We start from the raw sequence: 138,433 nt of genomic DNA on the forward strand, positions 1-138,433 counted from the left end.
AGCCGGGAGTCCGGGCCAGTCACCCCAAAGCCCCAGCCGCCTTCCACCCTTTATGGCTTGGGCTCGGACTCCCAGCTCCTTGGTGGTTGCACCTGCGAGACCTTTTCTCCTCCCGCAGCGACTCCCGCTACCTTTTCAAACCACCGCGTCCTCCCGCCCGGCGACCGACCCCCGAATCGAGGGCGCGCCCAGGGCGCATGGAGACCCCTCCCCAGCCAGGCTTGGCGTCCGGGGTCTGGATGCGCGAATCCCTTTAGCTTTCCCCAAACCCCGGAGCGTTGTTCGAAGCTATAGCAGGACTCCACCGAACTCTGGAAAGGCGCGCCCCCAAACCCCCGGGACTGGGGCTGGGGAGGGGGCGGTACTGGAGTGAAGGGGCCCCTCCCTGGGCGGCCGCAGTCTACCATTCGCTGGCCCGCCCGCCGCTCGGCGCCGGGAGCCCGGGCCGGTTAGCCGGGCGCGGGCGGGGCTTCCCAAGCCCCTCCCCCGGCGCGGGCGGAGGGAGGAGGAGGAGGAGAAGGGGGGGCGGAACACAAAACCAGTAAAGGTTTTTTTTTTCTTTTGCATTTAATTAAAAATATTTTTTTTTGCAAACCCGAGGGGTCCTTCCCAGAGCGGGCGCGGGGCCGGGGCGCCCGGGCCGCGGCGCGGGGCGGCAGCGGGGACCCGGCGGAGGCTGCCGGGCGGCCGCCATGCGATCAGGCAGTGCGCTGACCGGCCCGGCCGGTCGGCCCCTTCTGGGTCCTCCCTGTGCAGCCCGTGCGGGGCCGTCTCGGAGACCCCGCGCCGACGGCTGCTCAAACATCAGGGTGAGTTTCTCACAATGTAGCAATTTCTCTTTAAATCTCTTAACTCTCTCTACCTGCGAGTCGGGGCTGTGACAGGGCGCAAAAGCGAGGGGGGAGTGGGGGTTGGAGGCGAGGGTGTGTGTGGGGGGAGCCGGAGCCGGGGCCGAACCCACCCCCCCGACACTCACACACTCAGCCCCCCAACCGGGGCGCAGCGCCCGCTGCCTCTTTTTTTGCTCGGAGCCCACCGCCCCCGGCAGCCCCCCACCCCCCGCGTCTCTTCCACCATCACCGCCGCCCCGATCCTGCGGGGCCCCCCCCGCCCGGCTCCCCTGCCCAAACCCGGCGCCCGGTGCCTCCCCGGCCCTCCCGCCGGCTGCCGGGGATACAATGGAGCGGTGGAGAAACGAGACCTAACGTTCCACGGGGGGAGGGGCGGGGAGACCCCCTCCCTCGGCCCCGGGGCTCCCTCCCCTCGCCCTGCTCCCCGCCTTTCGGGGAAGAAGAGGGCAATGGGGCAGCGGATGGTGATTTCCCGGCCGGAGGCGGCGAGCCTTCACCTTCTCCTCTCGCCCGCCTCCTGTGCCCCCCTCCCCAAATGCCTCCCGGGGGTGCCAGGGAGGAACGGGGCCTCCGGCGAGCAGGAGAGGGATGGATGTGGAAGGAGGCCACTGGGTCTCCCCCTCCCCATCGCCCCTAAACAATGAAAGGACTTGACTTGGTAGTCCACCCCCCAGCAGTGAAAGGAGTTGACCCCCTCCCCTGCGGACTGGCTGGTCCCGGAGGGGGGCCGTTACTGGGGGAGTGAGGAGGGCAATGAGCCTTACCCCTGTCACCTCCCGGTATTGGGTCGGCCCCCCATCGCCACCCCCTCGGCCCGGGAATGGGAGGCACCAGGCCCAGCCCGGGCACGGCGCTCGGGTGGTGACCTTTAGACAAAGGCAACCCTTTCCCTGGGGTGAGCCCGGGCGAGTCGGGCCCCTGCGGAGGGCGGCCAGGCCGCGGGCACCGGGAGGGAGGGATGGAGGAGGGAGGAGGGATGGAGCCATCTGGTTTTCCCATCCCTGGCTACCCCTCGGCTGCTTCCACGGCTGCTGTCACCGGCCGCCGCGCGGAGACAAGGGACCGGGTCTGCCCGGGCCTTGGTCGGCGGCCAGCCGAGAAGCGGGCGAGGAGCAGCGGGAGGGCTCGGGCCGGGGCGCGGGCGCCGACGGTGATTGGAAGGCTCTGTGGCTCCTTCCTCTCCGCGCCCCTTTGTTTTGCTTTGTGGTTCTGAGCAGCTGAGCTTCCCGGGAGGTGGGGTCAGAGGCCGCGGTGTCAGCTCTCCCCGGAGGCCGGGGTGACAGGTCCTGGCCCTCCGGTGGTCCCGGAGCAGGGGGCTGCTGTCCGTGCCCAGCCCCCAGCCCGGACAAGCGGCCCCTTTGGAGACACAGCGCTCCTATAGTATAACGAGGATCTGGGCTTGTACTGAGCGTCTGTACTTCTCTCGCACCACCTTTCTGAGGGCGCTTGTCTGGGAAACGGTTTGTAGAAACACCCAAGACACCAAGGCCTGAGATTTATGATGAGTTGCAAGTGCTTTCAAATTCTCACCTGGGTTGGGGTTAGTGGCAGGGCTGAGTCAAGTCTGCCCTCGGGTAGTGGGAGAACAGAGGAGGTGACAGCTCAGGAACTACGCCCCCCCCCCCCCATGTGCGAGTGTCAGATGGGACTGAAGAGGTTCATTGACCCCTTCCACCCTTCCCCATAGCTCCCCCACTCTTAGCAGTTGGAAGTAACCTCATCTTCCTATCCAGGGAACATTATGGCCTGCCACTGTTGAGTACATTTTGTAGACTGTCTGGCTAATGGAGGCTCAGAGAGGTTAATTGACTTGCCTGGGGTCACACAGTCCATCTGTAACCCTCTCAGGTTTCTCCAGCTAAGCTGAAAACTGTTAGGTTCTCCTGTACCCCTCTTTGACGCTTGGCCCCTTTGATTTCGGTTGCCTTGGGTCTCACCTATAGTTAAGACAGAGCACTCAGAGCGCTGGTCTGGGGAAGGGGGAAGGAGCGCCTGGAAGCTGGGCTGAGGGCAAGGTTGTTTCACACTCGGCTGAAGTGGATCATTTGCCCGTGGGCGCTGAGAGTTGGAGGTGTATGAATCAGGGGAAATGGGGGGGTCCCAGGCCTGGCTGGGGGGTGCCCTGGAGCCAGCCCCACCGTCCTCCTCTTCCCCCTGAGCTGGGACTTGCCAAGGCTTGCTGCTCCTCAACCCTGCAGGGAGGGACGCTGATCTGTTGGGGACCTGGCCGTCACTCTGCCCTGTGACCCTCCCTCCGAGGCACCCTGATGCGGCTGGGGGAGGACTTTCCTGCCCACTCTTCACTTGGCTTGGGTGTCACACTTCTGCCCCCGCCACTCCGGGACCTCAGGGAGGTCATTTAACTCCCTGTCCTCAGTTTCCTCATTCGTAGATGGGGATTACGATAGTTCCCTCAGCTGACCTGGAGGTGGGTGAAAGTGTTATCTGAACATGTCTGTTTCTTATTCAGCACGCAGGACCTGGTGCGTGCCGGTAGGGTGCGGGGCATTTTAGGGGGGCAGCGGAAGGCCTCCACCCCTGAGGATTGCCTTGTCCACCTAGAGGACACACTGCACCCCTTCCACCTCTCTGGCCGGGGACCCTGCCCCTCTATTAGACGCTGGTGCTAAATCCACTTTTGGGGGGTTGGGCTGAGGAAAAGGGGCTGGGGAGGGCCCTGCATACCCAGTGAGGGAGGCTATTAGACGCTGGTGCTAAATCCACTTTTGGGGGGTTGGGCTGAGGAAAAGGGGCTGGGGAGGGCCCTGCATACCCAGTGAGGGAGGCGACGCAGGTGGTCCTGCCATTTTACAGATGAAGAAACCGAGGTTGGGAAAGCCTGTTCCCTGACTGGGGCTGGGCGGGAGTGGGACACTGTGCCTGTCAGCAGAGCTGGGGAGATGACATTCTGAGGGAGCCCCTGCCCCCTAACTGCTGTCTTCTCCCCGATGGGCAAATATCTTCCTTCCTGAGATGACAGGCACAAATAATAGTAAGTCCTGGGTGGGTAGAAGGAGGGGGGCTGTAGGCCTCTCTAGGCTAAATGTTTCTGAAAGTAAGAAAGGATTTTTTTCGGGGGGGGGGGAGGAGCATGAGTAAGGCCCCAAGAGGGACAGACTGATGCCCCGCCCCCTTTCCTGCTGATTTCCTTCCCAGAGGCCTCTGGGGCTTTCCCCAGCCTTCCCTGGGGATGGGGGTCTTCTTCTTCTTCTCCCCTCCAAGTGGCTGTGGAAGGACCAAGGGGGCAGGGCCAAGCCCTGGGTCCTGGTGGGAGGGGTTCCCGGGGTGTGGGCAGGGTGGTCCAGGTCCAGCCACCAGCAGAGTTCCCGCCAACCTTCCCAGCTCTCCCCTGTAGCCGTCTTGACTCCTGGTCTCAAGAATGCAGAGGGCTGCTGGTGGGGGAAGTTAATTGGAAACAGGAAAACATGGCATTCCTTTCCAGCCGGCCTGGGCTTGGAAAGCCACGGAGGGGCTGCCTTTTTCCCTCTCCTGCCCCGTAGAGGAGAGGGGTGGGGGGGCATGGCTCTCTTGCCCTGGTCTCTTTGGGCCTTCCCCCACGAGGCACCCTCACTGTCAGCAGACATAGGAGTTCTCGAGCTACACATCCATGACGTGACGTGTCTCCCCCGTTAGAAGGACTGCCCTCCCCAGTTAGTCACTATTCATATCGTGTTTGTCCCCTCTCTCTGAGGGTGGAGGGCCTGCCTGAGAGCTGGCACCCCAGCGTAGGATGCGTCACACTGGAGGCACATGGGAAATGTTTGGTCGAATGGTCCCCAAGGAGTCCCTCCTCATTCCTTCCCTAGAATTCTCCCCTGCCTGGAGCACCACTGTTGGAGTTTTGTCCCCATCGACTGAAGCCTTTGTGTCTTGGTGACATGCACATCTCGCCAATGGGGAGAGAGAGAGTGTGTTTTCCAAGACATTTCTAGTTTGGTGACAATTAGTTTTGTGTAGAGTTTGTGTGTTTATGGTGGTGAGGCTGTGTTGGCAGGAGAATCAGGAAAGAGAGAGGGCGGGCGGGGCGGGGGATCTCCTTTGTTTAATTATTCCCAGTGAAACTTCCTTGAGGGCCTACTGTGTGCCAGGGCCCCGGGGCTTGATTATGACACTGGGACCCAGTCCAGGAGGAGGTAAGGGTTGTTTTCAGGGCTGGACAAGCTGGGTGGGATTTGATGGGTTCTGTCTGGGTGGTCTGCCAAGTCTCTAAGGAGGAAGCCGCTTCTTTCTCTTTCTGCTAAGCGAAGCTGCACAGGACACCCATGCAAAGTAGTGAGCCCCCCTCTCCACCTCCCTGGCATGCTGGGGACCCCAGCTCGCCTCCCCACAGAGCACTCATCAGGCTTAATGTTCCGTACGTACACGTTTACATCTGTGTGTGTGTGTCTGTAAAAATATTTATTGTGCACAGGTGGTAGCACACTCTTCCCAGTGCTCTGCCCGGGACTTTTTTCTCTTCATGTCCCTGGGAGACCCGGATGCACAGGAGTACTGGGAGGGTTTCCTCGGGCTTTTTCTTGGCTGCATGGTATTCTGCAGAGTGGGTGAGGCCTCCCTGGCTTGACACGCACGTGGGGGTGTTTACAAAAGTTTCTGGACATAGAGATGGAAGGCCTGTGTCCCCGTGTCTTACTGGGGAGTGGGTATGTCTGCAGAATAAACTCCGGCAGCAGGATCACTGGATCCGGAGCCTGCCATCCGTCACTCGGTCACTCTTCGGAGGTCCGTTTGCAGCCACATCTTGAAGGAAGTCATTCTCCCTCCTGTTCAGTTTGTCCAGCCTGTCAGGCTCTGGAGTCTTTGTGTCTTGGGACCTCCTTGCCTCTTCCTCCTGCCCATGGCCTGCATCATGTGCTTGCTGGTTAGGGTGGAGGTCAAGAATGCAGGGCTCCGGTGGCCAACTGCCTGTTGGTTCGAATCTTGGCTCTGCCACTTGCTGGCTGAATGGCTGCAGCCAAGAGGCTTGACTACTCTGAGCCTCTGTTTTCCCTTCTATTAAATGGGTTCACCTCAGCCTTGGCTGGCGTAGCTCAGTGGATTGAGCGCGGACTGGGAACCAAAGTGTCCCAGGTTCGATTCCCAGCCAGGGTACATGCCTGGGTTGCAGGCCATAACCCCCAGCAACCGCACATTGATGTTTCTCTCTCTCTCTCTGTCTATCTCCCTCCCTTCCTCTCTAAAAATAAACAAATAAAATCTTTAAAAAAATGGGTTCACCTCAGCACCTGCCTCTGAAAGATTATTGAAAGGATTAAATAAAGTTCCTGAAAAGTTCATAGGCAGCTGGTACGCCCAATGGCAATGTCATCTGTCATGCTCTGTCAGTTCTTTTTCCTCGGGCCCTTTCCTCCCAGCTGGGTTGCGAACCCCCGATGTTGGCAGGCCTGGGAGAGAATGCTGGCTCTTCCACTTCACTGTGGACTGACCCTGGGCAATTGATCCCTTTTCTGGGGCCTCAGTTTCCTTGTCTGTGGAATGGGCCCATGACGGTGCCCTTGCAGGGCCTGCTGGGAGGGCCTCGTGAGGCAGCGCTCCTCCCGGCCATGCATGTGACAGACTTTCAGGAGCTGGCCGCTGAGGTCGCTGCCGTTTCCACTATGATTAGTGTTCTCCCATGGGCCCCAGGCTGACTTCTCCGCTCTGAAAGGTCCCCATTGTCTTCCCCAAAGGCACATGGGAATAATGATGGCACTCTAAGGCAGTTGACACACAGCAGGCTGCCCTGGCATGAGGCACGGCGGTGTGACTCTGGGAACAGACAGGGCTTCCCTGCCCCGTGCATGCCTCAGTTTCCTCATCTGGTAGAATGGGGAGCACAGGAGACCCACCTCAGGCATGCTCACAGATGTTCAGTGCCTGGCACATAGCAAGCGCTCAAAAAATGTTAGTGTCTGGGGTTGGGGGCTAGAGAGAGACAGCAATTTTTGTTCCACTTATTGACACATTCATTGGGAGATTCTTGTATGTCCCTTGACCGGGGATCGAACCCACAACCTTGGCGTATTGGAATGATGCTCTAACCAAATGAACTGCATGGCCAAGGCCTTATTGTTATTAAGGGAAGTAGCAGTCTCCCGTGAGGTCAGACCCAAGTCCTTATTCCCTTTTCCCCAAAACCCTAGGCAACCAACCAGTGTTGGCGTTTTAAGTAGAGGGCGAGGCCCCAGGCAACCCAGTGCCCTTTGGGTCTCAGTTCCCTCCTGTGTGGCAGAACTTCCCTCCTGAGCTTGTCAGGAGGCTTGAAGGGCTCATGGGGTGGAAGGCGTTTTTGAGACAGGACCTGACTTGAGTGCACAGTGAAGATTGACTTTATTTGTTATCTATTCATTACTAATATAATAAAAGTAGCATTTTAACTTTGTGTTGTGGAATTTTTTTAAGATTTAATTTATTTTTAGAGAGAGGAGAAGGGAGGGAGAAAGGAAAGAAACGTCAACATGTGGTTGCCTCTCGCACTTTCCCTACTGGGGACCTGGCCTACAACCCAGGCATGTGCCCTGACTGGGAATCGAACCTGCAATGCTTTGGTTTGCAGGCCCGTGCTCAATCCAAATCGAGGAAATTTTAAAGCACCCACCAAGAGTTGAGAGATCGCATACTTAAGCCCCCAGGGCCCATTGCCGGCTTCAGCAATTTTCTGCTAATCTTTTTTGGTCCATTGCCCCCAAGGCTGCTTTTTTCTTTTCTTTTCTTTTTTTTTTTTTTTAATCTGGAGCACTTCTAAACAGATTCCAGACCTCTTATCCTTTCAGCAGGACTGTTACTGTTACTAATGGTTTTACTACTTCTGGTGTCAAGAACGAGATTCAGCACCTCCAGGGCCTGCCCTGGTCTGTGAAGGAGGAGACACGAAGCCTATGTCACAGCTTGGGGAAACCGAGGCAGCAGGGAGCGGGCTTTGGTGAGGTTGTTCTTTCTCTGGGTGTTCCCTTCTCTTGGCAAGGTCCCCTGTCTTGGCCACCGCACACTCAAGCCCGGGGGCTATTTCTGATCACGTGGGCTTGAGGATCAGGGCCTGGGTGGGGCTGAGAGGGTGTAGGTTGTGATATCCTGGGCAGGAAAGGTGAGTCCCGTGGCAGGGGGTTGGATTCAATGACCCTGGAGGTGAGGGCTAGTTGGGCCAGCGGCCCAGGTTCGAGTCATCTCTCTGCCCCTTCTAGCTTTGTGACTCCGGCAGGTGACGTCCCTTCTCCCCCTCCCAGGTAAGGGAACCAGAAGTACAGGAATGAAAACAGATGCTTCTCCCAGGAGCCTTTGCACGCACTTCCCCGCGTGGAAGCGTGTGTGGCTCAGGTCCTGGCTCAGCTGGCACAAGGCCTCTGCCTCTGCCGCTGCTGCTGTCACCATTGTTACTTCTCATTCCTGTGTGTGCTTAGGGGGGCGCTCTTGCTGGGCTTCTGAGGGTCAGAGGAGGGGTTAGTGGCCCTGAGCACCCAGCTGGGCTCCCAGTAGTTCCCCTTGAAAAAGTTTCTTGTGTTTGGAGGGACCAGGTTGGGGTCAGGGGGCTGTCCCCTCCTCAACCACCATGTTCCCTGGGGCCTGGCCTGGCAGCTTTGGGAGCACACCGAAGGGGGGATGTCTGTGGCTGTGGGCCCCTGCTAATGACCCCTGGTGGCCTCCACAGCTTGGAGGCTAAGGGTGGCCCTTTCCCCCAGGACAGCTGCAGGCCGAAGCTCCCCGGAGCCCACTTTCTACAGGATGGGTGCTGCCTGTGTGGTCTGCGGTGCAGTGCTGATGAGGGGGACCCTGTGGCTCCTGCCTCATCCAGTAGTTGTGGACTGTAACCTCCTCCCTCTCATTCACTGTACCTCACCTGGCCTTGAACATGGAGCCCCCGTCCCCCTCCAGGTGAGGGGGCTCCCTCTGGCTGAGCTCTTGGCTCTTTACCCTCTCATGCCAGACTCCCCTCCACTTAGCAAGCTCTTGCCACAGAGTCCCCTCCTGTTCACATCCCTGGCACCCTCCTCCCGTACTTAGGGTGTATCTTTTTGTTCTCCTGTGCCTGGTGACAGTGGTTTGCTTTGTGTGGTGGTGTTTTGCTTTTTACAAAGGATCCTGCTTTATTCCTCCTGTGTCTTTTCTGCCCAGCTCTTTGCTTTTATTTCTTTTTATTTATTGATTTTGAGAGAGCGCAAAAGGGAGACACAGAAAGAGAAATATTAATTTGTCGTCCCATTTGTTTATGCATTCCTTGGTTGATTGTTGTATGTGCCCTGGCTAGGGATTGAACCCACAACCTTGGAGTATCAGGATGATGCTCTAACCAACTGAGCTATGCAGCCAGGGCCTTGCTTTTAGGCGCCCGTGTTGTCCATGTGGTACAGTCGTCACAATTTGCTTAAAATCCCCCCTAGGGCCAGACCTCCAGGTTGCCACCATCTCCCTGTTAACAGAGGCAGCGAGAGGCAAATTGGTTTGTCCAGGGTCATGCAGCGAGCTGCTGGTTGGCGGGACTGCAAATCCAGGCAGATCCTGCTACTGGTTAATTCAGACCCGCACAGCCAGCCTTCTGTGTGCCTGGCCTCAGAGCTCTGCCCTCAGGGACAGGGGAGGGAGATAAGCCAGGAACACACCCATCCTCCCTGCAAGGTGAGATCAGTATCTCAGTCAGCTCAGAGACTCACCGGAGGCTGGACGGAGAGCTGACTCCTGGGGTATGTTGGGGCAATTGGGGAAGAAAGGAAGAGGGGGATCCTGGGGGACATGCTTTGGATTCAACGCCATTCCCAGCAGAGAAGCATGGGAAGCTTTGCACAAGGCCACTTGAAGCTTCACGGGGAAGGAGGACCTGGGACACTGGGGCTGGGACCTGGGGCACCCACTCATGTTGATGGGAGGTAAGAGAAAGAGGAAGTTCAGGGTGGCCCAGTGTCATTGGCCTGAACTACGGGTGGGTGCAGCTGCCCTTGCATGAGACGCGGTTGAGTGCCGGTAGTTTGGGGACCGCAAACCCTAGAGAGGAAAGCTCTGATGCCCTCTTGGTGGGTAGAGGAGCGCAGAGAGGGGAGAGACCGGGAATACAGTGATAATGGAAGTCCCAGGGATGGGAATGAGTCCCTAAGGAGAGGACAGAGTCAACCTGGGTGCCCCTCCCCCCGCCCCCCAGTGTAGAGCAGAAGCATCTTCCACCTGAACAGAGGAAGAGGGGGAGGAGGATTAGGATCAGGCTTGGTCAGCGTCTCCGGACCGATGCAGAGGAGTTTCTAGAAAGGCTTTGGCTTACATGCAGCTGTTCTGGAAGCAAAGATGTTCTGGGTTTGATGGGTAGGTAGGGGCAGGAGCCAGACTGGAGTATGGTGAGGAGCCATGAGAAGGGGAAGACTGGTTTCATGGAAGGAAGGGAGGGAGAGAGGAGGGAAAGAAACAAATCTTGCTACCTTCTATGGCTCCTTAGTGCGCTCAGGTAAACCTCTGACCCTCGCCATGACCCCAGACGGAGCCCCTCTAAGCCTGGCCTGGGCTGGCCTCCTTGACCCCACCCCTCTCCTTTCACCCCGCCGTCTTTAGGCGAGGAGCTTGGTCCTCCCTGCCTGCTTTTGTCCTTCCTGTGCCCTCTGCCCGCAGAGACCTCCTCCAAGTCCTTCCAATCTGGCTTTTGTAAATACCCCCTCCTCAGGGAAGCCCTCCTTGTTGCCCCCGTCAAGTCAAGGCAAGCTTCCTTCACAGCTTTCGGCTTATCCCCGTGGTAGGATTCACCCCCAGGACCTGACTCCGAATAAGCTCGTAACGGGTACTAATTGCGTCAGTGAGGGGCCACGCAGAGCGGGAGGAGAGGAGCGCACGGCGTGGGCGTCTCAGCACCTGAGCCGGCTTAGAGGCTGGGGAGAACAAAGGAAGGGAGTGAAGGAGAGTTCTGGATGAGGCCGGAGCGGGTGGTGCGGGATTGGCCTCAGGAGTGTTTCCTCACAGGTGAGGAGGCCAGGAGAGCGGTATGGAGGCGGAGAAAGACGTTTGCGCGGCCGGGAAGGAGTGCAGGAGGCAGCGTGGACTTGCTGGGGAACCGGAGGAGAGGAAGGCCAGTGGGAGGCCTGCGGGGAGCCCAGCTGGTGTGGGGAACTTTGGCAGCCTTGCCTACCCGGCCCACCTTCTTCGGGAGGCTGGGGTCTTAAGCACGTGTGGCGGTTCAATTGGCCGTGGGGGGGCGGTTCTGAGGTCCCTTTGGGAATCTGCTCAGAGGCAGAGAAAGGTGCGCTTGGCCCTCCCGCCGACTGGCGGAGGGTTTCTGGGCGCTTGTGGGTCGGGTTAAGAGCTTCATACAGATTGTGGCCATAGCAACGACAGTATTCACCGCCAGTGCCGCGGGACTCTGGTCTAGGCGCTCAGTAAGCACTGACTCACTCACTCACAGAGGGCCCCTCAGAGGCAGGTGCGGGGAGCGCCCCATTTCACAGATGAACAAAGTCGGGCACTGAGCGGTTACATGACTTGCCCAGGGCCGCACAGCTGCTAAATGGTGGTCTGGCCCCAGAACCCGGACTTTTCCCCGTGAAGGCTCCATGCTTCCTTGTTACCGGGGCCAGCCCGAGAAAGCCCGCGGTCTGGGGGCTGCCCTCGCCCCTCCGCCTCCACTGTTGGTTTGGGATCCAGCGTTGTCTCGTCTGGTTGTTCCTCATGAACAACCGTGGCCGCCCCAGCTTCCTCAAGAGAGTGGATATGTCTGTGAGTCTGTGAGCGAGTGAGCGGGCCTGGGTGGGTGACAGGCTGGGATGAGTCAGTGAGACTGAAGGGACGGTGTGCAGGGGTCAGGACTCCGAAGGCACATCTGTCTGGCTTGTAGCCAGCTGTGGGGCTTGGAGCACCTCTCTCGGCCTCAGTTTCCCTACCAGGGCGAGGGGCCCCATCCCCGCCTCTTGGCGGTCAGATTGGTGACGTCACGTGTCCACAGAAGGGCGCGTGTATGGCCCTCACCGGCGTCGTAAGTGCTTCATGATTCAGAACGTTTCAGACCGGAGCTCACGACGGTCGGTGGGGGTACCCCTCGCAAGGCGGGCAGCTCCCATCGCAGAATAGACTCAGATTTCCGTGGCTGACACGTCTGTGGCTGTTGGCCCTGAGAGGGAAACTCCGGCAGGGTCATTTGCAGCTCGGGGTTGTCCCTGAGTCCGGAAGGCGGGGAGAGAGTGGATTGTAGAGACGGTTGGAGGTTGGCATGGCAGAGAGGGGGTCACAGGTTTATCTAAATTATCTCCTGGTGGGACTGTCGCGCAGCCTCGCGCCTCACAGAACGTGCCATCAGGTGCCTGGCACTGAAGCACCTGGTGAGGCGAGCTGATCACTCTCACCGATGTTGCTATTATTACCCCAACTGGCTTGTGGCCTGCACGCACCGGTGCAGACCCAGGGGGCTGGCCTGCACAACCAACGGTTTCTCAGACTTCGCTGGTTCCTCACACCTGACTGCCCGCGGGCCCCTCGGGGAGCCTGCTCAGCGCGGGTTCTGATTCAGTGGGTCTGCGGCTCCTCCTCGAGTTTCTGATCAGCTCCCAGGTGTGGCCCCTGCTGCTCCCGGACCGCACACGTTTGAATTGCAAATAGGGTAGCGGGGAGAGTGGTTTCCCCACGGTTTGGAGTCGCTTCAAGCTGCCAGCAGCTCTGAGACACATGGGACAGCCAGGCTAGAATAAACTCCCTTAGCTCTCTGCCTTCCAGGTTGCTCGATGCAGGGCAGGTCTATGTGAATTATTGTGCAGGGAAAATATAACACTGCAAGTCTTGACCCTGCCCCCCTTCCTCCTGGAGAGGATGCCTCTGTGGGGAGCTTGGGCTATCACCTTTCAGCCCCCTTTTCTTTCTTTCTTCCTCTTTTTTAATTCTCACCGGAGGATATGTTTATTGATTTTAGAGAGAAAGAAACATCAATGTGAGAGAGAGAGAAACATTGATTGGTTGCCTCCCATATGCATCCCAACTGGGTATTGAACCTGCGTCCTAGGTATGTGCCCTGATCTAGTATCGAACCTGCAACCTTTGTGGTGTGCAGGAATATGCTCCAACCAACTGAGCACCTTGCCAGGGCTTAGCCGTCCTTTTGAACCTGAACAAATGTCTTAGAAGAGTTATTTCCTTGTCAGCAATCTAGGACTCATTCTTTTAGCAGCTGAGGAGTCGTCCAGAATTTATTTAGCCTCTACCTTAAGGATTTTTTTTTTTAGTTCCAGTTTTTGCTGTGAGTCTATATGACACTTTATGAAGTGTTATCTCTTGCAGATAGCATATAGTCTGACCATTTCCATCCATAGATTTCCATAGTAGGATCATTGCTGTCCGGTAGAAATAAATGCTAGCCACTTGCATGTTATTTTAGCCCTGGCCCAGGTAGCTCAGTTGGTTAGAGCATTGTCCCAATATGGCAAGGTTGTGGGTTCGATTCCTGGTCAGGGCACATACAAGGATCAACCAATGAATGTATAAATAAGTGTAACAACAAATCAATATTTCCCTCTCTTTCCCCCTTCTTCTCTCTCTGAAAAAAATAAATCAATTAAAAAAAAGGTATATGTTATTTTAAATTTCCTAGTAGCTGCAGTAGAAAGAAGAAAAATGAATGTGAATATATTTTATGTAACCTAGTAACCCCAAATACCCCAAATACTATCATTTTAACCTGTGATCACTATAAAAATCATTAATGAGAAGTTTTATAGACTTTTATTGTGGTTAAGTATACATAACCTGAAACTTACTAGTTTGACCGTTTTTCAGTGTACATTTCAGTGACAAGTGTATTCACAATGTTACATAAGCCTCTACCCACTAAATGTCCCCTCTCCCTTCCCTGCAAGTCACCTCTGTTGTACTTCCTGTCTTTAAATCTGCCTGCTCCAGGTGCCTCCTACACGTGGTACCACACAGTGTCCATCCTTTTGTGTTGGGCTTGTTTCACGGGGCATGAGTCTTCAAGGCTCCTCTGTGGTGGCATGCATCCGTGCTTCATGCCTTTTCATGGCTGAGTAGTATTCCGTTATCTGTGCATACTACACTTTTTTAAAAAAGATTTTATTTACTTATTTTTAGACAGGGGAAGGGAGGGGAAAAGAGAGGGAGAGAAACATCAATGTGTGGTTGCCTCTTGTGTACCCCCTCCTGGAGATGTGGCCTGCAACCCAGACATGTGCCCTGACTGGGAATTGAACTGGAGACCCTTTGGTTCGCAGGCCAGTGCTCATCCACTGAGCCACGGCAGCCAGGGCTGCACATGCCACATTTTGTTTGTACAGTTATCCCTTGATGGACACTTGGGTTGTTTTCACCTTTTGGCTGTTGCCAGTCCTGCTGCCGTGAGCATTGGCTGCAAGGATCTGTCTGAGCCCCTGCTTTCTGTTCCTCTGGATGTGACCTCGCAGTAGAATTGCTGGATTGCAGGGTAAATTCGGCGTGCACCTCTGTAAAGAGGTGCTTGTTCACAGTGGCCGCGCCATCTCACATTCCCACCGGGCAGTGTGTGCAGGGGCTCCCGTTCTCTGCATCTCTGCCAACACTTGCTGTACGGTTTTCCCTCCACCCCGTCCCCCACCCCCGCACTAAGTTTTCTAAATCCAGTCTGTATTCTACACGCCCAGCACATCTCAGTTTGGACCATCCGGTTCCAGGTGCTCAGGTGCATGGTGGGCAGCGCTGGTTTAGACCACTTTCTGTTCACGGTCATGACTGACCTGGCTGGACTTAAATCTTCTGTCTTGCTCTTTGTTTTCTGTTTATTGCCCGTGTTCTTTGTTCCTTTTTTCTCGTTTCCGGCCTCCTTCAGATGAATTGAGTAATTTAGTGTTCCCTCTTACCCCCACTCTTAGCTGATTCACACTGCCTCTTTGTTGCTCTGGAGGTTCCCTTCTGCATCTTGGACTAGAACTTGGCCATCGCAGTGAGCTGGGAGCCATGGTGGGGGGGGGGGGTTGCTTTGAGTTGGGGAGTGGCCCCACCTGATGTTCTCATGGCCACACCTTCAGTGGTTTATGCAAGAGCGGTTCTTACCAGCTTGATTCCTGGAAGAGGACTTTGCTAAGGCAAAGGGAAGCGCACATTTAGATGTGGGTAGGTCCTGCCAAATGGCATTCCACAAAGGCTTCACCATTCTCACCCCTCGAGCATAGCAGCCAGGATTTATGGCATGACTGTTCCATGCCAGGCCTGTGCTGGACCCTAGGGACACTGGCGAGAATCAGCCCGGGGCCTGCTGCTTAAATACCTCTCAGTCCTCGAGGCCCAGGGCAGTCTCGGAGCCGCCTCTGGACTCTCAGGAAGGTGAAGGACCGCAAAAGGAGAGGAGAGAGGATATTCTAGGTGGTGGAAGGAGTCCGGCAGCTGCCCAGGTGGCGTGAGAGCTGGCTGGACCAGGAGGCAGGCAGCACAGGGCTGGGGACTGCATGTGTGGGCTCCCCTTCAGGGCAGGACACAGGCAGGGGAGGATAGTGACCACCTCCCTCTGGGCTGGTTTGGGGAGGGTTCCACGGGAGGGAAGACAGCACACCGGGTGTTTGATTCAACTGCCCCTTCAGTGGGAGGGGATCAGCGCCAGGAAGGGTCCACCTGACCCTGGGGGCCGGCTTGACCCCCGTTGTGGACAGCATTGAAGGCCTGTGTCAGATGAACTTCCTGGACACACCACTCCAGGCCTCTGGGAATAGAGGGTCAGGAACAGCAGCAGTGGAATTGCAGAGGGTGACATGGCCTCGGGCGATGACAGAGTGGCAGCGCTGAGTGTGGTGCCCTCCTGCTCCGTAGGGAGGCCCTGCACAGGTTCGGGCAATTATTGTCATTAGTGCTTGTGTTGTCTTCGTTGTCATTATTATTCATCCAAGGCCTACAGAGGACAGACAGCAGGGTCCTTCCTCGTCCCCAGGGCCGAGACCCCAGAGAAATGAAGTCAATTGCTCAGGGTCAGAAAATTGCAGAGCCGGGGTTTGAAGCCAGGTTTGTCTGATCAGAGCTCAAGGCCCCTGGGGAGCCTCCAGGCATAGCACATGAAGACTCTGCCCCTTGCAGAGCAGCCAGCAAGCCAGACGTGCTGTCAACATTTCACCAGCATCAGTAGTGGGACTGCAGCAACTTGGGCAACAAGACCCGACCTGTAGCCCGGACTATTTATAGTCTATCTGGATCACATTCCAAGTGAATGTTCACGTTTAGCTGCAGAAATATTAGCGTTTGACCGTAGGGCGCTGCCACAGAGCCCATGGTGGCTGTTCTGTAGTAGACACGTGTGCACGTCACTGCGCAGAGCCTGGGACAAAGTCTGCATTTGGGCGAGAGTCTCAGCTCGAGGGATCGAAATCAAGGATTGGGGACTTGCACGCGTAGAGAGTTGGTCTCCCCCTTTCCCGCACCCCAGGTTGCGTGTTGCGCATGCCAGTTAGCACCTTCATGGGTTGTGCTTACTGCTCGAATTCTCCACTCCTTGCTACACGGCTGTGAAGGAGCAGCAGTGTCAACCCTGTGCAGCATTGCAGGCGAGGAAGCAGGTTGGGTGGTAGGAGTGGGCAGTGGGGCTTCTTCTACAAGCCTGTTCCCCCAAAGCAGGGAGCCCGGGGTCTATGCTGGCACAGGCTGGTGATGAGGGAGGAAGGAGGACTGTGATGACGGGCCAGGAGAGTGTCATGGGAACCAAAGGGAGGCAGGGCCCTGCAGAGGCTCAGGGAGAGGAATTAGGGGCCTGTGGGCCAAGGGGGAGATTCTACTTACTTCCCCCTGGTTATGGGCGTGTCGTCCTCCAGCCTGTATTACTGTACTGAACTCCCCATTGGGTTGTCCAGTAGGCAGCTCAAACTTTGTGTGCCCAGCACCGAGCTCCCCATCTCCCCCAAACCCCAAAAGCAAAGCCGAGTCTGCTCCTTCCAGATTCTTACCATCTCTGCTCACAGCAGCTCCATCCTCCCAGGACCAGGGCTACCTGGACACTTTGATGTCATCCTCCACTTCTCTCTCGTTTAAATTTGAGTTTTTCTTATTGTCGTGAACAACACAGACATAACAACACTGCCCGTCTTACCCCTTCCGAGGTGCAGAGTTCCGTAGTACCAAGTAGACGCACGTTGTTGAGTTGGGCACCTGTTTCTCCCTGGGGCATCGGTCACCTCTGCCTAGAGAGTTTCTCCAGAGAGTGGCCTTATGTCACCATGTCTACTGCTCCCCACCTTGGTCCGGCCAAGGTCACCTCCCCCCTGCACCATGGCCATCTCCTCCTCCTCCTGGAGCACAGTCTGTGCCTCCCACAAAGTGGGAGGGACCCCTGTGTAACCAGAGCCAGCTCACAGTCTCTCCTCCGCTCAGAGCCCTTCCATGCAGCTCCTGTCACTCAGCGTAAAAGCAGAGCCCTTACAGAGGCCCAGAATTCTGCTGTCCAGCCCACTGGCCACTGACCACCTGTGGCCCTTGGGCATTGAATGAGCTGTGAGTGTAAAGTGCCCACTGCATTTCAAAGACCTGGAATGATGGGGAGCCCTGGCTGGTGGGACTCAGTGGGTTGAGTGTCATCTCACAAAATGAAAGGTCACTGGTTCGATTCCTGGTCAGGGCACGTGCTTGGGTTGTGGGTTTGATCCCCAGTTGATATGCGTACGAGAGGCAAACTGACCGATGTTTCTCTCACATGGATGTTTCTGTCCCTCTTTCTCCCTTCCTTCCCCTCTCTCTAGATCAATAAAAGAAAAAGAAAGAATGAAGGGGGAGGAAATGTAAACTAATCTCAATATTTTTACATTAATAAAAAGTATTATTTTTGTAATATTGCTTGCATGTGGAAACGACTGTTTGCATATATCAGGTTACATAAAATATATTATTAAAATTAATATATAATAAAGCCACCCATTCTTTCCACCAGAAAAGGCTCACATCGTGTTTCCTTGGGACAGTACTGGTTTAGAAGGTCCCTCCCCTGTATGGTGGTTGGAGGAGCAAATGAACTTACATAGGCAAAACTTGTAGAATAGTTCCTGATACATCAGACGTAACACAAGTATTAGCTGTTATTTTTTTTATTGCAGTGAGATGTATACAACCCACAATTTACCATTTTTACCACTTTTAAGTGTGTGCTGCAGCGGCACTGCGACATCCATAACGAGGTTCAACTGTTCCGTTCGCCCATGGCTGGAACTTTTTCCCCACCCCAGATCAATGGGTGAATCAATGGGTAAACTCTATACCCATTGATTAATAACCGATTCCTCGCTCCCGCCACCCCTTGCTGACCTCAAATCCACCTTCTGTGGCTGTAAATTTGCCCGTTTTTCGCTGCCGGGTACGAGTGCAGTCGGCGGTGACGGTCCTTCCGCATCTGGGTCTTCCGCGCGCGCAAGGCCCATCGGGATTGTGGCGCAAAGCCTATCGGGATTGTGACAAGTTTCCGACCCTCACTCCTTCCCGAGGGTGGCTGGCGCGCTGCCTGTGGCTCTGTTGCGTTTTGTTACGCTATTTAAAATTGTAACCGCCTTGCCCTTCTCCTTCACGGCATTTACCAATTTCTAACAGACTATTTTACATGTACATTGATATAGGTCAGTATTTTACAATACAGTATTTTTGTTCTTTTGAATTTTCTCCGGCGCTGTTTAGGAATAGTTTTGCCACGTGCTTCCTATGAGCCACCACAAGCCCCTTGTAAAGTCAGACAGTGGGATAAGTAATTAATAAATACTGAGAGTTGGGCGGAAAGCAGCTCTTTTCACATGCTCATGTTGGGAGAAGCTGTCACGTTGGGGCGGGGACAGAGATCATTTCAAAGTCCAGAGTCCCTGTTCCTGGGACCAAGGCACCCCTCCCCCTGCCCTGGTTCACCCAGTGTTAGAAATTGACCTCTTGCCTGTGTGGCAGTGCCTTTGGCCCAAGGTGCCAGGAGGAACCCTGGGCAGCCAGCTCTCATCCCCGCCAAAGCTGTACTGTCCCTCCCAAAGCCATACTGTCCCCGCAGGGTGAGGTGACCTTGTACTGGTCAAACAGAAGGACATCACCCGCTTGGGTCAAGGCCACCAGCCTCAGAGGGTCTTGGTGCACAATCACTGCCACCGGCTGGGCACAGACTCCACTGTGGTTCACCTGGGCAGTAGCAGCCAGCCACCCCAGACACGATCCCACTATCTGCACAGGCCGCTGGGGACGCAGAGGGCGGGGCAGCAGGCAGTGTACTGGGGTGGGTAGAGGCCGCCTCTGCAAGGCGCACGGTTTGGGAGGAAGGGAGCAGTATCACTATGTACTGTTTCTTTTAAAGATTTTATTTATTTTAGTTTTAGAGAGACGGGAAGGGAGGGAGAAAGAGAGGGAGAGAAACATCAGTGTGTGGCTGCCTCTTGCACGCCCCCCACTAGGGTCCTGGCCTGCAACCCAGGCATGTGCCCTGACTAGGAATCGAACTGGTGACCCTGTGGTTTGCAGGGCGGCACTCAATCCACTGAGCCACACAAGCCAGGGCCCTACTTTTAATATTTATAAATAATTCTATCTTTAACATAGCATTTCCATTTTAATATTTATAAATATAACTTACAATGCCTATTAAAATTTTATTCAATAAATGCCGATCAAATACATGTAAATTAAGCATTTGTAAATGCTTGCTGTAATATATTATTATTTTTGTCTCCGTCCTTTCCCTCCTCCAAAGTGTAAGCTCTAAGTGAATAGGGACCCTTGTTTTGTTCTCGGCCATTCCCCCAGCTTCTAGAACAGAGTCCTTAATTGCTAAATGGATGAGTATTTAGTGAATGAGGAACTCAGGAGGATGTGAATAAGCCACAAGAAAATGTGTTGGGGTGGAGGAGAGAGGAAGTTGGGGAAAAAGGCCTTGAGGCTTAAAAGTGGTGTGATCAGGCCCTGGGTGGGTGTGAGGGGCACCAGCAGGCAGGGTGATGCACGACCATTCTAGTGGGGGTGGGGGCTCCTCTCTTGCCTGGAAACCCAGTTCCCTCACTCATTTGCTGGGTGATCATCCTCTCTGAGCCTCATCTGTAAAAAAGGAAAAGAGCAGCTGTTTATTCAGCAGGGATTTCCTGCTTACCTACCGTGCGCCAGGCACTGTCTGCGGTAGATGAAGGAGGCCACATCCTTGCCCTCACTGAGCTTCTGCCTTAGGCTCCCACCTCTGGGGCCAATGTGTGAATGAAGCACTTACATGCCCAGCAGGCCCCCTTTGAACTATGGTTCCTGCTGTCGGTTCCCTGAAGGCTTCAGCATTCCCCATCTGTCGGGTAGAGACAGAGGCACCTACTTTGCTGTGTTGTCGTGAAAGCCCAGGACCTCGTTTGTGATAACAGTGATTTATAAATGGGGGAGTCTTGCCATTGCTGTGGTGTTGGGCTGGAGACACATGTTGGCCCCCATTGTGGAGCTTAAGTTTCTTTTCCAAACACAAACTCGATATGGCTTAGGACATTTTGTGGGCACTAAATCCCTGGCCTTGGACGTGGCCCTGATGCCTTGCTGTAGGCTCTTCTCAGTGGGGCACACCTGCTGCACCCCAACGCATGCAGAGACTCCATTCCCTCTCCTGTCTTCTCTGTCTGCAACTTCTGCAAAGGTTTTTTGTTCAGTGGGCTGCTGAGTCCACCAGCCTTCATGTGGCGGGAGTGTGAGTGAGCGGGGATTATGCTAGCTACTATAACAAGCTGTCTGTTCTCAGTGGCTTAACACACGCCATAAAAGTGTCTTTCTTGCACATCAAAGACCAGTGAGGGTGTTTCTGGTTGGGTGGCCTCTTGTGAACTCACACCAGACTTCTTCCCTCTTGTGGCTCTGCCCTCCTCTGAGTCTGAAGTCCACTGTATATGAGTAGCAGAGGAATATTTTACGTGACAGGCCTGGAAAGTGTCACTCCATTTCTCTTCTGTTGGCCTGAATTTAGTCATATGGTGACTAGCCATAAGGGGCACTGGGAAATGTAGTCCGGTCTAGGAGGAAGAGAAATGGTTTGGGGCACACACAAACATCTTTGCCACAGTGGGTGCATAGATGTTGGCATGGCCAGTAGAGTGGGTGGGAAGGACTGAGTTCTGGGGGAAGTGACACCCAGACGAACTGTTTTCTCACTTTTTACTTGCAATTCCCAATAAGACCTATTTTACACTATGACCCAGGACAGATGGACAGACACACGCACATCTGAAACCAAAGTTTCTCTTTTAAAAAGAAATTTTTTTTGTTTAGATTTTTAAAAAGATATTACTTATTTGTAGAGAGAGGGGAAAGGAGGGAGAAAAAGAGGGAGAGAAACATCAGTGTGTGGCTGTCTCTCACATGCCCCCAACTGGAGACCTGGCTTGCAACCCAGGCATGTGCCCAGACCGGGAATTGAACCAGCGACCGCTTGGTGGTTCGAAGGTGGGGACTCAGTCCACTGAGCTACACCAGCCAGGTGAAACCAAAGTTTTACAGAACACTTAGCTTGACTACCTTTGAGTCATTCGGCAGTACGCTTTAAAATTCTCTCGTTTCATTCATTTAAATGGTGGTTGAGACCTGTCCATTACATCGATTTCATTACTGCTCAAATACCGCAACCCACGATTTGAAAAACGTTAACAATGAAAATGGAACTCAGAAAATGTGAACTTCTGGACTTCGAAGAGTACCACCTCAGTTCCCCCTGTGTCCCAACCCATTTCAGAAGCACGTTAGAGGCATGGAAGCACGGGAGGTTAGAACGCTCAGAACAAAATCCGCTTGCCCCCCAGGCCCCTCACCCCTTAACTGCCTTCCTGGTGTCATTACCATGTTCTTCATCCACTTCATTCACAATGACGTAGTTGCTCTGGGAGCCAACCACACGCGTTCCTGCCTCGGGGCCTTTGCACATACTATCCCCACAGCCTGGTATGCTGTCCCCCACATAGTTGCGTGGCTTGGGTCTCCGCTTCAAAGTGACCTCTATTGACCACTCTGCTTTAAAACAGAAACCTCTCCTTTCCCGTCATTCCTTATGGTGCATTATAATCACCTCCCAGCCACTTATCACTGTTATTATTAACCACATGGTTGTCCGTTAATTTGTTTACTGAGTATGGTGGTGCGCTCCTTGTACCAGAATTTAGCTTCCCGCGGGGCCTCCCAGGGCCTGTGGCGTAGTAGGTGCTCACTGAATATTTGCTGAATGAATGAGTCAGTGTTTTGGTTTGGGTTTTCCCCCTCCTCAGCGGGAAGGCTGTTTCCTCAGATTAAGGATTGGTGCGGTATGGAAGGGCCGGGTGGGGGCGGGCGGGCGGCAGATAGACAGTGGCGCCGGGAAAGCCATTTCCAGGAAATCTATGGCATCAACAGCTTGGATGCTTGAAGCAAGAACATATGTCTATAGATTATTTTTCATAAATGAATTGCTTAAAGCAGTGCAAGGTTTCCCCTCCTGCCTGTTTCACATCAGTCCTAAATCTCACCTCGGACTCCGTTCAACTTCTTGAGGCACCGGGAAGCGTGAGCGGGGTCCCCTGGGGTTCTTTCCTTCAAGTCCTGTGGGTCTGGTTTTGTGTGTGTGTATGTGTCTCATGTGTGTGTTTAATTTTCATTGAAGTATAAAGGTTTCTGTGTTTTTGTTCGTTTTGTTAACTTTGTTGGGGTAACGTTGGTTAATAGCTATGTAAATTTCAGGTGTACAACTTCCGTGTCTGCATTAGGAAATCTGTGTCCTGCACCGTGCACTCCCACTGGAAGTCTAGTGTCCTTCCGCCCCCACGACCCAACGTATTTGACCCCCTTTACTCTCTTCGTCCTCTCCACCCCGCAGAAGGTTTCTAAGTTTTATTTTGTTGGACATATAAAGGAACTGATTCTTCTGAAATCAGTACTACACATACTTAGGAAATTCTACAAACCCAGCCCATTTCACGTTCCCTTGTGATGTCTGTCTTCTTGTCCCTTTTTTGCTGGGGGGGAGGGCAAATGATAGATGGAATGTGAGGCCAAAAGCCTCGTGTCCACCCTTGTGGCACTCCTGCCCCGGCCCACAGCAGGGATGCGAGGCGACAACCCGGATGACGCGCGGAATGACCCCGATGATGCGCGAACTGACCCGATGACGTGCGCACTAACCTGATGACGCGTGGACTGACCCGGAAGTGCGTGTGGGGATCCAGGAAGTACGCCCAGGAGGAGGCGGGTCCCTGGGTCCGCCTCGGTGTTTGCGGGGTGGTGATGGTGCCGAGTGAATGGGCCAGCTGGACAGTGAGGTTGGGAGGGTGGGCCACTGTGATTTGCTTCTTTTTTTTCTTAAACTTTTTAAACAGCCTTATTGAAATATAGTTGACATACCATCAAATCTATCTACTGAAAAGATACAATTCAGTGGGTTTTAGTATATTTACCAAGTTGTGCTCTACCATCACCTCTATCGAGTTTAGTCTCAGAACAGTCACCGCCCCAAATAGAAACCCTGTACCCCGTGAGCAGTCATTCCGCATGCCCTCTCCCCGCGCTTGGCAGCCACTGCTTTCCATCCCAAAAGGGATTTGCCCTTTCTGGCTATTTTGTGTAAATGGAACCATCCAATCTGTGACCTTTTCTGTCTGGCTTCTGTCACACACATCATGGTTCTCGGGGGTTCATCCATGTGATACCATCTATCACTACTTCACCCCTTTTTTCCCCTTCATTTAAAAAAAAATCGAGATCATTTGCAGACCACAATTTTCTCCCTTTGAAAGTGTTCATTTCAGTGGGTTTTAGTGTATTCACAAGGTTGGGCACCCCTCACCTCAGCCTAGTTCTAGAATATTGTCATCACCCTAAAAGGAAACCCTGTACTTAACTTCCCCTGCTGCCCCTGGCAACTGTTAATCTGCTTTGTCCGTGGATTTGCCTGTTCTGGACACTTTATACAAATGGACGCATGCAGTGTGTGGTATTTTGTGTCTGGCTTCTTTCACTTAATGTAATGTAAGCATATGGGCAGTGTTTCATTCCTTTTTATGGCTGAATAATGCTCTGGTGTACAGATGTACCACATTTCGTTTACCCGTTCTTTGGTGGGTGGACGTTTGGGTTGTTCCTACTTTTTGTCAGTTATGGAAAAAGCTACTTGGTATCTGTCTCTTCCCTAGAAGTGGCATTTCCAGCCACTCCCTGCTCAGTCCTGGGCTGCTTTGGTTCCCCAGGCACAGCAGCCTCCTTCCCCTTCTCTCTCTCCCTCCTCTTCCCCCTTCTTTTCTCCTTTCTCTTCCTCCCTGCTGTGGGGTGGGTGTGGTATCTCCCCTCCCCCAGCTTCAGCCTGAGAGTCGGAGTCTGGAAATCATTTCTAGGGAGCCCTGGGCAAGCCCCTGGGGCATTTGTGCCCTCCCTGAAGGGAGGGCTCCACCCGTGCCTGGCTGCCCACCCCTGGGACAGCGACAACTTGATCCCTCTAATCCGGCCCCAGGGGAGATGTGGGGAGCCAGGGTCACACTGAGGAAACAGCTTTTCTTTGGGGCTTGAATGTATTTTATTTTTTGTTTTTGGAACAGAGAGCACATACCCAAAACACAAATGGTATCAAAGATTTCTAGTGAAAAATCTCCCTCCCTCCCTCGACTCCCCGCCATCCATACTCAGGTCCTGTGCCCATAGGTCTTGGGCCTCTTTCCAAAGAGATGCTCTGTGCACCTATAAGCCCACACACACACAGTTTATAAGGCACTAATGACAAGATACTCATTTTTTTATGTTTGCTTTCATTTATTCTGTAAAAATAAAGTTTTTACAAAGGTTCCTACACATCAACAGTAAAAGAATTGCTGGTGACTTGGCTGAAATTTCATTAGCCACCACAGAGATATATTAAACAAAAGAAACATTGAAATTGTAAGTGCTGGCAGTGGGTTTTAATTTAATAAACTGTCATCATGTACTTAGGTGAACACGAAATAGAGCGGGAGTTGCGTTGGAAGTGGGAAATTATAACGAAGCAAATAGCTTCTAACTCCTTTCTGCCCTTTGCCTTTTACTTTTAGTAATATATCCAGGGTGTCTAACTTATCAAGTTCAATGTCTTTCACGGCTGCATATAATGGACAGCATAGGACTCCGTGGCAGCACCCTGACTTACTGAAGCAGTCCCCATTCGCTGGGCACTTCGGGTAGCTCCAGGCTTTCCCAAACAGGGCTGCAGTGCATAACCCCAAACAACTGTTGATTTGTGGGAATGTGAGTAGAGCTGTAAGTTAAAATCCCAGAGATGGAATTGCTGGGACAAAGGGTGTGTGTGTGTGTTAAAAAACATTATGAAAATTTCCAAATGTGCACCAAAGTGGAGAGAACAGCAGAATGACCCCCATTATTTATCCCCAGGCTGCGCTTGCTCTGTGGGCTGCTTTTCTGTTGTTGAAATATTTTAAAGTAAGTCCCTGATCTTTTGTATTGTAATTGTACACATTTAAGTATGTATTTAGAAAACAAAAATAAGCATTTTCTTATACAGCCACCATGACATTATTCGACCTAAGGAAAGTCACAGCTGTTTGGTATCATCGAGGGATGTGCTTTTTTATTAGCTTTTTGTATTGTGATGTAATTCACATACCGTAAAATTTGCCCTCTTAAGGCATAGAATTCACCGGGTTTTTAGTATAGTGACGGTTACGCAACTGTCACCGCTCTCTGATTCCAGAATATTGTCACCACCCTGCAAAGAAATCGCTTGCACGTCTCAGCTCTGCCTCCTGGCTCCCCCAGCTCGCCTTCCCCACTCTAAGCCTCCAAGCCGAATCCACTTCCTGTCTCCACGGATTGGCCTATTCTGGGCATCTCATATAAATAGAATCCTGCAATATGGGGTCCTTTTGTGTCTGGCGTCTTTCACTCAGCATCATGTTCTCAGGGTTCGCCCATGTTGTAGCGTGGATCAGAACTTTGTAACTTTTTATGGCTGAATAAAACGGCATTGTACAGATGGGCCACGTTCTGTTTATCCATTCATCAGTTAATGAACATCTATGCTATTTCCACTTCTTGACGCTTATGAATAATTGCTGCTGTGGGCATTGAGGAGCAAGCTTTTGTGGGACATGCATTTTTCTTTCTTCTGTGTATGTACCTGGGAGTGGAGTTTCTGGGTCAGGTGGTGACTTATTGGGAGGCTGCCAGCCTGCTTTCCGCAGCAGCTGCATCGTTTTCCATTCCCACCAGCAATGCATGGGGACTCCAATCTCTCCTTTATATCACGACCGCACTGCTAGGCGTGCGGCCGTCTCTCATTATGGTTCTGATTTTCATATCCCTAATGATGTTGAGAATCTTTTCTTGGAGAATGTATATTTTAAATTCTGATCTGTGTTTCCAAATGGAGGCTAGGACCACTTTTTTTTTCAGGTTTTATGTATTTATTTATTTTTAGAGAGCGGGGAAGGGAGGAAGAAAGAGAGGAAGAAAGAGAGGCAGAGAAACATCAGTCAGTTGGTTGCCTTTCACACGCCCACAACTGGGAACCTGGCCCACAACCCAGGCATGTGCCCTGACCGGGCATTGAACTGGCAACATTTCGGTTTGTGGTAGTGCCCAACCCACTGAGCCACACCAGTCAGGGCTTGTTCACTTATTCGGCAGTTATTTGGTGTATATTGTGTGCTAGGCTCTGGGCGAGGGGGGGGGGCAAGAAGAAGACAAAACCCTTTGCCCTTGGGGAGCTGATTGGCTGGTGGGGGAGACCCAGGACAGGACAGAGAGCTGAGTACTGTGGGGAAAGAGAAAGAGGAGCAAGGGTGGAGAGGGCTGATGGTTACCTGTGGTCATTTTACCCAGTCCTTGCTGCAAAGATGGCGTTTGAGCACAGACCTGAGGAAGGTGAGCGGCCAGCACTGTTGCCATCTGCAAACGGATGTTCCTGGCAGAGAGAGCAGCCAGTGCAAAGGCCCTGAGGCAGGAATACGAAGACGCTGGCCCTATAAGTCATAGCCATTAAGTGCTGGAGCCGCAATTTGAACCGGGCAGTCTAGAGTCAGTCTGGGTTTTTTTTTTTCTTTTCCTAAATAGTGAACTTTATTGACATATATTTTATTTACAATGTGATACGTCTATTTTAAGAGTTCTGTTGGGTGTATCTTGACTACCACCTTAGTCCAGAGTACAGAACATTCCCATCGCCCGGACAAGGGCCCCTCATGCCCTTTTGCAGCCCGCTCTCCCTGTGTGCTGGCCTCTGTTGGTGTCACCTGCTTTGTACTGCTGCAGGTTCAGTGGGTCTCTTCTAGAGTTTGACATAAAGTGCATCACACAACGTGGACTGTGTTGGCGGCTGGTTCGGCCACTCAGCGTGATAATCCTGAGACTCCTCTGTGTCACGGGTATCAGTGGTTCGTTTCTTTCTGTCACTGGCCTGTCACCCCACCGTGTGGATACGGCCCACCTTGCTTGTCCACTCAAGCCTGCCGCTGGACTGGCGGGTTGTTTCCGGCGTGTCTGGCTGTTACAAAGGAAGCTGCGGGGAACGTTCACGGGCGGATCTTTGCATGGACACGTGCTGTTGATTCTCTCGGGTGAGTACTAGGGGTGGAATGCCTGCGTGTGACAAGGTGTGTTTAACATGATTAGAAACTTGCAAACCATTTTTCAGAGTGGCTGGGATGTTTTATGTTTTCCCCAGCAATTTGCAGTCCTTCCAGTGCCTCCCACATCCCATCGCCACCCACAGTGACCAGCCTTTTAGACCTTTGAGTGGGTGTGTTTTGGTGTCTCTTTCTGGTCTTCATCTTAATTTCCCTGATGATGAAAGAGGTTGGGCATCTCATTGGCTCATGGACTGGTGTAGATCTTCTTTTGTTTGCTTTTAAATTGTGTTGTTTGTCTTCTTCCGACCAAGTGGTAGGATTTCCTTATGTATTCTGGATCCAAGACCTTTGTCTGATGTTTGTGCTGTGACATGAGCATTTTCTCCCAGCCAATTTATAGTTGATTCTCATTATTCACAGAAGATAAGTTCTGGGAAGCTGGCAAAGGTGCCACTCTGGGGACTTTTCAGGGGTCCTGCTGGCTTTCCCGAGGGGCAGACAGCGACTGAGGCCCCAGCCAATGTGGCGCCGTGGTGATTCCCCCCTCCCCCGCTGGCCTGCATCCTAACCCAGACATCTCTCCACGCAGCCTTGCCCCTTCTGCACGCACCCCGACTTCCCCGCTCCCACTTTTTTCCTCCAGTGATGCTCCCCTTAGAACGGCTTTATGAGATATAACGTGCGTCCCTACAATGCACCCACGCAGAGGGTACGGTTCTGTGGTTCTTAGCGTCGTTGTCACAGGGTTGAACGCCGTCACCTCGGTCCATTTCAGAGCATTTTCATCACCCCCCAGAAAGAAACCCCATACCTCTCAGTCGTTGCCCCCCGGTGCTCACCTCCGGCCCCTGGTCACTGATGGCCTCTGGGCTTTCTGTGCCCGTGGATTTGACTGTTCTGGGAGTTTCATATAAATGGCATCACCCGCTGTGTGGTCTCTTGTGTCCACTCAGCGTGCCGGCGCCCGTTCCTTTTCATCGCCGAATGAGGTTCCATTGTGTTGGCCGGGCCACATTTTGTTTACCCCTCCACCGTGGCCCCATGCTCTCGGGCTCTGATCTTCCACAGCAACAAAGGCCTTGGCCATGCTCCTGTTTCTAGAAATAACACCTGCCTCCAGTGCACCCGGGGTGGGGGTCAGGGGTCACAGGACCCGCCTAGGTACTAGCTGCTTCCGGGTGGTCTGGTTTTATCCTTGCATCAGCTCTCCGGGGGTTCGGGTGCAACTGGCCCTTTTCCCACATGATGAAGCCGAGGCTCTCCAATGGGAAACGGTTGGCTCAGGGCCCCATGACTCAGCAGAAAGATGGAGCCCCTGACCCAGATGTCCCCAGGGACCCAGGCACGAGTGCCGGGTGTAGTGTGAGCAGTTAGGCTTCTGAGGGGAGGGTATGCCCAGGGCAGCTGGGGAGCCCCCTCTCTGTCAAAAGGGGTCAGTTGCAGTTCATTTCTTATTGTGGGTCAGATAGTCCAGTTTTTCAGGAAAATCCTGCTCTGACCAGTGTGGCTTAGTAGGTTGGGTGTCATCTGGCAAAGTGAGAGGTCCCCAGTTCAATTCCTGGTCAGGGTATTTGCCTGGGTTGACGGGGGTACGTAGAGCAACTGATTAATGTTTCTCTCCCTCTCTTTCTCCCTCCCTTCTCCTCTCTCTAAAAATAAGTAAATAAATAAAATCTTAAAATACAGAATCCAGATTTTTTTATTAAAGATTTTATTTATTTATTTTTAGAGAGGAAAGGGGGGGAGAGAGAGAGAGAGAGAGAGAGAGAGATCAGTGTGTGGTTGCTGGGGGCCGTGGCCTGCAACCCAGGCATGTGCCCTGACTGGGAATTGAACCTGTGATGCTTTGGTTCGCAGCCCGAGCTCAGTCCACTGAGCTATGCCAGCTGGGACCAGATTATTTAAAAAAAAAAAAAAAAATTCTTCCCGGTTTCTAAAACCTGGCCACAAAAGTAACTCTGTGCAAACCAACCCAAATAAACCTGAGGGTTCCAGTTTGTCCCCCCTGACTGCCAACTCGACAGATGTGATTGTGGCACTCACTGTTCCCCAGGGGCTCCATCAAGGCCCTGGAGGGACACCACTTCCTGGGCGGAGGGCCCTGTCTCAGTGTCCCCGGGGCCCCTCATGGTGAGGTCTCCAAGGTCCCCGGCACCGACAGGCTGTGATGAGGGACTGGGGACCAGCCCCCCTGCTGGGTGGCCTGTGACAGACAGGCCACAGAGAAGCTGTGATCTGGGCTTCGTGCAGCCTGTGTGTCAGCTGGGAGATCGAGGCATAAATTCACGTCGTTTCAGTGTCCTGTTGGTGACTGAAACGTCACCAACGTTTGGTGGAGCATTTGACGTGTCAGGCACTCAGACTCAGTGGATCCTGAAACGGCCCTGCAAGCAGAAGTGGAGCAGAGAATATTTCAGCCCTGGCCCCAGGTCTGCTGTGACTACCCACGGGCGGTGCAGGCAGAACGCAGTTGGCCTGAGGGGTGCTTATCCAGATGTTCCTGGTATCCACCTTTTTTTAAGTTTTATTTATTTACTTCTTAGAGAGAGAGGAAGGGAGGGAGAAAGAGAAGAAGAGAAACATCGATGTGTGGTTGCCTCTTATGTACCCCCTGCTGGGGACCTGGCCTGCAGCCCAGGCATGTGCCCTGAATGGGAATCGAACTCGTGACCCATTAGTTTGCAGGCCGGCACTCAATCCACTGAGCCACACCAGCCAGGGGCTAAAACAGTTCTTTATAGCTACACCTCTCTGCCTCCAATATTGGACCAGGTTACGGATCACGTGCTGCATTTCACTGTTTTTTGTTTGTTCGTTACCTTCTGTCTGGAGTGTTTTCTCAGCCCTTCCTTGTGTTTCGTGACACTGGCTTTTTAGAAGGGTCCCCACCAGCGTATTTAACTGTGGTTTCCTCTCAGCGACAGTCAGGTGTTCAGGTGACGCATCCCAGCTGCACTTCCCAGATCCCTCGCTCTTGACCTTGTTGTGAGGTTCTTCCTTTTCAAAGGCAGCCCGGCAGGTGGTCACCTCCTTGTTTCCGTTCCGGCTGCTGGCGTGTAGTTTGTGACAGTCTGTTGCACTCACAATATGTGCATTTGGGGAGGCATGTGATTTCAATGAAAAATTAAAGAAAAACTGTCTCTTGCCATAAAAAAATATGTAATACCAGTTTGATAGCAGGGACAGAAGAAGAAAAGGGCAGGGGTGAAATTGGGATACGCAGAGTTCCAGAGCTGCCGAGAACGCAGGGTGGTGCGGCCTGACGGCATTTTGGCAGAGGTCCTCCGTCGTCGTCGGCTGGCTCTCCCCCTCGCCCTCCAGGCAGTTGACGAGACTGATGGATTTTGAGAGCTTAAGGCAAGAGGAGAATCCAAGGGGTCAAGCGCAGCCCAGGGCCGTGGGGGGGCCTGGCCAGGTGGGCATGTCGGGAGTGGGGAGTTCCCACTGATTGTGCCCCCGGAGCTGGGGTTTCTGCCCCATGGCTGGAGATACCAGTGTCCCCCACTGACCCTGGGAAGGATGCGGAGCCTGGGTCCTTTGGGGCCAGCAGGGCTGTGTCTGTCCCTAGATCTCCAGAGCTCCGATCCCAAAGCCAAGGGGGGCGGCTCAGCCCAACACTTTGCAGACTGAAGTGCTTTGTGCTTGAAAACAGTTTTCCCCAAGGTTTTAGTTTTTGAAACCTGAGCCTGGGGATTTGGGAACAATAGCCGCTTTGGATAATAGGGCTGGAGTTCTCTAGCATCCTGTGCACCCCGGGCTGTGGACTCTACCTGTGCTGATTCCTCTCATCCTCCCGCCAACCCCCCGGGGGAGGTGGCGTGGTTCCTGTCAGTCAGAAGAAGAAATGAGGTGCGGAGAGGAGCGGCTTGCCCAAGGTCAGAGAGGTGTGGGGGTCAGCGGGACCTGAACCCGGGCTGTCCCGGCCTCATCTGCAGAAACAGTTTGCCTGTTTATTTAACCACGGCCTGCCCTCGCACAAAGTGTGGCACTTTTGTGGAACTACAAACAGATGTTCCTCTACCACGGCCTTTTAATGCCATCTGCCAGCAAGTCGTGGTCGTGTACGTGCCCAAGTCTACAGCGTCGTAAATAGGGATGGCGACCCCTGGGGCTGTGCTGTGTGCTGCCACACAGCTGTGCACGGTTACCCAGTGTTTACTAAACATGTCTCCATCGGCTGCCTCAGAGACAGACAACAAACAAGGTAAATTGGTGAAATATTTACTGTGTCAGACCATTGATGAGTGTGCCTAAGAAAAATAAAGCAGGAAAAGGTGGGGATCAGGGTGTAGGAGGCTGGGGCTGCTGGTTTGGAGGTGACATATGAATAGAGATCTGAAGGGGGGTGAGGGGTGAGCCGCGTAGGGGTTCAGGGAAGAGCATTCTATAGACGGGGTGGCCTGTGCAAAGGCCCTGAGGCAGGGCCTTGCCTGGTGCACTTGAAGAAGGAGGCCCCTGTACCTGGAGCTGAGTGAGTGGGGGGGGGGAGGGCAGAAGGAACGCAGCAGATCTTGTGGGGCCTTGTGGGCCACACTGAGGGCAAGGCTTTTGTGTGAGTGTGACAGGAACCTGGGCAGAGTGCAGAGCATAGAGGGACGGGAGCTGACTCGGGGTCTAACCGGATCCCTGTGAAGACCTGAACACGGTGGGAGCAGGGCGACTGGGGAGGAGGCTGCTGAAGAGATTCAGGCTTAATGTGGGCTCGGGAAATACTTGTTAACTTTGAATGAATGAAAGGATGATATCGGCAAAGCAGAGAGAGCAGTTTTCTGAAGCCGGGGTGGGAGGGCGAGGGCGGGGTCTGCCCGCTCATCCTCCGACTCCGGCTCCTGCCTCCCAGATGGAACCATAGAGAGCCCGGGCTTCTGGGCATGTTGCTCTGTGACCTGGAGTGGGCTGGGGGGTATGGGGGGGCTGTTGCCTTCGTTTCTACTCTGGAAAATGGGGATGATCAAGTGCCTTGGTGTGATCAGCACATATTCACTACTTTTTATTTTTATTTTTTTAAATGAATAGACACATACTTCTTTTATTTTTATTATTATAATTTTAAATCATCATCTGAGGATGTGTTCCTTGATTTTGGAGAGAGGGGAAGGGGGAGGAAGGGGGAGAGAGGAACACTGCTCAGTCGCCTCCCGTGCTCTTCTGACCACCCGCGCACGAGCCCTGACTGAGGATCGAACCCGCGACCTTTTGGCAGAAGGGACGACGCCCCAACCAACCTACTCACCCAGCCAGGGCATGTGCACTACTTTTTAAAATAGGGGTAAAATTGAAGACTCATACAAAAAAGTATAAAACACGTGTGCTCCATCTGGCAGTTAGCAAACGACATTCTCTCACATCAAGGGTGTCAACTCATTTTCACTGGGGGCCATATCAGCCTCGCGGTTGCCTTCAAAGGGCTGAATGTAATTTCAACCCCTTCACAGTTAAGGAGTAGTTACATTTATACAATCCTAAAATTACCTCGGCCCTTTGAAGGCAACCGTGAGGGTGATGTGGACCCCATTGAAAATGAGTTTGACACCCCTGCCTTACATAGCCTTTTTGAAACAGCTTTATTGAGATATAACTCACATACCATACAAGCCACCCATTTAAAGTGTGTGGTTCTGTGGCTGTAGGACACCCGCAGATCTGTAACCATCAACATCATCAATTTCAGAACATTTAATTACCCCCAAAATGAGCCCTGTGCCCCTCAGCCGTCCCCCCCACCCCATTCCTGCCGTCTGTCCCAGCCCCGGCAGCCGCCAGTCTACCCTCTGGCACTATAGATTGGTCTGTTCTGGAGATTTCATTTGAATAGAATCATGCAGTGTGCAGCCTTGCGGGACTGGCTGCTTTCACGCAGCCTGATGTTTTCAGGGCTTACCCCCACTGTAGCGGCCGCTTCATTCTTTCTGTGACTCACTGTGCACGTGCGGGTCTGCCACACGTGCCTCATGCATTCATTGGGCGGTGGGCACTTGGGTGGTTTGCATCTTTGCGCTGTTGTGAATGCTGCTGCTGTGAGCATTTGTGCATAAGTTTTTGTGTAGACGTGCTTTTTTTTAAATTGTAGAGCAAAAGGGAAGCAAGAGATAGAGATCAATTTGTTGTTCCACTTATTTACACATTCATTGGTTGTTTCTTGTAAGTGCTCTGATGGGGGATTGAACCCGCAACCTTGGTGTATCAGGACATCGTCCTAACTGACTGAGCTACCCAACTAGGGCTGGACAGGCATGCACTTTTGTTTCTCTTGGGTGTCACGGGGCTGCTCTGTGTTGAACTTTTGAGGAACTGCCAGGCTGCTTCCCACCCAGTTACGCCATTTCACGTTCTAGCAGCGGTCGATGAGGGTGACAGTGATTCCCTTTTTATTGTTTTCTTCCCCTTTTAATAACTTTTGGTGGACTTAGAGCACACAGAAAAGTGCGTGCATCATAAGCCTCCAGCTGCATGCTATCACACATCAGACACTTCCCAGGCAGCCAGCTCTCAGGTGAGAGAACAGAGCTCGACCACACTCCCCAAAGATGCCTTGTGCTTTTTCTAATCCTCCTCACTCTCCCTGCCCCCAGGGACCACCTTTCTGCTTTTAACTCTTAATGTGTGAGCTTCAACAGCGGTGTTTTTTTTTCACTTGCCGTCATGTTTTTGAGGTTCTTCCACATTGCGTGAATTGGCACTTGGCCTGCTCCCTTTTCATTGCTGTGTAGTGTTCCATCACGTGGCTGTGCCTCGACGCACTTGCACAGTCCTCTGGTGACGGGCCTTTGGGTTGTTTCCCGTTCTGGGGCACTGTGATCATTCTAGAATATGTCCTTTTAAAATTGTTTTAAAATATTTTATTTATTTATTATTAGAGAGAGGGGAAGGGAGGGAGAAAGAAGGAGAGAAACATCAATGTGCGGTTGCCTCTTGTGCACCCCCCCAACTAGGGACCTGGCCTGCAACCCAGGCATGTGCCCTGAGTGGAAATCAAACCAGTGACCCTTTGGTTCACAGCCCATGCTCAGTCCACTGAGCCACACCAGCGAGGGCTAGAAGATGTCTTTTGGCCCACACTTGTCGTGTTGTTCATAAGGGTGGCATTATAAAGAGAGCAGCCCTAGGCTGCGCCCCATGTCACATGTTCTAGAGAATCCTTCCTGGGTGAGGATGGAAAGCCACTATCTCAGTCCCTGCTGCTGGTTTTAGCTCTTTACCTCCTGCTTGTGGTCTTGAGAAATGGGCTCTTGCATGGTGCCCGTGAACCAGATGTCCAGGTAGCCCATGCGGCCGTGGAGGTGGCTGCCTGGGAGGTCCTGTCCCCTGTGTGGGGGTGCCTGTTGGGCTTGATGGGGCTCACAGGGGCGGTGCCACCCCCTAGGAGGTGCTTTTCGCTTTTGCCCAGAGTTTGGGTTGTCCTGTAACTGGGGTGGCTCCTGGCCCTGAGTGGGTGGGGACCCCTGGTGTAGACCGACCACATTCATTGTCTGCAGAGCGGGGGGATGGTGTGAGTCCTGTGGAGATGCACCAGCCTCTCGCTGTCCCTCCGTCTGTCCGCACTGCTCTTTCCCACACGGTGTCTGCCCTGTCAGCAATTCTGCCCAGTTCTTCCTTCTCTGGAGCTGTTTCTGCGCTGAGGCCCAATTTCACCCCTACTCCTGTGACCTTTCACCCACTCTCCCACCTCCCACCACCAGGCTTCCTCTGGGCCCCAAGGCCTCGCTCCCACCCAGCACTCCCCACCCCCGTTTGGAGCCCAGGCCCCATGAGTCTCTGGTCAGCCTGTGGACACGTCCCCCTCCCCCAGGACCTACCCACCTTCCCCTAGTCCCGGTCGGTCTGGGGTCAGGCACCTGCAGGACTCAGCATCAGCCGTGGTCACCTGGTCACTGGGAGCCAGGCCCCTCATTCAGTCCATGTTTACACAAAGCACACAGAGCAGACGGCAGCAGACGGCAACAGGCGGCAGATAAGATAAATCAAGTTTACAGCCTGTCAGATAGCGATCAGCCCTTTGGAGAAAAGTAAAACAAGAGCAGGAGGTGAAGTGCTGGTGGGGGGTGGGGACTGCAGTTGTGGACAAACCCGGCTCAGTCTCCTGGCCCACTGACAATGGAGAACAGGAGGTAAAGGCAAAAGCAAACAGACAGTGGGAGTGGCTGGTGCAAAGGTCCTGAGGCAGGCACATGCCTGGTGTGCTGGAGGAATGTTGAGGAGGCTGGTATGGCTGGAGGGAGTGAATTCGAGGACAGGGTGGGAGAGGAGGACCAAGCTGGAACAGGGACAGATGGTGTGGGGCCAGGTGAGCTGTGCTGAGGGCTGGGGCTTGTACTTTGAGTGAGGCGGGAGCCGGGGGGAGCTGTGATGGAGGGTCGGGAGTGGCTGCTGCGTGGGGAGGAGACTATAAGGGAACAAGGAAGGCAAAGGGCTCCGTGGCTCATTTGGGGCTGTGATGGACAGGCAGCTCCCCCAGGGAGGTGTCTCCTCATCACACAGACCCCGAGTGTTGGCCCAGGCCTCTCCGTGTGCAGCCTAGAGCTGCATCTTCTGTGCCTTAAAAATATATATGTATTTTTTATCCTTGCCCAAGGCCATGCTTAGAGAGAAGGGAAGGGAAGGTGAAGAGGAGAGATACATCTATGTGAGAGAGAAACATAGATCAGTTTTGGACATGCCCGGACCAGGCACTGAGGCCACAACCTAGCCATATGCCCTGACTGGGAATCGAACTCATGACTTTTTGGTTTATGGGATGCCGCCTGACCAACTGAGCCACACTGGCCAGGGCTCCAACGTGTTTTGTTTTGTTTTGTTTTGTTTTGTTTTTAAGGTTCATTGAAGACTGTTGAGGTTTTAAGAATACATATAAATTTGTTCTTTTGAAATTGTTTTAGCTTTACTGAAAAATTGCAAAAACAGCAGAGAGTTCTTATATCCCCAGTTTTCCCCAGTGTTAACATTTTACATCGTAAACCAAGACACCAGCATGGTGCATTTACTATCAGCCGCCTCCAGAATTCACTCTGAGGTCCTTTGTTTTCCCCTAACGCCGTTCTCCAGGATCCTGTCCTGAGCGCCACCACATAGCTAGCTCATCCTGGTTGTGGCGGTTTCTAGACTTTCCTACCTTTGATACCCTTGACGGTTCTGAGCGGTCCCTGTCGGGTGTTTCGGAGACCGTGCCCCACTCGGGATTTAGCTGTTGTTTTTCCCACAACTACACAAGGGCTAGGGGTTTTGGCAGGAAGACCACAGAGGTCCAGTGCCCTTCTCATCCAATCACATCCAAAGTACCGGCTCTCACCCTGGCTCATGTGGCTCAGCGGGTCAGGTCACCAGTTCGATCCCCGGTCAGGGCCTATGCCTGGGTTACACGTTCAGTCCCTGGTTGGGATGCCTGCGAGAGGCAACTGATTGAGGTTTCTCTCCCTCTCTTTCTCCCTCCCTTCCCCTCTCTCTAAAAATAAATAAATGAAATCTTATCAGAAAGAAAAAGTACCTGCTCTCAACATGACTGATTCCAGTTGGTGTTAACCTGGGCCACCTGGCTGAGGACACAGCACTTTGGGCAGCAAAACTGACTGGCTTGTGCCCTAGTATGTGTATTCTATGTATTATGTGTGTGTGTGTGTGTGTGTGTGTGTTTCCGTGTAGCAGCTTACCCTACTCTCACAGTCCTGGGGAACGGGCGCTACTTTGAATCCCATTTTACAGAGAAGGAGGCTGAGGCACAGGGCGGTTGAAGTGACTGCCCAAGGTCACACGTCAGTTAAGTGTCAGAGGTGGGATTTGAACCTCTGGCTCTGCTTCCAAAGTCCAGGCTCCCTGTGGTCACCTGTTTATTATGAACTGCACTCATATCCGAGAAGACGATTACACTTTGGTGCGTTATAAAACATGCCTTCAAATGTACATCTCATTAAAACGGGGGAGGATGAGTTTAAAATAACATTCTGTTTATCAGAGGTCATCATTGATGATAAAACCTAAAATCTATATTTGAATAGTTTCTTGTTTTTCTTTTCTTTTTTAATCTTTATGATTTATATTTTTCCCATTACCAGTTAGTCTCCTTATGCTCCCCTACCTCTAGCATGGAATAATTTCTTAAAAAAAAAGATTTTATTTACTTATTTTTAGAGAGAGGGGAAGGGAGGGAGAAAGAGAGGGAGAGAAACATCAAAGTGTGGTTGTCTCTGATGTGCCCCCAACTAGGGACCTGGCCCACAAACCAGGCATGTGCCCTGACTGGGAATCAAACCCATGACCCTGTGGTTCTTGGGCCTGCACTCAGTCCACTGAGCCACACCAGCCAGGACACATGGGATAATTTCTTGATCATTAAAAGTTTCAGCCAACTTTTTTGCCAGTTCTGGTGCAAATTTCACAGACTGTGCATTGTAAAGTGGTTTAGAAAAGAGCCTGTCATGGGAATAAAGCCATTTATTTTCTGCTTACGTTAACTTAATTTTTTTTGAGGCAACATTCACATTACATAAAAATAACCATTTTTCAAGTGTGCAATTCAGTGGCTTTTAGTGCATTCATGATGTCCTGTCTAGTTTCCTCTGTACCTAGATGTCCCAGGCCATTTCCATCACCCAAAAGGCAACCCCACACCCTTAGGCAGTCGCTCCCCAGTTCTTTTTTTTTTTTTTTTTAAGATTTTATACATTTTTAGACAGGACAAGGGAGGAAGAAAGAGGGAGAGATAACATCAATGTGTGGTTGCCTCCCACACGCCCTCCACCAGGGACCCAGTCCAAAACCCAGGCATGTGTCCCGACTGGGAATTGAACCTGCGACCCTTTGGTTCGCAGGCCAGTGCTCAATTCACTGAGCCACACCATCCAGGTCCTCCTCCTCATTTCTAATCTGCTTCCTCTCTTTATAAACTTACCTTTTCTGGACGTTCCACATAAACGGAACCCTATGATACATGACCTTTTGCGTCTGTACAATTATTATCTTTAATTGCTTGGTTTCTTTGTAAGCACTTTTTTATGCCCTCTGTCTTTTTTTGTGAGGATTTAGTTAAAAGTCGATAATATAATGTCAAAGTGTCGCAGGTTCGATTCCCAGTCAGGGTGCATGCCTGGGTTGCAGGCCATGACCCCCAGCAACCACACATTGATGTTTCTCTCTCTTTCTCCCTCCCTTCCCTCTCTAAAAAATAAATAAATAAAATCTTTAAAAAAAAGAATGTGTAACGTTCCCATTAAAAAAAAACAACAAACAAACAAACAAAAAAAGTCGATAATATAATCTGTACCAGTCCACTTACTTGCATGAAAAAGCGGGACTGGACCGTTAGGCAGAGGGACACCATGGTCCCCGTCGAAGGCAGCTCGCTTCCTTGGCCGTCAGTCACCTTCGGTGGCTTCGGTGCACGTACTGATTACCTGTCCAGCGGAACCTGCTCTATTTCTAAAATCAGGGAATGAATAGCAATTGGTGTTCTACCCATAGAATAGAACAGAGAGCCCAGGACAGGGGTCAGGCACACACGGACGTGTGGTGTCGGGCCGAAGTGGCTGCCGGCCAGATCAGAGGTGGGGGGTGGGGAGTCACTCCTATGAAAAGAGATGAAATTGGATCCCTACCTCACAGCAGATCCCCAGAGAGTTTAAGGGTTCAAAGTCAAATATAAACTTGGAAACTCTGTTTAGACTTTGGGGTCAGGAGAGACTCTGAGACAAGGTACTAGATTCTGAGACAGGACTTAGAGGCCTGGCACATGTCTGGAGAGATGGCCCTGTAGCTATTTCTCCTCCTCCCAGCGGCCCCCTCCCCTGCTCTGCCCTGGTTTGCTGGGGGGGCCCTGGGGGGGTTTCGGGGGAGTAGACATTCCCTCTTTTAATAAGGCAATCAGCGGCTTTGGGACCATCAGAGTACCTTACTGAGAAACAGCTTTCCCTGAGGAAGGTGCTAGATCATACAAGAGAGCTTATGTAAAGGGGCGTCACCCTTTACATCTTGCCTGGCTGCCTGGTTGTAGCTGCTCCGCCCTCCCACCTGTCCCAAGTCCTGGAGGGTCCTTGGACTCTCCCTCACACCCCTAGCCAGTAGACCAGCAGGCCCTGTTGTTCCGCCATTGCATCTGGAATCCAGCTGCTTTTCACCTCCCCCCTTGTCACCACCGCCACCTCCCTGGGCTCCTTGCTCCTCTTCTCGCCTCCTGCAGTGTGTTCTCCACTCAGCCTCTGGAGGGATCCTGTGAAAACCCACATCAGACCCCCTGTGGCTCTGGACGCAGAATGAAGCTCAGGTCCTCACCATGGCCCCCCAGGCCTCCTCCAGCCCTCTTTACCTCCTTGCTGTTGTTCAAGCACCCGCAGCATGCTTCTGCCCCTGGATCTTTGCATGTGCTGTTCCTTCTGCTGGGCATGCCCTCCCCCATGTGCTCCTTTCCTTCTCTTCTGCGAATCAGCTCAAACTCACCTTCATGAGGTGGTCCTTGTCACTTTAGCTAAAAATGCTCCTGGTCCTGCCTGCCCCTCCCATTCCACCTGTCATACTCACCATCATCTACTCTGCAGTGTGCTATCTGTCAAGGTCTGACTCCGCCCCTAGAACATGACCCCCAGGAGGGCAGGGATGTCTGTTGCCCTTCCCCCTATCTCCCCAGCATCTCTGGGTAGCGTTTGGCTTTTGTTGTGGGGCAATAGGTGGTCCATGCAGAGTCCTGGGAAGGGTTCGCACAGCCTGTAATAAAATGGGTTACTTTGGCCACCTAGTGGGACTCTTTTAGAAAGGACTGGAGAGGAAGCAGGAGGCCAGGGAGCGGCTGCCCCGCAGCTGCCTACACAGGGAGCACAGAGCAGGTTGTCCGGACAGAGCTGCTTGCGAGACTACTTAGAGCAGAGGAGGGGCGGGAGTGAGGAAACGGAGGAGGCAGAGGAGCTGGCCGGAGTTAGCTGGGTCCCGGAGGGGGCCCTGCTCCGTGAGACTGCAGAGCTCTGGCAGGCTCAGGGCCAGCCCCAGGTGGGAATGTTGAGCCACGACAAGGTGAATCGGGCAGATATCAGACGCGTGCGGAATTTGGGAAGAGAGGCATTTCCACAGCAGTAGGGTGGGAGGAGGGAAGGGTGTCTCAAGTCCAGCAGCTTCCCAGGGTTCTGGTGGGCATGACAAAGGAGGCAGTGGGGTGTCTGGGGAAGCAGCCCAGGCTTCAGTGTCCGGGAAACCCCGGTTCCAATCCCAGCACTTCCTTTTATCCCTGAGTAGCTTTTTAGTTTGTCTGCATTTGGCTGCAAGTAACACTTACCTGACCAGTGATGACTCAAATAAAACTTTGCAGATTTTTTTAACTTACTTTTTGAAGTGGTTAGACCATTCACACAGCGAAAAAGTGAAAAATTATTTTGAAAAATATGCAGCGAAATGTTTCCCTCCTGCCTTTGTTCCCATCTCTGAGGTCCCTGTCCTAGTAAGCTGTGTTTAGTGCCATATAGATTCTTTTCTCAGCGTTCTTTAGACATAAAGGCACTTAGAATAAGTATTCTTGTATCTCTTTCCTGCTCTTTTTAAGCAGATGGTAACGTTTTATACAAACTGTTCTTCATTGTTTTCATGAAGCAAAGAGTCTTGGAGAGCTTTTCCTATCAGTATGTATATAAAGAACATCCTCATTTTTAAAAAAAGATTTTATTTATTTATTTTTAGAGAAGGGAAGGGAGGGAGGGAGGGGGAGAGAGGGAGAGGGGGAGAGAAACACCAATGTGTAGCTGTCTCTTGTGCGCCCCCTACTGGGGACCTGGCCCACAATCCAGGAATGTGCCCTGACTGGGAATTGAACTGGGGACGTTCGACATACAGCGAAACCAGTTCACCACAGGCTCATAGCTATAAACGGGTTCCGTTCCTGTGGCATCTCATCCGTGTGGTAACAAAGCAGGGCTCTTCGAGGACCTGCCTTGCTTACACCAGCATCGGCACAACCACGTGGGTGGTGCGTTGCCCTGCAGCGGGACAGTGGCCACGACCTCGCATCAAATTCCTGCTCCCCGCAGCCCCTGGCAACCACCAGATTGCCTTCCGTCTCCATGGATTTGTCTATTCTGGACACTTAATAACACGGAAGCCTGCAGTACGGGGTCTGTTGTGTTCGCCTTCTTTGACGCGGCATCACGTGTCCAGGGTCCGCCCCGTGATGCCTCACCACGGCACTGGTCTGTACCGCCGAAGAACGACCCTGCTGCTCCGGCGTGCCACGCCCACTGATGGACGTTTGGGTTACTCGGACCTCTTGGCAATTATGAATGTGTGGCTGTGTGAATTTGTGCATGAATTTTGGTGCGAATGTTTTAATTTCTCGTGGGTGTCTGTGCAGGAGTGAAATGGCTGGGTCACACGGTTGCTCTGTGTTGAACTGTTTGAGGAACGGCCCAGACTTTTCCACAGCAGCCGCACTCTATTATGTTCCCACCAAGAGCGTAGGAGGGTCCTGGTTGCCCCGCAACCTCGGCAGCACATGCTGGTGTGTGTGTGGGGTCTCACTGTGGTTGGGATGCATTTCCCCGATGGCTGGCCATGTTGAGCATCTCTTCCCACACTGCTTGGCTGTTTGTGTGCTGCAGTCTTTTTCACGGCTGCATAGTATTCCCCGGCTGATAGGCTGTTGTTTATTTAACCTGTTTTCTACTGGTGGCCAGTGGGTCATTCCCAGCATCTTGCTGTTAAAACACATCACTGTAAAACCTTCCGAGCGCGTGAGTCTGGGTGTGTCAGGCTGCATCTGTATAATACATTCCTGTAAGGGAAATCACCGAGGAAAGGGTGAATGCATTATCATCTGGATGGACATAGCCCTAGACAGCCGATTCTTACTATTGGCATGGGCCCGTTTTGTGAATCCACCTACCTGCTAAAAGTTCTTTGTAATCCCCCAATCGCGATGCCATCCTGGCCACTTGCCGGGGTCCCCCCAAGCCTGCCCCCCCGGCCGAGGTCAGAGGCAGTGCCGGGCCTTCTTCTTCCAGCTCCCACGCTGGGAACAAGGACCTTTGTCTCGGTTTATTGAGGGCCATGTTTTCACACTTTTATGGAGGGTTTTTTTGGTGGTGACTTAGCTGTTTGAAATGCTTCTCAAGTGCAATGCTGAAGTGCTGGCTGGCCTGCCTTAGCTTAGGAAGGCTCTGATGTGCCTCATGGAGAAAGTATGTATGTTCCAGAAGCTTCCTTCAGGTTTAACTCATAGCGCTCTTGGCTGTGAGCTCAGTGCGAACGTATCAGCAATTTATATTAAATAGCATGTCTTTAAACAGAAACACACATAAAACACGGTGATGTATCGATCGGTTGATGAAAATGTGACCAGAGGCTCCCAGGAACCTGTGTTTCCCCCTGGAGATCAATACAGCTCATTAGTCCCTCAGTCAGGGTTCGTGGAAATCACCTAACATAACTGCTGCAAATAACAAGAATTGATTCATGCAGGCTTTCTTTTTTCTTGCACACTAGCTGCGCTTTACTGGGATATTATAGAATTATGTCTAACAGAATGCGTGGATGTTAAGTGCACAGCTCAATGAGTTTGACACACAGTTCCTGTGTAACAGTCATGCAGATCTAGATGCAGAATGTTTCCTTCAGCTCTTGCCTGCTATGGCTCAGTGGGTTGGGCACTGTCCTGCAAATCAAAAGGTCGCCGGTTCAATTCCCCATCAGGGCACGTGCCTGGGTTGTGGGGCCAGGTCCTAGCTTGGGGGTAAGCAAGAGGCAACTGGTGGATGTTTCTCTTGCACATCGGTGTTTCCCTCTTTCTCCCTCCTTTCCCCTCTCTCTAGAATAAACAAATAAAATCTTGGATCCATCATCCCAGAAGACTCCTTTGCGGACCTTCCTAGTCAGTACAGGTTCCCTGCTTCTCCCCTCCCTCCACCCCTTAGGCAAGGATACCTCTGATTTTTTCTGTCAGTTGTACTAGCCCCCTACTTAAAGGAAACCACACTGTGGGTAGTTTCTCAGGGCTGGTTTCTGTTGCTCAGCATGATTCATTTCAGATTCACCATGCCTATTACATGTATCAGCAGTGTATTCTTGTTTAGTGTTAAGCTGTGTTCCATTGTGTGGATAGAAAACACAGTTTGTTTATCCACCTACCTGTCGATGGACACCTGGGCTGTTTCCAGTTCGGGGCTGTTGTGAACGAGGCTGCCATGGAAATGTTTGTACAAATGTTTTTGTGGACATACTTTTCACTTTGGTTAAGTAAATACTGTGGAGTGGAATAGCTGGGTCATGGAGTTAGGTGTGTGTTTAATCCAGGCTTTTAATTCTCTACTGGAATGAGACTTTCTAGCAGGAGGCCATTCCTGGGATGGCTGGCAGCTTGGTGTTGCCGGGCCACTAGGTCTGTCTCTTATGCTCTTGACCTTCCCCTCACGAGCACAAAATCACTGCCCTAGCACCGGCCGTTGTCATCAGGCTTCACATCTGTCTTTCAAGCAGAAAGAGGGAGCAGGGACGAATAATCTTCCTGAATTAAGGCTCTGTCTTTTTGCCCAGATGTAAAAATCTTTCCCATGTCCACACTTGGCTGCAAAGGAGGCTGAGAAAGAACGTTTCTGGCAAAGGCGAGAAGGTCTACACCCGTGAGTCATCCTCTGGGGAATGTATGTTGACGAATGAAGCAAGTCCAAGTTCTGTTTATTAGGACATCAGTCTGGGAATGGCTGTTGGACCCTTCTGAGCCTTGGAGGTGACCCTCTGGGGCCACTCGGTCAGGGGCCTGGACACTGGCTGGGAACTGGTGGCTTGCGTCCAATAGGAGAGCAAGAGCCCCAGAAAGACTAAAAGAGACAGGAGCTTTTAGAGTAGCAAATTCTCCAGGTGTGGCCCTTGGACCAGCAGCTTCAGCTCCACATGGGAACTTGTTAGAAATACACATTCTCTGGCCCCACCCCAGACTTGATGATTCTGAGACCCAATCTTTATTTCTTTATTTACTTTTTAAAAGATTATTTATTTATTTATTTAGAGAGAGAGAGAGAGAGGAAGGCAGGAAGAAAGAGAGGGAGAGAAACATCAATCAGTTGCCTCTTGCACATGCCCATACTGGGGACCTAACCTGCAACCCAGGCATGTGTCCTGACTGGGAGTCGAACCAGCGACCTTCCACTTTGCAGGATGATGCCCAACTAAATGAGCCACGACTGGTCAGGGCCCAGTCTTTATTTTTAAAGCCTTGCAGGCTCTGGTTGATGTGGCCCAGGGGATCGAGTGCCGGCCTGTGAACCAAAAGGTGGCTGGTTTGATTCCCAGTCTGGGGTGCATGCCTGGGTTGTGGGGCCAGGTCCCCAGTAGGGGGTGCATGAGAGGCAACCACACAGTGATGTTTTCTCCCTCTCTTTCTCCTTCCCTTTCCCCTGTCTAAAATAAATAATTAATATATATTTTTAGTCAAGCCTTCCAGGTGATTCTGGCTCAAGTTTAGGAATGAGCTGGCCAAGGCACGTGTGGGATGTTGTCCAAGCTTCTGTTTCCCCTTTGCCTCTTTTCACTGCACCCCCGCCCCCCACCCACACACCCATCCTGAAGCTTTCCCTGCTGCCTGGTGCCTTGAAGACCCTGTGCCCGCCCAGCCAACAGAACCACTCCCTTTATTCCCCTCTCTCCACCCCCTTGCCTGTTTCCAGCCTTTCTCGGGTTCCCTGGCTTTTCTAAACTGGTGTTAAGAAAAAACAAAACAAAACTCAAAAACCTTTGGAGGTACCTGGTTTTCTTGGCAGGTCTGCAGCTCCGTAGCCGCCTTTCGAATCTCCTCGAATGGCCAGAAGGGAAAAGCAAGAATGCACAAAACATTTCCGGCGTGTAACTGGGCTTTCAGGAGGTAGACACCAGGCCTTTTATTTGCAATCCACGTTTTACGGGCACACTTTCCCATTGTTAAACTCACTTGCTGGTTCCAGAGCTCTGAAGGTCACTCAGAAGAAAGATGGTGTAGGTTTTAATTGCTCTTCAAATGGCTCTTTCTCTTCCTTCCCCTAAAGGGCTGGGAGCAGGCCAGGAATCGATATTTTTTTCCGTTTCCCTTTTCGGGCTTTGAAATAGATGCAGCTCACTGGCAGCTGCATACCCAGGCCCAGCCAGCTGCCCCCTGGGCTTTGTGCAGAACTGACTCAGTGCCGCCCCGGGAGGGCACGGGCCGAGTGGGCCTCTGTCTGGGTCCCCCCGTGTCAGCAGGACCTCAGCTGGACGTGTCCCTGTGTCTGGGTTCCTTTGTGCAGTGACCAGCCTGGACAATTGTGTGTGACACTTGGTCTGTATGTTCCAAGCCTGTTACATGCCCAATGCAGAGACAGGAGTCTGTCTCATACACTTACATCCTGCAGTAGTGTCTTGGGACCGCCTTAAGTACAACAGCCATGGTGGCTTAAAATAATAGAAGTGTATTCCCTCTCAGGTCTGCAGGCAGAAGTCCCGAATCAAGGCGTGGGCGGGGCCCACAGGGCCGAGGGAGCTGGGGGAGAATTCCGCCTGCCTTTTTCCAGCTTCTTTCCAGCTTCTTTCCAGCTTCGGGTGGCTCCAGCGGTCCTTGGCTTGTGGCTGCCTCCTTCTGATCCCTGCCTCCGTCTGCACAGGCTTTGTCCCCTGTGTCTTCTCATCTGTTGAAAGGCCACTGAATGTGGGGGCTCACCCAGAGAATTTAGGGTGATCTCATTTTGAGATCCTTAGCTTAATGATATCTGCTAAGATTTTTTTCCTCCCCCAAATAAGGAAGGACACATTCAGATTCTGGGTTGTGGACATACCTTTTTGGGAGGTCACCATTCAATAAGCCAGATGCCTGAGAAATAAATACATCGTCAGAGTGTAGCTGCAGGCACAATGGACGTGGTACATCGAGTCCAGGCCATGCTATCTCACCAGATTTGCCCGTGTGGCTGAGCTGTGCTGGAAATGAACTGACTTCTCTGTGGCATTTCGGGGCAGTGTAAGGAGAGAGGGCCCCAGTGGGTTATCGGAGGATGGGGGGGACCTGTCCGGGTGCCGCAGAAAGTCATTGGGTGGGGTTTGGTGGCGGAGGTAGCCCGGCTGGCTGCATTGTGTGGTTCCCATGAACTTGGGAGTCTGTGGGCTGAGGTTCAAATCCTGGCTCTGCCAGTTTGCTAACTGGTGACCTTGGGCAACTTACTGAACCCTTTTCTCTGCCTCAGTTTCCTTCTCTGTAAAATGGGCGTGATAGGAATGGAACCAGCCATACAGGGCTGTCGTGAGAATGAAATGAAATAGGAAGAAGCACTTAGAACAGCACCTGGCACAGGTGCGCTCCTCGAACCTTGGCTGTGATGATGAAGATGGCAAAGCTGGAAGTGGTGGCAGCCGAGGGCATTGGGCACAGGCCTGGACCACCTCAAACTCCTGGCCTTCGAGACTCCAGCCATCTGGGGGTGCTCCCAAGCAGGGGTTGGCCCTGTGCTTGGGCAGGTCAGCCAGTGGCCAGTGAGGAAGTGGGTTGGCACGGAGGAGCAGAGGCCACAGGGCCCCTGGCGGGCTTTGCACGGTCTTCCATGAGAAGTGTGGTTGATGTTCTTGCTGGTGGACTTGAGCTCCAGGAAGGTATGGCCATGTTTGCCCACTGGAGTCTTGGCGCCCAGCATGGGGCAGGTATATAGGAGGTGCTGGGTGACCCCTGCGAATCCGTGGGTGAATGGATGCATGCAGCGGAAGCAATATTTAAAGTTTGTGTGAATTTTATTGTTATTATTTTTGTAAAGATTTTATTATTTTTTTTGGACATGGAGGAGGGAGGGAGAAAGAGAGGGAGAGAAACATCAATCTGTGGTTGCCTCTCACACATCCCCTACCAGGGACCTGGCCCCCATCCCAGGCATGTGCCCTGACTGGGAATCGAACCCATGATCCTTTGGCTTGTAAGTAGGTGCTCAGTGTACTAAGCCACACCAGCTGGGGCTAAAATTCGCATGAATTTTAAATGTTGCCTCCGCTGCAAGCTAGTGCCACTCAGCACGGCCTCTGAATGGTGGGGGTGGGGTGGGGTGGAGGAACAGCAGGTACAGCCCTCTAGAAACCAAGGGCCAACCTTGACCTCACACCCCAGCCTCACCCAGTCTTACCCATCCTGCCTCCCTAATCCACCCCCCTCCACCCCCCTGCCCCGTGTCCTCCTTTCCAGAACCACTATTCCTGCCCAGACCTGGGCCTCACCCTTCCTCTCCTCCCCTGTCCACCCTCCCGGCCCGTGCCACTCCTTGCTCCGCCCTGCCGCACCCACTGTTCAAATACTCAAGCACTGCCCTGCTGAGGGCTAAATAAATGTTGCTTTAAGCCACCAGCACCCCGCCTGACTGCTCAGGACCGTGCAAGACCCCTCATGACCCAGCTACTGCAGGGAGCCACATGGCAGTGCAGGGAGTCAGCGTGTCTGTTTCTGCGTCGCGCCAGGCCCTTGGTCTGTGGAGGGCTGTGTCAGCTGCTGCTACATCGCAGCCCCCAATGAGGAGGCCATTCTGGTGGCTGTTGCTGTGTAACATGTTACTCCAAGTATAGTCATTGTATTGTGCTCACGGGTTTAATAGGTCAAGAATTTCAGTTTCAAATGGTCCTGGCTGGTGTGGCTCAGTGGATTGAGTGCTGGCCTGGGAACCAAGGGGTCGCTGGTTCGATTCCTAGTCGGGGCACATGCCTGGGTTTTGGGCTGGGTCCCCAGCAGGAGGTGCATGAGAGGCAACCACACATTGATGTTTCTCTCCCTCTTTTTCTCTTTCCCTTCCCCTCTGTCTAAAAATAAATACAAAAAATCTTAAAAAAAAAAAAAAAGAATTTCACATGGAATTTGACCCAGTGGGTCTCTGCTCCTGACGTCTGGGGCCTGAGCTGGGGAAGATTCAGAGGCTGGGGGCAGAAGGCTTATCTGTGTGCGTGCTCAGCACCAGGCTGGGTGGACTTAGGACATAAACGACATCCACCATGCCTGCTGGTGGCCTGTTCAGGTCCCAGCTTTGACGTCCCCCTTGTGTGGTGGCCTCAGAGTAATCAGACGGCTTTCTGATGGCTTTCAGGTTCAGCGTCTCAGAGGACAAGGTGAGACTGAATTGCCTTTGGTGATCTAGCCTCAGAAGCCACTTAGTGGCAGTTCTGCCGCACGGCCCGGCTAAAGTAGTCACATACTTCCCTCCATGCAAGGGGCATGGCGAGATCTCACTGGGGATGTTCTGGGGGATGGAGACATTGTCGTAGCCACCTTTGGAATGGCCCCAGTGGTTGATAATGAAACTGTGATCCCGATGGTTGGAATTTGGACTGGACGTGGCTGGGTGCTTCTCGTCCTACCTGGGTATCTGTGGTCAGCTGTAGGTCAGCAAGGCAGCTCTGCCTCTGGTGCTTGGCTGGCTGTGAGCTGTGATGATGGAGGTCATGGGCATGTGTCTCCTGGCCTCCTTCATACGGCAGTGGGCAGAGAGAGAATGTGTGCCAGGTGTCTTTGGGCGTAGCCTCAGCAATGCACACGGTCACTGCTGCCACATTGCTGGCCAAGGCGAGTCAAAAGGCCAGCCCAAGTTCAACGGTTGGGTAACAGACCCCATCTCTGGACCAGAGGAGCTGCAGAGCGTGGCACTAGGGAACATAAGAGTTTCTGGCCACTTTGGCAATCCCCACGGTAGTCTTTCTGCAGATCCCCTCCCAGCCGCCCTCTCCCATTTGTCCGGGCCTCTCTTCCCAGTGGCTTCACAGAGGCTAGTTCCTCACCCATGGAAAGCCATCAGAGTCCTTGTGATGAGTTGCAAAGTCATTAGAAGTGCAAGCTCATTTGTGTCAGGTTGTGGCTGACTACAAATAAAGGAAAACCTAGTAGGGGCTTAAACTGCCAGGATTAGGAAGTCTGGAGGCAGGCAACCCATGAGGAGTTGTTAAGAACCCAGGCTTTTTCTCTCCTCTCAACAGTCGTCTTTTGCAGAGGACCCTATCAGCCTCAGGTTTGTTGTCTCATGGTCACAAAATAGCTGCCACAGCCCCAGTTGTCTCAACTGTAGTCCAAACTGGGAGCGTGGAGTAAAAGACTTTTTCTCTCCAGAGAAGTTTTGTCTTTACATTCAGAGAAACTTTCCCAAAGTCTGCCACAGCCTTCCCCCAAAGTCTCATTGAGCTGCATCCACCTCTATACACTTTGGCTGTTACTCTTTCAGAAAACTATGGCTACTGTAGCTGTAAGGAAGCCTGGGAAAGTGAATGACTGGTAAGGGGAATAGGCAAGCTGTTTCAGCCACGGTAGGAAATACACACTCATACAGACACACACAATGGAAACTGGTGTCACAAACAGATACTTAATGCTTAATGTATGTGGTGCCTTTTAATATTTTCTGTCCTACCCCATTCTGTTTAATACTCTCTACCATTTCATTAAAAAAAAAATCCTGGTCACAACCTGCTCACTGGATTTCACAACCCTCAAAGACATGTCCCATTGTTTGAGAAAGACTGACTCAGAACAGCCTTGGTTTACGTCTTGGAATTGGCAAGTGTTTTCCTGAGCTCACCGGGCTTCTGGGAGGAGGAGGAGGAGGAGGGCTGGGGAACTGGGATTGGGTAAAGCAGCAGCCCGACTTTGCCACTTACCTTCTTGCCCTGCCGAGTCCCATCAGGCAGCGACAGAGTTCTGTCAACTTTCATTTGTATGACTTGCAAGTAACCCGAGGGTTACTGAGGTTCGTCCCAGGAAATTAACATTCGCCTGCGTCTGGTGTGAACCAGGGCCTTTGAATTCCTACCCTGCTAAGCTGTCTGGCTTCTGCACAGCTCCCGATGACAACGCAAAACTCCGATCGCATTACAAGTGCCGGAGGAATTCACACGAGTTTCTGGAAGGACACTTTGTCATTGATGCGTCACGGCTGTTCTCTTGAGCTGCTTATGGTTTCCAGGCCTGACTTTCCCTGCTTTTTATAGCAAATGGTGAGGAATGAGGTTCTTCCGGGTCACGGGGTCTGAGTTTGAATTCTGTCCCATGGTGGGGTTTGAGGCAAGCGTCCTGACCCCTCTGTTTCCTGAGCTGTGAAACATGAGTCAGCGTCTTTCCGGCCTCCTTGGGGCCCCGGAGGGATCAGTGGGTGTGGAGTTAATGCACGACCTGAGACTGAGGAAGTATGGGGGCCAAGCCGGCTTCGCAAGGTGCATCCATCAGCTTTGGCTGAGCCACGTGCAGTAACAAGTGAGCCTCAGATCTCAGGGGCGTTACAGCAGTGAAATCTTGTTCCCACTTGCACATGCGCCCTTGGGAGGTTGGCGGCGGCGGCTCTGTCCGTGTGTCTGTTCCCTTCTGGGATGCGGGACAGGAGCCAATGCCATGGCCCTTAAAGCCTCTGCTCTCCTGTGAACAATTTTGGGTTGGCAACTTTGCACTCTAATTGTGTCCCCTGTGAATCTCTTTTCCAGAAGCTTTTTGAGTATGTGCGTTTCGAGGTGAGGGGTGTCAAATGCCAGCCCTGGTTGAGAACCCCTGGGAATGCTCCCCAAGGCCAGGGGCCATGTCATTATGGCATCCTCAGCTCTATGTGCTGGACACATAGTGGGCACTTCATACTTGCCTTTTCCACCAGGCTGCTCCTTGAATGAATGAATGGATTTGTTTTACTTCTGCAGATTCGTTTAATAAATATTTACTGTGCTCCTACTGTGTGCCATGCCCCGTGCAGACACAGGGGGCACATCAGGGAAAGAACAAACAACCAAACACACAGACATGTGATACTTGATATTAAAGTATTTTTGTAGTTAAAAACTTTTCAATATGAGAAAAATATTGTCTAAAGATTTAATTTATTTATTTTTAAAGAGGGGAAGGGAAGGAGAGAGGGAAACATCAATGTGTGGTTGCCTCTCACGCAACCCCTTCTAGGGATCTGGCCCTGCAACCATGGCATGTGCCCTGACTGGGAACTGAACCTGCGACCCTTTGGTTTGCAAGCTGGAGCTCAATCCACTGAGCCACACAGCCAGGGCCTTCCCTCCCCTCCCCTCCCCCCTCCCTCCTCTCCTCTCTCCTCTCTCTTCTTCCTTCCCTTCCTCCCTTCCTTCCTTTTTAGAGAGAGGGTAAGGGAGGAAGAGGGGGAGAGAAACATCAATTGGCTGCCTTTTGCCCTCACCAGGGACTGAACCTGCAACCCAGGCATGTGCCCTGACTTGGAATTGAACTGGAGACCTTTTTCTTTGTGGGAGGAGCCCGGCCAACTGAGCCATGCTGGCCCAGGCTTTTCCACCATTCCTCCTGACCCGCACTGTGTAGGGAGCTTTCTGTCCTGATGGGCATGTTCTTCATCTGCGCCCTCCCATGCTGCAGCCACACGTGGCTATTACTGAGCCCCTGATAGGTCACTCAGGCGACGGAACTCAGTGTTTAATTTCATTGAATTTTCTATATAAATATCTGTGTTTAAAACACTGATGTTCCTAATTGTCCTTTTTCTCCATTTTAAAATTGTGGCGCAACAGTCATAACATAAAATGTACCGCGTCGGGCAGTTTTCCGCGTGCCGTTCAGTGGCACTGAGGACAGTCGTCGTGGTTGTGCAACCGTCACCGCCATCCAGCCGCAGCACCCTTTGCATCTTGCAGAACCGAAACCGCACCCGTGAAGGTGCCTCCCCAGCCCCGTTCTGGGCCAGGCCCCTGATAGGCTCCATTCTACTTCCTTTCCCTGTGTGTGGACCTCAGAAGTAGAATTGCATAGCATTTGTCTCTGTAACTGGCTCGTCTCGCTTAGCAGTGTCCTCCAGGGTCCTCTGTGTTGAGCCTGTGTCAGGATCTCCTGCCTGAATGGCACTCTGTCCTCTGCGCACGCGCGTGTGGTTCTCCAGCTGCCTGCGGACAGGCGCTTGGGCTGTCTCTGCGCCTTGTCTGTTGTGAAGGAGCCGCTGTGAACACGGCACATGCGCGTCTTTTCCAGACCCTGCTTCTAGCCCTTCGGGATGGGCACCCCAAAGTGGAATCGCTGGATCATGTGCTGGTTCTATTTTTAAATTTTTGAGGAAGCGCCAGGCTGTTCTGCACTGCAGCTGCACCATTTCGCATTCCCACAGATGGTGCGCAAGGGCTCCGATCTCTCCTGGTCCTCGTCGACACTTGTGATTTTCTGTTCATGGATTGTGGCCATCCGAATGGGTGTGAGGTGGTGTCTGTGGGGTTTTTTTTTCTTTTTTTTTTAAGATTTTATTTATTTATTTTTAGAGAGGGGGGAAGGGAGAGATAAAGAGGGAGAGAAACATCAATGTGTGGTTGACTCTCACATAGCCCCTACTGAGTGGGGACTCGGCCTGCAACCCAAGCATGTGCCCTGACTGGGAATTGAACCAGCGACCCTTTGGTGTACAGAACAGAGCTCCAACCAGTGGAGCCACTCGGCCAGGGCTACACCTAGAATCATAATCCCAATTCCTCAGCATCATCAAATATTTAGGCACCTCAAATTCTCTTTTTCAACAGTTGAGTTTATTTGTGTGCTTAGAGGCTCCCTCTGCCTGGTGGTTGAGAACTATGGGATACCTGCTGAGCCCTGTGCACGTGGATGGTGGGCACATTTCTTCCCCGTGCATGGCCCCTTCTTTCCCTATAACTGCCCCATTTAGCCTTGATGATCCCATCTGAGAAACGGGGGTAATGGCGGGGTTGGATGGATTTGAGACTCGGTGCCCAGCAGTTTCCGTCAGGCTGTGTGCCTCACCCATGGCTGAAGTGTGTGACATATAAACCTTCCAGGTAGCAAACCTGGGACCTGGGACCTCTGTCCCCCAGACTGGCTGTTGCCAGAAAGCTGTGGGCGTGGCCAGAGTGCATCATATTCATGGTGGCAGTTAAAAACGATTACAGGCATACCTCTTTATATTACACTTCACAGATACTACAGCTTTGTTACAAATTGAAGGTGAGACATCCACGAGCAAAAAGATTATGCCTCACGTGCTTTATTGTGACACTTCATTGCCGTGTTCTGGAGCCACACTGGCAGTATCTCTGAGGTGTGCCTGTGTAACTAGTGTTTGTCACTTACTAAATGCGTGAGGTTTAACAGTATTCACATAAAACAGTCTCACGGGGGAATGTGATGTTGTCTGCATTTTCCAGAGGGGGTCGAAGGCACAGGTGGGCATGCAGTCTGAGTGGCCTAGCCAGGATAGGAACCCAGGCCTCCTCTCACCCACACAACACCTGACCTGCCTCTCTGGCAAAGCTCAGGGAGAGCACGGGCCAGCCATGCACACACAGCAGCCTTGTTAGCAGCCAGCTGCTCTGAGTCTGGGTTGTGTGTTAAAAACGCAGGAGCTCTGGCCCCTCCTCCTGCTTTCTGACTGCCTGTTTCCAGGGTGGGGCCTGAAGTCAGCGGGGGACTGCATGCAGAGGAGACTGGGGGGCAAAGGGCAGAAGCTGGAGGCCTCTGCACCTCTGACCTGTTCTGGTTTAGTGGCACTCAAATACTAGTACCCAGACCAATAGCATCCAAGCCAGCGCTTGTGCTGAGAGCCCTGCACTCCGCCGCCATGGGAGAGGTGGGGCCTAGGGTCCTGCCATTTTACAGATGGGGGCACTGAGGCCCAGAGAGGCGCAGCCAGTGTCCCTAGGTCACCCAGCCTATGCATGGGGGAGCAGGGACTTGAACACCCCCTGACTCCAACCCCAGAACTGGCACCCTACACTGGACCTCTCGGCATCCACCCAGTGGGAAACAGATGCCACCCTGGGCACCCAAATCTCCCTACCGGATGTGGCTGGGGTAGGGAGTGGGGAATCAACTAGAAACCCTGGGAGCTGTGCGGGTCTCCATACCCGGGCAGTGCATCTGGAATGTAGGTGGGACATGGTGTCTTGTGACAGCCGCTTTCCAGATCTTTTGGGGGGAGGAGCAGGGGTAGCCGGCCCACTCCCTTGTTCCTCCCTTTATCACTCTCTTTTTTATCACTGGGAATCTGACTGCCCCAGGCATTCCTGAAATGAAAACAAAAGCCCTCGGTAGCAGGTCACCCACCTCCGGCCTATCTCCAAGTTTTTACCTTATTTGCTTCAAGTCTTAAAAGAGAAACAGTGCAATGAGCATCTTCTGTGTGACAGCGACTGAGGGCGGGGGAGGGACTCCGGAGTGAGCCTGCCTTGGGTCAAGCCCCAGCCTGGCCACTGCCCGCTGGGGGATCTTGGGCACGTCATGAACTGTTCTGAGTCTGGGTTCTCCCATCTGCAGAATGGGGCTCATGAAAGCCCGCATCTCATACGGAGTTAGAGACGGTGGAAAGGGTTGGTGTGTGCAGAGCACCAGAAACCAGGGGCAGCACCCAGCGGGCCGGCGATCGCGGGGCAGCGGAGGCCTCATTTCGGCGGCGCTGCGGCGTCATGACGGCCGGGCCTCGCTGTTCACTGAGTGCTTCTGCGCGCCTGCCCGCTCGCTCACGTTTGTAAGTCCCGGCTTTCAACCTTCGGGCTGTCTTTCCGGGCACTGGCAGGTGTGTGCAGAACCGTGGAGAACACAGGCACGCGCGGGGCTGAAGCCCAGCGTCCCTAACATCCGGAAGGCAGGGACACGCCCTCCTGTGTCAGAGAAGCTGCGTGCGGCTTGAATTAGAGGCCTGCCTGTCCGCGACGTTCGATGTTGATGCCTCAATAACTTCTGGTGAAGGTGTCCTAAAACAGGAGCACAGAGAAACCACTGACAGGCGGGTGACAAGGGGACAAGACACTTGTGGGGACCTAGTCCCGTGTATGTCCCCCAGAAGAGGTGGTTCGGTTTTCGCCCCTTCAGCACTCAGGGCAAGTTGGTAGAACCTGAGTGCGACGGATGACAGGAACTGACTGTATTCTGTTCGACTGATGCGCCGTGAGGGGTACTGTGCGAAGTTATGCTGTTATGCAGTAGGTGTGCGTGTCTGCGGTGCCATACATGCACACGTGTGGTGCAGTGTACGTGTGTACAATAATGTAAGGTGGTGTTTTATGTGGTTTAAGCTTGTATGTGGACTCTGAGCGCCCGTGCCCTCTCTCCGGTTCTGCCCGTTCTCACTCTGCCCACGCCCCCTTCCCGCTGCCCCGCCCTCCTTTCCCGGACTTTCTCGCTCACAGCGTCTCTGTCGTTCTCTCTCCACAGCTGGCCCCCGAAAGGACACTCCCCGAGTCCCCGGCTGGGGGCCCTGCGTAGACCTGGAGCGGACACCCCCTCCTTCCCTTCATGATTCGTTTGTAGCACAGGTAACCAGTGGGGGGTCCCGTGCATCCCGGAGGGGCTGCTGTCCCTTGGTTCACCCGCCGGGGCCCCCCGGGGCACTTGGGCGGTCCCCCCCACCTCCACATCCGCCGTGGGCAGGGTCTTCCTCTCCCTTTTCTCCAGATTCTGTGTGGACCTTGCCTTTTCTTTCTGCGACTGGGCCTCTTTCCCCACCCCCTCCCCACTTCCCGCGGCTGGTTGACAAGGGCCGGGGGCGGGCGGTGGGTCTGGCGATGCAGGAAGAAGAGAGTGCAGGTGGGGCTGGGATATGGAGTCATACAGGTGTCACTGCTAAATGCGGCAAAAGCCCAGGGAGCACCTTTTTGGGCACCCGGCCCGCCCCCCCCCGCCCTACCCGGGGCAGGAGAGTGATGGGCTTGGGAGGCCGTGGGGATGCAGAGTCTCCATCTACGCTGCCCGGGCTGTCCTGGACCTGTGCTTGTTCATGGGGCCCGTGCAGGGTGCACGTGAGGACATACAAACACACGTGTGTGCCAGGAGCCCTGGGAAGCACCTGTACAGTTTTAGGCCGCAGGCGTGGCCAGAGTGCCCTTTCCGACACAGCTCCTCTCAGACACTGTTTGGAGAAGCCCTGCCCGCAGCCCTCAGAGGCCCCCAGTTGGCTCTTCTTTGTGTCACAGAGCAGCTGAGGGTCCCGGAAGCTGGGGTGGCAGCCAGGGGGGGTCTCACAGTTGCTCAGACAGTGCTGGTGGGGGGAGGGGCTGTGAGCCAGCTGTTCAATGCTGTGTGTGTGTGTGGTGGATAGAGGGGGTCCCTAACTGTCACAGCATCCTCAGTGAGGATCAGGACGTCCCCCTCCAAAAAGAGAGGGCAAAGAACCCACAGCCCTCATCCCTGAGGCACTGGGCGGGGCCTCCCTGTGGGCCCTGAGCAGCCCTAGGAGGAGAGGGTGAACGGGTGGAAGGGGGGCGGGTCCTGTGTGTGTTGGAAGGAGAGACAGACGGATGTTTGGGTGGCAGCTTGGCAAGATGGGCAGGTGGGAGCTGGGACGGGTGGAGGAGCGTTTGGAAAGCTGGAAGGTTAGGTGGGTTGGGGGTGGAGGGGCAGACACAGAGAACCTCAGTCCCCTCGCCTATAGGACGGGCCACGACATGCCTCCCCGTCCCCGGGGCCGGGACAAGCTCTCACGTCCATGCAGCGCTTGGCACTGGGCCCAGGGCCGTGTAAACGCTCAGCACGCGTTAGGCATCCTCGCTGTCGTCATGCTGTGGGCTCAGCCTGACCCAGGGTCCCTTCCTCCCCGTCTGCCCTTCCGTGGGGACCATTCTGTGCATGTCTTCAGGGGGAGCCCAGAACCTGAGCTGAGAGTCCCTCCTTGCTGCCTGCACCTCCTCCCTCCATCTCCTGTTCATTCACCAGACAGACCCCGACCACAGCGCGCTCCTGGCCAGGCCCTGTGCGTGGGCAGGCCGGGCAGTGTGGCAGTGCAGGGCCGGCTTCCTGGGCTCAAGGCCTGGCCCTGCCGCCTGCCAGCTTCGAGGTGGGGAGTGAGGGTCTCTGTGCCTCCACTTATTCCCCTGCACCGTCGAGGCGGCAGCGCCCGCCTCGAGGGGTTCCGTGAGGATGAGCTAGAGTGTGTGCTGTGTGTGGTCAGGGCTCGCTTCGTCTCGAGTGATTCATCATCATTGTTTTCAGATCCTGGGGACAGGGAGGGACGGGGAGGAGGAAGAGGCAGCTGTAGCTGGTCTCCAAGCCCCAGAGCTGGTCGCCGCCCCTACCATGCCCACAGACTCATGGGAACAGAGACCCTGGCTCCTCCAGGGGCCTTGCCCCCCTGGGAACAGTCCTCAAAGGGAAGGTCCTGGTATGCTGCCGAAATCTAACCTGTCTCCCTGCCCTCTTCCCACCCCGTCCAGTGGCGATGGATGATGAGGATGGGAGATGCTTACTGGACGTGATTTGGTGAGTAACGGCTGCCCCCCACCTGCCCTCCCCTCCCCCGCCCCGCCCCGCAGCCCCTCAGTGCCTCTTCCCTTCTTTCTTCCAGTGACCCTCAGGCCCTCAACGACTTCCTGCATGGATCCGAGAAGGTGAGTGAATGCCGGGCCAGGAGGTGTTCTCGGGGCTGGGGCTGACGCATTCTCTGGGTCAGTAGGCATCTGCCCCCTGACTCTGTGAGCTGGGCAGTGGGGAGCAGGAGAGATGGCCAGTTCCTGTCCTCACTCCATACACACTGCCTTGGTCAGCAAAGTAACCAGTCACTAATAAAGGGGATGGTGGAAAGCACCATGCAGGGTAGGATGAGGAATAATGGTGTCACTTGCACAACAAAAGAGACTTTAAAGAAAATTAATGGGGCCCTGGTGGGTGTGGCTCAGTGGATGGAGTGCCAGGCTGTGAACCAAAGGGTCCAAGGTTCGATTCCCAGTCAGGACACATGCCAGGGTTGCGGGCCAGGTCCCTAGCAAGGGGCTCGCAAGAGGCAACCACACACTGATGTTTCTCTCCCTCTCTTTCTCCCTCCCCTCTCTGAACATAAAGAAATAAAATCTTTAAGAAAAAAAGAAAATGAATGGGGGGATGGGAGCAGGGGCTTATTGAGCTAATGTGGTCAGGGAGAGTGGGTCCAAGGAGGTGACACTGAAGGTGAACCTGAGGGGTCAAAGGGAGGGGCCGTGGCGCTCCGGGCAGGCCAAAGGCAGGTACAATGGTGGGGAAAGCCGGCATGTTTGAGGAACACAAGGCTGGTGGGGCCGGACTAAAGGGGACACTAGTAGGAGGTGAGGCCGGAAGTGACAAAAGTCACCAGGTCTCTCGGGGCTGGGAAGACCCGGGTCGAGGAGATCGGGTTTTATTTTGCACGACAGGCAGCTCTGACGGGTTAGTAAGCAGGGGAGTGCTACAGTCGAGCCGCACCCCAGAGGCTCGTTCCCTGGGGGACAGAGCAGGGGGCAGGGGAAGTCTGCGAGCCACGGGGAGTTGTGTCAGTCATCCAGGGGTGCGTAACAAGCCGTCCCAACACTCAGTGATGGAAAGCCCCCGTGAGAGCTCAGGGAGCAGCGTAGCTGGGCGGCCTGGGCCAGCGTGGGTCCCGGAGCTGCAGTCGGGCGTCGGCGGAGGCTGGGAGATGGAGGCTGGGAGATGACAGTTTCCACCACAGCTCCTTCCCCTGGTGTCAGTGGGTGGCCTCCACTCCTCACCTCGAGGACGTCTCCTCGGGGCAGCTTCAGGGCCTGCAGGCCAGGGCAGCTGACTTGCCCAGAGCGAGTGACCCAAGGGAGAGAGCCGGGGGCGGGGGGGGGGGAGCTCAGTGCCTGTTATGGCCTCGTCTCCGAAGTCACACGTCACTTCCGTCAGACCGGATTCACTGGACGTGAGTCGCTGAGCCGGCTCTCTCTCACAGGGAGGGGCGGGGAGCTCCAGTTCTGGAAAGGAGACTCATCAGTCGGTAGAGAGGGGGCGAGCACATCAGGGTGACAGTGGCCCAGACCCTGGGGGCAGGTGGTGAGGAGGGGCTGGCCCCGGCCTTGGCATCTCTCTGGGAGGCAGAGTCAACTGGATTTGCTGTCGAGGAGGCGAGTCTAGGAGGCCTCCTGGGTTGTGACTTGAGTGGGTTGTGGTGCCATTTTGTGTGACTGGGGTTGTGGGGTGGATTCCAGAAACTCACGGGGCTGCTGGTGGCTGCCAGGCCTGGGGCTCTGGGGAGACACCCAGCTGGAGAGAGGACCTGGCGAGACCACCGCGGCCTAGACAGACGCTCCCCAGGTGCTCCGAGGTGCCAGGCTCTGTCCTAGGTGCTGAAGGTGCTCGTGGAAACCAGCCAGATCCCTTCCGCCTCCCAGAGGCAGGCGCAGCACCTGGAGCTGGGCGCCTGGGGGGGTGGGTTGTGCCGGTGCTCGGTGCTCGAGTGACTGACTGCGTGAGAAGGGACGGAGTAGTTGGGAGGGGTGGCATTGGTGACAAGCCGGGAAGGAGGCGCTTCCAGGGGGATGGGGCTGCGAAGGTCAGGGGCACAGCCTGGGCACAGGATTCTTGCGCCGGGACGGCCACAGTGTCGGGAGGACCTCAGAAGCCGGGCTGAGGGACTCAGTGTCGGGGTCACCTTGCCCCCCGCCTCGTCTTTATGGTTGTGTCCCGTGTAACCCTACGTTGGTTTCTGTTTTAGAGCAGGGGCTGGCTCACTGCCCGGCTGACCTGTGACCTTGGGTGGGGGCGGGTCTTGTTGCAGCTCGACAGCGACGACCTCCTGGATAACCCCGCGGAGGCCCAAAGTGCCTTCTATGAAGGTCCTGGGGTAAGTGGCCCCAGGGCCCAGGGTGGGGTCACGCTGGTCCCCAAGCTGAGCTTTGCTGGGCGGAGGGCAGGGGCAGTCCCCGGGAACAGTGTGGGTGGAGGCGGGACTCTGCTGCCAGAGCATCCTGACTGGGTCCCGGCCTGGCGACCTGGGGCGCCCGCTGGTGCACAGCTGTTCTGGGGCATCAAGGCAGATGCCAGCTCTGGGGTTCACCAGGGCACACTTCTCTCAGGGGGAGGGGGCGTGGGGGTCTGTAGCCCTGTCTTTGCTCAGCCATTGGGGGGTGACCTGGGCAGGGAGAGGGCATCGACTGAAGCAGACCTCAGGCTCCATCTGGAAGGTGAAGGCAGGGTGATAATTGAGCACCTGTTTGCCCCGGCTGTGCTGGACCCATGACTGAATGCCAGTGTCCTCTCTCCTTTCTCTCTCGGCCCCTTCTCCTCCTTCCTCCTCACCCGCTCTTCTTCCTCCTCCTCCCTCTTCTCTCTCCCTTCCCTTCCTCCCTCCTCCTCATCATAACTATCATTTACTGAACACTTCTTATACCCAGGCCCTTTACAGCACTTCGTTTACTCCTTATAACTATAGTAATATATTCTGAATAATGTTTCTTTCATAATATAAATGGTTAAGTCCAGATCCCAAGAAATAAGGATTTCTCCCTATTGTTACCTTTGTAGACCCAGTGATGGTGCTGGGCCCGTATTCTCCTTTCAGGGCCATTATTCTTCGGGCAGCTATTGGTTGTTAATGCCCACTCAGTCCCTGCTGGGGGTGTCACCCAAAGTCACCACCCTCCTAGGAGGCTGTCTGGGGGTCAGATGTCAGCAGGGACCCCATGCCGGGAGCGTGATGATTGCTCGTAGAATATTCGCTCAAGTATGCATGCACATATCTGTGCCCACGTGGCCTGGACCACGCGTGGGAAGTACTTAAGAAGTGGCTGGCACTGTTCTGTTTGCCAGAACCATGGTCTTTTACCCAAAGCCCTCGGTGCCAGGTGTGTTTCCAGTTCAGGGTTTTTCAGACTCTGGAAAGGTGAGGCTGGGTTTTTGCACTGCATGTGACGGCACGCTCATTCACCTTTCCATGGTCACGTGAACAGGGGTCGCATGGTGTGGGCAGGTCAGGCCTTTACCCAAGAGCGCCGCGTGGGTCCTGGTCAGGTTTCGCTTCCAGAGCGATGTGAATGCAGTCGTGGTTCCCAGAGCCTCCGGGGCTTTGGGATCGCAGGGAGGAACTAAGGGCCAGCACGACTGTCTGCTGAGTGGTTTTCCTTATGTGCTCCTGACGTGAACAGATGGGGACAGTCCAGGTTAAGCGAGCTCCACAGCGAGGCTCCAGTGGAGCCGGGATTTGAACCCTGGTTCAGCCGCTTCCAGATGGAATATTCTTGCTGACTGCGCCACTCCGACCCCGAGGGTCCCTCATTCCAGCCGTGCCCTGAGCCCAGCCCTTCACTAATCTCAGGTCTTTCCTTCCCACCTTATTTGGCCTCCAGCTCCACGTGCAAGAAGCTTCTGGCAACCACTTGAACCCAGAGCCCAGCCAGCCAGCCCCCAGCGTGGACCTAGACTTCCTGGAAGATGACATCCTGGGCTCCCCCTCAGCTGGGGGGGGCGGCGCGGGCAGCGGGGGCTCAGACCAGCCCTGTGACATCCTCCAGCAGAGCCTCCAAGAGGCCAACATCACCGAGCAGACGCTTGAAGCCGAAGCTGAGCTGGACCTGGGTGCCTTCCAGCTGCCCACCCTGCAGCCCGCGGATGGCGGGGCGGGCCCGGCCGGTGCTGGAGGGGCTGCCGCCGTGGCCCCGGGGCCCCAGGCCCTGTTCCCCAGCGGCACAGACCTTCTAGGACTCCAGGCCCCGCCCACCGTGCTAACGCACCAGGCCCTGGTGCCGCCCCAGGACGTGGTCAACAAGGCACTGAGCGTCCAACCCTTCCTGCAGCCCGTGGGCCTGGGCAATGTGACCCTGCAGCCCATCCCGGGCCTCCAGGGCCTGCCCAACGGCAGCCCCGGGAGCGCCGCAGCAGCCACCCTCGGGCTAGCCCCCATCCAGGTGGTGGGCCAGCCAGTCATGGCACTCAACCCACCCACTTCCCAGCTCCTGACCAAGCAGGTGCCTGTCAGCGGCTACCTGGCCTCGGCGGCGGGCCCCTCGGAACCAGTGACCTTGGCGTCAGCCGGCGTGTCACCCCAGGGGGCCGGCCTGGTCATCCAGAAGAACCTCTCAGCCGCCGTGGCCACCACACTCAATGGGAACTCAGTGTTTGGAGGCACGGGAGCCGCCACCGCCGCCGGTGCGCCCTCGGGTCAGCAGCTGGCCGTGGCGCCGGGCCTTGGCGCCTCGCCGCTGGTGCCAGCGCCCAATGTGATCCTGCACCGTACGCCCACGCCCATCCAGCCCAAGCCAGCCGGGGTGCTGCCCCCCAAGCTCTACCAGCTGACACCCAAGCCTTTCGCCCCCGCGGGCACCACGCTTACCATCCAGGGTGAGGCGGGGGGGCTCCCGCAGCAGCCTAAGGCCCCGCAGAACCTGACTTTTATGGCGGCAGGCAAAGCCGGCCAGAATGTGGTGCTGTCGGGCTTCCCGGCGCCCGCCCTGCAGGCGAACGTGTTCAAGCAGCCCCCTGCCACCACCACGGGGGCGGCCCCGCCACAGCCGCCAGGCGCCCTCAGCAAGCCCATGAGTGTCCACCTCCTGAACCAGGGCAGCAGCATCGTCATCCCCGCCCAGCACATGCTGCCCGGCCAGAACCAGTTCCTGCTGCCCGGTGCGTCCGCCGTCCAGCTGCCCCAGTCGCTCTCGGCCCTGCCGGCCAACGTGGGCGGGCAGATTCTGGCGGCCGCTGCCGCCCCCCATGCGGGCGGCCAGCTCATCGCCAACCCCATCCTCACCAACCAGAACCTGGCGGGCCCGCTGAGCCTAGGCCCCGTGCTGGCCCCCCACTCCGGGGCCCACAGCGCCGCCCACATCCTCTCCGCGGCCCCCATCCAGGTGGGCCAGCCGACCCTCTTCCAGATGCCGGTGTCCCTGGCCGCGGGCAGCCTGCCCACGCAGAGCCAGCCGGCCCCCACCGGTCCCACTGCCACCACTGTCCTCCAGGGGGTCACTCTGCCCCCTAGCGCCGTGGCCATGCTCAACACCCCCGAAGGTCTGGTGCAGCCAGCCACCCCCGCTGCCGCTGGGGAGGCCGCACCTGTGCTCACGGTGCAGACAGCCCCCCAGGCGCCCCCCACGGTCAGCACCCCGTTGCCTTTGGGCCTCCAGCAGCCACAGGCACCGCAGCAGCCCCCCACACAGGCCCCTGCGCCCCAGGCTGCCAACCCGCCTCAGGCCACCACCCCCCAGCCCAGCCCGGTCCTGGCGTCCAGCCCGGAGAAGATCGTGCTGCCCCCCTCTGCCGCCGCCACGGCCATCCTCACTCAGGACTCCCTGCAGATGTTCCTGCCCCAGGTAACGGGGGGCGGGGCGGGGCAGGGGGGTGCTTTCTCTGCGGGCGGGTGGGGGGCTGTGGGGCAGAGGAGCAGGCAGCGAGGCAGCGGCTGGGGGGGTCTTGTGGGCCAGGAGAGCGTCTTGGAAGTGGCACCCCTGCTGTGGGCCGCTGTGTCCCCTAGGTGGGGGCCCAGGGGTGGTGGACCTGCTGACTGACAGGCAGACAGACAGACACAGAGGGAGGCTGACTGACAGATGGCTGACAGGGAGAGGGACCAACTGGCCACAAGGAGAGGAATCGACTTGACACCAAAGAGGGACAGGCAGACAAGGAGAGGGACTGGTTGACTGACGGACAGACAGATAGACAGACAGACAGATGATACAGACGGTGAACGGCTGGCTAACAGGACTGATTGACAAGGAGAGTGATAGACTGACTGGCAGAGAGACTGCCCCCTGCTGGAGGGCTGGGGTTGGGTCATAGGGATGTGGACAGACTGACAGGACAGATAGAGAGAGAGGTAGAGCTGGAAGACGACAGACCTCCAGGGACCCGGTGGCTGGGGCTGCCGGGGCTCCCTGGCGCCTAGACCCCCGGGGACTGCCAGCCTCTTGGTGTCCCTGGTGCCTGGTTCCCAAACCCCCTTGTCTGGAGCATTGCTGGGGGCTGGGGGTTCCTCAGGGTGGGGAGGCCTCAGGCCAGGGGCGGCCTGGTGACCCTGTGTGGCTGCCCCTTTTAGGAGAGGAGCCAGCAGCCCCTCTCTGCCGAGAGCCCCCACCTCTCCGTGCCTGCCTCAGTCATAGTCAGCGCCCCGGCTCCCGCCCAAGACCCAGCCCCGAGCACCCCCGCCGCCCACGGAGCTGGCCTCGGCCCTCAGGCCCCAGACGGCCAGGCCTCCCCGGCGCCAGCCCCCCAGGTAGATGAACCCAGCAGCCTCCGCTAGCCCAGCCAGCCCTGCCCCTGCGCCCCCTCCGCTGCCCTCCCTCCCCAGCTGCCCTGCCTGCCTCTCTGTCTCGCTGGCTTGGGGAATGGTGCTCTCCTTTGCTCCCCAGACATTTCCGAAGGGCTCCGCACAGTCAGGGACGCCTGAGGCCAGGGCCAGCCCCAGGGAGCCACTCTGGGTGGGAAGTCACTACACCCAGCAGGCCATGGGTGATTTCCTCAAAGTACCATTTTCGTGTCTGGGTAAATAAAACACGCGGGCCGTTCCCACGTCAAAGGGCACGGAAGAGCAGCCCCTTCTCCGAGCTGCAGCCTGCTGCTGTCCCTCCCCCTCTGGGCACACACAAGCAAAGTGAGATCTGGATTCTTTTCTTTCCTTTTTTACAAAAGACACAGCATACTCTGCATGCAGGTTTGCACCTTTTATCATTTAAAAATTCATCATCGAGGGGCTCTGTTCTTTTATACCACTGTGTAGTATCCCGTTGTGTGGATCTATTGCTTATTTAACCATTAGTCCATGATGTGGGCATTTTTTTTAAGAGGCCATCATTTTCTTTCTTGCTTTTTTTTTTTTTTTTTTTAAGATTTTGTGTATTTACTTATTTTGAGACAGAGAGCAAGAGAGGAGAAAGAGAGGGAGAGAAACATTGATGTGTGGTTGCCTCTTGCATGCCCCCTTCTGGAGACCTGGCCCACAACCCAGGCATGTGCTCTGACTGGGAATCGAATAGGCGACCCTTTGGTTTGTTTGCAGGCCAGGGCTTAATCCACTGAGTCACACCAGCCAGGCCCCATGTTGTGGGCATTTTGGTCACTTCAGTCTTTACCTGTTATAAGCAAGGCTGCCAAGAATGACTGTACATCCCCCTCTTTGCAGGATATGTTCTTAAAAAGGAGAGGCTGCATCTAAGAGCCCACATATCTGTAGTTTTGACAGGAATGGCCACGTCATCTCCTTGGCATGTAAATCGGTTTCTCCTTTGTCACCGATGCATGATCTGTACCTATTTTCCCACAGCCTCAGCCCTGAATCAAACTTGGCCAATCTGGTAGATGAAACATTGTATCTTGTTGTTATTTGCATTTCCTTTGCTGTGAATGAGACTGGCTGTGGCTTTCACAGATGTAGAACTATTTGTGTATTCTGTGGAATTGTCTGTTCATTCCCTTTGCCATTTTAACATTTGGGTTATTGGTCATTTTCCTGTTGATTTGTAGAAACTCTTTACATATTAGGAAATTCAGCCGTTGTCTCATATGGGTCATGAGCATGAGAGGTTAGGAAGAACCAGACACCTTTTATCCTGGACAGTGTCATGACTCAGGCAAAAGGACTGGCGGGTGGGTCGGTTGGGACAGGAAGGCATCCTCGAGGTCCCGAGTGGCAGAAATCAGCTGGGCTTTGGCCTCCCACAGCTGTGATCTCACTCTCATGTGATCTCGGTGCCATGTGACTTTAAACAACCAGTCTGTTCAGGGCGGGACGTTTGCTGCGTGCCAGGCCTTGTGCTGACCCTGAGCGAGTCACTGGGGCCGCCGGACCTTGGCTTCCTCACCTGGAAAACGGGAATAGTAGTTCCTTACAGATCTGTCAGGGGTACACAGGTTCACGCCTGCTTCGCACAGAGCAAGCGCTTGATAGTCTATTTGCTGTTCTTGTCATTTTAGCTGCTGTTGTTATGGGGCAGAGCCTGAGTCCCATCCAGAGGGACATGGGGTCATGAGGGCATCGGGTCCCCTCTGTGCAGGGAGGAGAAACAGGCAGGAAGGAGCGGGGGGCAGGGGGACAGGAGCACCGGCCCGCCCATGAGAGCCCGAATGGGAAGCACTGTTTCTAGAGTGGGTCCCCCTGGCTGGAGGTTCCCTTCTTCTGAGCACTGTGGTGCAGAGCCGGGCTGGAGCACGTTTGTCCCCCACTGTTTCAGCGTGGCACTTGCAGACTCGCTGCTGTGGGCTGGGTGCTTGTCTAGGCTCCCCTCAGGAGCTCAGCTGCCCCAGTGCACCAGGACCGAGGAGGTTCTCGGGATAAAGGACTTTCGGCTTTAAAACAGAGACAGTAGAGCCCTGGCTGGCGTAGCTCAGTGGATTGAGCTCGGGCTGTGAACCAGGCATCGCAGGTTCAATTCCCAGTCAGGGCACATGCCTAGTTTGCAGGCCATGACCCCCAGCAACCACACATTGATGTCTGTCTGTCTGTTTCTCTCCTTCCCTTCCTCTTTAAAAATAAATAAATAGAAAATCTTTAAAAAAAGATAAAAAAAATGGAGACGGTAGAGATAAACTCTACCGGGGCAGAGTTTTGTCTCTTTTGTCAGTGTTGTGTCCCCAGGGCCTGGCGCACAGCGGGCCGTCAGTGAGCATGCATTAAATAACGGAACTGGGGAAGGAGCTGTGCCGCCCCGTTCACCCGCCGGGCAAGCACTGCCCCGTGAGGTCAGAGGGAGAGCATGCCGCCCGGCCCCGCCTGGGGTTCGAAACCCACTGTCCCAAAGAATGTGGGTGGCCATCAGGAACTGGGACTCTGGAACCCCTGCCCTGCCACTGTGGGCCCCGTGCCTCAGTTTCCTTACCCATCAAGTGAGGGTGACGGTAATAGTGTTGATTTCATGGGTGTTGTGGTGAGGGACAAGTGAAGTTCGTGAAGGGCTTGAACGGGGTCGGCATGTGTGAAAGTCCTGTGGTGTAGAAAAGACAGGCCCACTGTCTCTGAAGGGCCAGGGGCAGCGTTTCAGGCTTGGAGGGTCCCCATCGTTGCAGTTGTCCTCCGTTATCTGCAGGTGACACTTCCCCAGGTCCTGTCGCCGTGGGTGACTGATACCTCGTCAGTCATCAACCTCCTTTACTGTTTAATATTTTAGTAGAGATCTCAGCCCTTAGGAACAAGAACATTCTCTTACTTGGCTACAGGAAATATATTCAAATTCAGCACATTCAGCACGGAGACAATACTGTTGTCTAGTGCACTGTCCATAATGCCGCTTAGCCAATTGCCCAGCCATCGTGCCATGTATCACTCCGCGTATTTCATTCAGATTGTATTCATCCGCGCTCTTCGTGGGCCTTGCGTATGCGGAGGGGTGCGGTGGGCCGGCGCTCTTCCCGGGCCTCACTCAGCTCCTCGCCTGTGTGGGGCCCTTGCGGTTGGTTTCCTGTTTTCTCCCGCAGTGGATAGCCCTGTGAGCAAGGGCCCGACTGCTCCTCATGACAGACACCTGGTGGGGGGCCGCCAGGTCAAAGGTGGCGGGGCCTTTTCCAAGTCACCAGACCAAGCTGCCTTCCGGAGGGGTTATCCGGCTGCCAGTCTCAGCCAGCCCTTTGTGGGAGCCAGGGGCTGCCCCCCGACCTCACCATAGTGGGGCCAGTCTTTGGGAACAGACAGACTGAGCGACCAATGGGTGTGTGTTTTGAACTGAAGTTAGGCCGGGCCAAGCTTGCAAGAGTCCGGGAGCTCGGAGCCTTAAGTCAGGACCCAGAAATCACGAGTCAGCCCACTTCGGGGGCTCGAAGCAGAGAGCTCAGCTTTGGGGCGCGGCAGTGCCAGAGACTTTGGACGAGTCCCAAGTCTTCCTCCCTCGGCTGCGAAGTCCCGGGTGGTGGTCAGACAGGGAGAACCCTGGACCCGTTCTTCCGGCGCCTGGCTCCAGGGTCTCCTCTGTGAACTTGGTCCAGTGTGACCACCAGTCCCAGGGCCGTGGGGGCCACACGCATGGGCCTGGGGGACCAGTCGTACTTGCTGGGTCGGCGAGAGGGGTCACCGGGGGCGGGTTCTGCGACCGTGACCTCTGGGGCGGCAGAGTGCAGAGAGAGGCGCTGTGGCTGAGGGGTGTTTCCGGCAGGGCCTCGTCTCTGTCTGTGCAACAGAACTGTGCCGGAGTCTCGTGTACGAGTCTCACACACACGTGCGCACCCCCACTCATGTGGGCACACACAGGCCCATGCCTGCAGGCGTGTGGGGCCCAGGATTCGCAGGCTGCTGTCCAGGGGCCCAGGCCCTTCCCCTCCGTTTCCTTCCCCACCTGGCTGTCTGGGTCCCCTAGACCCCACTGTGCCCTCTGTGGCTATCAGCCCCCACCCTGGGACATGGCCCAAGGGGTCTACACTGGTGTCGGCTCTCCTGGGTTAGCTAGACAGTCAGGCCAGGTTGGGTGCTGGGATGCTGCCCCGCCGACTGCCTCCTTCCCCCGCGCTGCTTGTGCTCACGCTCCTTGGCCCCCGCCTCCCCGCTGGGCAGCTGGTGTGGTGTGGCCTGCTGCTTCCTCTGCTGCTGCCCCCGAATCCTGCAGAGCTCACCTTTGTCTGGGGAACTGGGGAGGCGGGCATGTGGTAGGGGGGATCAGAGGGTAGAGGTGTGGAGGGGATGAGGTGGGGCACAGGTGCAGGGGTGAGGTGGGGGTGAGATGGGAGACAGGTGCAGGAGTGAAATGGGGATGAGGTAGGGCACAGATGCAGGGGTTAGGTGGGGACAAGTGCAGAGGTGAGGGGGGCCAGGTGCAGGAGTGAGGTGGGGGACAGTGCAAGGGTGAGGTGGGGAGTTGAAAAACGAGTTTCTAGTGGGAGTAGCAGGGTCCCCAGTGTCCTGGGACAGTGGGAGCCAAGGTTGGTTCTGACCCTGCGCCCCTACTCTGCCTCCCCCCCGCCCAGATCCCAGCAGCGGCTCCACTGAAGGGCCCAGGCCCCTCCTCATCCCCTTCACTACCTCACCAGGCCCCTCTGGGAGATAGCCCTCACCTGCCGTCCCCACACCCCACCCGGCCCCCTTCACGCCCACCCTCCCGCCCCCATTCCCGTCCGCCCTCCCAGCCCCAGAGCCTGTCCCGTCCACCCTCAGAGCCTACTCTGCACCCTTGTCCCCCATCCCAGGCCCCCCCCACTCTGCCTGGCATCTTCGTCATCCAGAACCAGCTGGGCGTCCCCGCACCTGCCAGCACCCCTGTCCCCACTGCCCCAGGCCCACCCCAGCCCCCCCTGCGACCCCCTTCCCAGCCCCCGGAGGGGCCGCTGCCCCCAGCCCCCCACCTCCCTCCTGCCTCCACCTCCTCCGTCGTGGCCTCCACCGAGACATCCGCCAGGCTGCCAGCCCCCACGCCACCAGACTTCCAGCTCCAGTTCCCGCCCAGCCAAGGGCCCCACAAGTCCCCCACGCCCCCTGCAGCCCTCCATCTGGTCTCCGAGCCCACAGCACCCCCCCCACCGCCTCCTCGGACCTTCCAGATGGTGACCACCCCCTTCCCGGCACTGCCCCAGCAGAAGGCTCTTCTGGACAGATTTCACCAGGTAATGGCGGGGGGCCGGCCCCAGTGCACACTACCCCAGCCCTAGCCCCTCCCACTGCACCCCCGGCCCTGGTGCCTGGCTGCCCCAACTTCTTGTGGGTGTCCCCACCCCTCAACCACCTGTCCCCTCCTCAGGTGCCGTCCGGAATCATTCTCCAGAGCAAGGCCGGGGGACCCCCCGCCGCCCCACAGACCTCTGCCAGCCTGGGGCCCCTCACCAGCCCCACTGCCTCGGTGCTGGTCAGCGGGCCGGCCCCGTCCGGGACCCCCACCGCCCCCAGCCACCCCCCTGCCCCGGCACCCGTGGCCACTGCAGGTAGGGGAGAGACAGCCATGAAGGAAAGCTGGGGGTCTGAAGAGGGGGGCTGAGCTGTGGAACCAAGGGGTCACTCGGATCTCACAGGCCAGGGAAGGTGGAGGAAGAAGGCCTGGCTCCCAGACTCGGGGGCTGGGGGGGCCACCGGGGCCAAAAAACCAGAGCAGAGCAGGGTGCTGGCTTGAGGGGGTCACGTGTGAGGAAGGCCGGTGGCCTCTGAGCCCTGTTTGCTCCCATTCCTGCCCCCAGGCCTCCCTCCTCTGCTTCCTGCCGAGAGCAAAGCTTTTGCCAGCAACCTCCCAGGCCTGAGTGTGGCCAAGGCCACTGTGTCTGGGCCAGGGAAGTCCTCCGGGCTGCAGGTAAGGGGCCTCCAGAGAGGAGGACTTGGGGCAGAGGGTCAGGGGAGGCTGACAGGCAAGTAAGACAACTTGAGACGGTGGGTAAAGTGGCAGGACAGTCGGGCAGTGGGCATGGGCGAGTCCAAGATCGTTGCACACAGACACCACCACAAGGGGGCGATGGTAGGACAGATGGCCTGAGACCTCAATGTGTCCCTGGGGGTGGGAGCAGGTGAGAGGCTGAGGCTGAAGGAGGAGGGGCAGGTGGGACGGTCAGATGTCAGCTCTGGACAAGTGGATGAGAGCCCCAGAGAAAGGGTCTGGTGGGACCGTAGACACAGGAACGGGGTAGGGGGGGCAACTGAGGCAGAGGCCACCAGTCGGAAGTGGGGGTGGGGCAGGGAGACAGAGACGCATCTGCAGAAATGAGAGGGGCAGGATAGGTGGAAGGATACAGACCCAAGAGTTTGGAGAGTCTTGAAGACAAGCTTCACCAGAGGCGGAGCCGGAAGACAGGGAAGAGGGAAGAGGGAAGAGGTCACGGTGCAGAGGCCTGAGGCAGAATGAGAGGAGAGGGGCTGGGGAGAGAGGCTGCAGGGAGGGAGACTCCAGAGTGTCCCTGGTGTCCCCACGGCGGGCTGGAGAAGGTCGAGACCCACGCACGAGAAGGTGCCTCAGGGGCCTCTGGTGGAGGGTGCCGGGGCTCAGACCTGCTTGTCACCCTCTCCTCGCCCTGTCCCCACCTGCACCCCGCCCAGACTGAGTGTGATGGGCAGGGCCAGGAGCCCATGGGGGAGACAGGGCCTCTCCTGCCTGCGTCCCAGTTTGGGGGCAGAGGGGCAGGGCACAGAGGGAGGGAAGGCTTGTCCACAATGCCCCTCACTGGCCTTTCTCCCCAGCAGTATGAGAGCAAGTTGAGTGGCCTGAAGAAACCACCCCCACTTCAGCCCAGCAAAGAAGCCTGGTGAGTGGCGGCACCCTCCTTGTCCTGTATTTCTCACCAGCACTGCCGCCTCCATCTTCCCAGAGACCTGGGACGGGGCGTGAGGCCCACCCCGCAGAGCGGGGAGGCAGCGGAATCCCGCCTCGCCCTCTGTCCGCCTGCGGTTTCCCTCACATACCCTCTGTGTTCCCCCCTGGAGAATGGGGTGGTGAGGATCAGGACACAGGCTGGCAGGCGGCGGGATGAGGATTCGGTGAGACTGTGCGGAGCACTCCTGTGGCGCCACCAGGCTGGTGACTTCCTTGAGGGGGAGGCACCGGTGCGCCCTGGTCCCTTCTCAGAGAAGGCTGGGGGTGGGGCGACGGGGGTCTGTCTGGATGAGTGGGTGGAGGGGTTCGTGTTTGGGTGGACAGATGGAGCTGCGGGTGGGTGGAGCGATGGGTGTTTCAGGCGTGGGGGAGGCGATGAATGTTCGATGCTTGCCTGCCTTCTCTGTCCTCCTCCCACCGAGAGTGTTGATCACGCAGTGCCTCGCTGCTGCCCATCCTGTGCTGGGTTCTGGAAATGCAAGACAGACCAGGTCCCGACCCCATGGTGTGAGGGGGCCGCTGTTCTTCAGCACAGGGTGGGGACTATCACACGATGAAGAGACTTACATCCCTGTAATCTGTGCTAGAAAGCCCGTGAGAGAAGAGGGCTTTAGGGACCAATCTCAGGACCTGTCGGACCTTGGCAGCGTGGGGCCATGCTGACCCCTGGTGGCGGGAGAGAGCATAGCATGCAGGATGAGTTTCAGGCTGTGCGTCGGCCTGGCTCTTGTGTTTTGGGCAGAGGCACTTCCCCTCTCTGGACCTGGGTTTCCTTGTCTGTGAAATGGGGGTAATGGGAGCACCTCCATTTGAGGAGCCATGAGACAGATAGCACAGGCAGCTAATGCCAGCACCTGCTTCCCAAGTGCCATCTTCCTCCCACTGTTGTCAGCTTCAGGGCCTGGGGCTCCCTGTCTCCCCTGGCCTCACCAGCAGCTCTGCCCCTCTGGTCTGTCCCCACCCACCCCCAGTTTCCTGGAGCATTTGCACAAACATCAGGGCTCCGTCCTGCACCCGGACTACAAGACGGCCTTCCCCTCCTTCGAGGATGCCCTGTATCGCCTCCTGCCCTACCACGTCTACCAGGGTGCCCTCCCCTCCCCCAACGACTACCACAAAGGTAAGGCCTCCCGGGACCACCCCACCGCGAGGGGTGGGGGGTGGGCAGGCACCTGCTGCTCAGTCTGCCCACAATGTCTGCGCCCCCGGCCCTCCGCTCTTCCCGCAGTGGACGAGGAGTTTGAGACCGTCTCCACGCAGCTGCTGAAACGCACCCAGGCCATGCTCAACAAATACCGCCTCCTGCTCCTGGAGGAGTCCCGGGTAGGGTGGCTGTTACCTCCTCCTCCTTCCCCCCTCCCCCCCGGGGACCCTGGGCTTCCCTTCTCTGAGGAAGGGAGGCTGGCGGTCAGATCACAAGGGGGACAGTTGGGAATGCGCTCCCACCCCGGGGGTTACTTGCCTCCCCTCCCTCCCTCCCGGCTTCTTCACTTGCCCATCTTCTCCCCCTCAGAGGGTGAGCCCCTCGGCGGAGATGGTGATGATCGACCGAATGTTCATTCAGGAGGAGAAGACCACCCTCGCCTTGGACAAACAGCTGGCCAAGGAGAAGCCTGGTGAGAGAGGAGAGGACAGAAGGAACGGGGGCGTGTCCCCCGCCCCTTACATTGCTGCAGAGACTGGGGGCGGGGCCTCGCCTTCCTCCGCCACTAGGCGGCGCGGGAGCGGGCCATGGTGCAGGGGCTGGGCTCCGCTGGAACTGAGTTCCTCGTCCCCCATCACCATGGCCCCTTACCCACTGGGACCTGGCATGGAGGGAACATTCTTCCACCCTCGGGGGAGGAAAAGCAGGGCAGCAGAGCCAGCACTAGGGTGAAGTGAACAAGGTACTCGGGTTGCAGAAAATAAGGTGGCATCCAGTCTAAGGTGCTGTGTCTGCCCCCACCCCACGCTGGGATTTGGGAATTGCTGAGAAGGGTCGCAGTGAGTCAGGGGCTTAGCCCGGGGCTCGGTGCACACCAGCACCCCTCGGCTGTGTTCTGCACGCGCGGCCATGCACTGCCTAATCCCGGTGGCTTTTCTTGGACTCTGGTTTTACAGATGAGTACATGTCTTCCTCCCGGTCCCTGGGCCTCCCTGTCACAGCCTCTTCTGAGGGACATCGGCTTCCCAGCCAGGCACCACCCTCCGCGGTGTCCGGGGCGCCTGCCCAACCCCCCCTGCACCTGCCCACCAAACTGGTGATCCGGCATGGCGGGGCCGGCGGCTCCCCGTCAGTGACCTGGGCCCGCGCATCTTCCTGCCTGTCCTCCTCGTCGTCCTCCTCCTCCGCCGCCTCCTCCCTGGATGCCGATGAGGACGGCCCCATGCCCTCCCGTAGCCGCCCACCCATAAAGACCTACGAGGCCCGGAGCCGCATCGGCCTCAAGCTCAAGATCAAGCAGGAAGCTGGGCTCAGCAAGGTCGTGCACAACACAGCCCTGGATCCGGTGCACCAGCCCCCGCCGCCGCCCCCCGCTGCCCTCAAGGCGGCAGAGCCCCCGCCCCGGCCCCCGCCGCCACCCCAGACCACCGGCCAGATGAACGGCACCGTGGACCACCCGCCGCCCGCCACCACGGACCACAAGCCGCCAGCCCCGGCCCCGCACTGCCCCCGCCTGCCCCTGCGGAAGACGTACCGCGAGAACGTGGAAGCCCTGGGCAGCGGGGCGGCCGAGGGGGCCGTGACGGGCAGGGCCCGGGGCAATAGTCCAGCGCCGCTGCCCACCAAAGTGGACGAAGCCACCAGCGGGCTGATCCGAGAGCTGGCTGCGGTGGAGGACGAACTGTACCAGCGCATGCTGAAGGGGGCCCCGCCCGAGGCCACGGCCAGTGCGGGGCAGGGCGGCGGCAGCAGGGACCCCACCTGGGAGGCGCCCCCGCTGCCGCCCACCAAGCGGCGCAAGTCCGAGTCGCCGGACGTGGACCAGGCCAGCTTCTCCAGCGACAGCCCGCAGGACGACACGCTCACCGAGCACCTGCAGAGCGCCATCGACAGCATCCTGAACCTCCAGCAGGCCCCCGGCCGGACAGCCACAACCCCGTACCCCCACGCGCCCCCGGCGGCCGTCACGCCTGCCTCCCTGTCACCCCTGCACAGGCCGGAGGCCTACCCCCCCTCCAGCCACAACGGCGGCCTCGGTGCCAGGACGTTGAACAGATAACACCGGGCTGGGCTCCCCTTCCCTGTCCCCTCGCTCGGCGCGGACACCAGGGGCAGCCGGGCACCTGACCACAGCCTCCTGGGGGACACGAGCCGGGGATCCCCTGAGTCTTTCTTGCCTAAGTTATTTGAGTCACAAAGGCCTCCTCTCCCGCCACCTGCTTCAGCTGGGTTGTTGGGCAGGGGTCGTGGGTTTAAGGGGAGGGGGCTGTAAATGTACAATGTCCCCTGCCAAAGGAGCGGTGAACCTGGTGTGTCACTTCCCACTTCTTCTCACCTGCTACACTCCACCCCTCCTTCCGGGGGACATGCGTGTGGTTGCCAGGAGTGGGGGCACCCTGGTTGTTCCCACTGCTCACGCGTGTCCAGGTACCAGGCTTGTCTGTGTGGCTTCGGGCATCCATGCCTGGAGGGCGCTCAGAGCTGAGGGGGGGGTGGGGCCCTGTTGGCTGGCTTGGCCCCTCAGCACCGCCCCCAACAGGCCGCAAAAGGAAACGCAGGGAGGAGCGGTGTGAGCCAGAGTCTCAGGACCTACATGGGGCACCTGCCACATCCCTGTGTATGTCCAGCTCCTTGTCCTGTGTCCCTGTGTGTGTGCTGGAGTGAGCGAGCGAGTGAGAGAGAGATTTCGAACCCTCCCGTCCCTCCACCGAAATCCGAACACCTCCAAAACAGGAAACCGAGGTCTTCCTCCCACCCCTCCCAGCCAGTCCTCCCTCTGTTCTTCCTGCCGCCAGCCACCCGCGCCAGATTTTGAAATCTCGGAGACAAAACTAGTACTGTAAGATAAATTTTTTTGTACTGTATTTATTGTGTATAACAATTTTTTTAAAGGAGAATTCTGTACATTTAGAACTCTTGTAAATTAAAAGCCGATCCTTTTTTTAAAACTACTGATGCCCACTTGGCCCCTTTGCCTTTGGGTCTTTGGGGGGTTTGGAGTCTGGGTGTTGGGGTGAGACCTGGGCAGGGAAGGGGGTGGGGGGCTTATTCCACATATATCTGTTGAGCACCTACTGGGTGCCAGGCCCTGTTCCCAGCACAGGGGTGCAGCATGAACCAGGCAGGCAGGGACCCCTGCCCCGGGGTGGGGTTAGGGGGGTGCAGACTTAGTGGAGGAGGAAGACCGAGAACAGCTCAAGCAGGCGATTAAAAAAGAAAATTCCCATCTCCTCACCCCCTCCCCTTTGGCAAGCGTCAGCTTACTCTCTTTATCTCTGGGTCTCTGATTTGTCTATTTAATTTTGGTTTCTCCACAATTCTTATTCACGCTACCGTTCCGAGGTCTAGAAGGTGAAATTAGGGAATATTTCGAGCCTCTGGTCACATTTTTGTCAAACGATCAGTCTATCACCATGTTTCATGTGTGTCTCTGTCCAAATTCATACACCTTATTCATATACCTATGTTGTTGATTCATTGACACTGAGCTCACAGCCAACAGCGCTGTGACTCGCACCTTGAAAGAATTTCATCCAATACACCTGTTATCTGTGAGGCCCCGCACAGCCTTGTACTTAGGAACACCAGCCAGCATTTAGCCCCACGCCTGGGGACAAGGATGGTGGGATGAAAGGCAAGACTCCAGGGTACAAAGGAGGTTCATCGTGTAGGGCCTTGGGCGCCGAGGTGACGTGTCTGCCCCTACTCTGAGTGAGGTGCGAACCACAGAGGGTTCTGAGCTCGGGGCTGTGAGCTGACAGGGTTCCCAGGCGCCCTCTGGTGGTCCCATGGGGAACATACGCGAGGGCAGGATCAGAGCCCCGCGAGAGCCCAGCGAGATCCCTGCGGTAGTCCAGGTGGGCGGTGGCTGCTGGGCTCGCGATGTGCCCGTTCTCTGCAAGCCCCTGGGGGTGTTTGTGCTGGGGAAGCTTATATGCGGGGTCTCCTAGAGATGACCCTCCTCTGCCCAGCTGGATACCAACTTCCCCCACGTGCAAAATAAAGCGCTGAAGGAGAGCCGCAATTTTTTAAAAAAATATTTATTTTTAGAGATGAGAAGGGAGGAAGAAAAGCATCAGTGTGTGAGAGGTACATAGATGGGTTACCTTTCATACACCCGCAACTGGGAATCCGGCCTTGAACCCAGGCATGTGCCCTGACTGGGAATCGAACCAGGGAGTTCTTAACATTTTTGGATCCCTGTACGCTCCGGAAAGACCCCGCGTGGCCACGCAAAATAAGGTTGCCAGTGATTTCCATGGGCTCCAGAGCCTCAGCTCTGGGAGGCTGGCCTCACGCCCCCAGAGCACAGGAACGTGGTGACTGATGTTTGTGGAGCACTCTGGGCAGGCGAAGCGCCAAGCCTTTCGCTGTATCTTTCTTAGACCTTGTGGGAACCCATAGCCCTATCTTACAGGTGAGGAAACCAAGGTGCAGAGGGCTGCAGAAAGCAGCAGCCTGGGCTAGTGATCCCGCCATCCTCACCTCTGCACACTCAGGTTCCAGGGGGCAGAGGAGGGGGGCAACAGCAAGGCGGCTGCAAGGGGTTGCACAGGAGACAGACGCCCCTCCCCAGCCCCTGGGGAGGGGACCCACACTGATCTCAGTCCCTACCAAGTGAGCCTTGGGGACCAAACTTGTTAGATACCATTCCCGGATCCTGGGAGCAACTTGGTGGGTGTCTGTGGGGTCCCCTTTCCCACAGCTGAGCCATCTGGAAAGAGAGGCCCAGAAAGGTTACCTCAGGGCCCACGTAACCTGGGCCCAGGACAGGATTGGAACCCAAGATGACAGGAGTCCAAAGTTCACCAAGTAACTCCGAGGCTCAGTGGCTGCCTTCTCCATAACATAAAATTTACCATTTTTAAAATATTTTATTTATATCAGTTTTAGAGACAGGGGAAGGGAGGGGAAAGAAGGAGAGAAACATCGATCAGTTGCCTCTTGCACACCCGCCCCAGACACACTAGGGACCTGGCCTGAAACCCAGGCATGTGTCCTGACTGGGAATTGAACCAACAACCTTTCGGTTTGCTGGACGAAACCCAACCCAGTGAGCCACAGCAGTCAGGGCATGCTTTGAGCCACTTTTAAGCATACAGTTCAGCGGCATTAAGTACATTCACATTGTGTAACCATCACCACCCCCATCCTCATAACTTGTTTTCTCTTGCAAAACTGAGGCTCTGCTCCTTTAAACAGTACTGCCAGTTCCTCTGCCCCCCCCCCCCCCCCCCCCCCCCCCCCCCCCCCCCCCCCCCCCCCCCCCCCCCGCCTTCCGCTTTCTCTGTGAGTCTGATTCCTCTAAGCACCTCACATGGGTGAGCTCATACGATATTTGTTTCTTCGGGACTGGCCTATTATTACACTTGGCGTAATGTCTCCCAGGTCCATCCATATTGCAGAATGTGCCAGAGTTCCTCCATCCAGTTTTGACAGATGGGGAAAAGAGGAGCTGGAAAAAAGTTCGAGCTTGTGCCCTGGGGAAGGGGTCCCAGAGGCTGCAAGGATGTCAGGGACAACACTGGGGGTAGAGCTCAGAGCATCCCTGATTCAGAAAGGCAGCGAGATAAGATAGTAGTGCCAGCTATTAACGGCTCGAAGAATATTGAAGGAGGCAGGGTAGTGTCCACTGGGGGCTTTTTCATGCCACTGACCCCTTCCTAAAATAATGTGTATCAGTGCATGAAATGACACCCACAGGATTACAAGAGAAGCTATGATACCGAAATATAGTTCCCCATTTATTAAGAAACCCAAACCTGTGACGTGCTAACAGGGGCCACTATTAATTACATGTTAATTACATAGAGCTCGCGGTGTGTCTGGGAGGCAATGGGTAAAGGTTACTGGAAATCTTTGAAGCGATTGAAATGTGACTGAAACATCGGCGAGTCCTCCCGGTGACAGTGACTTGGGTCCTGCTGATGCCACTGTGTCTTGTGGCTCACACTCAGGAAGTGAAGGGAACCCTGAATTTCAGTGACAAGTCCCCATGTCATTATTTTTCCCAGGCCAAGTTCCCGGCCCCTTCTGAATTCACCCGAGGACACACGGGGACACTGAGGCTGAGAAGCCCCGGGGTAGAAATGAAAGCAGGTTCTGCCGTCAGGGAAGCTGGCTGGGCTCCTGTCATTCCACTCCTTGGGCCAGGAGAGACTGCTTCCTCACACCTCAACTTCCCCGACTCAGGAAGAGGACTGCTAACAATGGTGTATCTGAGACAGGCCCTCGCCTCCTGGGGGAAGGGAGAGGGTCACAGCCCCGTGTCCGGCATTGGGCCTGGCTCCTAGCAGTGGTGACATGAGTTACTTTGAAGTCCCAGGACTTTGATTCACACGTATCCACCCCAGTTATGAACATCATTGCATTTAACCAAATTAAATAGTTACGCTGTGTGCCAGGCACTGTTCTAGGTGCCGGGGCAATGAGAGTGAACACACCAGCCCTGGCCGGGTGGCTCAGGTGGTTGGAGCACCATCCTGTACACCAAAAGGTTGCAGGTTCAGTCCCCGGTTGGGGAGCAAATGGCAGGCAACTCGTCCATGTTTCTTTCTCACAATGATATTTCTCCCTCTTTTCCTCCCTCTCTCCCTTCCTCTCTCTCTCTCTCTCTCTCTCTCTCTCAAATCAATAAACATATCCTCGGGTGAGGAATAAACAAAAACAAAAACAGAAGAGTAAACACAGTAGACCCAAATTCCTGCCCTGTCTTCCTCAGGGAGCTGACATTCTTGCATGGGGGAAATTAAAGATAAGTAATATTAAGAATAAATAAATAGCCCTGGCTGCTGTGGCCGGGTGGATTGAGTGCCAGCCTGAAACCAAGGAGAAGCTGGTTCGATTCCCAGTCAGGGCACATGCCTGGATTGTGGGCCAGGTCCCCAGTAGGGGGCACTCAAGAGGCAACCACACATTGATGTTGCTCTCCCTCTCTATCTCCCTCCCTTCCCCCTCTCTAAAAATAAATAAATAAAATATTAAATAAATAAATAAATATCAAGTCTAAAAAAGAAGTGAAATAAGTAACAGACGTTCTGGGCAATGGCGATAAGAGCTAAGAAGGAATATGAGATCCGGACTTCGGATTTGAGTGGCAGGGGTGGGCGGGGCGTTAACGGTAGGGCGCCCTGGGAATGTGCTGTTGGAGCAAAGACTGGAGGGTAGTGGTCCTGTGAAGCAAGAGATGGGGAAACTGAGGCTGGGAGAGGCACAGTCTCTTTCCTGCGGTTCTCCAGCTGGCAAGTAGCAGGGCTGGGATTTGCCTGGGGCCAAGGATGCTCTGAGCCCCACGCTGGGAGGAAAACCCAGCTCTGGGCCTGGGTTCGTAGAGCGGATGGTCTTGAAGCCTCTGATGTGGACCAGGTGCGATGCTCAGCCCTGAACAATCTCTCTGGGTTTTCCCAGTCCACTTCTCTGGGGCTCCGCTGCCTCAGCTGGAAAGTGGGGATAATAATATCTACTTCCCAGGGACGTTCTGAGAATTCAAAGAGCTCAGAGTGGCGCTTACACATAGGAAGCACTCAGTAAATGTTAGGGATTCACTCAACAAATATTTATGGAGCCCATCTGGGGTCAGGCTCTGTGCTAGGCTGGGGACACAGCAGGGGACCACCCAGCTGGAACTCCCTGCCCTCTCCGGGCTCCTGATGTTGTGAAGAAGACAGTCACTTACGCAGAGAAATGGGGAGTATGTGGAGTGATAACAACTGTGGAGAAAAATAAAGCAGCTGTCATGGCTACACGGTAGGTGCTGCATTAAATAAAGAGATCAGGGAGGGCTTCTTGCAGGAGGTGGCCTTTCAGCAGACATCTGAAGTGAGGAGGGAACCAGCCATTCCTTCCAGGGGGAGGGACCAGCAAATGCAAAGGCCCTGAGGTTGGAGGGTCGTTGGTGTGTGGGAGGAACAGCCAGGAGGCCACAGTGACTGGGGCAGAGTGAGCAAGGGGGACTGGGAGGAAGGGAGGTGATAGCGGAGGGGCCAAGGGACTGCCGGATCCTGGAGGGTCTTGCGGGCCACCCGGTTTGGCTTTTACTTTGGGTGAGAGAGGAGCCAGGGAGAGTTGTGAGCAGAGGAGTTTCCCGAACTCGCTGAAGTCTTTCATTATCATTATCTTTGCCGCGGTTACTGTTCTTTTTATTCCCTTCTTAAGGTCGAGTCTCACCCACTTCGCGAAGGCGCCCTCCCGCTGCCCGCCAGGGGGCGCCAGAGGCCGGGCGCTGGGTTTGGGGAGGGGGGGCGCCTCGTCCCGCCCCCCCAACCCCGCCCCTCCCTGCCCTCCTCCTGGCTCCAGGCCCCACCCGGCTCAGACGGCTCCGGACTGGACCGCGAGCACAGGCCGCTCCACGGGCGCCTCTGATCCCCGCGGGACCCCCCCGCCCAGCCTGCCCGCCCTGTCCAGCCGCCGGCGCGCCCCATCGGTGAGTGGCCCCCGACTGCAGCTGTTGCCACCCAGCCCCCGCCCAGGGAGCCCTGGAGCCAGCCCTGGGGCTCGATTAGTGCCCTGCTGGCCCAAGACCCTCAGTTTCCACCCCACCCTGTGTAACGGTCTCCCCCACTCCCCAGTCCCTCCTGAAACTTGCCTCTTCCCCTACCTCAGCCCCTTGCAGTCTGCAACAGTGCCCCCCTCCCCGTGCGTCTCTCAGTTTTGCCCAGGCTCCTCCACTCCCCCCACCAGCCTCCTCCAGTCGCTCTCAACTTCGCCTCCCCCCAGTCCTCTGAGCTAGGGGAGATCCCCTCCCTCAGGGTCTCTCTGCACTGCCCCCATCCATCCTGGTCCTACTTGGTTCTCGTCCCACCCAGGAGTTCCTCTCCCACCTCACCAGCCCCATCGTCGTCCAGACGCCCCAGCGTCCTTCCAGCAGGACCCCCAGACCCTTCCCTCCTTAGGACACTGCCCCGGCCCTTCTCCTCTGCGGACACCGCAGCTCCCAGCTCCTGCCTCTGCTCTACCTCTTCCTCCTGGACTCCTCCCCTCACCCCCATTAAAAAAATCATTATGATTTTATGGATTTTTAACATACTTAACTTGCAGTTATTCCTGAGGCTCAACTGACTTTTGGCCAGTGGGGCCCCTTCAGGTGGGGTCCTGTGTCCCCCCACCCTTTCCTCTCTCTGATCTGGGCTCACTTCCTTCTGTGTGGCAGCCCCAGAGTCTGCCACTTCTCCAAGGAGCCCTGGTTTCTTTGAGTGGAAAATGGTATTTAGAGATATGAGCAAAAGCTGGTCCTGTGAACAGACCAGTAGGATTATAAGCGCCGACTCAAGACTGATCAGGAAAAAGCAAACAAAAGCAAAGACACGAATGACTGGCAGCAGGAATGCAAGTGGGGGGGGTCATCACTATAGACACTACGGACAACGAGAGGCTGGGAAGGGCATAGAGAACACAGCCTGGGCGCTGTGGGAGCTCACTGCGGCCGGGCTGGTAATTCCTTCTCTCTGTAACCCTTTACACCTACGAGAGGAGTGCGGGCCGTGGGGCCAGGCTGCTTGGAGTCCCAGCTTCAGCACTTTCTAGCCCGTTGGGCAAGTTATTGCTGTCTTTCTGAGCCTCCGTTTCCTGGTCAGAAAAGTGAGGATAATAATAGCCCTACCTTACAAGGCTGTTATGAAGATTAAATGGAGCCGTGCCCGGCCTTCAGTGATCATGCATGTTATTCTTGTGAGTGCCCAAGGGCCCTGGCGACCTGGGCACACCTGGGTGCACCTGGACGCACCTGGGCAGTTTCTCAGGGGTTTTTTCTCACCCCTCTTCCTGGTGCCCTGTGTCAGGCCACCCCGTCCATACATTTTACAGTTCCAGGCCTTTCCACACACTGTCTTCTCTGCCTGAATGCCCTGGTCACACCCCCCTCTGCAGGGAGCAGCTCAAAAGTCAGCCCAGCCCAGGTTTGATGGCCCTGCGGGCAGTTCATCGTGGCCCTTCTGGTGCTTGCGAGTCCCTGCCTGGCATTCCCTGGGCATCACTGGCTGCTTGGTGCTCAGATCCCACCCCGTACACCGGGGGCTCTGAGTGGGTGGGAGCTGCTGTCTGGCCTATTTCTGGGTCCATAGCTCCCAGAGTGACACTCTGATTTCGGCAACAATGTGTGAAATGATGGAAGGGGAGAGGGGAGGAAGAACAGAATGAAGGAATGAAGGGACGCATTGCTTCTAAGCAGCTTGCGCCTCCTTCCCACTGCTCCTTGGTCTTCCACCACCAGTCTTCTTCAGTTGGTCTTCAGAAGGTCTTCCCCCTCTTCAGTTGTTCCTTCAGCAATTTCTCTTCCTCCTTTGGCGACCGCCTCCTGCATCCCTCATCAGTGATACCTGCTCCTCCCGCTCTGCCCACTCCGTCCTCCTCCTCTTCCCAGTCCACTGTGCAGCTCCCTTCCCTCTCCTCTTCCACCAGGTAGCCCCCCTGCACATCTCCGGCAGCCGGTGAGCCCAGTGGGTAGCACGCATCCGCCATGTTCAGCTGGATGAAGCGGAGCGGGGCTCGGGGCCAGCAGCCCGAGGCCATCCGCACGGTGACCTCGTCCCTCAAGGAGCTGTACCGCACCAAGCTGCTGCCGCTGGAGGAGCACTACCGCTTCGGAGACTTCCACTCGCCTGCGCTGGAGGACGCCGACTTCGACGGCAAGCCCATGGTGCTGGTGGCCGGCCAGTACAGCACGGGCAAGACCAGCTTCATCCAGTACCTGCTGGAGCAGGAGGTGCCGGGCTCCCGCGTGGGGCCCGAGCCCACCACCGACTGCTTCGTGGCCGTCATGCACGGTGACACTGAGGGCATCGTGCCGGGCAATGCCCTCGTGGTCGACCCGGAGAAGCCCTTCCGAAAACTCAACCCCTTCGGAAACACCTTCCTCAACAGGTAGGTGTGCAGCCGAGGGCAGGGGCCATCTTCCTGTCCCTCGTCCCCATCTCGGTCCCTTCTCTGACTGGACTTCTCTCCTTCTCAGCCCCCCGTCCCTTCTCCCCACCTGACCCATCCCCCTCCTGCTCCGCTCTTCTGTCATCCCCAGTCGAACCGCTGCCTAGCTGGGCTGCTTTGGGCAAATGACTTGACCTCTCTGTGCCTCCCTTATCCTCATCAGGAAAATGGGGATAACCGCAGTCCCCATTCCACAGGATTGTTTTGAGGACTGAAGGAATTATAACGTGTGCAAGTGCTGAGAACAGCATCGGCACAAAAGAAGTGTTCAGTAGACGTCAGCTCTAATTTTTCAGAAGAGATTTTATTTATTTATTTTTAGAGAGAGGGGAAGGGAGGGAGAAAGAGAGGGAGAGAAACATTGATGTGATAGGAAAACGTTGACTGGTTGCCTCTCCAGCGCACCCTGATGGGGTACCAAACCTGCAAGCCAGGCATGTGGCCTGATCGTGAATCGAACCTGCAACCCTTTGCTTTGCTGGACGACACCCAACCAACTGAGCCACGCCAGTCAGGGCACAGCACAACTTTTTAATAGTTATTTCTCTCTGTGCTGATTTTCCTTTTCTCTTTAAGTCTTCCCTTCTCAGAACCTGAATGGACCTCTCTGATGCGTCCTCTCCCCCTGCCTCTCCCTGCACACACTGACCCCTGCCCTTCCTCCTACCCCAGGTTCATGTGCGCCCACATCCCCAACCAGGTCCTGGAGAGCATTAGTATCATTGACACGCCTGGCATCCTGTCGGGGGCCAAACAGAGAGTGAGCCGCGGTGAGTGAGGCTGGGCTCCCGGGTCTGAGGGGGAAGGGGCTGGGGGCCAGGGCTCCGGGGTCTGAGGGAGGAGGGCCCGGGTCTCTGCTAGGACTTGCCCCAGTGTCAGCTGGCCTGGAGCTGGCTGCGAAAGGAAGAGAGCTGGTGGAAGGGAGGCTGTGATTCCCCGGTGTCGGCGCCCGTTGCTGGTGGGGTAAGCGGGTGGATGAACAAGTGCGAACAGGCTGCAGCTGCAGGTCCGGGCAGGCGGGATGACGAGAGGGAGAAGTCGAAAAGAGAGACAGGGAGAGAGACACAAAGTCAGAGACGGGGAGACGAGAGGCCCAGAGGGGAGGCAGCGCCCAGCAGGGAGGCCCTGGGTGCTGGGCGCCCCTGCCTGGGTCTGGGCCACAGATGGGGCTGAGAAGGGGCTGGGAGGGGAAACCTGGGCGGGGGCCAAGGCAGGGCCTGGAATTTATAAACAGCTGTGCGGGGGGAGCGGCGGGAGGCGAATTCCAGCGGGGCCTGCAGGGCCCGGCCCCCACCGCTGCCCAGCGCCGCTCAGCATCTGCGCCCCGCGCCCCTAGCCCAGCGCGTCTCTCTCTCTCCCCGCGCTCGGGAGCCCGGGAATTGGGGCAAAGGAGGCTGCAGCGCGGGCCAGAGGGGACCGGGAGGGTGGGCCGCGGGGCCGGGCGAGGGCGCGGAGGGTTACTGTGTCCCTGGCTGCGGCCCAGCGGGCGCGCGTCCCCGGGGAGAAAGGCAGGGGCAGCTGCAGAAGCGATTGGTGGGCGCCTGGCCAGCCCCGCGGGGGAGGCAGGAGGGCGGGAGGTGGGGACTCCTGGGAGAATGGAACGGAGGGGGTCTCCAGCCAATGCAGGGGTGCTGGGTGGGGAGCCCAAAGGCAGTGGGGAGGGGGGAGAGTAGAGAGTGGGGTCTCCTTCTCCGTGGCAGTGAGGAGGGTAGAGGAAGAGGAGGAAGGTCTGTCTGTCTGTGTGTGCGCGTCTGTCTGGGAGTCTGCGCCTGTGACTGGCCGACTGTGACTGTGTGCCTCTGAAGAACGGTGGGGGTTCAAGGGACTGAGTGTGACTCTGCGTGTGATGGTATCTCCGTATACAGTTGTGTGTGTGCAAGTGAGGGCGTGTGTGTGCAGAGGTGCATGTTTCATGGAACTGTGTGTGATTGTGTCTGTGTGTGCGCCTTTGGGCCTGGAAAGGTGTGGGGGTTGTGTGTGGGCATTGTGAGTGTGATGTGTGAGTGTGTGGCACGCTGGTGTGCGTGCTGTTCCTCTTTGCGACTCTCACAGTGTCTTTGCGATTGAGTGACCACGAATATCCGTGTAGGTCCTAGACTGTGTGCAAGAGCGTGTCTGGGAGTCTGCCACTTGCAGTGTGTGAACACGCGTGTGCTGGGTGTGCGCCTGTGAGAGCATGCTGGTGTGAGCATGGGTGGGGTGCGAGGTTGCCTCTGTGTGTTATATCTGTGAGCGTGCCTGCGTGTGACCGTAGCATTACGGAGCCCCCTGCTGGGGTCCAACCTGGGCTCTGCTGTTTTGAAATGGCGGGACCTTGGCAAGCTACTTAACCTCCCTGTGCCTCAGTTTCCTCATCTGTAAAATGGGGCTAATAATGGTGTCAGCCCCATAGGTTGCACCGAGGGTTAAAATTAACTGTCAAAATGTGCAGAGCACTGCACCCCGTCTGTGGCGCACAGTAGGTGCTGCGGAAGGGCTGCTGTGACATTTCCTGGTGCGAGTGCGCACGCGCCCGGCTTCTCTCTGCCACGTCTCCTGTTCCCACGCTGACTCAGTCTTCCTCCCTCCTCCTTCCCTCCTATGTGAGACACACTTTCCAGATCCGGGCTGGTGTGTGTGTTTGTGCAGACACTGCGGAGGGAGGGGGCCCCAGCTGCCACATCCCTCTGGTGACCCGCCCCTTCCTCCCCCCAAACAATGTCCCCCACCCGTCCCACCCAGTCCCCAGCAGCCACCAGGAGCCTGCTTCCTCCTGGGGAGGATGGGCTCAGCACCAGCTCCCCAGCTGAGCAGGGAGGCCCATGGGGGCCCCCTGCTCTGTGGCCTTCTACCTGTGTGTCCTGAGGAAATCCCTTAATGTCTCTGTGCCTCAGTGTCCTCATCTGGAAAATGGGCATCATAAAAATGTCTGTCTTTTTGGGGTTGTTTTGTGAGGAATCAGGAAAAACATGAAGTGATGTCAGGTGAGTCAGCTCTGGCTCCCCGTTTGGCCAGTGAACTGCTCATCCTCCCCCCTGCCCCCCCTGCTCCAAGGCCCCTCCTCCCTCCTCCAAAGCCCTCCCTGATCCTCCAGGCTGGATCAGGCACCCCCTCTGGGCTCCTGCAGCTCCCTGGGCTCCTCCATACCGGCCTGACCACTCGGGGGACAGGTCTGTGTCCCCAGTGGACTGTGAGCCCAGTAGCAACAGGAAGGGGACTGCCTGAGCAAGGTGTGCTCCCAGCACAGAGCAGGCATCTCTGGGGACCGTTCGTGATGACCCCCCCCCCACACACACAGTATAACATGCACCATGACTAATGGAGCACTTGCCATGCGTTCAGCACTGGTTTTTGTTCTTTTAACAGTTTTATTGGGCTCTAATTTACAAGCATAAAACTCACCCATTTTAAGTGCCAAGTACTGTTTTAAGCTCTTTATATACATTAACTCATTCATATTCTTTTATTTTTAAAAATTTGTTTTTACTTTTTAGATTTTATTCATTTATTTATTTTTAGAGAGAGGGGAAGGGAAAGAGAAAGAGAGGGAGAGAAACATCAATGTGTGGTTGCCTCTCATGCACGCCCCCCCTCACCCCCACTGGGGACCTGGCCCGCAACCAGGTATGTGCCCTGACTGGGAATTGAACCAGTGATCCTTTGGTTCATAGGCCTGGGCTCAATCCACTGAAGTGCACCAGCCAGGGCTGATTTGTTTTTAGCGTGAAGGGAGGGGAGGGAGAAGAACACCAATGTGAAATCGGTTGCCTCTCGCATTCCCCTAACCGGGCATTGGACCCACAATCCAGGCATGTGCCCTAATTGGGTATCAAACTGGTGGCGACCTTTTGTTTTGCAGGAGGACACTCAACCAACTGAGCCATGCCGGTCAGGGCTCATTTTTACATATATTTTAATTAAATTAATTAATTTATTTTTAAAAATATTTTATTTATTTTTAGAGGGGAAGGGAGGGAGAAGAGAGGGAGAGGAACATCAATGTGTGGTTACCTCTACCACACCCCTTATTGGGGATGTGGCCTGCAACCCAGGCATGTTCCCTGACTGGGAATCGAACCAGCGACTCTTTGGTTCGCAGGCTGGCACTCTATACACTGAGCCACACCAGCCAGGGCTCATTTATATTCTTTTAATCTTCACAACAGCCCTACAAGGTCTGTTTTATTATGGTTTCTGTTTTACAGAAGAGGAGAGGCTCAGATAGGTTTCCTACTTGCTTAAGGCCACACAGCTGATGGGGCAAAGCTGGGATTCAAACCCAGGTCTTCTGCTCCCAAGCTTTGCTTGGGAGCGGCAAGTGTGAACGAGTGAGTGAGCAGGGAAATGAGTGGTGAAAGGAAGGAAGGAATGAACTCATTGTTGGGATGGGCACTCCACGAAGGCAAGGGCCTTGTCTGTGTGCTCTCTGTGGTATCAGGACCTGGCACACACCAAGACTCTCAGTGAATAGTATTAAATAAATTAAAAACATTTAGTCCTGGCTGGTGTGGCTCAGTGGATTGAGCACAGGCCTGAGAAGCAAAGAGTTGCTGGTTCAATTCCAGGTCAGGGCACATGCCTGGGTTGCAGGCCAGGTCCTCAGTAGGGGACATTCAAGAGGCAACCACACATTGATGTTTCTCTCCCTCTTTCTCCCTCCCTTTTTTTCTCTCTAAAGCTAAACAAATAAAATCTTCAAAAAATATAAAAAATATTTAACATCTGCTATGGCAAGAGCATAGCCAGGGGGCCAACATGAACTGTAACTGCTGGATTGTGGGGAGACTGGCAGGTCTGGGTGGGGCCAGGGTGATGGAGGTACTTGCGGGGACTGGGGAGGGACTCCACAGAAGCACGGTTCTTAGGAAGCACTTCAGGTATTAACAACTTGTACATCGGGGCCAGTGCACACCACTAATATCTGCTGGCTGAATGAATGAATGAATTAATGAGGGTGACTGCCCCCTGTAGCTAGATGGCTTGAGGGACTGGGGCCAGAGTGAGGGCGAAGTTTAGGGACCTGCAGAGCCAGAGCAGTGGGATACTCTGGGGACCTGGGCTATATCACAAAGACAAGGATTATGATGGTTCCCAAGCTGGACATTTGATCAGCCCGACATCAACCCAAAGGAGCGGGTGCCTCCGCCTGGCTGGAGGGTGGGGCCTGATCTGGGTCCCCTCCCCCAGGCTATGACTTCCCCGCGGTGCTGCGCTGGTTCGCCGAGCGCGTGGACCTCATCATCCTGCTGTTCGACGCGCACAAGCTGGAGATCTCCGACGAGTTCTCCGAGGCCATCGGCGCCCTGCGCGGCCACGAGGACAAGATCCGCGTGGTGCTCAACAAGGCCGACATGGTGGAGACGCAGCAGCTGATGCGCGTCTACGGGGCGCTCATGTGGGCGCTGGGCAAGGTGGTGGGCACGCCCGAGGTGCTGCGCGTCTACATCGGCTCCTTCTGGTCCCAGCCCCTCCTGGTGCCCGACAACCGGCGCCTCTTCGAGTTGGAGGAGCAAGACCTCTTCCGCGACATCCAGGGCCTGCCGCGCCACGCTGCCCTGCGCAAGCTCAATGACCTGGTGAAGAGGGCCCGGCTGGTGCGGGTGAGAGTCCTGGGGGGACCGGCAAGTAGCTGTAGTGAGGGCCGGGGAGACCGGGGCGGGAGCCGGGGAGGGGGGGCATCTGTAGCCTTTCCTCTGACCCTCCTCTACTTGGCTGCTTGTCACAGACGTACCAACCAACTCTCCAATGGGTTAGTTGTCTCATCTAAGAGGGTGGGCCGTTCTGGTGCACCGTGGCCTGGGGGAAGCCCGATTGCGCGGAGACTTGTTCCCCTCCCACTGCGTTCAGATCTCTGTCTCTTTCCAGGTCTCCCTGTCTCTTCTCTCTTCTGTTATTCCTTCATGTATCACCTACAACCAAATTGCACCATGTCCCACCCAGGACTCCTGGGTCACTCAGCAAAAGCAAGGCCGTCCCTGTGGTCCACAGCCACCCCCTTCCACCCTCCATCCCCACCCCCAACCCCCTCTGTCCTCACGTTCCACCCCCTTCCTAGCATTCACTGTACTTCACACTGGCCTCCTCAGTCCCACCTCAGGGCCTTTGCACTTGCTGCTTCCTCTCCCTGGAGACCTCCCCCTCCCCCACCTGGCTAGTCACCTCCTTGTCTTTACTCAAGTGTCACCTCTCAGGAAGTCTTCCCTGCCTGGCCTTCCTTTCTCTGAAAATAACTCCGCCTTCCCCCTACAAACCGTGCTTTATTTATTTTTTAAATTTATGTATTTATTTAGAGAGAGAGAAGGGAAGGAGAAAGAGAGGGAGAGAAACATCACGTGCAAGAGATACATCGATCTGTTGCCTCTTGCACGTCCCCAACCCCGGCACGTGCCTTGACTGGGAATCGAACCGCCAACTTTTTGGTTTGCAGGCCGGTGCCCAGTCCACTGAGCCACACCAGCCAGGACCTCTGGGTGCAGTTTTCTTCATAGCAGTCATTACTCACTGGTCCTATGTTATGTCCATTCATTGGGTTTCAGCGTTTACTGCTGCCTGTCCTCCACTTGCATTTCAGCTCTACAGAAGCAGGGCCCTTTCTCTCTTTCAATGTGTTCCCTGCTGTATCCCAAGCCCCTGGAACAGAGTTGATGCTCAGTAAATATTTATCAAACAAATGACATTGAATAAGCACTGGCAGTGAACAAAATCTCTTCTGTGCCTGGCCCCGTGCTGGGTGCTGCAGGGCCGTCTATCCCCAGACAGTGATGGTCCAGCGTGGTCAGGGCTGGGACTGGGGAAGCCCAGGGGCAATCAGAGAGGGCTGCTTGGAGGAAAGGGCACCTGAGCTGCAAACTGGAGGATGGGGAGGACAAGGAGGAGAAGAGATTCAAGACAGTGGGAGCAGCGAGCACATGGACTGCAGACGAGAACATGGCAAGTTCAAGGAAGAGGGAAAATGTCAGTTGTATCCAGTGCAGGGTGTAGCAGCAACTGAGTCTGAAGCTGGGGAGGTGGGTGGGAGTCGAGCACCCAGGGCTGTGGCCAGGAACGTGCAGTTTGTCCCAAGAGCACTGGGGAGCCATGGCAGGGTTCACAGCAAGGGAGGGACGGTGTCAGACTCCAGCTGCCTTCTGGAGGGTGGATTCAAGGGTGGTGAGACCAGGGCACAGACCAGGGCCAGGCTGGGCACCGAGGAACAAGGCGGAGCCTGGATGGGGACAGGGCCTCGGGGAGGTGGCAAGAGCACTGTTTTCAGAGTGATTTTGGAGGCCAGATGGAACATTCATGGGGGAGCCTGCCAGGATGGAGGTGGGGCAGGAAGCTGGGTGAGCAGGGAGGCCCAGAAGGTTATGGGGGGTGGTGGGGAGTGGAGGAGCCAGAGGTGTTGGTTTAAGGAGCAGCGAGAGGGGTGAGTCAGAGCCCCTGCCCCCACCCCAGGAATCCTCCCTAGGAGGGAGCGCCCCGGGGTGGACTGGAGCCTTCAGAATCCACCTTTCTTTCCTTCTCCGCCCAGGCTCAGGCCTACCTCCGCCTGTCTCTCCGTCTCTGTCTCTCCCCATACAAATCTTTATTTCCACCTCGTTCTCAGTTTCTCTCTCTTCTTCTTTAACTTTTTTTTCTTCCTCCCCCTTTCTCTCATTCTTTCTGTCTCCTCTCTGTCTCTCCTCATCTCTCTCAGTCTCATTCATTTTCTGTCCCTATTTTCCTCTCTCCTCTCTCTCCCTCATCCTGCCTGTCTGTCTGTCTGTCTATCCATCCACCCATCCTCTGCGTATCCACCTATCTATCCCCCTCTCTGCCTTCCCTCCCGTGGTCCGCTCTTTCCACCCTCCCCAAGGACCCCAGGCTCCAGGTCACTTCACGGAGGCAGCCAGGGCAGGAGGTGGAGCCCAGGGTCCCGGGGCCGAGAGGCAGGGTCTGGCCGGACACCTGGTGCCCCCGCCGGACAGGAGGCGGCTCCGGAAACCCGGACAAACCCCGGAGTCCGAGTCCGGGACCCGAGCCCGGGCCCACCCCTCCCTCCCACCTTATCTCTTCCTGGCACCTTCCCCTGCTTCCTCTCTGGAAAAGCCATCAGCTCCCTCCCGCCTCCCCTCTTCTGGGTCCCCCGAGTAGCCGCCCTTAGCCCCCGCCCAATTACCGGATTGGCCTGCTCGTACAGGCCACGCCCACCGCCCAGACCACACCCCTGTCCTGATTGGCCGTCAGACACCTACATACAGTTCTCCTTCCTGCAGATCCATCCATAGCTCCCCACTGTTGCTGGAGGCCCAGGGCGCACTGTGACCAAGCCGCTGTCGCATGTCACCTGCTCCCCCCCGCCCCCACCCCGCGTATGATTCTGCCTCCCTTGGTTCCACCATCAAACACGCTCTCCCCCAAGGGTACAAGGCCTTTCTGGACTCCTGGTAGCCACTTCTCTTCATGAGGTCAAGTGTGGATGAGCCCTCTGGCTCTGCCCTTCTCCTGAAGCCAGAGCTGCCAGGAGGGGACTTTACTGGGCCGGGATAGCTGAGGCCAAGGTCTCAGGAGGGCGCCCCCTCCCTCTCTGGGCTGGGACACCTGAGGTCAAGGTCTCGGGAGGGTCTGCCTCTCCAGAGGCCAAATACCCTCAACCTTCATGCTGAGCTTCTCTGAGCGGCCCAGGGACATTCACTGAACAGTTAGGGAGTGCCTGCCACATGCCCCTTCGCTGTTCCAGACCCTGGAGGTACAGCAGGGAACCAATTGTAATGGGGAAGTGGATGTTAAATAATCTATACTATATTGTGGGTGACAAGGATTATGAAGACAAATGAAGTAGAGGAAAGAGAGACTGGTGGGCGGCTGTTTAGGGACATTGGGGAGGGTCTCCCTGAGGAGGAATTTGGGCAGCAGCCAGAAGGAAGGGAAGGGGGAGCTGAGTGGAGACGTGGGGGAGACCCAACTTGGAGGAGGGGGCAGCAAGTGCAAAGACCCTGGGGAAAGAACGCGTTTGAAGGAGAAACCATGGTGGCCGGAGGAGACTGGCGGTGGAGGTAGGCAGGGGTGAAGGTTCAGAACCAGCCAGGGTCACCAAAATTTTCAGCATTCTAGACATGTGATTCATTTAATAAGTGTTTTTAATTGAACCCTTAGGACCATTCACACCAGGTCAGACAGGCTCCCTCCCACCCTTGACCCCTGTCAGCTCTCTGAGCCCCTTCCTTAGAGGCAGCTCCGCAAGCAGTTTCTTGTGCCTTTCCCGAGGGTGATGTTTTCATGTAACCGTATACATTTAATTATTTAGCTTTCTATTTAACATGGGACATAGTATTCTCATTACTCTGCTCTCCTTGTTTGTTTTTTGATAACATATGAGACCGTAGCTCAGAGGTTCCCTGGTGCATGAGTTTATTCTACAAATATTTCTTGAGTGTTTTCCGGGCCGGGCCGCATTCTGCTGGCGCTGAGGGCAGAGGGAACAATGGAGGTCCCGGCCCTCCTGGAGCTCCCATTCTGATGGAAAGAGACAGAATACATAAACTGACAGATAAATAAAGTAATGGTGAATGGCGATAAATGTGAACAGAACAGCAGAGAAGCTAGAAAACAATTGGACGGTGGCGGCTGGGGCGCCTGCTTGTCATTGGATGGCCTGTGTGAGGAGGCGGCCTCCACAGGAGGCTGAGGGAGCCAGCTGTGGGGAGACCGGGCAGACAGCGGCAGGTGCAAAGGGCCGGAGGTAGGGAGGGAGTTGGCATCTGGTAAACCCAGGAGGGCAGGGGAGGAGGCTGGAGCAGTGACTGGGGGGAGATACTGCTGGATGAGGCGGCAGGAGCCAAGTCATGGAAAGCAGTGCTTCCCAAACCTTTCAGTCTCATGGCCTCCTTACAGTCTTAAAATTATTGTGACCCCACAGAATTCATCTGTGCTACCTCTGTCTGTGGTGGCTGTACTAGAATTTACAACTGAGAAAACTTTTTTTTTTAAGATTTCATTTATTTATTTTTAGAGAGAGGGGAACGGAGGGAGAAAGGGAGAGAAGCATCAATGTGTGGTTGCCTCTCATGTGCCCCCTACTGGGAGCCTGGCCTGCAAACCAAGTGTGTGCCCTGACTGGGAATCGAACCGGCGACCCTTTAGTTCCTAGGCCAGGGCTCAATCCACTGAGTGACACCAGGCAGGGTGGAAACCTGTGTTTTAATGAGCCCACCAGGGGACTGTGAGGCAGGCTCAGGTGAGCACTCTTTCCCCGCAGGTTCACACGTACATCATCAGCTACCTGAAGAAGGAGATGCCCTCTGTGTTTGGGAAGGAAAACAAGAAGAAGCAGCTGATCCTCAAGCTGCCCGTCATCTTCGCTAAGATCCAGCTGGAGCATCACATCTCCCCGGGTGACTTTCCCGACTGCCAAAAGATGCAGGTGGGGGGCCTCCCGGGACAGGGTGGAGGGGTGTGGGGAAGGTGGGCTTCCGTGGGCTCTGGGATGGGCCTGGAAAACAAGGGATGGGCGGCAGGTTCTGGAAAGTACCTCTCCAAAGGTTCTGTGGGATCCATTTGAGTTTTATGAGTTAAGATAAAGGAGTGAAGGACCCCCCCCCATAACTATGGCTTAATTAGGATAGGAGTATATTTCTCTCTTTCATAAACGTCCTGGAAGATGATTTAGGGCTGGTTTGGTGCTTCCCAGAGCCAGGGACCCAACTTTTCTTAGTTCCCCTCCATGCCTGGCCTCCTGGCCCAAGAACCCCTCATGGCACAAAATGGCTGTGGACACTCCAGCCTTCATGTCTGCATTCCAGCCAGCAAGGAGGAGATGGAGAAGGGAAGCTGATGGGACAGTCTGTCTCTTTATACAACAGTGCTGTCCAATAGGACTTTCTACGTTGACAAAAGTGTTTTATGCTGTGCTGGCCAATATGGTAACCACTAGCCACATTAGAACTGACATTTTAGGTTTCATTTAATTTCAACTCATGTCAGTTTAAATAACCACATGTGGCTCCTGGATTGAACAGGGCAATTCTACTCAAGTTGCACTTAAAACTTGTGCTGACATTTGGTTGGCCAGTACTTCGTCAGGTGGCCACAGCCAACTGCAAGGGAAGCTGGGAAGTGTAGTCTTTCCCTTAGGTGGCCCGGAACCCAGGTAATGTTTGGGGATTTCTGTACTGAGGAGGAAGGGACAGATGGATTTGGGGGACAAGCGGGAGGCTCCTCCCATGTGCAGGCCTAGGACTGACCAGCGCTGGGGAAAGTGCTGGGCCTGGGCGTGGTGGCATGGGGTCAGTGAAGAGTGACTGGAGGTGGGCAGGGCAGGAGTGACCAAATAAGCGAGGACATAGGAGTCCAGGCTCAGGCATGGAGGTGGGGCCTCATCCCTGCCCGGACTGGGCCTGTTCTGAGGGCTGATCCTCAAAACCTGTGGCCTTTGGGCCTGAGGGGTCTCCAAGCCCAGACAGAGGAGTTACGGTAGAGTGAATTTTTGCCTTTGTCACTTACTAGCACCATGAACTTACGTTAAATCACTTTGTTTTCTGAGCCTCAGTTTCTTCAACTGGAAAATGGGCATCTTGCCAGTACCTACCTATTGCCTTGGGTACTAAATCGGCTAACTCTTGCCAACCCCTCGGAACTGTGCCTGGCACAGAGTTCTCACTGGGTGAAGATTCTTCACCCTTAGCACCACTGACATTTGGGGCCAGAGAATTTGTCATTGCATGATGGTTAGTGGCATTTCTGGCCTGTCTAGAGGCAGTAAAAAGTGTCTCTAGACCTTGCCAACTGTCCTCTGGGAGGAAAGGGGCACCGTCACCCTCGGTTGAGAGCCGCTGGGCTAGATAAATAGCAGCTGTTACACTGGCATTTTTACCCAGACAAATTCGTGGTGCCTTTCCCACCCTCCAAGTGAGGGGAGTGCTCGTTATCAACCTGTTTTACAAATGTGGAAACAGGCCCAGAGAGGTGAAGCCACTTGCCCAAAGACACACAGCTCGTAAGTGGCAGAGCTCGGTGGGACATGCACAGCCTGGCCTTGGAGTCCTGCCCCCACCCCCATTTCACCATTCACATCCCCATCTCTTTTCCTTTTGTAAAGATTTTATTTATTTATTTTTAGAGAAGGGAAAGGAGGGAGGAAGGGAAGGAGAGAAACATCGAAGTGTGAGAGATATATCCATCAGTTGCCTCTCCCACGCCCCTAACTGGGGACCTGGCTCACAACCTATGCACGTGCCCTGACTGGGAATCGAACTGGCGACCTTCTGGTTCACAGGACAGCACTCAGTCCACTGAGCCGCACCAGCCAGGGCTCACACCCCCATCTCTTTATGGTCATGATCAGTGGGTCTCTCTCTGCCTTGGCTTTGGAAATTAATGTGGTGCCATAACATGGGCCAGCCTTTGTTGTTGCTCTCCCAGGGCAGGTGATGGTGACCTGCCGGAGTGAGCCCCCCTGCCCCAGGACCACAAGCCCAGCTGCCCCTCAGCTGCTCTAGTGAGAGAGGACTGCTTACAGGGGTGGGGGGAGGGGCCAGGATCCCCTACCAACCTGTTCACCCCAAAGCCAACCTCCACATCTGCTGGCAAGAGCCCCAGCCCCTCCCGTGTTGTGGGGTAACAGCTAACGGAGTGATGGGAATTGAATTTTCTGAACTTGCAGCGCGTTGGGGGCACTGGCTGGGCCGAGGCTGACGCTCCAGGGCTCTGGTAAAGCCCCAGCTGATGTTGAAACATTGAAATCCTCCTTGACCAGCTGGCAAACAGCTGCTGCTCTGAGTCACTGGAGGTCCCCTGAGCTCTCTGCTGTCCAGCAATTCTGGGACGTGCCCGGCATGGGGAGGGGGGCCAGTGGGACCCTGTTGCTCAAGTCCTTTCTGAGTGGTGGGTGACAGGCAGATATTCAAACAGGTCTTTCCTCTCAGTGAAAAGCTACCGCCTGAGCCGCTCAGGTAACCTGGTGCCGTCAGGTGCCACCAGGGGGCTGGGGGCCTTGTGGGCGGTGCCCCCTGACTTCTTGGTGCCCCCCTGCCCCGCCCCACAGGAGCTGCTGATGGCTCATGACTTCACCAAGTTCCACTCGCTGAAGCCGAAGCTGCTGGAGGCTCTGGACGAGATGCTGACACATGACATCGCCAAGCTGATGCCCCTGCTGCGGCAGGAGGAGCTGGAAAGCACCGAGGTGGGCGTGCAGGGTGGCGCGTTCGATGGCACCCACATGGGCCCCTTCGTGGAACGGGGGCCCGATGAGGCCCTGGAGGATGGCGAGGAGGGCTCAGACGACGAGACCGAGTGGGTGGTGACCAAGGACAAGTCCAAGTACGATGAGATCTTCTACAACCTGGCGCCGGCCGATGGCAAGCTGAGCGGCACCAAGGCCAAGACCTGGATGGTGGGCACCAAGCTCCCCAACTCGGTGCTGGGGCGCATCTGGAAGCTGAGCGACGTGGACCGTGACGGCATGCTGGACGACGAGGAGTTTGCCCTGGCCAGCCACCTCATCGAGGCCAAGCTCGAGGGCCACGGGCTGCCCGCCAACCTGCCCCGCCGCCTAGTGCCGCCCTCCAAGCGGCGCCACAAGGGCTCCGCGGAGTGAGCCGGCGCTGCCCCGCCCCCTCGCCCGCTGTGGCTCCCCCAGCTTCGGTCAGCTGCACGCGCATCCCTGGCCCACGTGCACCCTGCCTGCCCTCCTTCCCCGCTGCTGTGAGGACGGGGGTCTCTCTACCCCCAGCGCCAGACAGAGGGGACCAGGGGAGGGGCAAGACTTCTCTGTTCACCCTTCACACCTCTACCCACCCATCCATTTAGGCACATCACACTGACACTAACACACACACACACACACACACACACACGGAGGCATCCATCCATTCACCAACCATTCAAATATTTATTGAGCACCTACTACATTCAGTGTGGGGAAGGCAGGGGGCTTGTTCTAGGCATTGGGGATCCAGAGGAGAGGAGAGAGGACATACCGTCTGCCCTCAAGGAGCTGACGTTCTCAGGAGACAGCAGCTGTCTCTCTCTCACACACACACACACACACACACACACACCAGCCCTGACCAGTCCCATCCTGGATTCTGGGTAGGACCCCTTGCCTCGCCTCGTACATGGGCAGCCACTCAGTTGAAATGACTAACAGGCCCCCTGCTCCACGTCCTCTTGCCCACCCAGGCAAGGCCCCCCCCCCCATCATATCCTCAGGCCTTGGGGCCACTGGGAGCTCCAAGGGGAGACACAACCTCCCACTTCCTCAGATGGACCCCTCTTAGCCCTTCCCTCCAGCTCCGGCCACAGCCTACTTTAACAAGGATCTTTAGCGGATGGAAAAGCCCCTCCGATTTCTGCTCCTACCGGACTGTGCCCACTCGGAGGTATTTCTCTCCTCCATCCGTCTGCCTGGGGCTGAAAGCCGGGCCTGGCCCCCATCTCGCCCACAGCTGGCGGTCATAATTGGAGACTGCTGGGGCACGGCCTCGGGGTCCGTCAGTCCATATTGAAGTATAAAAGACCCCAGGGCTTTATTTTAGGCCCCTTTCAGGGATGTCATGGGGGTACAGGCTCTTGGTGCTACAGCCCCCTCCTCCTCTTTCCTATAGGGACCTTGTACCCCCTTTCCTGCCATCACCCCACATTAGTGCTTGATCTTGGTGGGAACCCCATGGAAAAGACGGGGAAGAGGAAAATAGGGCGCTGGATGGGATTCCCACGCTCAGCCCCCCCGTCTGGGAGGGGCCTGTGAATGTAACCTCACAGAGCGAATAAAGCCAAGGCTTCTCTCCACGTGGGAGTCAGGCTGTCTTGGGTCAGGCTGTGGGGGGATCGCTCTGCTCTCGACCCCAGGGACGGAGAGCCCCGGGTAGGGCTTGAGGGGGGCTCCCTTCCAAGCTTTCTGGGCTGGGGTGGAGGCCATGACTCAGTGCTGCGGAGCCTATTGACTCAGCCTGGGCTGGGGGCCAGAACGACATATTTTCCGAAGAAAAGTTACACTGGGGCCCTCCCTCCGGGACAACCCTCCCTCCCACCGCCTACCATGGGGCCTGGGAACCGAGCCCTGGGGCGTGGGGTTGTATGTGTGCGCGAGCTTGGGCACAACCTGCCCCCGCCCTGTCCGCCAGCGTCCACCCATCAACCGGGATCCACAACTCCTGACACGTCACTCCTGGACCCACGGGCTCCAGGCGGGGAGGACAGGGTGCTGCCCGCAGGACCACCACGTGTGCGCGCGCGCTCCCGCCCAGAGGATTCGCTATGCAGCCACACACACCCAGGACCACACCCACGGCGCCCCGGGACACTGTGGCCCGGCGCAGTGCCCGCCCACGCGCGCCCGCTTTAGCGGCTCCCGGCGCCCTCTGGCGGGCACTCGGCAGCCGGGCGGGCGGGCGACGGAATCTAGCGCCCAAGGTGGTGGGCGCTCGGAGCCACAAACTAGGACCTGCCGCCTTCCTAGCGCTCTGCACCAGGACTCCGCCGAGTTGGGCTGTGCGACTCCCCCGCTCCCTCCCTCTCGGTGCCTTTTTCCTTTTTGAGTCTGGAGGAGCCTTGATGAGGTCCTGGATCCCTTGGATGGTTGCCCGGGCCCGAGGACCTCTGAGCTTCCTTCCTTATTTGTAAACAGTTAAGATTTAGTTGATTCTAGGATGAAGTTCAGGGGGCGAGACGGTAACAAGAGCTAACATTTAGATGCCAGGCAGTCTTAAGCGCTTTGTATAAATGTATATTGTCTTGTTTAATCTTCGGAATAATCTGAGGCAGAGGTACTATTATCATACCCATTTTACAGAGGAGGAAACTGAGGCAGAACTAAGAAGTTGGCCCAAGATTAAGGATTTTGAGTGTGTGCTTCTAGGATTCTAATAGTGTCTGTTTCTAACATTCCTCCCATATAAACTTCTTTGCTTCCAACCTCGACATTCCGAACGCTCTTTGATTCCCAGGATTCCAGGATTGATATATAGCCCGGCTAAACGTTCTCAGACTGCGACGTATCTTGTTCCGAATAGGCCACTGATGGCTCCGATTTTTCTTTTCTAAGAAAATTAGATTAAAAAATAATGCTCAGACTTAGAAATATCCCTGGGCGGCCGGGAAAGATGTTTGGCTAGGGTGAGATGTAGGAACCTAACACGCACAGCGGACAAGAGTCTGCAGAGGAGGGAGAAGCCGTGCACCCTTCCTCAAGATGGCTGCCTCCCTGCGCCTCTGCCGCTCCGGCCACTTTACCAAGATGGTGGCTACCGATGTGGGTGTGGGGCGTGAAAGGGCTTTCTGCGCGCGCGCGCGTACACGCCCTAAACCGGATATCCGCTGCCGGCGCCTGGCTTCTTCCTTTAACAAGATGGCGGCAGGAAGCAGTGGCGGGAGCGGTCAGCTTCGCTCGAAAAGCGAGGCCGATTCCGGTTTCTTGGGGCTGAGGCCCACTTCGGTGGACCCAGCGTTAAGGAGGAGGCGGCGAGGCCCCAGAAATAGGAAGCGAGGTTGGCGGCGGCTCGCCCAGGAGCCGCTGGGGCTTGAAGTCGATCAGTTCCTAGAGGACGTGCGGCTGCAGGAACGCACGAGTGGGTGCGTGGGGCGGGACTTCTGGCAGCTGGGCCGCGTTCTGTGTGGTCCGGCGTGAGGGCGAGCGTGCGCGGGCTTCCTGGGTGCTGGGATCACCTGTCCCGGCTGTCCCCGGGGAAGCCGAGAGCAAGGGCTGGGGATCCCGGGTCGGTGGCTGAGGGACTTGGTAGTGTTACCAGATAGAGGATTCCTAGTTACATTAGAAATTAGGTAAGCAAGTGCTGTAATTTCCTAGCGTTTGTATGCCCCGTGCAGCCCCCCAGCATAGTGAGTTTTAAGTCTTAAGTTCTGTAAAATGACAGGAGAAATCTTAGCCTGAAGGGGCCCCATGCCAGCCAGAGGATGCTTGACTGAGTAAAAGTGGAGAGCTGGGCCCTGTCCGCGAAGTTAAACCTACTCCTTTCGCAGTGTCTTGCTGCCTCCTCAACGTCTGTGACTGATGTTCTGTATTTCCGTCTCCCAGTGGCTTGGTGTCAGAGGCCCCGGATGAAAAACTCTTCTTCGTGGACACTGGCTCCAAGGAGAGAGGTAAGGAAGGGGTTTGTGTGTTGCAAGGCAGTGACTGGTTGTTGTCTAGCCCACGACAGCCTCTGAGAGTATCTGAGCTGATGACGTGGCTTGATGGCAAACACCTTCCAAAAAGGGGCTTCACTATGAACAAGAGGACCTGGAATGAACAGGAAGCAGGCTAGAGACTGACTTAAAGAAGTCCGATTCTCCTTTTGTCGTATCTGAGATCTCAGTGCGCAGAAGAGCTGGCAGGGGTCTCTCTGCTGTGATGAGTAGATGACATACAACAGTGGGGCTTGCTCATTTGCTCAAACGCAAGTCGAGGACGCTCTGTAATGAGTCAGATCAGTTTTAGTTAACATGTGCTTTACTAAGAAATAGAGGATCCACTTTAATGAGTGGGTGAGAAACCTGCCTTAACCTGCTAGGCATACTTTGCCAGAATGCAGGGTCGGGAAGTGCTGGAACAAGGGGAGAAGTGAGTTAGGGGTTGTTAGGCTGCACCTCCTGTTCCTGGAAACGCTGACAGGCAGTCTGCTTCCTCGGGGCATGGACAACGAGCTACAGGGGCTGCTTCCTCAGGAAAGCTGACGGTTTTAATGGGCAAACGGCAAGCCGCTTTAACAGCGGGACCCCCGTAGTGGCCATGTTCGAGGTCAGTCAAGGGGCCTGCCCTGACCAGAGTGAGGGCCTGCTCCCGGGAAAGGAGGCCTGCGGCGAGCAGGTGAGAAAAGCCTGGTGAGGAGGGCAGCTTTGACTGAAGCGCATGCATCTGGGCTGTGGACGGAAAGGGTAGGTCAGGGCCCACCAAGTGAACTCCGGAAGAGGTAGTGAATGCTGCTTTGGCGAGTAGGGAGTTTTCTTGGGGCACGGAGGAGGGGCAGTTTACAGATTTGGCTTTAAGTTAGAAAGAAGGTGGAGTACTTGAACAACAATAAAGTAGAAAGAAAAAAAATGCAGAAAGACAATAGTGATCATGTGCTTTCACAGGGGCTCCTTGTTGCTCTGTGCCCGTGCGTCCCTGTGCGTCAGGTGGTAACATTCGGGCTCCGGAAGCACAGGGAGCACAGTCGTTTTTACCAGGTCCCACGGTAAAGGGGAGGCTATGGATTTTGTCCCAGTATGTTTTTTTCTAGAGGTCTTGCTTTTTACCGTTAGGTTTTATTTTTATTTTATTACAATTTTTTTTTTTTTACAGATTCTAAAGATGGTATAGGGAGGGAGAAACAGAGGGAGAGAAGCGATCGATGTGAGAGGGAAACATCGATTGGTTGCCTCTCGGACATACCCCAAGGGGGACCAAACCTGCAACCCAGGCATGCGGCATGACTGGGAGTCAGACCCGCGACCTTTTGGTTTGCAGGACGATGCCCAACCCGCTGAGCCACACCAGCCAGGGTTACTATCAGATTTTAGAAGTAAAAGGCAGAAAACCCTCCTGTGCTGATAAACGGTCACACTGGGTCCAGCTTCCTGGGCCTCAGCGTCACCTGGCCACCACCTGCTCTCCTCCTCATTGGCGTTACCAGTTCTGCGGCCATTTCCCTGCTGTGCCAGGAAGCCTCCCATGTGCAGGGCTGTGGTCTGACTCCCACAGTGCCCAGTTGGCCCCGGAAGGGGGTGTGGTGGGGGGACACACCTTGAGCCGTGCCCTTGGGGCCTCCTTCCTCAGGTGGGGGCCTGGAGTCAGCCTGGCACCCCCATGGAACCGGGGTGGGGTGTGTGGGGAGCCAGTCATGGGACTTGAGGAGGCCTGACGCCTTGACTCCTCTCCTCTCTCCCACCTCCAGAGCTGAACAAAAAGAGAACCAGAGACCAGAAGAGGCCACTGCTTCTGAAGAAACCCCTCCGGGTCGACCTCGTTTTAGAGAACACGTCCAAGGTGCCAGCCCCTAAAGAGTGAGTGTCCCACCGCCCTCAGGCCCTCCTTTCCCACTGGAGCTGGGCCTCCTGCCTTCTCTGTGGCAGCCCCACTCCCTGGCCCAAAAGGAATTGTTGGGGAGGGAGAGGGAGAGAGGTGAGTATCACTTGGAGGGCAGCGACGGGGTCAGACTCAGGCTTGGGAGCACGGATCCGAGGGATCAAGGCAGGAGCCAGGTGCTGTAGCTGAAGCAGGTGGGGGTGTGGCCTGGATCTCCCCAAGGGCCGTGGGGCTGGGAGAGGAGGGGCCGGCTGGAGCCACTGTCAGGAGGAGGGTCAGGCAGTCCCTTCCCTGAAGGGGCTGATGTGGACGGTGGGAGATCCCCCAGGTAGGAGATCGGTATTGTGTGGTGCCTGGGAGACATCCAGAGCAAGGGCCCCAGGGGTCATTGTTATGTGCGGAGAGGCCTGGGCTGGAGACAGACCTGGGGACACGCTCTTGAAAGTGGCTGGACAGAGTGGGAGTGGGTGGAACTAGGAGGAAGCTTGCCTTTTGAGGGGGGAGCTGCCCGGGGAGGGGTGGGGGGCCCAGCTGGAGGAGGCCTTTGCTGCTCCCACCTCACTCTGTGGCTTCTCCCGCCCCAGCATCCTTGCCCACCAGGCCCCCAATGCCAAGAAGCTCAAGCGCAAGGAACAGTTATGGGAGAGGCTAGTGAAGCAGGGCGAGCTTCCCCGAGACGTGCGCAGGGCGCAGGCGAGGCTCCTCAGCCCTCCCGTGGCCAGAGCCAAGCCCAGGCCGCAGGATGCAGTGGAGCAGCCCTTCTACGATCTCTGGGCCAAGGATAGTGAGTGCCCTGCCTTCACCTGGGGGTGGGGACATTGTGTCTGAGGGCGTGTCCTGCGGGTGTCATCACCACCATGGCAGCAGGGTCGGGCACCTCGAAGTGGCTCTTTGCCCGTTCGTGCTTCCCTTTCCCAAGTGTGCTTTCCTGGGGGCCAGCTCCTGCCCCTCAGCCGCGGTCTCCTGCCTTCTGGAGCCTGACCACTGCTTTTGTTGCCTTGGCTTTTGAGGCCCCTCAGGGTCTGAGAATCAGTTCCTCCCTGGCCCGGCTGCAGTGCTGTCTTTGTGCGAAGGGGCAGGGTCGCAGGGAGCCCCTCGAGGCCCCAGGGTTCCCCACATGGCAAAGCCCCTAGCAGCCACCCTCCTGCTGCCTCCACAGACCCTCTAGAGCGGCCGCTGGCTGGCCAGGACACGTTTTTCCTGGAGCAGACCAAGAAGAAGGGCGTGAAGGTGAGACCGCATTGTGGGGCGGGGGTGTCCTGGGTGGTCAGGCTCAGGGGAGGGGCTGGGAGCAGTTGTGCCTGCCTGGAGCTGGGGCCCTGGAGCCTGGGTCTCAGAGCCCGTGCATCCTGTGACACGTGTGGCGAGTTGGGGCCTCGGAGGGAGGGCGTGGGAAGGCCAGGGAAGCCCTTGCGGCTGAGAGAACTCGGGCCAGTGGGGAGGAGGCTGAGGCGGCGCACCTCCGGTCTCCGGGTTTATTCCAGGGGTGGTTTGTGTAGGGGAGCAGTAGGTACCCATTGGCAGGCTGTTTTGAGGAGGTGGGGTTGTGGGGGAAGGGGGTCCAGGGCTGGGGCATCCAAGGTGACCCTCTTTCTGCTCAACCCCGGTGGAGGCCCGCCAGGCATGGACAAGGGCAGTCCGTGAGCGGAGGGGCTGCCGAGGGTGCCGCTCAGCCCTGAGCAAGCGCTTCTCTCACCGGGGTCTTGTGGAAGGTGGCAGGTCCCGGCCAGCTCAGATTCTGTGTTTCTCACGAGGTCCCCCGGGGGTGGAGGGAGGCCCCTGGAGGTGGGGAGGCCCCGCCTGCCCTGACAGGCTCGCTGACGGCAGTGACTGAAGCCAGCTGTGCTGGACCCAGTGCTCACACCAGCCTCCCCCACCCTGTCGGTGGCGGGGCTGCAGGGACTTGTCTCAGCGAAGATGGGCAGGGCCCCTAGGCAGGTCACGGAGAAGCAGGGGGCTCGTGGGTCCTGGGGAATGCCACTCCTGGCCACCGGCCGTCCCTGGTTCTCCCGCCTAGCTGGGAGGCCGTGGGCCGCGCAGAGTCGCAGCTGCTGGGCTGGAGTCCCAGCTCTGGGGTCCATGAGAACGAGAGTCCTGGGCCCCTGTCCTCAGTCGGCTTTGGTTTTTGTCCTCCAGCGGCCACCGCGTCTCTACACCAAGCCGTCCCGGGTGCCTGCTGTGGAGGTGACGCCTGCCGGAGCCTCCTACAACCCAACCTTTGAGGACCACCAGGTATACAGCCCTCCCCAAAGTCAGTGCCTAGCCGTGGGGCTGGCATTTCCCTGCCTGGCATTTCCCTGTGCCCAGTGGGAGCCGAGGGCCCAGCAGTGACCGAGGTAGTCCCGGGCCTGCCCTCCTGGGGCTCACAGTCCAGTGGGGGTGACAGCTGTTCCCAGTGACAGCCCAGAGTGGGCAGGGCTGGGGAACCCCAAGGGTTGTCCAATCTAGCCTCTGAGATCAGGAGGGCTTCCTGGAGGAGGGGGCAGCCACTGAGCCTGAGGGGGAGCTGGCTGTGGGGAGAGGGGATGGGAACTTCAGGCAGGGGGCCAGCTCTCGCAGAGGCCCAGAGGTAAGTGAGTCCCTGGTGCCCCTCGGGAAGTTCATGGGATGGCTGTTCCGGAGGCCTCAGTGAAGTGGGAGCACACAGACTGCGCAGCCAGGGCAGGCCAGCAGTGAGCGCCCCTGTGTTTGCGTCACAGACGGTTGAGGAGTAGGGGTGCCGTGAATGGTGGGGGCATACCCTGCCTAGTGGGGAGCGTGTCCCAGGGAGAAACCCGGGTCACGGAGAAGCTGTGGGGCATGCGTGAACGCCGTTCTGTGTCCTTCAGATTAGCGGCGCTCTCGGCCGACCAGAGTGGAGCTGGGCGTCCTCACCCGATATTAATGTGTGCACAGAGGCAGACGCTGGCACCCAGCGGTGGGAGGGTGGGCATGGCCACACAAGGGGGCTGTGTGGCTGCCATCAGACACACTGACATGCACAGTGTAGGTGCTGGGACAACGGAGCAGAGACGGCGTGTTTAGTCACGTGACTGCCTTGCAGAGGTGTGATTCATGTGATCTGCTCACTTACAGGCACAGCTCAGTGATTTCCAGTGTGTTCACTGAGCTGAGTAGCCATCGCCACAATTCTAGAATATTCTTACCACCCCAGAGAGAAACCTGAGGCCCATTGGCCATCCCCCAGTCCCGTCTTCCGTCTCAGGCAGCCACCACGCTCCTCCTGCCTGTGGACTTGCCGTTTCTGAGCGTTGTGTGTAGATGAACTGCCCTTGAAGGGAGCCAGCAAAGCAGCGGGGAGGTTAAGTGTTAGGGAGCCCCCTTTGGCCACTGTGGGGGGCCAGGTCTGGAACCCCAGGAGAAGCCTCTGGGGGCTCAGTTTGAACCCCAACCCTGTTCCCCAGACCCTGCTCTGGGAAGCCCATGAGGTCGAGCTGCAGCGGCAAAGGGAAGCAGAGAAGCTGGAGCGGCAGCTGGCCCTGCCCCCTGCCGAGCAGGTGGCCACTCAGGTGAGCCCACACCTGCCCGCCCTCCCCTCCTTCCCCAGCTTCCACCCTCCCTGACACCCTCCCTGTCGCCCAGGAGTCTACGTTCAAGGAGATGTGCCAGGGGCTGCTGGAGGAGTCTGACGGGGAGGGGGAGCCGGGCGAGGGCCAGGACGGGGGCCCTGAGGTGGCCAGAGATGACACAGATGGAGATGCCCAGGCCTCGGCCATGCCTGCCCTCCTGACTGCCGTGGAGAAGAAGACGGAGCAGCAGCGGCGGCGGGAAAAGGCCGCCCGGATGCTGGTGAGCAGTGCAGGCTTGGGTCTGCGTCCCCTGCTCCTACAGCCTGGTTCCTCCTGCCTTCAGCCTGCTCTCTGTCCTGTCCTCTCTGTCCTGCTCACAGTCTGCCTTCCCGGTCCCCGCAGCTGCTCTGCCAGCTGCGACGGTCTCCCAGCGCCCTCAGGCGTGGCTCTGGGTTTGGGGGAAACGGCAGGGGCAGGCTGGGTCCCACTGCTCATGGGGGGTCTGTGGCTGGGATTCATGGGCCACTGACAAACAGATCGAGGAGGACGGTGGTTCCGGGAGACCACTGCTGTGGAGAAACTGGAGCGCTGGCCTGGTGTGACCTGGGCTCGGTGGCCGGGAAGGATGTCGGGGGGGGGGGCGGGCTGACTCCAGCTGTCCCTGCAGCGAGCCCAGCAGGCCTCAGTGCGGGCCGCCCGGCTGCGGCATCAGGAGCTCTTCAGGCTGCGGGGGATCAAGGTCCAGGTGGCGCAGCGGCTGGCGGAGCTGGCGCGGCGGCGGGAGCAACGGCGGGCAAAGCGGCTGGCGGAGGCCGACAAGCCCCGCAGGCTGGGGCGGCTCAAGTGAGGCCTGGTCTGGAGGCCCTTGGGGAGGCTGGGAGGGTCCAGGTGCCTTCCTGCTGGTGCTCAGCCTGCCCCCTGGAAGGCTGTGCCTTTCCCCACGGTCTCCACGGCCCCCTGCCCAGCCCACTCATCCCTAGGCAGGGGTTTGCACTCTGCGCCTGGTCCAGCCCCTGAACGCCCTGTCCCCATCCCCAGGTACCAGGCCCCCGACATTGATGTGCAGCTCAGCTCGGAGTTGTCTGACTCGCTGCGGACCCTGAAGGTACTTGCCCGTCAGGGTGGGGAGGTGCTGTGGGGGGGGCCCGTGCCCAGTGATGACACCCATCCTTGCTCCCCGTGCCCCCAGGGGCTGTGGGCGACACCATGGCTGCCCCGGGCTAGGCTGGTTGGGCCAAGGCCTGGGGGCTGAGGGCACAGGGCCCTGAGACTGCGGTTCCCTGGGGTGAGGGGTCGGGTGCACGTCGGTTCGGACCTGTGACCCTCAGAGGGTCCTTCCCCCATCACAGTCCTTGTCTCCTGCCCTCGCCCTCTCCAGTCCCAGAGGGGTCAGCCTAAAGCGCAGAGTGGACCTTGTCCCTCCCCCACTCAGAACCTCCCATGGCTCCCAGTGCCCTGGGAGGAAGCCCAGGTCCTCACCTGGCCATAGGCCCTGAGTGGGCTGGCCTGTAGGGGGGCCGACCGTGCCCCCTTCTCCTGCCCCTGGCCTTTGCCTCCCTGCTCCCTCGGCCTGCACACCCTTTTCCATTGCTCTGGCCTCCTTCCTGTGGTTCCTCCCAGCCCGGCTCAGAGGCAGCCGAGGTTGTCACCTGTCACCCCGTGAGCTCAGGGCCGGCTGAGCCCCTGGTGCCTGCGGCGAGCTGGGCGTCTCTGCTGACCGGGAGACTCTGGGCCTGAGCCTGCACTGGAGCCCTGGGGGAGAGGTCGGCAGAGAGGTCGCCGGCCCTCGGGTTTCTTCCAGGCTCCCTCTGAGGCCTCCTTCTCTGTGTCCTGCAGCCTGAGGGCAACATCCTCCGAGACCGGTTCAAGAGCTTCCAGAAGAGGAACATGATCGAGCCTCGGGAGAGAGCCAAGTGAGGGCTGGGCGCCGCGGGGGAGGTGTCGCAGCCACAGGCGCTGGCTGGGCTCTTCGTCACTGACTTTTTCCTCTTCCAGGTTCAAGCGCAAGTACAAAGTGAAGCTTGTGGAGAAGCGGGCGTTCCGGGAGATCCAGTGAGTGACGGGTGCCCCCTTCTCCACGGCGTCCACTGGGTCTCGGCCCATCTCAGACCCAGCCCCTGTGGCCAGTGGCTGAGGGTCAGCCCACCAGATGCACCAGAACCCGAGCTGGGGCAGGAGGGTCCCCAGGGGGAAGTGAAAGGGTCCAAACCGGAGAAGGGTGTCGAGTGGGCGAAAGCGTGGGGACCCTGCTCTGCTCGTCCCCCCTCAGCCGCCCCTTCTGTCCCCAGGTTGTAGCTGATGCCGGATGCCAGAGCCCTCACCCTTCAATAAAGCACCTTCTGACCACCACCCAGGGCCTCCTGTGTTACTTGTCCCCTGCTGGGGGCAGTGTCTCTCTGTCCCCTGCCAGCACCGGGCCTGGTGGGGACCCAGGGCGCAGCAGAGGGCCCCACCACCAGAGCCAGGTGGGCAGTGCTGTCCGCCAGAGAGAGAGAGAGAGAGGTCCCGGAGGAGCCAGGTGGGCGGGCTGGCTGGGTGTGCAGCAGAGGCGAGGGGAGGGGAGGGTGGGTCCACACATGGATTTCTGCCTGAGCAGGGAGCCCCAGGGGATGGAAGTGGGTCTGGGGGACAGCCCTGTCCTGTGGGGGGGTGGGTGGCAACAGTTAGTGCCTTCTGTGCTGGAGACACTCCCCGAGCCTCACGACCCTCCCCGCTAAGGAGGGCTCACTGACCCCATTGTGAAGGTGAGGGAACAGAAGCCCTTCGAAGGGTGTAATTCCACCCCATACCTATTTACTGTTTTTCAAAAACAGTTCTACAAGTAATAAAGGACTGTGTTCCCGGTGTGTCATGGGTATGGTGTGGAAAGGCACCAAAAACCACGCTGTCGTCTTTGACCTCTGCCCTCCACTCATACCCTCTGCAGAGGTGGCTGTCACTGCAGTTTGGGGTGACGGTGCCGTTATGTCCCTATTTTATTTTTTTAAAGATTTTATTTTTAGAGGGAAGATAGACATTGATGTGTGAGAGAGAAACATCCCTCAGTTGCCTGTCGCGCACACCCTGGCTGGGACCGAGCCCACAGCCCAGATGTGCCCTGACCGGGAATTGAACCTGTGACCCTTTGGTTCTCAGGCTGGCACTCAGTCCACTGAGCCACACTAGCCAGAGCTCTAACTTGCTTTTTAGTACATCTTAGAGAACTTCAGGTGTCTGTACAAGGTGCTTCCTCATTCCTTTTCACACCTGCGTGGATTCCTGCCATAGGAGCGCATCATGGTCTCACCCCTGTAGGCACTAGTGACGCTGGAATGAACAGCTGTACACGCACCATCTCATGTGTGTCTGGGACAAGAGCCTGGAAGTGAGCCTCTGGGCTAATGGGGGGCTACCACTGAGGGGTCACTGGACGGAGCCAGTGTGTGGCCACGCTGGGGCTTGCCCTCCAGCTGCACCGGAGTGCACTGTTTCTTCGGGACTCCCCTGCTGTGTGGCCCAGCCCCGTGCATGGGCTTGGTTCCAGCGAGGTCGGGCTTTTCTTCGTAGGGTCCCTGGCAGTTTCCTTCTCTGTGGGCTCGGACCTTTTGACCATTTTCCTCCTGGGCCATTTGTCGTTTTCTTGTTCATTTGTAGCTGCTCTTTATTAGCCATGGACCTGGAGTCTGTCGTGCGAGCTACAAGCATTTCTCCCGGGCTGTGCCTCGGGGCTTTGGGGAGGGTATCTTTTGTCAGAAGGGCTGAGCGTTTCTAGTTTTCTGTTATCTTTTCCTATTTTTTATTGAGGCCACTTGGAAAGGTTTCTCCAGGACAAGATATTTATAAAAATAGGTCAGGTAATTTATAAGAAAATCGATGAGAGGAGAGTAATGTCAGAGCCTCCCCCGTGTCCTGTGAAGAAACGTCACGACTTGAAGGAGCCGCAGCCTTGGCCTCCGACCCAGTGAGCCCACCCTGGGGGGTGAGGCTGACGGAACCCGCTGGAGGAGGGGAGGAAACTCTTTACGTCCACAGGTGGCCATCAGCGCATCTGCCAGATGAATGGGTGGGCTGAGGTGGGCACAGCTGCTCGGGCAGGTTCTGCAGCCTGGACGTGAAGCAGAGTCCGCAGGAAACATGCATTTTATTGCTTGGGGACATTGTCTTCCCCTGTGTGTCCAAAAGAGCATTCTGTGACAAAGGCACATGTGTGTTTTATTGCACGTCCATTACCTTTCACATTGGAGTTTTACAGCAAAAGAAAAACAAAACTTGGAAATGCTGAACTCGAGTTACACGGTTTGCAAAGAGCATAAAACCACAGGGATGGACCGACAGATGCGGGGCGGGCGTGTGCCTGGATGCACCGAGTGCCAGGCACCGCAAAACGTGAATGGTGGGGTCCAGGTGGTGGGGTGTGTGGGAGGCTCAAACTCCACCGTTTGAAAAGGTTCCTAACAACCACAGGGAGAATGGCACTTGGGGATTTAGTGAGATGCTAATGCAGTTTTTAAGTTTCGTCCACTTGTTTGCGCTGGTTTCTTCCAAGGCCTCATGCCTCTTTTTGAATCTGTAACTGGTTTTTCCTGAAGCAGGTTCCCCAAACCATAAAGCTTCAAGCCCCAGAAAATCTGGATCTGCCTGTGACATAAAAGGAGTTGAAAGGGCTACCCACCAACGGGGTAATTGATCCCACAGAATGAACACAACTTGGCTATTTAAGAGGGCGCCCCTGGCCGGGTTCCTGAGTTGGTTAGAGCATCATCCTAATATGCCAAGGTTGCGGGTTCGATCCCCAGTCAGGGCACCTAGGAAAGCAACCAATGAGTGCATGAGTAAGTGGGACAACAAAGTCTCTCCCTCTCCCCCACCCCTCAACTTCCTTTCTCCAAAAAACAAAAACGATTGGAGGTTGTCTGCAGGCAGCAGCCTAGAGTTGCTAAGGGCATGGTTGGGGAGCCGGTGTCCTAATTTCAAAGTCCAGCTCTGCTGCAGAGCAGCTGTGGGACCCCGCGAAGGGCACTCACCTCTGTTTCAGGGTCCCCACCCGCAAAGTGGACGCTGTGGCAGCGCCTCGAGGCTTGTCAGGGGGGCTGTGGGCGTCTGCACAGGAGAGCGCTCAGAACAAGGCCTGGCGCTGGGCGAGCTTGACGAGCGCTACGAAAACAATGTCCAGAAAAAAAACCCCAAGATGGCTTAAAAAAATCCATGGAAACTTAGGATCTGTGCCAAAGGCCCCTCACAAAGACTTTCTACCTTTTGACCCAGTGATTGCACTCCTGGGAGCGCGCCTGAGGAAATGGCCGGAAGTGCAGGGGGCGTGTCCTGCAGACAGGCAGGTCCAGCCGAGTGCTGTGCAGAATGGAAGGAAACGTGGTAATGGACTTGGGCAGGCCCGGCCGCTCCAGGGAGGGAGATCTCTGTGGCCCCGAGCCCAGGGGCGGGGCGCATGTGTAACTACCGGGACCTGTTTGTGAGCTGATGCTGTGTGGGGAAGGCAAACAGATCTGGCCCCACTCACAGCGGGGGCCCCATCAACCCGCCCCCCCAACCCCAGGCTCCGGGGCTCTGGGTGTGGGGCAGGGGGCGATTCCAAGGGCTGCGTCCTTCTTTTGCTCGGAAAACGGAGGGCTGTGTGTCTCTGGCTGAGCAGACACACCGAAGATGTCTGGCTGGAGAGAGCAGACAAGCACAGGAGCACGAAGCCAACCCAGCAGAGCAGGCCAGTGAGGGGCTGCCTCCCAGCTGTGCTGTTTTCATGGCCACACTGTGTCACGACTGAGCTGTTTTGCAATGAGTAAAGTTTCCTTTTCCACCTCACCCCAAACTGGGATCCCTGTCGATGTTGGGTTGGCGCCAACAACCCTCCTTGGCGTTGCTGTCTTCCTCACATCTGCTTTTCTGCCTCTTCGCTTCCTCCCTGTTCTTCCTTTCAGGGGAACACTGGTGTGCTTGGCTGACCGCCACCCGCCCTGGTTCCTGCAGAGGCTGGAGCGGCTGCTGCATTTCCCAGGCACTCTTGCAGCGGGGTTCTGGATGCAGAACAGCCCCTGTACGTAAAGCCCCTCCAGAGACGTGGGCCACAGACGGGACCCATGGTCACATCCAGGACTCCAGGACGGAATGTTCTTGAACTTAGCGGTGCCGGCGGTGGTCTCAGAGGCAGCAGGGCTGCTGCTCCCCTGGTCCGTGGGTTCTGCAGTCTGTCATCACTCTGGGCATCGTCCCTGAGGGCCGGGCCCAGAACCCACCGTGCAGCCTCCCGGGGCTGGAAATGCACCTGGTGCCCAGCATCAAGTACTTTACCGTTTAAAACCCCGGGAGTGGTTTCTGTGAGGCTTCTATCCCTGCCCTTGGCAATCATGCACTGCTTTCACTTTTTAAATTGTAAGAGCTTTCTGAGGTAAGCATGAAACAAAACCAGTGTGAAAAATTAATGCAGTTTCTGTGTTCATTTGCCAGCAAGAGATGGTGGTTCAGAGAAGACGAGGGACTTACCCAGGGCCAGGAGCCAGGGTCCAGCCCGGACTTCCCTCCATTCCACTTGGAGAGCCCAGCCTTCCAGGAGCGAGGCAGGAGCTCTAGAGACAGCTCCTCCGTGCCTTACCTGCCCAGCGTGTTTGGGAGTGTGTGTGTGTGGGGGGGGAGTGATGACTTAAAATCCTAGACCTGCTCTGGCTGGTGTGGCTCAGGGAACCGAGCACCAGCCTGTGAACCGAAGGGTCGCTGGTTCGAGTCTTGGTCAGGGCACATGCCTGGGTTGCAGTTGGAGGCGCTCGAGAAGCAACCGGCTGATGTGTCTCTCACACATTGATGTTTTTCTCCCTTTCTATCTCCCTCCCTTTCCATCTCTCTAAAAATAATAAAATCTTTAAAATAATTTAGCAGAAGTGAAGTAGGAGAGTGGAAATCATTTAAAAATTAAAAATATAGAATAAAATAAAATAAAAGCCTGTGACCCAAACTCTGGAGTGACACTCACATAAGTCCTCTGGGTCAGCAACATTACAGATTCCTCTTCTTTTTTTTTTAACACATTGTATGCCGGAAACGTATTTATACATTTTACGTTGACTGATAGTAGAGCATGAGATAAAAACTACCTGCAAACAATGTGTTAACTGATAATATGTCGTTTAAGTAATTAATAGTTGTTCCAATATAGAAAGCTGTCTCTGTCCTAGGTCCTTGTCCTGGTCCTGGCGAGACAGATGCTATTGTGAGCCTCTTTTTACAGCTGAGCAACCCAAAGCACAGACAAGGGGAGTGACTGGTTAAGATGTGAGATTCCTCATTGGCTGGTGTGGCTCAGTGGATTGAGTGAGGGCCTGCAAATCAGAGGGTCGCTGGTTTGATTCCCAGTCAGGGCACATGCCTGGGTTGCAGGCCAGGTCCCCAGTGGCGGGTGTGTGAGAGGCAACCACACAGGGATGTTTCTATCCCTCTCTTTCTCCTTCCCTTTCCCCTCTCTAAAAATAAATAAAATCTTAAAAAAAAGATTTGAGATTCCACTCAAGTCATGTCCATTCTCCTTTTGAAATAGTCCTTCCATTTGTCCCCATACCCTCCCTCACCCACTCACTGAGCCAAAATACTGAGTTCTCTCCTGGTAATTGACATTTGAACAGAGATGAGAATAAAATGAGAGAGGCAGCCACTGTGTGGATGCCACAGGGAAAACCTATCCCGTGCAAAGGCCCTGGGGTTGGGAACCTCAGGAAGGGCAGGGAGACCTGGGCGCCTGCAGCCAAGTGAACCAAGGAGAGAATGTGGCAGGTGAGGCCCAAGATGCAACCTGGGGCCAGCAAGAGTCCTCCGGCCTTAAGTGAGGAACAGGTTATGGGATGCAAGAGATGAAGCAAGGGTGGGAGTTGTGGGGGGGGGGCACCCAGTGAGAAAACAATCACAGTTGTCCAGGGGGGAGATGATGGTGCTGGACCAGAGTGGACTCCGTGGAGGTAAGAAATGGTCAGATTCCGGATTGTTTTGAAGGTGAAAATGCCCAAACTGGCAAAGAGGCTGCGTGTGGGTGCGAGAGGGTTGGGGTTAGGGTTAGGGTTAGAAGACGACCCAGGGATGTTCTGGGTGGAGCAGGTGGATGGACGGAAGGGCCTGCTGCTGAGATGGGGCACAGATGGTTTCGGGAACGCAAGGTCGGGAAAGCAAAGCCCTCACTCCTTCCTGGCTGGCGGGGAGATGTGGAGGGAGACAGAATGAGTGGGACCTGAATGTATGAATGGCGGCGGCATGAGTTAAATACAGGGCAGCTGAGACGTGGACAACTCAGGTGAGAGGGGTTTGGGGTGGGGAAATTCAACTTTGGCCGGATTCGGCCTGAGATGCCCGTTAGGCTTGTAAAATGGTGAAGAGCGGGGAGTGGCGGGACCCAGGAGCTGGAGCTCAGGGACCGGTCAGGGAGATACAGGGTGCGCGAGCCTGTGGGGATGCGGGCATGTGAGGCAGCGGGAGTGGGCACTGGAAGCTGAGTGTAGATGACAGCAGGGAGGAGGGAAGAGAGGGAGGTCAAGTTGAAGGAAGGACAGGAGTAAGAGGTAGGAAAGGCGGCAGTGAATAGGGCACGGCAGGTGAGGCTTGAGAGGTGAAGAGAGGGTACCCCGGGCGGTGGATGAACCACTCTGGCCCCCATCCCCACCCCACAAAACTGGAAGTAACCCCAGGAGGGAGCGGGATGCTGGACGTTCGGTCACGGGATGGATTTCTGCCAACTGCTTTGGGGAGGGGAGGAATACAAGGCGGGGACCCACCCCCGGGACCGCGTGGGAGCTGCCTGGTGGCGCCGCCGGTGCTTCTGTGTGAACATAAACGCCCCCTCTCTCTTCATGTCCCTTTGTGGACGGTCAAATGCAGCATCTTGCAAGTTCAAGGGAAAGCGGCACGATGAGAGGCAGTAGCCGCCAGGGGGCGCTCAGAGTCCGCGCTGAACCCGCCCGGGAGTTTCCTGAGGGAACTTCACTGCCGAGTAACCTTTCCTCTCCACCCCGCAGAGGGCCACGCTGCAGCTGGCGGGATAACAGCTAGACCCGGGTGGGTGCAGATGCGAGGAGACCGCTCTCTAGTCCCGCCCCGAGGGACTTCTGGGGACCAGGGGGCTGTAGGTTGAGGCTTGAAGGCCCTGCTCCGTCTATGAGACTTGGTAATGTCCTTGAGGGTTCCAGGCCCCCTCAACCGGAGCCTGGAGCAGGACCTCGCCTGGTGGAGTGTGGGGGGGGCGGGGGGGGGCGGAGTGCTGGACCTGGAGAGTTGGGGGGGGCGGTTAACGGGTGAGAGCCAACGGGAGGAGAGAACGGACAAGGGTCCCTGCTGCTGAGGGTCATTTGTAGATCCCAGTGGGGCAAGGCCAGAAAGTGCGGAGACAGTTGCGCTGCACATCTTCGCCACTTCGCTGTGGGCGAGGAGTGGTAGGCCTCACCCCTAATCTCCCCCTTCCCTGTACCCGCTCCCGCTGACAGGCTGAGACCGTACCCAGAACCCCCAAGGGCCAGCGGGGCATCACTTGACCCCATTCATTCCTCATTGGATCCGTCTGTCTGCCTCTCAGGCCGCATCTCCCACTGGTCCATCCGAGGCAGGAAATACGAAGCCAAGGAAATTCCTTGGCGAAGGGAATGAAGGAAACTGAGACATAATAATTAAACAAGGCCAAACAATTTGAGCAATTCACAGACAGCTAATGAATCACAAGGTTTTATCTTTCCTAACCAAGGCTACATAGGAGCCTTGCGTAGGTTTACACATTCCAGACGGTGCCAGGGGAGACCCACCTCTGTCCCATCCCTCTTCCATGAGATTATTTAAAAATAAAACTAACACCCTAGCCAGGTGGCTCAGTTGAGGGGGTGTCCTCCTGTATACCGAAAGGTTGTGGGTTCGATCTCCAGTTGGGGCGCATAGAGGAAGCAACCAATTGGTGTTCCCCTCTTCCTCTTAAATCAATAAAAACATATCCTTGGATGAGGATTAAAGAAGTTGAAAATGAAATTAAGCAGAAAATAATGCCAACCCCTTCATATACACATTTTGATGAATCAACATACTGGAGGACACACCTGGAGCGCTGATGAGTAGTCCATTGAGGCCCCTCCTGGGACCTCCCCCAGGATTCCCACTGAACAAAGGAAGATAGAAAACCTTGAGACGAAGGACCCTTTCCAGACGCTCTCACTGTTCTCACTCAGGAGCACGCCTGTGCCTTCCCCCCTCGGGTATGTGTCTGTATCCTCTTTCTTCTAAATGCTGAGGGTCCCCTGAGACCTGCAACCAGGGGAGCCATGGGCAGCAGCGGCTCGTCCCAGGCTAATCCCCTGCACCCGTCCCCAAGGCCCCCTTTTCTCTGACTTCCCAGTGAGCTAAGGCAGCCCTGCTTGGGCTCTCCTCTTGCTTCTTCTATGCTAAGCCCTTCCCTGCTTCACCGTCCCCAGCTTTAATAAATGCACCCTCAAATTCACCTGGACTGTCATTACGAAATCTTTCTTGCCTAAGTCCAGAACCCGCACGCTGCTGGCTGGCCCCAGGCAGACCCGCTCAGGGCCAGGTTCCTGTCTGGTGACAATCTCAACAAGTGAGGACAGAGGGAAGAAGAAATGAGAACAGAAACTGGTAAAATAAAAAAAAACTGTACCATAGAAAGAACAAAGACATACTTTGTTAAAAACTAATACAATCAATAGCCCCTGCAAACATCGACGAAGAGAAAGGAGAGAAACTACAGTATCAAGAACGAAGGAGGGATGTGACTGAAGATCTGGCACTAAAGACACCGAAGAGGGAGGGCCAGAGGACATTATGAACAATTTTATGCCAAGAAATTTGAGAACTTACAGGACACATTCCTAGCAAAATACAACTAACCGAAAATACGACTACCCAAAGCAAACACACACACACACACACAATAAGGAATCTAGTAAAGAACAGTAATCCATCATTTCAGATTTTCATGGGGAAACATGCCTCAAGCATTTGGCTTCCTCAGAGGACGTCACAGAACAACCGAGGAAGAAATGACCGTGGTCTTCTGTGCACTCTCGAGGCCTTGACAGAGAGAGAGCCTTCCTTGCTTCATCCCGGGAGGCCTGCGGGACCTCGCTGTCAGAAGCCCGGCGGGAAAGTTGGAATGCGGGGGAGGACAGGCCCTGAGCCCAGGCAGCCGAGGGCCGGCGTGTGTGAGGCAGAGCGGCACTCGCACCCAGGCCCGGCCACGTTCACCTCGGGAACCACGTCTCAGCAGTGCAAGGAGGGTGTGAGGGTTAGGGACCGAGGAAGGGAGTTTGCCGCCTCATTCTCTGAAAGAGAGCATCCTGTCGTCTCAGTACACACGAGAGGAGCACTGGATAAAACTCGAAACCTTCTTTTTTCCTCTTTTTTTTTACAACTTGTGCTCTCTTTTATCTTTCTCTTTTTCCAAAGATTTTACTTATTTATTTTTACCAAGGGAAAGGGAAGGAGAAAGAGAGAAACATCAATGTGTGGTTGCCTCCTGAGTGTCCCCTACAGAAGACCCGACCCTCAACCCAGGCATGTGCCCTGACTGGGAATCAACCAGTGACCCTTCGGTTTGCAGGCCGGCATCCAATCCACTGAGCCACACCAGCCAGGGCTCTTTTTTTTTCAAAATCTATTTTTTTTTATTAAAGATAACAAACCCTTAGAAACGAAGACGAGAAGTGAGTACCTGAGCTCGCTGAAGGGCATCTGCAGAGCTACCCCACAGGGACGCCGGGTCCGACGTGGCAGGGCTGCAGGTCTCTCCTGTCCCTGGAGTGAGACGGGCTGTCTGGTGCTCACTGGGCCACCAGTGACGGGTGCTCATCTGGTGCTCGTCTGGTGGCCATGTGGTGGCCGTGTGGTGGCCGTCTGGGCCTCTCTGCGCCATCCGGACGGCCCACACAGCGGGAGACAAAGATGCAATTGAGAAAGGAAAGGAGATAAAGGGTGAAAACTACAAATTTTTAAAAGAATTTCATGAATGTTTAGGTACAAAACCCAAAAGAATCTATAGATAATTATTTAACATTAATGTGGAAATGTCACATGATTACTGGATACAAATCAATAAAACACATTTAATTTGCCCTGGGTGCTGTGGCTCAGTGGACTGAGTGCCAGCCTGAGAACTGAGAGGTTGCTGGTTTGATTCCCAGTCAGGGCACATGCCTGGGTTACGGGCCAGGTCCCCAATTTGGGGCTTGTGAGAAGCAACCACACATTGATGTTTCTCTCCTTTTCTTTTCTCATTCCCTTCCCCTCTCTCTAAAAGTAAATAAATAAAATAGAAAAAAGAGCCCTGGCTGGCGTAGCTCAGTGGATTGAGTGCGGGCTGGGAACCAAAGTGTCCCAGGTTCGATTCCCAGCCAGAGTACATTCCTGGGTTGCAGGCTATAACCCCAGCAACCGCACATTGATGTTTCTCTCTCCCTCTCTCTCTATCTCCCTCTCTCTCTCTCTCTCCCTCCCTCCCTCCCTTCCCTCTCTAGAAATAAATAAAATCTTTAAAAAAAAAAGAAAGAAAAAAATACTCCTTTCCCTTTAAGGGTGCATATTAGCTTCTTATCAGCCAAGGGGCAGCCTGGAAGGAAATGCACCCTCACCTCCACCCCATCCGACATGCCTGAACTCTGTCTGGTGCTCGCCTGGAAAGAGATAAGAGTTATCACAGGGAGAGGAAGATAAGAGTTCTCCTGGTGCTAACAAATGACTTAGTCTAGTTGCTTTCCTGTTTCACAGATGGTTCTTACATGATTCAATTGTTTCAAATGTTTGTGAGCCTTCAGATACCTGGCATGTTTTAAAGATGGTTTTTGTGAAAATAAATGATGTTCACAACGGTAACCACTGATATAAACGGAACAGTGAAATCACTGGATAATTTCTTCAAGGTGTGTTGATATGACAAGTGTTTATGGAGTGTCCATTGTGTGCCACTCAGTGCTTTAGACGCTGGGCACACGCCAGAGAGGGGACAAAACAGAAAGACACAGAGGGCACCTTCTCGTGGAGGAGACAGCTAACGGATTCAAAAGGTTACACGAGCCCTGGCTGGTGTGGCTCAGTGGATTGAGGCAACCACACATTGATGTTTCCCTCTCTTTCTTCCTCCCTTCCCCTCTTTCTCAAAATAAATAAACAAACAAATAAATAAATCCCTTTTTAAAAAAAGAAGCAATGTCATTATAAAAAAGTTGGGAAATTTTAGTTTTAGGTGATAGTTAATAAGCTTTGTAGTTAATGCGTGTAAAAAGCTATTGTCTCAGGAACTGAAGGTTTGTGGCCCCCCAGCCCCAACCCCACTCCCAGAGACCATGAGCAGTTCCACCTTTGAGCCCCAGCAGGGCTGGAAGGCCTCAGGATCATATCTGAGCCACTGTGCTCCAGGGAGAGATGTCCCTTGGCCCAGGACACAGAGAAAGAAAGTCGCCCAGGACACAGGACGCAGACAAAAAATTCGCCGATCAACAGTCAGCAGATGGAAGGATGTTAGGGACATTGCCGACTGCAGCTTTTACCTGATGGACCTCTCCCCTGAATTCCAAGCCCCTCACCTAGGCTTTTCCCTTCTTCTGAAAAGGCTGACGTGAAGGGAATGCAAGACCGTCTTCTCAGACCCCCGGCCACCTGAACAAAGCGCCCATAAAGATTCAGTCCATCTGTGCTTACTGGGTCTGGTGGGTGACAGGCAGCATGAACGCCGACTTTGCGGTTCCCTAATGAGAGCCCCAACTGGTGTGCTTCCGTGTCCCCGTGAGGCAGAGGGGAGGCGTGCGCTGCCGTGCTGTGTGCCTGGCTGGGTTGCGGTTTGCCTTGGTGTGAGATTGTGTTGCCTGCATGTTCCCATTGGTGTGTGTGTGTATGTGTGTGTGTGTGTGTGAGAGAGAGAGAGAGAGAGAGAGAGAGAGAGAGAGAGACCCAGCACTGAAGTCCTGTCGAATTCCTCCAGCTTCCCCACGTCAGCACAGCAGGGGGCCCTTGGTTCTCAGTGGCAGGAGCGGGGTGTCTTTCTTCTTTTGAGGCCCCCGGCAGGTTCTCAGCTGGTCCACAAAACACACTTTGAGCTTCTGCCCTGTGTCTGACCACCTGCTGAACATGCTGGGAATGTTGGGGGGCACGAAAGAGCACAGAGGGGACATGGACTCAGCCCGAGGGGACACGGACCCAGCTTGTAATGGTATACAAGAATAATTTTTGGGGGGAAAATAGGGAAAGTCATGACTCCCACAGATGTAGAGGTAAACATGTGTTGAAGGTTGGGGTGATGCACACCGACAAATGCCGGAGGTTCCCAGCAAAGCAGCGGATGCGGGGAGAGAAAAGCAGGGAGAGGATCTTCCTCAGCCTCCAGAAGAAACCTTGCCGCCACCTTGGTCAGGAGTTCAGGCCTCTGGAACTGTGATGCCAATTTCTGTGGTTTAGACCCCTCAGGTTTTACGATCGTACTGTGTCATGATGGCCCCAGCAGCAAATACAAGATGCGACGTAGACAAGGCATCGTTTTCCACTGAAGACAAACTTTCCCTACAATATGCCGGAGCTGGTTACTGGAGGGTGAGCATGAATCCAGCAGGAGAGGGTAGCAACAGCACGTGCAAAGGCCCCGAGGCAGGACAGTGGGTGAGGTTCCTGATGAGACAGCTGTGCTTCCATGTGACTGGGGCTCTGAGAGAAGGGGCAAGAAGGGACCCATGCGACCAGGCAGGGGCAGATGGTGCTAAGGTTTGGGGTTTTGTTCTGAGGGTCCTGGACGCTCAAGGAGACTGTTCCCCTAGACATGGACTGAGTCCAGCCCTCCACTAAATGCTCCAAGTCACAAGCTCATCACGTCTTTCCAAGACCACCAGGATCAGAGGTCACGCAGCAACGGGGTGGAGTGGCACTTGAAACCTGCCTGCCACCTGCCCTGAGATGCCCGGGTTACGGCAGGTGAGAGGAAGACAGAAACTGGGACAGGAAGGCTTCCCTGCGGAGTCCGTCGTTACTGAGCTGTCCCCACGGGCTAGCCACTGTTCTAGTTCGTCCACCCACGTGAGGCTCGCGTCGGCCCCAGAAGCACTGTTTCCAGGTTGCCCTCTATCCTTATTCCCGCCGTCCCACCACTGTACCCCCAGAACTAGGGCTGCAGGTAGGTCCGCTGCACAATCCCTGAAGGTCCTCACGCCCATCTTCCAGACGGGGAAACTACGGGTCAGAGAGAGGCGCCCGCGCCCCAGCACCTTCCAGGAACCCCACGTTTCCAGGAGCTGGTAGGCAAAGAAAAGAGGGGTTGCTATGGTGATCAGGCGTCACCCGGGTCTTAAAAAGGCAGCTGGGGGCCCTGGCGCGCTCTCTGGAAACCTCGGTGGCATTGGGACGGCCCCCCCAGCCCCGAATCCTTTCGGACCCGGCCCTCTCGCCCACTCCCGGGCAGGAGAGGGGCCCAAATGCCAACCCCTCTCGGATCACGTGGTTAAACCGCCACCCTCCTCAGCAATTTCCCTTCCACCTAGTCCGGGTGGGTTCTGAACCCCGCCTCCACTAGGCCGTACCATCCAGGCCCGGAGGGGGGATCTGGGAGGGAGGATCCCGGAGGGGACGCTCAGGACCTCTTCTGGGGACTCCTTCTGTCCTACACTCCCTGACCCACCGCGGGGAGAGGGGAGGTTTGGGCCAGACGCTCAAGGGGGGCGGACCGTGGGGCCCCTTATCCCCGCTGTGGATAATTGTCCTCTCCAATCCCCCCCCGGCGTTGGTTCGCGCTGTGGGACGCGGAGGCTGGTGCTGGGTGCAAAGCTTTCCCACCCAGGCGCAGACCCTGCCAGTCCCGGGCCGCGGTCGGTCGTTGCCAGCTTTCGGGTAGATGCTGCGCTCCGGCGTCATGCGGCTCGCGGTCCGAGTCGTTTATTGGTGAGCACGACGCCTGAGTCCCCGGCCTGGGCCCAGTGGAGCTGGGCTCCGGGGACTGGGGGCGTCGGGGGCAGGTCCCCTGAGGACCCTCCGCGAGAACGGGGACTCCCGTGGGGGTGGGGTGGGCGCGAGCGGGGCGAAGACCAGAGCGCCTCGACCCCTCTCCAGGTCGGGACCTCCTAGACCCCCTCAGGTTACAAAGGTAGACCTGAGACGCGGGTGCGGCCATTTGAAACCTCCCCAGCCTAGGGCCCAGTTTGGGCGCGGGCGGGGTCCGACGGGTAATGGGAGAGGAGCTTCGATCAATGCTTAGCTGTCCCCTCCCTCAGCACCGAGAACAGTCTTGGGGTGTGGTCGGAGAGTTGAGAATGTTCGAGAATATTCGGTGTGGTTTGGAAAGGAATACAATGGATGGACCTCACTACTAACCCTGCACCTGTTCTGGCTCAGTTTCCCCTTCTGTAGAGGGAGAGCGATCTTAACAGTCCCCACGGAGGGAGCCCTGTGTGTGTAACGGTTTGGTCAGATTCCCGGCAGTGGAAAAGCCAGGGGAGGCCCGGGCGCGGCGGGCGGGGCATTTTCTCTCAGAGACAAGCCCTCTGGCTTGCCCTCTGGCACGTGGTACAGCGCTGGCGTGCACAGGCAGGCTGGCCTGTGTCTTTCAGCCAATTTGTGTTGTGTGAAGTTCCCCTACCAGAAACCTCTTGAGGGAGGAGGATCTTAGCTCCATTTTACAGCTGAGGCTGGGAGTGGGGTGGGCAGGGAAGTAGCTGGCGGTCTGGCCTGCAGCTCCCACTCCAGGTCCGCCCGCTGTCCCGTCTGTGAAATGCCCACCGCGGCAGCCCCAGCTTTTGAGAGCACCATCAGCGCTGCCTCAGCGCCAGAAATGACCACTCGGCAACGCCCGAGTGGAGCGACCTGTGAAGGCCCTCGTCAGGCCTGAGCCCCAGACTCGGGTCCTGAAATAGCCTGCAGTGGGGGCTGGGGTGGCGTTACATTTCATCCGTGGGCGGGGCGGGGCAGGGCCTTGGGGATCCCTCAGAGCCTTCCAAGGCCAGGAGGGCAGGTAGGGGCGTGGACTGGGTGGAGGTGGGGGGGTGGGGGGGCTGTTGTTTCTGCCAGTCTCATCCTAACTCTGCCCTCTTCCATTCCCTCCCTCCTTCCTCCTCCCTGTGGTTGTCTCGTCACACCCTTTTCCCTGCACCCCTCTTTCTGTCCTTGGCTCCCCTGCTGTGTGCCGTTTCTGTGTGTGGATATCTGCCTCCTTTCTGCATCCCTGTCCCCCCATCTCTGTTCACTCCCCAACAATCTCTGTGTGTCTTTCCTCTTGGTTGAGGGTGTCTGCCCCCTGCTTGGTTTCATCCATGCCCCTCTTCACTTCTTCCTGGTCCCACCCCTGTTTCCCTCCATTTTCCGCTGTCCACTCCCCCCGACCCCTCTCCCCCACCTCCCTCTCCGTGGTTTCCCACTGTCTCCCTCCGCCCCTGGACCTCACTCTCCTGGACTCTCCCCCACCAGTGGTGCTTGAGGCTACAAGCCTAAGGTAAGCATAGTGGCTGGCCAGGCGTCCAGGGAAGATGGGGGGAGGGCTAGCTGGCTTGGCCTCTGGTGACCCCTGTCGTGACCTTCCCTTACAGTATCTTCAGCTCAAGAAGAAGTTGGAAGATGAGTTCCCTGGGTGCCTGGACATTGTGAGTCTTGGGGACGGAGGGAAGGGCTCTGACTCGGGTCCCACCACCTGTCCGGCAGCGAGGGGCAGCCTGACCCTTCGCCCTGGCCTTCCCTTTCCCGGGAGGGGCGGTGTCTCCAGGAGAGCACCCCAGCCCCTGCAGCATCTCTGTCTGCCCCCCCTGCAGTGCGGCGAGGGAACTCCCCAGGTTACTGGGTTCTTCGAAGTAACGGTGGCAGGGAAGTTGGTTCACTCCAAGAAGGTCTGTCTGTCTGTCTGTCCTGCCTCATTTTTGGACTGTTGGGGGCTGGGGGTGGGCTTGGTGTCTTGGACCCGGCTCACCACTTCCATCTTTTGTCCACAGAGAGGTGATGGCTACGTGGACACAGAGAGCAAGTTTCTGAAGCTGGTGGCCGCCATCAAAGCCGCCTTGGCTCAGGGCTAATGGACCCTGAAGGCAGAGGTGAGGGGGCCAGCTCCTGGACCTTGGAGCGGATTCCTTGTTCCCCAAGTGCTCCGAACCTAAGCACTGGTTTCCAACCCGATGCACCCCAGAGCTGGCAGCCATTCCCGCCTTGTTCTTTCGGTCACAGAGCTGCGTGTCAGCACCTTCCGAGCCTGGTCCCCGGCTTGCCAGCCAATATGTCCCAGATGAGCCCCAAACTCCACCTACCCTGGAGCTAGGCACTGGTTACTAGCCAAGTCCGAACCGAATTCTGGCTCCAGACTCTGGAGAACCTAGAAGTGCTTTCTACCACCCTCCAAACCTGAGTGCTAGGCCCCCCTGCCCCGGCCCCCCGTGTTTAGAACTGAGTATCCTATCCCAGAGTACTGCGGACCCCAGCACCTGCCCCCAGCTTGCTGGTCCTTAGATGCTTTCAGCCGCCGGTCCCATGTCTTAGGGTGCTTTGCTAGGACCGAGTGAGATCACATTCAATGTGAATTTGGACCTGCAGGAGTCACTCAGCGCGGTGTAACGGTGCAACAGTGCAAATGCCGTGTCTTGAGTGTGGGTCAGAAATGAAGAGAGCCCCCCCCCCCCGCCGATTTAAAAAACATGAAGCGTCACGTGATTTCAAAGCTGCGTGAGCTGCGTGCAGGGGGCTGGTGCTCTGAGGAGAGTGGGACAGGGTGCCCTCCAAGTGGGCCTGACCACTTCACCCCTCAAACGGAGCCCACCCCGTGCAAGCTTACACCGCACGCCACCTCCCAGCCGTCAGTAACTCAGGCGCTCCTTTAAATCTGCACGGGGTTCACCCCGATTCCAGAGAGGTCCATCAGTGGGTGATTTTGGCCCACAGAAGTGGCATTGACTCAAGAAAGGGGAGAGGGAGAGAGTAGTCCTCATTTGCATGGTTTGTGGGCGCAGTTTTGGGGTCTCCAGTGGCAGCCTCGGGGTCGGTGGTCTGCTAGGAGGACTCACAGAACCGGGCAAAGCAGTTACACCTGGTTACGCTTCCTCACAGGGAAGCGGTGGAGATTAGAGTCGGTGTAGGGAAGAGGCAGTGGGCAGCGCCCAGTCGTGCGGACACGCACTTAGCCCCCCGCCCCCGTCGGTAGTGTGTGACAGCAGACACGGGGTATCGCTGGCCAGGGAAGGTCACCTGAGCCTTGGTGTCCTGGGTATTTCCGGGATGTCAGGCATGTGGACATAGCTGACTGCCTGCGTGGCCAACCTCAGTTCCAGCCCCTCCAGAGGTCAGGAGCTGCTGCCTTCCGGCCAAGGCGCCCAGTGTCAGTCACCTGGTTAGTGCGGGGGCGGGGGGCCAGTGTGGCCCCAGACAGACCAAGGCACTCTGACCAGGCAGGGCACTCCAAGGTCACTCCCAGTTAGCCTGTCTCTGGGCACGGTTAGCCCCACGGAGTCCTCGGGTGACTAGGTCTCATGGGGGGTGGTCTGGGTGGGAGGAGGGTGGGAGGAACCAGATGGGGTTGTGATGGCTTCTCCGGAATCAGACCCTGGGTGGACTGCGGAGGGCTGTGTGTTGGGCTTTCTTTTTGTAAGTTGGCCAGGGCCACCCCCTTCCACACAGGCCCCCCCCTTCCTCATCGGAGTTGCTCAGGGCAAGCTCAAATGAGGACTGAGTCTGGGCCCGCCTTGCCTCGTTGGGTTACAGTTTTCCTCACGGTCGTGCACTTTCCTTGTGCTTCATTTTCTCCCCGAGGTGCCATGTCCTGCGTCTCCCTCTTACCATTCTTCCCTCAGTATTGGCCCAGCCCGGTCTCTCTCCCTGCAAGCTGACCCTCCACCCTCCCCTTTTCTTCTCTCTGCACAGTCCCGTGACCTGGGCCCCGCCCCTCTCGGCAGACGCTTCATGACGGGACGGACTGAAATGTCTCGTGGACGCAGGTCTTTCCCCGATGTTCTGTGGCCGCCGGGCGGGGCAGAGATGGATGCCCCTGGTCTTTGCCTGTGTGCGTGCGTGCATGAGTGTGTCCCCCCAGAATCTAGCTGTGTATACCAGCCCTCCTCCTCCCCAGTCCCCTGTTCACCCTCTCCCTGTCTCCCCGCTGGTGTTTCTGCTCCGAGCTTCCTTCTCAAGGCGGAGCCTAGAAAGGGATCCCGATGTGTGAGGCTCAAGTTTCAGCCCTGTTTGCAACGGTTCACAATTCAATAAATGTTGGATGAGTTTAACAAACCCTGCCTGTGTCTGCGTGGGTTCCACCTCCGCTCAGGGAACGTGGCCCCAGCGCCGACTGCCCTGGCACCTGGCTAATGGACGGGCATTTTGGTCCCACCGTTGGAAACATGCAGCTGTGACAGGAAGGTAAAGGAGACTCTGAATCCCAGATCAGGGTTGGTTTGGGAGGGCTGCTGACACAGCGCAAGGCGACCAGGCGGCTCAAACCACCGACATTTCCTCTGTCAGCGCTCCGAAGGCTGGGAGGCTGAGACCAAAGTGGGGGCGGGCATCTGGTTGGCCTTCTTCCGAGGCCACTACCTGTCACACCTCTGTGTGCTCACATGATCTCTGCACATGTGTCCTGGTGCCCCGTGTGTGTCCAAACGTCCTCTTACAAGACACCAGTCGGTTTGGAATAACCCACTTTAATGGCATCATTTTTTAAAGAAGATTTTTAGAGAGGGGGGAGGGAGGGAAAAAGAAACATTAATATGAGGGACTGATTGGTTGCCCCTCTTACGAGCCCTGATGGGGATTGAACCTACAATCTGCATATGTACCCTGACTAGGAATCGAATCCATGACCCTTCAGTTTATGGGACGATCCTCCAACCAGCTGAGCCACCTGGCCAGGACCCAACTGTCACTTCTGAGTTCTTGGCAGTCCGGCCTTGTGGGGAAGGGGCTTTGTCCCATAACAAGACTGTTTCCAGGGAGAACGTGGTTGGGGGTGTCCCTCTGCCTCCAGCTGGGCTGGTGGTTCCACCAAAAATGTAGAGAAAGGGTGTGGGGGGAATCTCCAGGGCAGAGAAAGGACATGCCCCAGAGGTCCCTGGGCCTCTGAGCACCCTGTCTGCCAAGCCCTCTAGGGGCCACTGGGTTTGGTCCCAGTGTTCTCACACTGAGAAACCACGACATAGCACTTTCCAAGTGTTTGCCTGCACCACCTCTAGCCTTCCACCTGCTGTGTGAGCAAATCACCCAACTGACCCCAAGGTCAAGGGGACTCTGATCCTGGAAGAGGCTTTAGGCCTCGCTGGCCAAAGGAGGTGTGGGGTGGGTTTGATGAGCCCCCTCTAGCAAGATCAAGGAGTGTCGTCCACTGACGAAGCTGAAGGAAGACCTGAGTTATCGGCTGTCACATCATGTCACACTGTTTTAGGTCAGCTGCCAGGGTCAGTCACGCCGAGGGCAGGGTGCTCGGGGGCCCCCATCACTGCGTCGGAGTCATCGAGTGCACCACCGGCTTCTGTATCAACCTTCCAGACTTGAAGCCTCCCAGGCCCGCTTGTTAATGTTCTGCGTGGCCAGGATGCAAGCTGGCATCTGGCCACTTCTGTCCTGTTCCTGTTCAAACAGACTGCAGACCTTAGCCGGTGCATCATTTTAGGATTCCGTTTGGATATTTCACCACCCCAGCTGATGCTGGGTGATGTGGCCATGCAGGTGTGATCCACGTAATAAAGGGTAGGTCCTGGAGACTGTTATTAGTAAGTGAGGTTATTTCAACATTAGGAATAGATCTTTCAGATGTCCTTTCTCTGAGGACTATTTATATCTTACGGGTTTCTACCTATCCTGAAAAAGTCCATTCAAACTACTGAAATACATAAACACATTTTTAAAAATTTATTTCTTTATTTTTAGAGAGGGGATGGAGGGAGAAAGAGAGGGAGAGAAACATCATTGTGTAAGAGATACATCCATCAGCTGCTTCTTGCACGTCCCTAAGTGGGGACCTGGCCCGCAGCCCTTTTTGTATAAAATCCTGCGTTAAGAAAGGGGAGGAGCCTTGACCAGTACGGCTGGGCATCCTTCTGCAAAGCAAGGAATCACTAGTCAGTTGGGGCACATACCTGGGTTGTGGGCTCGGTCCCCGATCAGGGCACGTACAGGGGGCAACTACAGTAATCAATACTTCTCTCCCTCCCTTTCCCTCTCTTTAAATGTAAATAAGGAAAATCTATTTTTGAATAAAGGAGAGAGGAGAGTCCTAGAAATATCTACCACCGTTTTTAATTTTAATCTTATCCACGGAGGAGAACGAGAAAGTGCCACGATCTTATTTTCACTTAATTCACACCTTCAAGCCAAGAGAGGTCAGCTAGAGTCTCAGTGAACTAGGTGACACACTGAATTTTTTTCCAACTGCGTCACCGCGTGGCTAACTTGTGAATTGCACTCTCCCGGATCCCCTCGTATCCCTCACCGGGAAGCCGTGGGGGGTGCAGGTGGTGGTGGGGGTTCCCAGGGCAACTCCATGGGATCACTTTTGGTCATTCAGACTTAGCATAGTCAAGTGAGCCACCATCTTTGGCTTGGTGACACGATGCTATTCAAAAGATTAAGGATGAGGGAAAAAAATACATTCTCTCCTCAAATTCTTTCACTTCTCGCTGTCTGGGGGACCTCAGAGAAGTGACCTCACCTCTCTGGGTGAAGGTTTGGTGGCAGGAGGAAGCAAGGAAGTGAATGAGGGCGGGGGATCAAGGCAACCCCACACTGGGGTCAGGCATGGCCAGGGTCAAGGGCAAAATGGGAGATTTTGCCCTCAGTGCCTTTGGCAACCCTCGCTCTTCTGGGAGAACCTCTGCAGCCAAGATACCCTTCCTGAACCTTAACCGCCACACGAGGGCGAGGGACCGGCCTGTTTTGCAGCGATCCTTCGTTACCGGAGTTCTGTTCAGCCAGTTTCCCAATGATTCTCCAGGGTGACTGTTCCCTAATTGCGCTGTAATTTAATGTGGCTGTGGGAGGAGTCAAGCACAGCGTTTCCCACTCCTGCGCTCAGTGCCTTCGTAGGGTCACGGTGTCTTCCCTCCTTGACGCAGAAAACGGCCTTTGAGGCTTCTGCTCCTCCTCACACCCCCATCCAGGGGAGACACTGAGCTCTCCGCTCCCCTTCGGCCACTCTCTCCGCCACCCAACTTCGCACGGCTTGCTGACAGGCAGCTCCTCCTACTTTTCTGAAATTAAATTTTTGAAATTATTTATATATTTATTTTTCATCGTTTTTAGGGTTTGTATTGCAGAATTGCAGATTTCTAAAAGTATATTTTATTGATTATGCTATTACAGTTGTCCCATTCTTTTCTCCCCTTTATTCCCCTCCTCCCTGTACCTGCTCCCACCTATATCCCTCCCCCCTTTAGTTCATGTCCATGTTCATGTACATGTAAGTTCTTTGGCTTCTCCATTTCCCATACTCTTCTTACCCTCCCCCTGTCTACTTTGTACCTACCATCTATGCTTCTTATGCCCTGTACCTTTCCCGCTATTCTCCCTGCTCCCCCAACATGCTGATAACCCTCCATATAATCTCCATTTCTGTGATTCTGTTCCTGTTCTAATTTTTTAGTTTTTTTTTTTTTTTTTTAGGTTCAGTTGTTGATAGTTTCCTGTGAGTCTGTTGCCATTTTACTGTTTGTATTTTTGATCGTCTTCTTTTTCTTAGACAAGTTCCTTTAACATTTCATATAATAAAGGCTTGGTGATGATGAACATCTTTAACTTGACCTTGTTTGGGAAGAACTTGAATTGCCCTTCCATTCTAAATGAAAGTTTTGCTGGATAGAGTCGTCTTGGAGGTAGGTCCTTGCCTTTCATGACTTGGAATACTTCTTTCCAGCCCCTTCTTGCCTGCGAAGTTTCTTTTGAGAAATCAGCTGGTAGCCTTATGGGAACTTCTTTGTAGGTAATTGTCTCTTTTTCTCTTGCTAATTTTAAGATTCACTTCCTACTTTAATCTTGGGTAATGTAATTATGATGTGCCTTGGTGTGTTTCTCCTTGGGTCCAGCTTCTTTGGGACACTCTGAGCTTCCTGCACTTCCTGGAAGTCTATTTCCTTCACCAGATTGGGGAAGTTCTCCTTCATTTCAATTTCTTGCTCTTCCTCTTGTTTTTCTGGCACCCCTATGATTCGGATGTTGGAACGTTTAAAGTTGGTCCGGAGGTTCCTAAGCCTCTCCTCATTTTTTTGAATTCTTGTTTCTTCATTCTGTTTTGATTGAATGTTTATTTCTTCTTTCTGTTCCAAATTGTTGATTTGAGTCCCAGTTTCTTTCCCTTTGCTGTTAGTTCCTGTATATTTTTCTTTATTTTGCTTTTCATAGCCTATACTTTTTCCTCTATTTGTGATCATACTCAACTGCCGGAGTCCAGCTCCAGCAGGTCCAGGGATTCCCAGTGGATGGATGGCATTGGTGAAGGAATGACACGAGAGGTGCAGTTTCAAGTTCAGCGGCCAGGCATCTCTGCCTGGGCTCTTGAGTTTTTTATTTTTATACAGTTGGGTATGTACATGTGGCATATGTGAAAGCAATGAAAAAAATGAGGTTTTTAAGGCATAATTGCTTTATCCTTATTCTGCAGAAAATAGGAAGTAGCTCTCTATTGCATATTATTGTGCAAGCTTTTAGTTCCTAATCTTTGCAATTAATCAGTAACACATTTTACAATATTATATAACACCTTAATTTCTTAAAGTTAACTTAAGTTTAATCTATATATTCTAAAGTTGAAAGCTGGGCACGTAGCTGGGCATGGGACTGTTTTAGCTCACTGGCAAAGGCCATGCAGAAGGCTTTCGTAGTCAGTGTGGTTAGTATCTGTCTCTCACTTCTCACTTCAGCACCAGAACCCTGTCATCTTGTGCAAGTAATAATCTTTGTTTTGCTCAGTCCATTCGGCTGCCTGCCATCTACCTTGGTGTTGGTGTATTTTTATTATTTGTTTCTATCTTTGATGTCTCACTTTTTAGGCAATAAATGCCATGGGGGTCCTAATAGCTTAAGCATTTCATAGAAGGGGAGTATATAATAATCTTTCCAATACCCATTTATATTTACCCATCATGTCCCTTTATGATAGATTCTGGTACAGGGTAAAGGGGGATCAGTGGGCCTAGGAGTTAGAGGAGGAACAGACCATGGATACTGGTACTATGCTGACCAAATGTGTTTTTTGAATCTATGTCTAGCTCGCAGACCCCTGGTTTCAAGGAATTGTGTAATAAGGGTGGGTGTAGGGGCTTTTGTAGGGAGTAATCCTAGGAGTCTTTTCCATTCTCATTCTTTGAACTCTCTAACCCACTTAGGAGGACACTCTGGTGGGGAGTCACTCTCCAATGAGCTGTCATTTTCTTGCTTACTTCTAAAGAACTGTATTTCTTCTGTGGAATTGCCATTTGTCCCATTCCCATGGTAAATCACATAGACCCTAAGCACAGGTAGTAATACAATGATTAAGCAGAGGAGTGCCAGGCACTTTCCCCTGCCGTGTCTGCTGTGCAGACGTACGGCTCCCTCTGTGACTGTGTCAGACAGCAGGGCTGGGTTGGCTCTCGGCACTCAACCATTTCTGTGAGCATCTTGATTACCAGTGTTTTGAACTGTGCATCTGATAGGTTGGCTATCTCTTCATCGTTTAGTTGTTTTACTAGAGCTTTGATCTGTTCTTTTATTTGGGCCATACTTTCTTGTCTCAGCACACCTGTTATGTATTAAGGGGTGGAGCCTTAGGTATCACCAGCACGGGGCCACCCACATCGCTGTGTTGTGGAGGTGTATGTGGGGGAGGGGTCCAAGAAGAAACAGTGCTGCTTGCTCAGCTCTCCACTGACTTTCAGTCACTTCTCCCACTACCCACAAGCAGAGTGGGCCCTTCTGGTGCTGATTCCTGGGTGGGTGGGTTTGTGTACATTCTAGGACCCTGTGGGTGTCTCCAACGAACTCTCCTGTGAGACTGGGAGTTTCTCCTGCTGCCACAACCCCCACAGGTTTTTATGGTCAAAGGTTTTGAGGCTTTATTTCCTTGTGCTGGAACCCTGGGTTGCACCGTGTGTCTCACTTCCCAGTTGTTCCACCCAGTTTATCCTCAATAAATGTGAGACCACCTGGTCTGCCAGCTGCCACCTCAGCTGCCCAGTCCTTTAAGCTCAGGCCTTGCTGTGCATCCTCTCCACCCTGGTTGCCTGTCTCTGCCCCTCCTACTGGTCTGGATGGATGCTGCTTTAACTCCTTGGCTGTCAGACTTTCATACAGTTTAATTTTCTGACAGTTCCGGCTGTTTTTTGTTTTTAAATTTGTTTTTGTCCTTCTTTTGGTTGTGTGGGGAGGCAAAGTGTATCAACCTATGTTTCCATCTTGGCTGGAAGTCTCTATTTATTTTTAATCTTTTTTTAAAATTTAATTTTATTTTAATCATTGTTCAAGTACAGTTTTCTCCCACTTACTTCCATTCCAGCCCACCCACCCAACCCTCCCCTCTTCCCCCCCATTACCCCCCACCCCTAGTTTTTGTCCATGTGTCCTTTAAATTTGTTCCTGTAAACCCTACCCATTCCACCCTGAAATTCCCTCTTCTCTCCCCTCTGGTTGCTGTCAGTCTGTCCCCTATTTCAGTGTCCTTGGTTATATTTTGCTTGTTTCTTTGTTTTGTTGTTTAGGTTCCTGTTAAAGGTAAGATTATATGGTATTTGTCTTTCACTGCCTGGCTTATTTCACTTAGCATAATGCTTTCCAGTTCTATCCAAGCTGTTGCAAAGGGTAGGAGCTCCTTCTTTCTTTCTGCTGCATAGAATTCCATTGTGTAAATGTACCATAGTTTTTTGATCCATTCATTTACTGATGGGCATCTAGATTGCTTCCAGCACCTAGCTATTGTAAATTGTGCTGCTATGAACATCGGGGTGCAAAGGTTCTTTTGTATTGGTGTTTCAGTGTTCTTAGGATAGAGTCCCAGCAGTGGAATTGCAGGGTCAAAAGGCAGGTCCATTTTTAGTTTTCTGAGGAAGTTCCATACTGCTTTCCATAGTGGTTGTACCAGTCTGCAGTCCCACCAACAGTGCATTAGGGTCCCCTTTTCTCCACAACCTCTCCAACACTTGTTGTTTGTTGCTTTGTTTATGATGGCCATTCTGACTGGTGTGAAGTGATATCTCATTGTGGTTTTAATCTGCATCTCTCTGATAGCTAGCGATATTGAACATCATTTCATGTGTTTTTGGATTTTCTGTATGTCCTCCTTGAAGAAGTGTCTGTTCAAGTCCTTTGCCCATTTTTTAATTGGGTTCCTTGTCTTCTTAGAGTGGAGTCGTGTAAGTTCTTTATATATTTTGGAGATTAAACCCTTGTCTGAGGTATCATTGGCAAATATGTTTTCCCATACAGTTGGTTCTCTTTTAATTTTGATACTGTTTTCTTTAGCTGTGCAAAAGCTTTTAATTTTGATGAGGTCCCATTTGTTTATTCTTTTCTTTATGTCCCTTGCTCTAGGGGACAAGTCAGTAAAAATGTTTGTGCGTGAAATATCTGAGATTTTCCTGACTATGTTCTCTTCCAGGATTTTAATGGTGTCACAGTTGATATTTAAGTCTTTTATCCACCTTGAATTTATTTTTGTATATGGTGTAAGTTGGTGCTTGAGTTTCATTTTTTTGCACGTAGCTGTCCAGTTTTCCCAACACCATTTGTTGAAGAGGCTATTTTTATTCCATTTTATGTTGCTGCTTCCTTTGTCAAATATTAATTGACCGTAGAGACTTGGGTTTATTTCTGGGCTCTCTGTTCTGTTCCATTGGTCCATGTGCCTGTTTTTATGCCAGTACCAGGCTGTTTTGATTACAGTGGCCTTGTAGTATAGTTTAGTGTCAGGTATTGTGATCCCTCCTACTTTACTCTTCTTTCTCAAAATTGCAGCAGCTATTCGGGGTTATTTATGGTTCCATATAAATTTTTGAAGTGTTTGTTCTATGTCTGTGAAGTATGTCATTGGTACTTTAATAGGTATTGCATTGAATGTGTAAATTGCTTTTGGTAGTATGGACATTTTGATGATATTAATTCCTCCAATCCATGAACATGGTATATGTTTCCATTTGTTTGTGTCTTCCTTGATTTCTCTCCTCAGTGTTATGTAGTTTTCTGAATACAGGTCTTTTACCTCTTTGGTTAGGTTTATTCCTAGGTATTTTATTTTTCTTTTTGCTATTTCAAATGGGATTTTTTTCTTGATTTCTGCTTCTGCTGTTTCATTGTTGGTGTACAGAAATGCCTTTGATTTCTGGATATTGACTTTGTATCCTGCTGTTTTGCCAAATTCATTTATTAGGTCAAGCAGTTTTTTGGTGGAGTCTATAGGATTTTCTATGTACACTATCATGTCATCTGCAAACAGTGACAGTTTTGTTTCCTCCTTTCCAATTCGGATTCCTTTTATTTCTTTTTCTTGTCTGATTGCTGTGGCTAAAACTTCCAGTACTATATTGAATAGAAGTGGTGAAAGTGGACAGCCTTGTGTTGTTCCTGTTCCTAGTGGAAAAGATTTTAATTTTTGCCCATTGAGTATAATGTTGGCTGTAGGTCTCTCATATATGGCCTTTATTATGTTGAGGAATGCTCCCTCTATTCCCACTTTGCTGAGTGTTTTTATCATAAATGGGTGCTGTACCTTATCAAATGCTTTTTCTGTATCTATTGATATGATCATGTGGGTTTTGTCTTTGCTTTTGTTTATGTGATGTATTACATTTACTGATTTGCGAATATTGTACCATCCTTGCATCCCTGGAATGAATCCCACTTTGTCATGGTGTATGATCTTCTTAATGTATTGTTGGATGTGGTTTGCCAGTATCTTGTTGAGGATTTTAGCGTCAATGTTCATCAGCGATATTGGCCTGAAGTTTTCTTTCTTTGTTGTATCTTTATCTGGTTTTGGAATTAGGATGATGTTGGCCTCATCAAAAGAGTTTGGGAGTCTTCCATCTTTTTGGATTTTTTGGAATAGTGTGTGAAGGATAGGGGTTAGCTCTTCCTTAAATGCTTTGTAGAATTGTCCTGTGAAACCATCTGGTCCAGGGCTTTTGTGTGTTGGGAGTTTTTTGGTTACTGCTTCAATTTCTTTTGTTGTTATTTGTCTGTTCAGGCTTTCTACTTCTTTTTCATTGAGTTTTGGAAGATTATATTTTTCTAGAAAGTTGTCCATTTCACCTAGGTTTTCAAATTTCTTGGCATACAGTTCTTTGTAGTAATTTCTTACAATCCTTTGTATTTCTGTGGTATCTGTTGTAATCTCTCCTCTTTCATTTCTGATTGTGTTTATTTGGGTTTTCTCTCTTTTTTTCTTGATGAGTCTGCTTAAAGGCTTGTCGATTTTGTTTATCTTTTCAAAGAACCAGCTCTTGGATTCACTGATCCTTAGAATTGTGGTTTTAGTCTCTATGTCATTTAAATATGCTCTGGTCTTGGTTATTTCCTTCCTTCTGCTTGCTCTGGTCTTTGTTGTTGTTCCCCGAGTTCTTGTAGACGTAGGGTTAGGTTGTTTGTTTGGAATGTTTCTAACTTTTTTAGGTGGGCCTGTATCACTATGAACTTCCCTCTCAGGACTTCCTTGGCTGTGTCCCATAAGTTTTCGGTTGTTGTGAGTTCATTTTCATATGTTCCCAGAAACCTTTTGATTTCTTCCCTAATATCATTCTTGACCCATTCATTGTTTAATAGCATGCTATTTAATCTCCATGAATTTTAGTGTTTTGGTTTTTTTTTCCTTGGGGTTGGTTTCTAGTTTCAGTCCCTTGTGATCTGAGAAAATGCTTGGTATGATTTCAGTTTTTTTTGAAATTGTTGAGGCTTGTTTTGTGTCCTATCATGTGGTCAATCTTTGAAAATGTTCCATGTACATTTGAAAAAAATGTGTATTTAGCTTCTTTTGGATGGAGGGTTCTGTATATATCAGTAAAACCCATTTCATCTAGGGTATTGTTCAATGCCACAATATCTTTGTTGATATTTTGTTTGGAAGATCTGTCCATTTTTGATAGTGGGATGTTAAAATTCCCCACAATAATTGTGTTGCTGTCAATATCTTTCTTGAAGTCCTCTAAGATTTTCTTTATGTATTTGGGTGCTTCTATGTTGGGTGCACATATATTTACAATATTTATGTCTTCTTGGTGGATTCTTCCCTTGAGTATTATGAAATGACCTTCCGGGTCTCTCTTTATGGTCCTTTTTTGGAAGTCTATTTTCTCAGATATGAGTATTGCTACCCCGGCTTTTTTTTCCTGTCCATTTGCTTGGAAGATTTGTTTCCAGCCCTTCACTTTCAGCCTGTGCAGATCTTGTAGGCAGCATATGTGTGGTTCATGTTTTCTTATCCAATCAGCTATTCTATGTCTTTTGATTGGAGCATTTAATCCATTTATGTTTAAGGTTATTATTGATAGGTACTTATTCATTGCCTTTTATGTATGTGTGTTCCTCTCTCACTCTCTCTTTTCCTTTCTTTCCTTAAAGCAGTCCCTTTAGCATCTCTTGCAGAGCTGGTTTAGTGGAGGTGTATTCTTCTAGACTTCTTTTGTCTGAGAAGCTTCTTATTTGGCCTTCTATCTTGATTGAGAGCCTTGCTGGGTAAAGTAGTCGTGGTTGCAGGCCTCTGGTTCTCATTACTTGGATTATTTCTTGCCATTCTCTTCTGGCTTGGAGTGTTTCCATTGAGAAGTCAGCTGTTAGCCTTATTGGGGCTCCCTTGTATGTTACTTCCTGTTTCTCCCTTGCTGCCTTTAAGATTCTCTCTTTGTCTTGAAATTTTGTCATTTTAATTATGATGTGTCTTGAGGTGGGTCTCTTTGGGTTCCTCTTGATTGGGACTCTCTGTGTTTTTTGGATTTGTGTGACTTTTTGTCTCATCAAATTAGGGAAGTTTTCCATCATTACTTTTTCAAATAGGTTTTCTATCCCTTGTTCTTCTTCTTCTCCTTCTGGTATCCCTATTATATGGATATTATTACGTTTCATATTGTCTTGCATTTCTCTTAATCCCTCTTCATATTTTCTGAGCCTCTTTTCCTTTTCTTGCTCTTTCTGGGTGTTTTCTTCTACTTTGTCCTCTAGCTCGCTGATCCGATCTTCTGCTTCATTGATCCTGCTTTTCATTCCTTCTACTGTGTTTTTCAGTTCAGAAATTGTATTCTTCATTTCTTCTTGGCCCTTGTTGAGAGTTTCTATTTCCTTTTTTATGCTGATGTAATTTTCAGTGAGTTTATTGTAGCTTCCCTGTAGTTTCTGGTAGCTCATTGTGAGCTCATTGAGCTTCCTGACAATCATTGCTTTGAACTCAATATCTGATAGTTGAATTGCCTCTATTTCATTTAGCATTCTTTCTGAGGCTTCCTCCTTTCCTTTCATTTGGGGATTGTTCCTTTGTCTTCCCATTGTTTGTGAGACTCTTCTCGTTCACCTCAGGTTCTTATATTGATCTGTTCTAGCTCCCTGGGTTTATGTTGTGAACTTCTTTAGTAGAATAGCAGTGAGTTTCAGTGGTGCTGTTTCCTTCATCTCCCAAACTCACTGGTCTTGGGCTGTCGTTTAAGTTGGCTTTGTGTTTGCCTTTGGGTTTTGATTGTTGTTGAGTCCTTCTTTGGTGGTTCCTTCCCACCAGCTGCTTAAATGAGGGTCACTCTGTCCACCACCTCCTGTACTTTGTTGTACTGGTGAGGGCAGGTTGTGTTGAAGCTGGTTCTTCTGTGTGTATAAGGTTTAAAGAATTTTTGTTCAATTGTTTGTGTTGGGTACTGTCTCTACTGTTTAGTTGTATTTCTAGATAGGTCCTGGATTGAGGTTTGTGTGGTTACTACTCCTTCCTTTACTTTCTTCTGTTGTTATCTGTTAGTGGTTCCTTTGTTGTTAGGTTTCCTCTTCCAGTGGGTATCCTGGTGTTCACCTCCTCCACCTATTCTTTTTTGTCATCAGTTGGAGGGGGAAGGCAAAATGGTTTAAGACAGCAACAGAGAATTCTATGCTATTTACAGTAGTAGCAAGTAGGGAAGAGATAGGAGATCCTTTGACTATGTATAGTGTTAACTGTGATCTTCCACCCAGCTAGCTGATTTTTAGAAAGGATGGAAAGAAGATAAGACTATTGTTGGGGAAGGAAGGATTGTGAGTTGGATCTATAAAGCAGGGAAGTTGAGGTCAGATTCTGGGGTAAGGTGAGAGTAAAGGATAGTAAATACGTGTGGTGTGAGAGAATAAAGTTAACCACTACAGTAGTAGAGTTCAAGAAACTTTGAAATGGGCTAAGATCGGGGGGGGGGGGGGTGTTGCGAAGTAATTACAATTGCATGGAACAGCAGTTATTTACAATAATATTATGGCAACAATCATATGACAGAGTCTATGAGATCTAGGTAACAAGAATAGGGAGTACAGAACCTAGAGTAGTGTGCTAATGGGACACAGGTGAGTGAAAGGACAGTAGATTAGCAATACAGTATGGAAAGAGATATCAGGGAAAAGCTGTCAGGTCATACAATATATTCAGCCTAGCAAAGAAGACTATACAAAAAGAAGAGGGATATAAGAATACTATTAAAAAAGATGTAGGAATACTGGAAAAAAAATAATACCAATATGCAATAACTTGCAGGTTCTCTATAGTATCAGAGTGAAACTTATCTACTGTCCCAGCTGTTGTGATGCCCCTTCTTTGGGTTCAACTTTGTTTTTTTCATAGATCCAGGATTTTGTCTCACTTGTAGGTATTTAGAAAAAATTTAAAAAAGTAAAAATAGAAAAGGCAGACGAAGGAAGGAAGAAGAGATAAAATTGGAGGACAGGAAGGAGGAAGGAATAAAACAAGAAATCAGGTAAGAGAGGAAAAAGAAATCAAAAGAGAATAAAAACAATAAAAATTA

At 54.7% G+C, this 138,433-nt stretch overlaps 4 protein-coding genes and 1 non-coding gene across 9 annotated transcripts; all 5 read left to right on the forward strand.

The window, feature by feature from the left end:
- The first annotated feature begins 612 nt into the window (after positions 1–612).
- Positions 613–75,167, forward strand: BICRA (BRD4 interacting chromatin remodeling complex associated protein). Of its 3 annotated transcripts, none has more exons than XM_036012475.1 (15): positions 614–809; positions 55,356–55,456; positions 57,350–57,395; positions 57,481–57,523; positions 59,662–59,727; positions 61,229–63,184; positions 63,907–64,083; positions 68,754–69,386; positions 69,521–69,701; positions 69,951–70,060; positions 70,939–71,003; positions 72,043–72,191; positions 72,300–72,394; positions 72,585–72,687; positions 73,172–75,167. In XM_036012475.1, the coding sequence occupies exons 3-15, from the start codon at positions 57,355–57,357 to the stop codon at positions 74,272–74,274; spliced, it is 4,722 nt and encodes a 1,573-aa protein (XP_035868368.1). In that variant the 5' UTR covers positions 614–809; positions 55,356–55,456; positions 57,350–57,354; the 3' UTR covers positions 74,275–75,167. The 3 variants fall into 3 exon arrangements, with proteins under 3 accessions (XP_035868369.1, XP_035868368.1, XP_028385727.1); XM_028529926.2 differs by having other exon boundaries at positions 70,942–71,003; XM_036012476.1 differs by lacking the exon at positions 63,907–64,083 and having other exon boundaries at positions 613–809.
- Positions 75,168–80,516: 5,349 nt separating this feature from the next.
- On the forward strand, positions 80,517–97,856 carry EHD2 (EH domain containing 2). Of its 2 annotated transcripts, none has more exons than XM_028530411.2 (6): positions 80,517–80,637; positions 82,611–83,072; positions 83,805–83,902; positions 88,299–88,711; positions 93,328–93,492; positions 96,112–97,856. In XM_028530411.2, the coding sequence occupies exons 2-6, from the start codon at positions 82,669–82,671 to the stop codon at positions 96,661–96,663; spliced, it is 1,632 nt and encodes a 543-aa protein (XP_028386212.1). In that variant the 5' UTR covers positions 80,517–80,637; positions 82,611–82,668; the 3' UTR covers positions 96,664–97,856. The 2 variants fall into 2 exon arrangements, with proteins under 2 accessions (XP_028386212.1, XP_035868370.1); XM_036012477.1 differs by having other exon boundaries at positions 80,520–80,638; positions 82,596–83,072.
- Positions 97,857–99,390: 1,534 nt separating this feature from the next.
- Positions 99,391–107,924, forward strand: NOP53 (NOP53 ribosome biogenesis factor). Of its 2 annotated transcripts, XM_028529841.2 has the most exons (13): positions 99,391–99,638; positions 100,099–100,163; positions 101,936–102,044; positions 102,651–102,850; positions 103,226–103,296; positions 104,203–104,298; positions 105,471–105,575; positions 105,649–105,855; positions 106,243–106,418; positions 106,614–106,680; positions 107,412–107,488; positions 107,571–107,627; positions 107,864–107,924. In XM_028529841.2, the coding sequence occupies exons 1-13, from the start codon at positions 99,415–99,417 to the stop codon at positions 107,868–107,870; spliced, it is 1,461 nt and encodes a 486-aa protein (XP_028385642.1). In that variant the 5' UTR covers positions 99,391–99,414; the 3' UTR covers positions 107,871–107,924. The 2 variants fall into 2 exon arrangements, with proteins under 2 accessions (XP_028385642.1, XP_028385643.1); XM_028529842.2 differs by lacking the exon at positions 107,864–107,924 and having other exon boundaries at positions 107,571–107,631.
- Positions 106,724–106,832, forward strand: LOC114511742. The gene has a single exon (XR_003685716.1). It is a non-coding gene; the product is annotated as a small nucleolar RNA SNORD23 (small nucleolar RNA).
- Positions 107,925–121,155: 13,231 nt separating the features above from the next.
- Positions 121,156–125,753, forward strand: SELENOW (selenoprotein W). Its single transcript, XM_028529916.2, has 6 exons — positions 121,156–121,445; positions 122,964–122,988; positions 123,083–123,136; positions 123,302–123,376; positions 123,479–123,577; positions 125,391–125,753. Exons 1-5 carry the CDS (start codon positions 121,399–121,401, stop codon positions 123,557–123,559), a joined length of 282 nt encoding a protein of 93 aa, XP_028385717.1. The 5' UTR covers positions 121,156–121,398; the 3' UTR covers positions 123,560–123,577; positions 125,391–125,753.
- Positions 125,754–138,433: the final 12,680 nt, after the last annotated feature.

Source organism: Phyllostomus discolor, chromosome 12 (assembly GCF_004126475.2).
Source record: "Phyllostomus discolor isolate MPI-MPIP mPhyDis1 chromosome 12, mPhyDis1.pri.v3, whole genome shotgun sequence".
NCBI lineage: Eukaryota > Metazoa > Chordata > Mammalia > Chiroptera > Phyllostomidae > Phyllostomus > Phyllostomus discolor.

What these genes read in the sequence shown, in the direction of transcription:
- BICRA (XM_036012475.1), top strand. Translation starts at nt 57,355, where the DNA reads ATGGATGATGAGGATGGGAGATGCTTACTGGACGTGATTTG. An exon ending in TGCAGATGTTCCTGCCCCAG is followed by an intron (nt 63,185 to 63,906) that starts GTAACGGGGGGC and finishes TGCCCCTTTTAG; the next exon opens with GAGAGGAGCCAGCAGCCCCT. An exon ending in GGCACCCGTGGCCACTGCAG is followed by an intron (nt 69,702 to 69,950) that starts GTAGGGGAGAGA and finishes TCCTGCCCCCAG; the next exon opens with GCCTCCCTCCTCTGCTTCCT.
- EHD2 (XM_028530411.2), top strand. Translation starts at nt 82,669, where the DNA reads ATGTTCAGCTGGATGAAGCGGAGCGGGGCTCGGGGCCAGCAGCCCGAG. An exon ending in GGAAACACCTTCCTCAACAG is followed by an intron (nt 83,073 to 83,804) that starts GTAGGTGTGCAG and finishes CTCCTACCCCAG; the next exon opens with GTTCATGTGCGCCCACATCC. An exon ending in CCGACTGCCAAAAGATGCAG is followed by an intron (nt 93,493 to 96,111) that starts GTGGGGGGCCTC and finishes CCCGCCCCACAG; the next exon opens with GAGCTGCTGATGGCTCATGA.
- NOP53 (XM_028529841.2), top strand. Translation starts at nt 99,415, where the DNA reads ATGGCGGCAGGAAGCAGTGGCGGGAGCGGTCAGCTTCGCTCGAAAAGC. An exon ending in AAGGTGCCAGCCCCTAAAGA is followed by an intron (nt 102,045 to 102,650) that starts GTGAGTGTCCCA and finishes CTCCCGCCCCAG; the next exon opens with CATCCTTGCCCACCAGGCCC. An exon ending in CCGAGCAGGTGGCCACTCAG is followed by an intron (nt 105,576 to 105,648) that starts GTGAGCCCACAC and finishes CCTGTCGCCCAG; the next exon opens with GAGTCTACGTTCAAGGAGAT.